Source organism: Notolabrus celidotus, chromosome 8 (assembly GCF_009762535.1).
Source record: "Notolabrus celidotus isolate fNotCel1 chromosome 8, fNotCel1.pri, whole genome shotgun sequence".
Lineage (NCBI taxonomy): Eukaryota > Metazoa > Chordata > Actinopteri > Labriformes > Labridae > Notolabrus > Notolabrus celidotus.
In genome coordinates this window covers 17,764,181-17,884,098 of record NC_048279.1, presented here as the reverse complement: position 1 = coordinate 17,884,098, position 119,918 = coordinate 17,764,181, and the positions used below count along the sequence as shown (strand labels likewise).

The 119,918-nt window shown below is 39.0% G+C and overlaps 6 protein-coding genes and 1 long non-coding RNA gene across 12 annotated transcripts; 2 read left to right on the top strand and 5 right to left on the bottom strand.

Annotated features, from left to right (window-relative positions):
* Positions 1-14,409: 14,409 nt before the first annotated feature.
* Positions 14,410-21,217, bottom strand: eef1g (eukaryotic translation elongation factor 1 gamma). Its single transcript, XM_034689901.1, has 10 exons — positions 21,094-21,217; positions 19,986-20,144; positions 19,731-19,794; positions 19,447-19,589; positions 18,962-19,105; positions 18,738-18,867; positions 17,163-17,367; positions 16,479-16,651; positions 15,158-15,282; positions 14,410-14,783 (listed from the first exon to the last, which is right to left on the bottom strand). Exons 1-10 carry the CDS (start codon positions 21,103-21,105, stop codon positions 14,625-14,627), a joined length of 1,314 nt encoding a protein of 437 aa, XP_034545792.1. The 5' UTR covers positions 21,106-21,217; the 3' UTR covers positions 14,410-14,624.
* Positions 21,218-22,159: 942 nt separating this feature from the next.
* On the bottom strand, positions 22,160-25,305 carry polr2gl (polymerase (RNA) II (DNA directed) polypeptide G-like). The gene is made up of 8 exons (XM_034689905.1): positions 25,169-25,305; positions 24,262-24,371; positions 23,637-23,796; positions 23,078-23,128; positions 22,915-22,980; positions 22,607-22,678; positions 22,395-22,428; positions 22,160-22,247 (listed from the first exon to the last, which is right to left on the bottom strand). The coding sequence occupies exons 1-8, from the start codon at positions 25,178-25,180 to the stop codon at positions 22,234-22,236; spliced, it is 519 nt and encodes a 172-aa protein (XP_034545796.1). The 5' UTR covers positions 25,181-25,305; the 3' UTR covers positions 22,160-22,233.
* Positions 25,306-25,322: 17 nt separating this feature from the next.
* On the top strand, positions 25,323-31,185 carry si:ch211-175m2.5 (uncharacterized protein LOC568697 homolog). 3 transcript variants are annotated; one of them, XM_034689902.1, is made up of 7 exons: positions 25,336-25,382; positions 26,636-26,833; positions 26,998-27,060; positions 27,149-27,316; positions 28,594-28,693; positions 29,811-29,941; positions 30,024-31,185. In XM_034689902.1, exons 3-7 carry the CDS (start codon positions 27,007-27,009, stop codon positions 30,312-30,314), a joined length of 744 nt encoding a protein of 247 aa, XP_034545793.1. In that variant the 5' UTR covers positions 25,336-25,382; positions 26,636-26,833; positions 26,998-27,006; the 3' UTR covers positions 30,315-31,185. The 3 variants fall into 3 exon arrangements, with proteins under 3 accessions (XP_034545795.1, XP_034545793.1, XP_034545794.1); XM_034689904.1 differs by lacking the exon at positions 26,636-26,833 and having other exon boundaries at positions 25,323-25,382; XM_034689903.1 differs by having other exon boundaries at positions 26,636-27,060.
* An 18,936-nt stretch (positions 31,186-50,121) lies between these two features.
* On the bottom strand, positions 50,122-100,051 carry chrna8 (cholinergic receptor, nicotinic, alpha 8). The gene is made up of 9 exons (XM_034690487.1): positions 99,830-100,051; positions 84,526-84,665; positions 76,557-76,601; positions 75,936-76,045; positions 62,988-63,235; positions 61,148-61,342; positions 60,392-60,478; positions 56,495-56,604; positions 50,122-51,793 (listed from the first exon to the last, which is right to left on the bottom strand). Exons 1-9 carry the CDS (start codon positions 99,897-99,899, stop codon positions 51,170-51,172), a joined length of 1,629 nt encoding a protein of 542 aa, XP_034546378.1. The 5' UTR covers positions 99,900-100,051; the 3' UTR covers positions 50,122-51,169.
* LOC117817734 lies at positions 77,343-78,473 on the bottom strand. Its single transcript, XR_004632192.1, has 3 exons — positions 78,349-78,473; positions 77,748-77,817; positions 77,343-77,637 (listed from the first exon to the last, which is right to left on the bottom strand). It is a non-coding gene; the product is annotated as an uncharacterized LOC117817734 (long non-coding RNA).
* On the top strand, positions 99,978-109,129 carry LOC117817732 (uncharacterized protein C3orf85-like). 4 transcript variants are annotated; one of them, XM_034690489.1, is made up of 5 exons: positions 99,978-100,185; positions 107,638-107,673; positions 108,013-108,176; positions 108,272-108,355; positions 108,709-109,129. In XM_034690489.1, exons 1-5 carry the CDS (start codon positions 100,164-100,166, stop codon positions 108,763-108,765), a joined length of 363 nt encoding a protein of 120 aa, XP_034546380.1. In that variant the 5' UTR covers positions 99,978-100,163; the 3' UTR covers positions 108,766-109,129. The 4 variants fall into 4 exon arrangements, 3 of the variants coding, with proteins under 3 accessions (XP_034546380.1, XP_034546382.1, XP_034546381.1); XM_034690490.1 differs by lacking the exon at positions 99,978-100,185 and adding an exon at positions 106,952-107,489; XM_034690491.1 differs by lacking the exon at positions 107,638-107,673 and having other exon boundaries at positions 99,979-100,185.
* LOC117817731 (neuronal acetylcholine receptor subunit non-alpha-2-like) lies at positions 109,078-116,386 on the bottom strand. Its single transcript, XM_034690488.1, has 6 exons — positions 116,011-116,386; positions 114,220-114,371; positions 112,582-112,626; positions 112,148-112,257; positions 111,052-111,967; positions 109,078-110,956 (listed from the first exon to the last, which is right to left on the bottom strand). The coding sequence occupies exons 1-6, from the start codon at positions 116,078-116,080 to the stop codon at positions 110,792-110,794; spliced, it is 1,458 nt and encodes a 485-aa protein (XP_034546379.1). The 5' UTR covers positions 116,081-116,386; the 3' UTR covers positions 109,078-110,791.
* Between the last annotated feature and the right edge of the window lie 3,532 nt (positions 116,387-119,918).

The window sequence follows — 119,918 nt, the reverse complement described above, 5'->3', positions numbered from 1 at the left end:
AGCTACAGGGGCATAATGAGTTAGCAATTTTCAATTATTTTTCAATCAATTTTGGCATTTAATTGAAACAAAGAGAATACGCACCCCACAAAATGAGTATCACATGATAGAAAATGGCATAAACATGTTATTACAGCACTGTACACAAAGCAACGCAGAGTTATCATTAACTAAATGACTCAGGACTGAGGCCTTTGCTTATTCACCTAGCCCAAAGTGTATATTTATAAGAGATTAGAGTCACTTTTTTTCTATTTTTATAAGGCCCACCATGAACTAAGTCTGTACTGCAATGGCTGCTTGTTTTGTTCAATATTCAATTGTATTTTGAACAGGCTGTAAGATTTACAGACCATGTTTCATATAGGGATTTATTTCCCAAAAAAATATTCAGACATATTTTTTCATGTGTTTCATAAACAAAACATAACTTTTTCTTTTTTTTTTAAGATGAAACTCTCATGGTGTAGGTACTGTTCATCTTCTGGTATGTTGTTATGAACTTCAAGAATACATTAGAGAGCCTTGTTGTACTGAATGATGTTCCAGTTTTCCTCCTGCTCTGCACATTTCCGTTGGCACAGAGGCACAGGCTTTGTCTGTACAAGCTCTAAAGCAGGGCCAGCCAAAGTAAACAGGGCCCTGCCTAACTCACCTCCAATATTCTTTTTACTATATTATACAGTCTATTGAAGAAATGTTGACTTATTATATACTGAAAGCCTGTTTTGAAAATATAATGATCTCAAAGAAGTGAACACAATAACACATGAGAGTTGATTTTGTGCATCTGTTTTTATGTGTTGGAGAAATAAAGAAGAAGGGACACGAGTTATTTTGGCAAGGACAATTTGGGCGGTGCCTCAGATAAATCCAGCCTGGGATTAAAGATGATATTGGCTAAGCAAATGACAACTGCTACAGGCTTATAGACAAAAATGTCTAGTAAAATATTAGTTGCAAAAAAGTTTTAGGATGAAATTTGGATGGATTATTGGCACCGCTCTTCATGTTACAGATGCATTCATTTGAACCAAGATTTAACTACTTCAACCATGTATTACTGTAAGCAATATTTTTCAAGGGTATGTCGGTTACATTTACCTGTTGTGTTTGTCTATTGATTTGAGTTAACTTTGTATACCTTTCATGCTTTTCTACTGGAAGTCCAATTCATCCATTCATTCGTTACTGATAGCTAGCCTGTTCTTAGTTGTTGCTGTTTTTTTTACCATGAACTCTCGCTGGTTCACTAGTAATCCATTACAGTTAGCTAAAATATGTTTGGCCATCTGTTTCAACATCAAATCCATTACTGTTATCCACCTGAAATGTATTAACCATAGACTGTAAAAAATATGGACGTAGTATCTGTGATGTCAGCCATCTGTTTCTGAACGCTGTTTTGAAGCCAATCGGCAGCAGCAGCCATATTGCTTCCGTCGAGCCAGTGTTACTTAAAGAGGCGGGCTTTGAGCCTCCTAACCAACAGCTGCAGTGTTCCTGCAGGAAGCTGAACCTCTCATTGGAAGACTAGTAATCTCAATATCTTCGAAATTGCCGAATTAGAAAAAAATTCACCCCCCTCACAGTGAGAGGACATCGAGAAATGAGCTATTAAGACTACACTCATCTTTTGTACCAGGCTGTAAATATGTTTATTAATGCTGCAAAGATCGTCTTTTTCCCATTCTATGTATGTGACTTCCGGTACTTCCGGAGCCAGCCTCAAGTGGATCCTCGATGAACTGCAGCTTTTAACACTTCCGCATTGACTCATATTTTTAGACCGGAGGTTGCCGCTTGGTATTAACCCTCCGGTTATGTTGCAGGTCAAATTGACCCTTTTTAAAAGTCTATTTTAGGCAATATATGCCTTCCAAACCAGCTAAATGCAGCATAAAAATCTAGTTAGCATGTGACAGAAGAGGTGTCTCATGTTAATTTATCGAGATTACCTCATAAAAAATAAAAAAATTCAAAATTTAAAATAGAATAAACCAAAATCAATGTCAATGTAAAACTATTGTATTTATGTTTAGGTACTTCCAATGTACATTAAAAAAGTTTAAACATGAATTTAAATGAAAAACGAGTGAGTTATCCTCATTGAACCATGATCTTTGAGAATTAGAACACCAATGGACTAAATATTGATTTAAATGGTTAGTAATGGACTTAAAAATTAGATTAAAAATGAATGTGTATGGGATTTTTTGGGTTCTGACACTTTTGGACAATTGAATATGTCTCGGGTCAAACTGACCCAGGAACATTATTGCTGTTCCAGAGAAACGAACATAACAACTTCATCTGTTCTTTTTTTTTTTTTTTTACTTCAAACCATTTAAACACTTTATTTATATACTTTGGCTCTATTTCTGACATTACTTGAACATCTTGTTCTCACAAGTTGCAATCTAAATGCTTATCCATGACTTTTGTATCAGTAGCTTAACTGCTAATGTGTTACTTTCAGTTATCTTTTTAATTGATTTGTCAATCATCTCCATTGATTAAATCTCTCTGCTGTTTTGCTCATTAGTTATCACATAGTGAAATACCATCCCTAACTGTATGTAAGAGGTGGAGAGGAGATTAGAAAATGCTTAGTTAGGCTACCAGTTGTGCTAAAGGCTAATTCATTGACTTACTTGATAGATTATCTTCAACAATTTGCCCCAGAGAATATCTTTGCATTGTAGATGTCAGGTGACTGAAGTTCTTTATTAGACAAAGAATAGACTTACATAGCTTGTGTCAGAGCACATTGCTTGGTCAGCGACAGGTAGGTGACCTAAACAAATTGGAATTCTTTGAAAAACTGGTCTTTTCATCAATAAGGCCAGCTTTTGTCTCCAGGGGTAAAAGCCAACAAAGTTCTGGACTGACTTCTTTACAGGGACATCACAAATAAATAAATGTATGTATGTAATAAATGAACGAAAACCCAATAAGCTAAAAAAAACAGGCTGTGTAGATACAGATTGGTGCTAAGTAGTGCTAATGTATAAAACAGCTGTGGGTTTTTTTTGATGAAAAAGCTGGAGAACAAATTTCTTGGAGGAAAGGAAGTTATTACAGAAATAGCTTGGCTTTAAAAAAAAATCTCCTCAAGGCACCAACACGACTGAGATGTTAACTTTAGTGTTTTAGGCAAATTGCAGACAGCGTATCTCACTCACCTGTCACTCAAAGCAACCATGTTAATAATGTGTGATTTAAAGCTTTCATATGGTGAATTTCAGAAAAAATGTAACCCAAAGGCAGTTGTTGACATTAAAATAAGCTACAGAGACCAGAACTTGTATTTGTAAAGAGCAGTTTAAATGTTTACTGTTGCATTTTAACATGAGGCCCTCAGGGTGTTAGTTCAGCTTTAAAAGCCAGCCTGAAGTGGCATTGTAACACATTGTATGTTGCTGTTTGCTTCTTTTTCAGCTCCTAAGAGAAGACGCTTGTTTGCCAGATTTAATATTTTGATGTATCAGCCAACACAACATGGGGATAACTCTCTTCTAAATAATATAATTTATAGGTTTTTTTTCTTGATTAGTTAAGCTCCTCTATAATCCAAATGAGATGTCAAGAGGGATGTGGATGTAGCCTTTGTGTGTTTGTGTGTGTCTCAATGTATGTGCATGCTTCTATAAATCTCACATCAAATGTTAAGTGTCCTTGAAACACCCCAGATGTCCTCGTGAATATGACATGCCTCTGCTCAGTGAGGTGAAATGGCAAACATGCAAGGAGTAAAGCAAAGAAGAGGAAGTTACTGCATGGCTGAGAAGGAATCGAACAGGGAGTGGCGCACATAGTGGGACATGCACAGACACTTTAATGTACCACATTACACCACTGTGAGTCAAGGCAGCTCTGATTTAGAGTTCTCTCTAAAAAACAGGGTGCAGCTCTCTCTCTCCTACCAAACGCAGACTTATTGTTTGTGTTTGCATGCATGTGTTCGTTTGTAGTTGCATGCATGCTGAGATAAAAGTGGAGGAGTAACACCAACCATGTGTAAGATAAGCAGAAACCCTAAAGAACTCTGCATGGAGCGTGGAATTGCTTACACTTAACATAGTAACAGTGTTTTGAATAAACAAGGCCAAAGCACAGGAGAATGATCTTAACATAAAGCATAACCGTAGGGCTGAGAAAGTTTGGAAGATTATTTTTGTAAATGCAGAGGTGGAAAACATGTATTACATCATTTTACTCCCTGCAGAGATCATTTTTTATTGTCAATATGTTGTCTAAAAGGCTACTTTTTTGAAAGAATAAACTGTGATTGTTACAGAAGTTAATTGTTTAATCATTGTAGAAGAATTATCCTCCTCTAGTGCTCTGCTCCCACACCTGTTTTCTCAGCTCCATGCAGGTTTGACTTTTTGCTTCTGAGGTGTGGCTGTTGTTGCTTTTGAAGAACAGTTTCAGCTCAGAGCAATTGCTGCTCCGAGACAGACAACTCCTATGATGTGTGCGCATGTAAACGGCAGGATGCCTGTCTAGCTGTGTTCGGTTCAACAACTTATATGCAGGTTTTGAATGTTTATGGTCACATAACAACCCCACAGTAAACACTGCCACTCCTACTGTGTCTTTTACTACTGAGAGTGACCTTGTTTGTGTACTTTTACTCAAAAACTCTTTCCTATGCTGAAGAGGTGAGCTAAGGTTAAAGTGTGTACTTAAAGTGTACTTATTTGTTCTTCCACATTAAATCCAAATCAATTTGTCACAGGGGTCCGTGGATGAAGCAGTGAAAGTCTGAGTAGAGGTTTGAGACAAAAAACAATGTGGATTGTGCAATTGCAATGAAATGTAACTTTTGGGAGATGTCTGAAATGTTTTGAATATCCACTGCATGTGTTTTTCAAACTGAATCCCCTCTGACTGTCACAGTTTTGTGGCAGGTCACTTTAGTTGAATACAAGGATATGTGGGAATGGGTGTGTTTCCTGGTCCTAGGTGTGTCAGCCAGTGTGAACCAGCGCAAATAGCTTGGCTCAGACGAGCGATGACTCACAGGCCATGACTACAATGAAAACAGGGCAGCTCAGACTGTAAAGCAGAGGAAAATCAGAGGATTAGATGGGGATGGACGCTCAACGGTGTGTGTGCATGTGCATGTGTTTGTTTGAGCGTGTGGGTATGATTAATGTGTACCACAGGATAAGGGAAGTCACATGGCAGTGGCTTGAGCAAAACTGTTGCTTGTGATTCAATTCAAGAAAAAAAAAAAAAGGCACTAACACTAGATCTAATGATTTTTTAACTTCTACAAGGTTTCCTTAAACAACTGCACGGCTCTACCCACTATTTGCAGAAGAGCCAGAAGGGTGGGAGTTACACATTTGATTGTGTAACACAGGATTAATCACAGACAAAGGACTATCTGGGCACTGTCAATACATTTTTTAGACGGGAGGAATTTTGATTAGTTTTGAAAATGGTTGATAAAAGTTAGGCTATGTTAAAAAGAAAGAACATTTTTGTATTACATTTGCAAAATGTCACTAATAAACAGAAATTCTTTCCTAATTCAGACAATGTGAGCTGTGTACTTGGTGAACAGCCTGTTTTATGAGTCATAGGGGTAATTTGTCAGAACATGAGATACAATAGAAGATATTTATTCCAAAACACATTTGAGAATGTAACTCAGTCTGTGTTGCTCTTTTTTTTTACTGTGCATATCTTTTTCTTTGTCATTTATTAACTATAGATGACTAATATGAATCTATGAATGAGTAGGGTAGTTTAGTATTAAGTTTAAGTTGTAAATAAGGTGTAACTACTACCTAAGTGATTATGTAATTGCATGTATCACAGTTTGTGATTGCTAATGTCAGTGTGATGTATGTGTTGCCTCTATTCTGACATGTATGCAATGTAAAGATTTGTTTTAATTTTTAGTTGTTAAGTATGTTTTAAATTGTAATCTCAAAGAGTATTTTACAGCATTTCACTGATACTTCTATTTCTATATTAGTGGTTGTTTGAAACTGTCAACACACTTAACAAATCTTGTAACACTCCAGTGTGCATCTGGAGAGATCATTGTCTAAAACAGACACCACACAAACCATCGTCTGTGCAAGTAAAAGAGATCTTTGTGTACCAGCTCCATTAGATTTTTTTTAAACAATGAAACATTGTCAATATTGTGACAAGTGTCTCAGTAGCTGACGCCGAAGACAAAACCAGATAAACATTGTCAAAGAGGCCTTGTTTATTTCAAGGATCTCAAAGAAAATGCACTACTGGTCAGACTTGTGTTCTTTATAAATGAATGAATTCACTGTTATGGAAGATGAGCCGAAAGCACTCCAATCCAAGCAGTGCAAATGGGGACATATCCTGTGTTTCCACCTGTCGTTCCACTTCTTGCAGTGATTTTGAAATTCAGTCTTGGTTATTATAATTATTTTTATAATAACATAAATATTGTCATTAACAACTACAGTAGTGTAAGTAGTATAAGCCCTCCACACATCTCCATGTTATAATTATCTTATTTAGGACACTAAGTTATTTGCATACAGTGATAAAACTACCTAAATCAATGAAATGTAGTAGTTATAATCAAGTAGGATGTAACTATTTCAGAGAATTAAACATCAAATAACGTTTTAACAAGGAAAAAGAAAACTGACCACACAATTCCTCTTTTCAAAACTCTGCACTGGCATCCTGTTTCTTTTAGAATTGATTTTAAAGTCATTTTACTTGTTTTTAAAGCTCTTAACAGCCTTGCTCCTCCATACATCACTGATCTCCTGTCATTTTATGTTCCAGCCTGATCACTGAGGTCCTCGAATGCTTCCCTTTTAAATGTTCCTCGTGTGTCCCACACAAGTGCCGGCCAGAGAGCTTTCTGTTTTTATGCCCCTAAGCTGTGGAACTCTTTGCCTCTGGACATCAAAACGGCGGTCGCTGTGGGTGTTTTTAAAAGTAAACATAAGACTTACCTTTTTAATCTAGCTTTTAATTTGGAGTACTTTATTTTTAGTCCTGGACTGCATTATTATTATTATTTTTATTATTGTTTTAATCATTATTATTTTAATCATTATTATTTTAATCATTGCTTTAACATTTATTTATACAATATAATTATTTATTTATCTATTTATTTCTTGTGTTCACCTGACCTTGTTAACTCTATCTTATTTTTAACTTTTCTTTCCACTCTTACTTATTTTATTGATTTTACTGTTTATTTTATTTTTAAGTATTTTATTTATAAACCTGCCTTTTATAATTTTACCATTGCTGTTGTTTTCTGTCTCTCTGTTATTCTGTGAAGCACTTTGGGCTGCATGTTTTTATGTATGAAAGGTGCTATATAATAAAAGTTGAGTTGAGTTGAGTTGAGTTGAGTTTTTAAACATGTCTCCAAAATACAAGAAAGACACTGATAGGGACCACAGCTTTTCTCACTTAAAGCTCCTGTGAGGATTTTGTCCCTTGTGGAAAAACATTTGTTTAACCCCTCTGCTGATCTTGTACAGTGTATGTGAAGGAATCTTCGTGTGACAAAAAATGTCACCCTCCTCCATTGTCTGTCAAATGTGTCACTCATAGTGAACATTTCCTGTGGAAAATGTACTAAAAGGCTGTTTCTACCTACCTGCGGCAGTGCTTACAGACATTAGAATTTACAACAGAAGATAAGTCAGGCTTGTTGCTCATGGCCACATTTTCTTTCCTTGCTCTGTAAGAAGTATCGGTATTGATCTCAGTCTAATTCAGAAACATGCAAAGATACCTTCCTGTGGTTGATTACTATGGCGACTACTCTGCTTGGTTTTGTTTTGTTTCCTTTTGTAGATGGGTAGTGGTGGCTGGCACACGGAGGAACTTCAGTTTTGAGACATCACTATTGCTCCTTCTATTCTGACACCCAACAACACAGCAAGACAACATTCAAGTCAAGTCAAGCTTTATTTATAAAGCACATTTATAACAACCTCAGTTGACCAAAATGCTGTACAGATATTAAAATACAATATAATCATACACAATATAACAATAAATAAAAACAATAAAAGAACAGTAAGAGCTCAATTTAGGAAATAAACAAGTAAAAAAGTAAAAAGCCAAGGATTCTTGTTTAGCTGGGTCTGAACGCCAAGGAGAAAAGATGGGGTTTCAGGAGTGTTTTAAAGTGATCCACAGACTGTGCAGCTCTAACCTGGAAAGGTAGGCTGTTCCACAGCTTTGGGGCCGCCAAAGCTGACCCTAAGACTCTTTTGAAGCCTTTTCAAAACACGTTTAATCTAAATACAAAATGTTAAATTGCAAACTTTTGTGTTTCACATTCCTGAAAGATCCCTTTTCATAGGTCTTCCATTCTTAATTTGAACAATGAAGCGTTAAATACAATTGCAAATTTCTTGACCTGCCAAAGTGCTTTGAAAGTTCATACTGAACGCAAGGCCTTGTTAAAAACCCTTGGTTCAATTAGCACTTATAATTGAATTTTCTTTATTTTCTTAGTTAACAGGTTGGACTATGGAACTGAAACAAAACCAAAGAGATGATGTTGTTTACCACATACTTGTTAAAAAGTTTACTCTAAAAAGAGACCACATCTATCTTTTTTTTAACACTGTAGGCATGTGATTTTGTGTTATCATGCCTCTGGTGCCCTGTGAGTAAGCAGAACACAAGCTGGGACTTCTCAAAACAAAGTGGACCTAAAGTAACCACCAAGAGCAGAGCATCACCATGGAGAGATTACACCCGCAAAGAACACACACACACACACACACAGTCAGCTAATGACAGTGTGAGCAACTCAAGATACACTATCTTAGAACACTCAGGTCACTGATATTTGCCATCTCCATAGTAACTCATCACTGGTAATCATTCCGGAATTCCCCCCACAGCGCGTGCTCCATCACACACACATACACTCACGTCATGCACCCACATGCACACACACACTCACTGATGATTCAGAAAGAAGAGCTATCTCTCTTTGGTACAGAGAAGAATCTAAGAAGCAAAAGGGGAATGAGAGACAGATTGAATTGTGGTTTCCACTGCAAGTTGTGAGTCACGAACACGAGGGAGGGCCGAAGAGAGAAAAAAAAGACTATTCTGGGATGGCTGCTATAGAAACATAATAAGCAAGGGGGCAGGTACTTGCAGGCATGTTTCCATAGCAATGCCCTATGTGTGTATGTATAAATAAGCCATGCCACAAAGCAGTATGTAATGTCGTAAGGAACTCTGCTTTGTTACTCAAAGTTTGTTATTGTGTTCCAGTAAAGATGATCCCCCTCCTTCCTTCCTTTTTCAGTGGGATCTTTTTATGTCTGCACTATAGACTCGACTGAATAGATTGATGTCGGGAACACCTTTCACAGGTTCAGTCTTGCCAATGCTGCAACATTGCGCCCCAGTAATTAGAGTAATTACTGGGGACTTGCTCGAGGTGTGTAATTCATACACAATTGTTTCAGCATATCAGTGTGTAGAACAGTTGAGTAACCCCACGGATATGGCACATTCACAGGGCAAGACACACCTCTGCGTTTGTATCTGATTAGCCTTAGGTATGATCAATGTTTTTACATCACCTGTTATTCACTAACTGTTACCTGGTTTTAATTATTGATCCAAGCCAGCGATAAGGGATTTTGCAAGAGTTTCTCCTCCCTGTGGCTCTGCACCACCCATCTGTTGTGGTACCGTCCCAAGCTGCACATTCCAATCATAGCTGTAAATGTACTGATACTACCAACGCTTTTCTTGGGTGAGATGTAAACCGTAAACCACAAGCAAGTAGATACATGAATTGGCAGCCTATCTACTCACATGCAGGGTTGAGAAACCTTGTTTATTAAGGAAGCTCATCCAGGTAAAAACTGCTGGAAGAAGTATATTTAAAGAGCTGAACAATGTCTTTACTGTGCCGATTTTAGTTATCATACCTGCAAAATATACCTACTTACAACTTGGGACAATTTCCAGTGTGTTTCATGAGAAGATAATGAGTGGCTCAGACATGTTTGAAGATTGAAGGTTTAGCACACACCCAAACCACAAGGTGAATGGAAGGCTATTAGGATGAACTTTTGTAATATTTCCACTGCACAATGCCAAGTCTTTTAGAAAGTAGAAGAAAAAGAAAAAAAATTAATCATCTTAAAGTTTTATACTTGTTTTTGGATAGTTTGTTTTCTCCACAACAATGATCAACATTTGTACACTTGGTAGTCATGGTAGTGCGTATGAAAGTTTTGCTTCAGTTTGACAACATCACCCCTCTTGCCCCACCTCCAGATTCTGGTAACATGAGCCAGAAGCAACACTGGGGTTTCATGTCCGTAAGCGCAGGGGCTGTCTGTTTTCCCTCCACTGTACCTCTCGTCTCTTCCCTCGTGTCACGCACTTTCCTCTCCTCTTTTGCACTGGCAAACTCAGTTGCATGGCAACACAAACTTGCAGAGAAATAAGTAATTCATCGTCACTTCTCTAAACAAAGACTTTCCCATTTGCAAACATATGCACGCTACTCTCAGGCTTTGTTATGCGGCTGCGTCTGCTCGGCTACTATATCATCGTGTCTGCCCCTGCCTTCTTCAGCTATTTCCCTTCAGCAGTCTGACCTCTGACCTCACTCATTCCATTCCTGTACTAAATCACCATGCTGTGTTTTAGCAGCCTACGGCAGAGAAATTTTCAACTCACACCCCTTTAAGTGGACATACAGAGAGAAACGCCCCTCACTGTGGGACCCAGGTCAGGGTCACTTTCCATGTCCAATAAAATAAGATAGGTGTACAGAAATGTGTATTACTATGTTTTTGCGACACAATTTTTATAACTCTTCTATTTTACATGCGTTGATCCTCCCTTGAGTCCTTACTTGACTCCTGTGTGGACTCGACTTGCCTCCCCCTGTGTTACAGTTTAGTTTTAGCATGTCCTTGGCTGTTGCTCAAATGCAAAAAAGGGGACGCTTAAGGTGAAGTAGCCCTCAAGTGCTGACTAAGGATCTGTTTTCCTGTCCTCATTCCTTTTAACGAATTTAAGTGTGTGTTAGTGGGACAACACGCCGAGCCCCAGACTACAGTCAAATGAAAACTCCATAAAACTGGTGTGTGGGTGGGATTGTACATGTGTGGTGTCTGCCTGTTGTTTCTTTCTTCCTAGAGACGCCCCTACGAACAACTGACAAAACGTACACACAGTTGTATCAGCCATTGAGCCTCTGCAGCAGAGCCATAAACATCTCTAAAGCCCAGGAAAATGTCTATTTAAGGACTTTGTGGCTGTAGCTACAACTGAAAAAGAATCTGCATTCTCCTGTCTAATTATAACTGTCTTTCGAGTGAGTCTGTCATCTAGCCACCAAAATGCTAAACCCATAAATGGGGGATTTTTATGTAGCGAAAGCATCAGATTTCTATTGAGGTTCTTTGGAGAAATCTGTGTTGCATTTCAGCCCCATGCTCCCCAGCGTTAGCCCTTCACCTCGCTGTTCCATGCCCCCCACCGACCCCACAGATCTCTTCACTCTTTTCCAGATGTGTGTGTCCTGCTCCACCAGATGCTCAGCACATGCATACCATGCCTAAAGCTCCTGCAGGGGGCCTGACAGCCACACAGGGACCCTGTGTGATGAAACAATACAGGCTCTCTCCCTGTCCCTCCCTCACCAGAACTCTCCCCAACTGCTTTTAAGAAGAACCCTTCTTTCCCTCCCATCCCCTCCCTCCCTCCCTTGCGAGTGGACATAGAAAAAATGTCCACACCGAGAACGGGGAAAGAGGAAGGGAAAGGAAGAAGAGAGTGTGTGGCCAAGAACTAAAGACCGGGCGGGGAGCAAGGTTGGCAGCACTGGAAGAGAAAATGTTGCTGTTGGCACGAGATTACGTATTGTTCTTGTGGATTGCAATTATTTTCTTCTTTAACTCAGAAGTTCCTAAACAACACTGACAAACAGTGTAATGTAGGGTCTCATTGTAGCAGCCTTTGCTTAGAAGCTTGCTTCAAGAGTTTAAAAACTGCATGTGTCCCTTTAAAGTTAAATTTCACATTGGATTATATGATGAAAAACCTTTTGTAACACCACTCCTTCAGCAATCAAAGGGTTAGCTATCATTGCTGTTGTAATTGCTGCGATGCTGTGGGTGAAGTTATTTGCTCAAGTTACAGCCCTCCTCCACCACGATCCACAGGATGGGTGAGTCATGTGTTCAAGGACATGGCTGTTGTGGGAACATTTCCATTTTCTGATTTCCATGAGACCACAGAGCAAAACTAAAATGGCCTCCCCTTTTTAACAATATGTTGAGAGATGGTTGCTCCAAAAATGATCAGCAGTCATGCTTAGTAAGCTGGAAAAAATGACATTTCTGACTCACTCCTGGAATCACACTTCTTCCTCGTGCAACCTCTCATGAGTGTGTGAGTGTGTCAGAGGAAAAGAGATCCACCCAGGACCTTCTTAACTTAGGAGTCATACATGCTCTGTGATTGAAGTGAGGTGACTCTGCAAAAACTTTTAGCTAAGTATCTCAGACTTTACATTCAAAGACGATATGGATTCATAATTTGAATTTACCTAATGTGAACTTGCTGTGCTGGTTTAGGTGTCCGATTTTACCCGCAGCTACTGTAAACAGAACAAACAATGAAGCAGCGAACAAAGAAATCTGTTACAGCAGAAGTGAAAGGATAAGCCAAACTGCAGGTGTGGGAACAGTCAACAACAAATGATGAAAAGTGTTGTACAAACTTTAATACAGCTGGGTGTGTCCGGTTAGACCTGAGACTTAGACGTCCCAGTTTAATGTTTGTTCTGCCAGGCACAGAAGATTAACATATAAGGTTTCATGAATATTTCCTGCAACTGTAAAAGAAACTAAAGAGTTTTAAAGCATACATTTCAGTCACTATGATGTGTAAAGGACGGAGTATGGCGCACATTAATTTCAGACTATTCGTAGTCTATTCCTCTTCCTAGAAATCATTTCTTCTTTAGTCATAGACTTGCAGAAGTAGGTACTGAAACATGCCGTTTCTCCATTTGATTAGGGTGTGGTCAAACCACGTTATTCAATCTGCCTTTCACTTAAATTGTCCATTCTATAATATTATGAATGTAAAGTATCTTGTTTGTATTTATATACAGAGAATACTATTCAAATTTGATTAATTTGAGGAAGATTTAACATACACAGCAGCATTGTCTTTATATAATTGTTCTGTAAGCACCGCCTTTTATTATTTCAGAGCCAACTTTTTTATAATTTTAAAAATGAACATCACACATAAATGAACACAATAGTTTGTTTTTTTATTTGATCAAGTTGAACTGTGCCCTCCTTATTAAAACTTGTGGAAAAGTATTTTATTTAATAACCCCCTGGCCTCAGATGACATTTCAAGGGGCATCTGAGTTCTTTTTAAAGACTTCTTTCAGGCTGCTTTCCCTCAGGGAAGCACAAGCGACATGAAAACAAAAACCCCATAGTTAAAAGCAGACAACAATCTTGTCTAAGATTGAGCAAACCACAGAACTCAGCCCGGTCATTTTCTCGTCCTGCTGGAAGAGCTCCAGCTAGAGTAGACTAACAACTTTAAAATGACAGGTCTTTAGCTGCCCTCTGCAGGTATGAGAGAACCCTGCAGCGTTAGCGAGATATACTGCAAATGGTTTAGTGATGGTGTGAAACTTCTACCATTTCCTGCTCTAGATGAATGTGCATCCTGGTGAGGATGCAGGTTGCAATATGCAACCTGCAAATTGCAATATTGTTTATGTGACGAATAAGGATCATCAGATGGGCTACAGACTGCAATGGATGTATGACTAAGAGGATCAAAATTCAAGGTGCATGCCAAGGTTCTCGCAAAGTCATGTCCAATTGTACAAATACTGTATGCATCGTACAGACTGTTTCTAAAGTCAGCTCCAGTATTTGCTGCGGCCAAAGAGGACACTACTCCTCTTTTTTTCCTGTTATGGGCTCAATATGCGAGCGCAACTTGACACCAAGCTGAAAATAATTTTCACTGACCCCCTCAGGGTGTAAACTGTAACTGCATCACATTTTCAACCACACCCAGCATCAGTGTTGGGTGTGGTCACAATGTGTACTGTTGTACAATAGAACAAGTATTTAGAGTGTTGAAAAGTCAAACTGTAGTAAGGTTTGCATTTCTACTTTGGACTAGAAGTCTAAACAGAGATGTTCAACTCTGCTTATATTGCTCTGTATGGCTGTTTATTGATCACACTGTGTCCCCAAATGAAACATCCTCCTCTTCATTCCTTTCGTCTTTTTTTTGGTGAAACTATGTGAACTAAGATTGGAATAAATTGTAGATGTTTATTATTAATTGTGACAAAAGTTTAAAACAAACACTTGACCACAAACATCACATTTTTATCGTTGGCATTGTGGAAAATGCTTTATTTCGCAGGTCAAACAAACAAAAAACCACTTGGGGGCCACTGACACAAATCTCATGTTCAAACACTGTCAGTCTGAGTCATTGTTGCGGTAAGGTAAGCACATGATGGCTGAAAGTCTGTAAGTTTAAGTGCTGGAAAGCTGAAGCACAGAGTTTTCGCGCTCCCTCCCAGTGTCCTCTCACTTGAAGATCTTGCCCTGGTTGAAACTTTTACCCACATGCTTGAAGTCTCCCTCCCAGGCAAAGTACTCTTTCACCATGGTCTTGCACTCCTCGCTGTTTGGATCCAGCTTGCGCCAGTCGTATGATTCGTAGTCGATTTGCCAGTCCGGAGACAGCTGGAAGAGAATTTAAAAAAGTTGTTATCAGAATGCTGGTAAATTACCTTTAAGTTAATTAAATCCCTAGAAGTGATACTCATATCAAAACAGCTCAGTCCAAGTCTATGGAGTTCCAAGACGTGTTCACTAAAACAGTCTTACTAAGTACATTTTGGGTTACAGTGTACGGTTTGTGCCCATTGCATGAACCAGCCTTTAACTCACTAAACAGAGATGACTGGGATGAACATGGTCTCAAGTTTCTCTGCCCCCATCAGATTAAGACTGCATGCCATAACAGGACACGGCCTTGCCCAAAGACAGGGGACCATCCACAAAACCAGGACAATCAAAGTGTTGTGGAAAGTTTGTTCTCCCTTTTAAATACTTACAGTGAAGGCCAGATCTTGACCCCTGAAGATCCAGATGCCAGAGATGATGCTGTCGTTATTGGTGCCGAACAAGATGACACTGGCGAAGGCATTCTTTCTGAGTTTGTCCAGGCGCTGGAACATGCCTGTGTAACACATGGAGGGGTTGAGACATGCTGTTAATTGTATCCATGAGGCAGAAAAGTCACACAGACTATACTCTTCTTTTTTTAAATCAAGGATACTATTTAACAAGTCTAGTTTCTAAAATCATTCACCGCAAGCTTCAAGCTTCCTTTTGCTGGAATGGCAGAAAAATACAACTGAGAGTTCACTTTCTACTGTGCCCATAGCATGAACCAGCCTTTAACTCACTAATCAGAGATGACTGGGATGAACATGGTCTCAAGTTTCTCTGCCCCCGTCAGATTAAGACTGCGTGCCATGATTGGACACTGCCTTGCCCAAAGACAGGGGACGACATGCTGTTTCTAAAAGGAGGATGACACCTGATTCAAGAAGAGGCCCATTATCTCAGTGGAAATAGCTGCAACTTTCCCCAAGACTAAAACCTTTGCAAGTCATAACAATAGAAAACTCAAGAACAAAATCTTTTTTAAAAAGTCATCAAAAGATTTGTTTTAAGCTTGAGATAGACTCAATTAGTATCTGTTGTGATCTTCTGACTGATTCTGTATTCTTTGTATTATTTTCTATTTCACATTTTTTTTCTCAGGGTTGCTATGACTTATTTCGTGTTCAGCAATATTTTAGTATATCTTTTAAGACGTTTTGAATTGTGATTGTTAATTACTGTTTTTTATTGTTATGTGTGGACCCCAGGAAGACTAGCGACCACGTTGTGGAAGCTAATTGGGATCCGTATAAAGAATAAATAAATGAAACAGATCAAACTGATGACAAAAATACATCAGTTAGGCTTAAAACGCATCATTCTAAGGATTGCAGTTCATGTTTAATAATTCATCAAGCCAAATGTTTAACCATTCATTTAGAAAAGTCATTCAGATATAAGACTGATTTAAAAATAATTTACCCCCTTCATGGTTATGAATAAAACATACACAAAACCTGATCAAATTCAGGTATGAAGAGAACTCTCAATTGTCTTTGGTCCTTCAGAGAGACTCAAAAAGAATATTTTTTCCAGACAAAAATATGAACCATACATGAATGAGGGTCCAAGGCTGGAAGTCAAGTCTCAGTCTAAAACATTTACCAAACCACATATTTTCAAGACTGTAACCAAAACGTAACATTTGTTCATTTCCAAAAACTTGACTTCAATTATATTCACATGGTCACATCAATCGAGTCTCACCTGTAATAAGGTTGCAACTCTTGAAGGTGAGGGTGAGTTCTTCGGGGTATTTGTACTGGCTGTACCAGACGGAGTACCCCTCACTGTCAAAGTTCTCCCAGAAGTGGGGAATGGCTACTTTCAGGGTGTCCTCGTTGGAGTACTTTCTTTTGAACTCATCCATGACAAATGGGCTGAAAGAGAAAACAAATAGATCAGGTCCATTAGTCCTGCAGGCTGTAAAAAAAAAAAAAAGGTGTGGGAATAAGGTCAGTGTCATTATGACATGGCCTGATACATGTTTTTCAGTACTGCAGTATTGAAGTAGTTGGCACGCAACATTTTGGTAAATGAAAAAAAAGGTAGGGATGGTTGCTGCCTGCCTCCCAGCATAAACTTAAGGATCATGTTATTGAAGTTACAGCAGTTATAACTCTGGTTTGTGCCCATAGCATGAACCAGCCTTTAACTCACTAATCAGAGATGACTGGGATGAACATGGTCTCAAGTTTCTCTGCCCCCGTCAGATTAAGACTGCGTGCCATGATTGGACACTGCCTTGCCCAAAGACAGGGGACTACCAAGTTTCCTTCCAAATGTGTAGTAAATTCTAATCTTTATAGCATGTGATTTAATCTGGGAACAGTCAGCTTAACATGAAATGTGTATGCCAGAACAACATGGAAAGCATTGAGATCTTTGTACCTCTTTGATAGGTGTGCAAAGGGGTCCTTGGCTTTTGGCTCTGCAGCCAAAGCAGCATCGCAGTCATCCATCTCCTCTTCAGGGGCGGGCTTCTTCTCTTCCTTCTTCTTTTCCTTCTTCTCCTGGGGTTTGGCTGCCTCTTTTCCTCCCTTCTCTTTCTTTGCAGGGGCCTCTTTCTTGGGCTGCATCTCAGCAAACTTCTTGGCTGGATGAGGAGAACAAAACAATGGAAAACATGTTTTCAGTTAAATGTTCCATTATTTCACTTTGAGTTTGCACTCTCTAAAACCACTCTGGCTGGGAGTCTTGCAGCTGTTTACCAAACACAACAAGCAATTTAATGTTTACGGGAACATTTTGTGTGTGCTATAAATTCACTATTTCATTCAAATCAATTTAAATCATGAATATTCAAATAAACTCACTGTTTCGAACTCAGCATCTAGTCCCCTTTGTGTAATTCATTGACTTTCTGCGTGCCAACCACAGCATCTTCACTGAGGCTAGCCTTTTTAAAACACAGCTTATTTACTCTATAACATGAAAGCTTCACACTTGGCCCACAGTTCTAGTTTCCTGAAGCCTAATATTTAAACCAAGTGCTTGTATCACTAACATTTTACAAAGCCACACAGAGAAACAGGTGAGGGCAAATATTAGAACCATCACATTCTACCACTCACTACCTGCTTCTCTATTAGCCTTCACTGAATTTAGAGAAAGGATGTGAAAAGCTTCCAAAGGCCAACATTTTTACTTCATGGACTATAATGTATCAAAAGAAAACAAACAGAGCATCTCCCTTATTAGACCTCTTCAGCTCAGAAGTGCACCAAGCTGAGTGTTATCTAATGAGACTTTCAGTTGGGAAAGGCAAAATACCTCAGTGGACAAACAGCCTGAAGCCACCACTTATGCTTCTCACATATAAGTAGTAAGTCTTTATTTAACAAACTGAAGTAAATTTGAAAAAAGAGACTTTGGAATGTAATTCAGTCTTTCCAAAAGAGAGGGAAGCTAGAGACTATTGTTTCACTAATGTAGAACATGGGAAGGAAAAGGTTTGCAGGAGACCTGGACAAGTGCAACAACAAGTGTTATTGTTATTGGCATTGGGCCAAATAAAGCAGGACAGCACAAAACAAAGCCTTGATCTTATTAAGAGAACGCCATAGGTTTTAGATCTTCCAACAATAGTCTGTGGTTTGTGCCCATTGCATGAACCAGCCTTTAACTCACTAATCAGAGTTGACTGGGATGAACATGGTCTCAAGTTTCTCTGCCCCCATCAGATTAAGACTGCGTGCCATGATTGGACACTGCCTTGCCCAAAGACAGGGGACCACCTACAGCTGTGAGATGAAGAAAACTCTCATCCAAACCAACCTTTTCCCCCCCTCGAGGATTTATTCCAGATGGTTGAGCTTTTCATTATTAAAAGTTGCATGACTGTCAAAAACTATCCTAAACAGCCAGTAACTATTTGTGTTTTTGTAAGATTTAAGGGTAGCTTGCTGCAGCTGGCTTGTGCACTTGATTTGTTGGTCCTGATCTCGTGACTCTCCTGTTACTCACCATCAAACTGTGCCATCTTTTCACACAGCTTCACCTCTCCGAGGACAGCCTTGAACTGCTGCTGGTTTACACAGGTGGAGAACCAGCGAGTCACGTTTGAGTAAGGCTGACGGAAGGAAGGCTCAAGAACCTGAAGGCAAAGAAAGAGGAGGTGTTACAGCTTTTTGATTTAATGAATTCTATGTGGCTTTGTGCTAGTGTTGTCTGCTGTATGAAAGTCAAACCTGTTTGTAAAGCCAGAGCATGGAGCAAGCCACGCTGATGTCTGCTAGGCTGATTCTCTCCCCCACCAAGAAGGTGCGGGTGTTGAGGTGCTGGTTCAGCACTGTAAGGACCTTCTTCACATCTTCTTTGGCCTGTTCTGTGGCCTGGAACAATCCAGACAGAAGAATGACTTTGCAGGATTGATCAGCATATACATTTTTGCACATGATCATGTACCAAGTCTCCACTACAGAATGGTGTAATCCAGCCAGGCAAAACTTGCACCAAGCTTCCATCAAATCTAGCAAATAATGAAATCCCTGTAGTTTTTAAACAATATCTTCAACTTTTTCTTTCCCTCTCTCTTCCTCTGTGTTTTTTTTTTTTTCATTTCATTTTTTCTTTATTTTCCTCATTTTCTGTTGTAAAGCACTTTGGATCAATTGTGTTGTGTGTAAAGTGAAATATAAATAAAGTTGAGTTGATTTGATATTAACCTGCATACCTGCTTGTTGAACTGCATGATTCCCAGGGTGGGGAAGACCCATGCGCTGGCTGGAGGGATGATCTCTGAGTCAGCAAAGCTCACCCATTGCAGCACCTGGGCGGCGGCCTGGGGGGTGGCACCACGAAGGACTTCATTGCTCACTGTAGTAGTGAATAGACACCAATAAGAGATCTAGACAATCATTTTTTTAAAAGGGCAGAGTTAACCATCTGTATAATCTTTTAGTTTTAATGCCCAAATTTAATGTGTGCATGACAAAAGTGAACCATTTCAGTACTTACAGTAGTGAGCAATGGCATTACTCTCAAACAGACAGAAGCCGTCATCTCCCTGGTAGGCAGGTACCTACGAACAACAGCACAATTCAGGAATGTTACACATTTTTACAGGGAGTCAAATAATCAAGAGCATAATGCGATATGTTACACAACAGAGTTATTTTCATACCAGTATTAGCTTTATTAAGATGCTTAAAAGCCCTCTGAGCCAAGCATAACTGGACCAATCCCATACCTAGAAATGAAACATACACGTACCTTTCCCAGAGGGAAGTTGTTAAGGAAGGCTGGAGTACGGTTCGTCTGCCCGAAGGTGAAGGCAGGGGAGCTGGTGGCCACTTTGAGGCGAGCACCACTGTACTGGGCTGCAATCTGGGCCTTGAAGGCCCGCCAGTTCTCTGGGTATGTGTACAGAGTCTGGAGAGAGGGGAGACAACACGCAATCACGCAATTATTCAACAGTCAAAAACTATTTATATTTATATATATATTTATATATATATATATATATATATATATATATATATATATATATATATCTTGTTTCAGAAATTTGAGTATGACTTTAAAGCTAGCAGCTAAGCCCACATTCATTCAGTCAACTTTAATAGTTCTCATTTTAAGTCTCACTGTAAAGAGGAAATAAATGCAACTTTACAGCTGTTCCTCTTTTACAAACTTTGCACATGAAAAGCTACAAATGTTATTTAAAGTAAGGTCACATTTGTTTTAGTGTTCTTCACATAAAGTAAAGATGCTACACGTAACAGGATGCTAGACCATTTCACAGACTAAAAGGATTGGGAACAGACGGCAAGTAGAAAGTTTAAGATTTGACTGAAAGCTACCATGGAAAATTTTAGACAACTACATTCACAAATAACTTATTTATACAATAGGTTTTCAGTTACAGCTCGCTTCTGAAGCTAACTAATGTAGCATTCAAAAACCGGTCTGGTAGTGTAACTCTATAGGCTTTGTTCACAAGTTATTCAGCTAGCTTAAATATGGCAAGCCTGGGGACAATATACATTTTTAAAAAAAGAATAATGCAAATCCGTGCAAAACGCATCAGAAACACGTGTAGCTCGAAAATATAACTGTAACGTGGCACAAGCCTGGGCCATGAGAGGAGTGTCATTCAGTATGAATGCAACGTCATGACACGGATAGCTAACCTGTGATAGAATCGACACCGGATGAAATTCCCCGTAAATAAACCCTGTAACGGCTACCAAACATACCAGACGTTAAGTCTATAGATAGAGGTACTATATTATAGTACAGATGGGCCTGATATTCATCGGATTGAGTCAGATAAGTTGAAAGGAAGCTCCCACAATGGCCATCTCTCCATCTTACTCACCCCTGCCGCCATCTTCAGGAAGAGAGAAAGAAAGAACGAGGGCGCGCTCCTCTGACGTATTTACGGCCACACACCGTGCGCGCTCTTTAAATGTGCGCGTTCACGATTTGCCACCGCTTCAATGCCGACGTGGTAATGCTGCTATACCCCAATTGAAACTTCTGAACCATAGACTGTATAAAATATGTTTAAAAAATAAATAATTTACTGAACAGACATTAATGTAAACACCATAGACTGTATAAAATAGGTAAACACTAAATATAGATGATGCTATTGTGCACCTGAAGTGCAAAACACTACTGCAATTTAGAAAACACTATGGCAACTTAGAAAACACTACTGCAAATCAGAAAACACTAACCAAACCGGAAGTTGTAATGTAAGTAATGTTAAAAAAAAAAAATTCTGAACAGACATTAATGTAAACACTAAATATAGATGATACTACGGTGGCCCTGAAGTGCAAAACACTACAGCTAATCAGAAAACACTATGGCAATTTAGAAAACACAACGGCAATTCAGAAAACACTATGACATTAACCAAACTGGAAGAAGTATGTACCCTCGGGGGACATGACTCGTTTCTGATTGGACTGAGGGTACTTACTTTTTCTGGTTTGGTTAATGTTGTAGTGTTTTCTGATTTGCCGTTGTGATTTGCACTTCAGGGCCACTGTATGATACACTGTTTCAAAGATTAGTTTAAAGATCAATTCTACAAAAAGATTAACATATCGACATATTTCAAATAAAGGAGATGCATAAATTTAAGAACAAGTAAAAAATATTTTATTGGAGTCCTACAACAAAAAGAAAAAACGCAGCATGTGGCTGGTACAGAAATAAAAAGTGTACATGAAATTAAGTGAAAATTATAATAAGAACTACTTCTGCATTGAATACCATCTTGCTATCAATTTTGCCAGCATTAACCTGACAATGCTTTCTTTTTAGCAGCTGCAATCTACAAATGCTGGCTGTACAGTTTAATGAAATAATGGAACTAATGGGCTTCTCCTTGCCCTGCGCCCTGCCCTGTCAAACAGTGTTAAAAAAAAGACCACAATTTAAACAAAGATTAAACTTGGTGAGTAAATAAAATGTTCCATGTGAAATGTTCTCCTTCTGTGGCAAATCAGCTCACAAGACCTGTAAATAAAGTACAGAGGGCAAGTTTTATAATCACAACATAAAAAAAAGGATTTTTTTTTATAAATCAGGTCATACACAACACAACTCAAATAGTTCAACTTTAATTGCAGTCACCACCATAACAATGTTATTTCTAGTACTCACCCAGATAATCATCCATGAGGGATCCAATGGCGAACTAAAAACAAGAGAAAGGCTATTTTAACTACATGTAAATTAAAATTATGTATGTCACTTCTCTCTATTATTGGGTCACATGTAATGCTGTGAGACATTTTTTCTTGTTATTTTTTTCACATATACTGTGATTAAATCTTACAAAAAATCAAGATAATTGACTGACAAAAAACACTTACAATGTCATTCTTGTCCACTCTTGTCCCAACAATCTTTAACCGAATTTCATCGTCTTGCTGGATTACGATATCCTTAAAAAAGAAAAGAAAAATAGATGCAAGTTTCTGTAATCAGGATAGAAAAAAGAAAAGGGGAGCAGCTCCTCAGCTACTATGCAATGGAATGTTTTGCTTTCATAAATCCCCTGAAACATATCTTCTTTAGCACCAGTATTCGTGTTGCAACACAGATCTCTACATTCACGTAAGGCAATCATTTGATAAAAGTGACTAAATAACTTTAAAACAAACTCAGTTAGAATTCTTACCTCATCGACTGTCTTGTAACAAGGAGGATTCGAATTGGGGTCAAACTCCATTTCTGAGGGGATGGACTGCAAAAAACAAAGTGTGATTACAATAACCGAAAATCAATGTGCAGAACAAAGCCAACCAACCAAGGGAACACCCAAAGATGTTAAGCGGACTCACATGGCGAGAGATGAAGCATGACATGGGACCGATCTCTGTGAACAACCCAACCTGCAAAGAAAAGTTGTACTCTTTAATAAAGTACGTATAAGTCAGTAGATTTTCAGTTACGAATCACTTAACAGATAAAAAAAAAATCTTCATGGGGAGCACAGTTAATCTAATGAAGTAAACATTGCACACTATAAGTAGTGTTTTGCTGGACTCAGACGTGAGTCAATATAGAGCATAAGTAAGTTTTCTTTATGTACATTTCTTGGCCACATTATTATTCATACCACAGCACCTTTGAAAAAAATAAAATACAATAAAAAAACTGCAGGATTAATTTGGAAACAGGAGACGACATACGTTCTTGATATTAAAACAACAGTTTGTTTTTCAATGTGCAGAAAAAAAAAGTTTTGGGAAAAATGTACATGTTTTGGACATTAAGATGTACAGATAATGTCAGTAACCAAGCAATGCATTCTAAGACTATATGGTGAGATCCATGAACTGCATGGAGAGATGGACCATATAGGTAGATAATATGTTTGGCACTGTAAATGTCTCTTACCTTGTTAACCTGAGTAACTACAGCATCCACTACCTCCCCTTTAAATGGGCGGAACACAATGGCCTTGTACTTCACTGGATAGAGGACAAACCCTCTTCCTGGCTGGATGACACCTGCACCGATGTTGTCAATGGTGGTGACTGCAATCACAAAGCCATACCTAAACGAGAGACAATACATTAATTACATATGTATGTCAAGCTTTTATATGCATGATAAAACGAAAAACTTACATTACTTCAAAATGATTCATAGTCTTTTTTTTTTATTCTTATTCATACTGACACATAAGGTTACATTTTTATGTGTTTTTTTTAATAAGGGATCAGTACAAAGAATTAAAAGTGATTGAGACTTCTTTAAGTTTTCAAAATCCTTACACACAGGTTATTGAAATATTAAAGATGATCTATGGGCGAATCCTTATAGAATATTATTTTACTTGACGGTTCATCCTAAACTCAAGACATGGGTGTCGACACACACCACTACATTGATTTAATTTATATACCTTACATTTTCAAGTCAAAGCACAGCTTTTAAACCCTTTAGCTGAGAATCCCTCCCCCCCAAAAAAACAACTGAATTGTATCATTGGACATAATAAAGTCTTGCAGCCACTCACTTGCCAGTGCAGGTTCCCTCCACTTCTGTGAAAAGTTTCTGTTTCACAGTGTTGAGGAGATTAGGGCCAAAGTATCTTGGATGGAGCAAGATTTCATGCTCCAAAGAAATCTGTTGACATAAAAAAAAAACAACGTTCATAACAGTCAGAAGAAAAAAAGCAATACGACGGTGTTAAAGTTGATGTTAGCTGTGTCTCTGTATTGATTAACCCTCCTGTTATGTGGCAGGTCAAATTGACCCATTTTAAAGTTAAAAATAAGTATTATTTTGCATTTCTAATGTTACAGTGGATTAAAGGCTAGTGGTATTCAGAGGTTCCTTCCATCTTAGGTGATATATGCCTTCCAAACCAGCTAAATACAGCATAAAAGGCCAGCATGTGACAGAGGTGTCAAGTGTTAATGTAAAATAAAATAAACAAAAATCTATGTCATGTAAAACTATAGTATTTATATTTAGGGCTTTTCAATGTACATTTTAAAAAGTTTTAAAATGAATTTCATTGAAACGAGTGAGTTATCCTCATTGAACCATGATCCGTGAGAATTAAAGAACACTATTGCACTAAATACTGATTTAAATGGTTAGTAATGGAGTTAATAATGAGATGTCTATTGGGATTTTTTGGGGTTCAGACACTTCTGGATAATTGAATATGCCCTTGGTCAAGTTGACCCAGGAACACTATTGCTGTCCCTAAGAAACGAACATAACAGGAGGGTTAAACACGAGAGAAGAACTTGAGTCCCTGCACTAATGAAGCTATGTATGCAGCGCTAATCAACTTAACTATTAGATACATTTAGTCCAGCTTCAGTAGCATTGCTAACCCACGCACTGGTAAACAACACACTCATACAATACCAGTAGTAGCCACAAAGGCTTAGAAACATATTTGTACTTACATGGTAAAACATTTCTTTTATGTTCCGTACGTTCCCTTGTAGTAACCTTATTTATCGCAAAATTAGAAGTCTTTTCTAAGTGAATGAGAGGAAAACCTGCCGCTCGCTCACAACCACAAATATAAATCACTTCCGGGGTAATGGGTCGATGTTAAAAGCCCTGGGTAAGGTCTGTCAGGTACATCCGGATACATCCCTGGGTTAGGTCTGTCAGGTAATGCGCTCGCATCCACTGTATGCTATACTTTTTTATTTAAGCCCAGCATACCTAATGTGATTAAACTTGAAGCTATATGAAACGAATGTTAACCTGAGGTTTCTGACTGTTAAAAGGAAGTTTTTCCTCACCACTGTAACTAGCTAAATACTGCGATGTGCAATGCTCATGATGGATTAGGTGGGGTCAGACTGAGTCTTACCCTGTCTTGAAGTTGGGTCTCTGTTCATAATTTGACATAGTGTGGTCTAGACCTCCTATGTTTGTAAAAGCGTCTTGAGATAACGTTTGTTGTGATTTGGCGCTATACAAATAAAGATTGATTGATTGATTGATTGATTGACTGTGGGTATTGACGGCTCTAAATTCAATCAAATGTATCCATCAGATCGACCATGGAAACAACAATACATGTCTGCAATGCAGACCCCCCCAAATTTGTTGTTTTTCTAAATGAATTCCAAATATACCTAAAATCATTGAAAATAATGAAAGGACAAAGAGCACTTAAAATATACGGTTCCCTAAAATAATTCCTCACTGAATTGTAAAATCCATTATTGTATTATTTATTTTCTATGTATGTACACTACCACTCAAAAGTTTGGAAACACCTTCTCATTCAAGGGTGTGTATTTATTTTAATTATTTGAAACACTGTAGATTAATAGCAAAGACATCAAAACTATGAAAGAACATATATGGAATTATTTGATGAACAAAAAAGTGTTAAACAAACCAGAATATGTTTTATATTTTAGATTCTGTAAAGTAGCCCCCTTTTTTCTCATGACAGCTTTGCACACTCGTGGTATTCTCTCAGTCTGCTTCATGAAGTGGTCTCCTGGAATGGTTTCTAATTAACATGAGTCTTGTCAAGAGTTCATTTGTAGAATGACTTGCCTTCTTAATGTGTTTGAGACCATAAGTTGTATTGTTCAGTGGTAGGGTTAGTACACAGTGGATAGCCCTATTTGACTACTGTTCTAATCCATATTGTGGCAAAACCAGATTATTTCATAGTTTTGATGTCTTCAGTATTAATCTACAATGTTGAAAACAATTAAAACAAATAAAAACCATTGAATGAGAGGTGTGTCCAAACTTTTGACTGGTAGTGTATTTTCTCATTTACCTTAAATTACCAACTGAGGGTGTATTGTTTCTGTATCTTTAATGATTGTTTGTGTATGATGTACCCATTGTTTGTTATGTACATCTATAATAAAGTTGAAAAAAAAAAAAAAAAGTCTGCACTGCAGGCTGCAGTCAAAAACAAACAAAGCCCGACCCCTGGCGGTGAGGCGGAATAATGAACGTGTCCATAAGGGCGGGGCCAAACAGCAGGCGCGACCAAATCCTGCATTGTGATTGGATGGTGTGACCACAGTGTTGACATCTGAGTTGTCAGAGGGAGACGGAGCATTCTAGCACGACCTGATAACATTGTAAGAACAAATACAATTTGTAACGACCCATATGTTTTTACCTTTTTTCGTGTACTTAAGTTAAGCAAGAATGACATGTGACTGAAAGTTGAGACTTTTTCAGTTTTTGCTTCGTTTGACACACTGAGTGGATCTTCACAAGTAGTCTATTTGTACTTCCTTAGCCGACTGACATGGCGAGAAACCTCGTCTCCAAGTTGTTTCGTACATCTTTAATCACACAAAGTGTAAGTTATTTGCATGAGCAACTTTTTTAAAAAACTATTTCGTGGCTGAAGTTTTCCTAATGACCCATGTGACTGTGTTGTCCTCCAGGCGTCTCTCCGGTCGGGCTGCGTGTCTCGCAGAGAGGCTGCGGCGGGGATCAGATATTTCTCCAGTGATCCTCCTAAGAAGGAAGAGAAAATCAGTCGCTATTCCATTCCTAACAAGAAAGATCTTCCTTATGATATGGTGGAGCTTATGGATGAAGTTGAGTCAAAAGTAAGGAAATCCTCTGTGGCCATCAGAATGTACAACTCCTCCCTCTGATGACTGAACTATATTCTGTACTCTGTGCGATAACGGGCAATATCCCTGCCACTTTAACATCCTGTATACCAGGGGTGTCAAACTACTTTCAGTTCAGGGATCACATACAGCCCAAGTTGATCTGAATGGGCCGGACCAGTAAAATCAAAGCATAATAATCTATAAATAACAACTCTAAATGTTTCCCTTTGTTTCAGTGCAAAAAAGTACAAGTACATTCTGTAAATGTTCACATTAATGAACTATTTTTCTACAAAAACAGCTGTTGTATTTTTGGCCATGATGAGTCTCATAGTGGGGCCGAATATTTTACTCTTTAAGCCCTGAAACCTGCTGCGAACACACCAAACACAGGTTACCCATTCACCTGACAGAGAGTGTAATGTTAACGGCAAAAGAACAGAGATTATAATAATGAAGAAAGTAAAGTTGACTATTGTTGACTCCCCAGCTCCAGCATGAACAGTTTGCTTGCTGGACAGTGTTGTATGAAGGGGTGTAGTGCTAGTGTTACTAGTGACGGAGCGCACCTGTTACGGATTCACAAGTATGGTAAGCATGCGCACGATATGTGGCTCCTTTCAAAGATTGTGGATCCACCGTTCAAATGTGACAAATGTACATACAATATACGTAAACTTCAGTGCTAATTGGATCATGAAGTGCTCTAAAAAGTCTTTATGAATCTCAACCAGAGTATGCAAACAGCAAGTAATCTATTTTCTCACTTTGAGATAAAAAGCACCGTTCAGGTGCGCTCCGTCAGTACTATGATTTTATGTGACCCCCAGAGGACAAATCTGAAATAGTAGTTACTTTTATTGAAAAATTGCAGTTAATGTCTTCTCTGTAATTTTTTCACTTTGCAAAGTCGTTCCGTGGGCTGGATTGGAACCTCTTGTGGGCCGGTTTTGGCCTGCAGACCGCTTGTTTGACACCCCTGCTGTATACAATACCTTCATTCCCAGTGCTTTGTACATAGCGAACTGTAACTATTCTCTTTATACTTATTATAAATCCAATTTATATTATTTCATTCATATTAATATTTTATTCTATTCCTTCTTTCTATTAATATTTTGACTTTTTCATACTGTATATTAGAGCATTCTGTAACAACTTAATCCCCCCCGGATAAATAAAGTATTTCAGATTCTGATGAAACATTACATATTTTACGATACTGTCATTTGATTTCACCGAGTGTCCAACTTCATATTTTCTTACAGAGTGGATTTCTGCCTAACGTCTTCAAAGTCCTCTCTCACAGACCAGCAGAGTTCAGAGCCTTCTTCGCTTATTACAATGAACTCATGAACAAAGAGACAGGTGTGTGTTTGTGTTGTCTATCAGGTGCATTGAGTGTGTTGGTTTGAGCACCACCATCTTATTCATGGCATAATCCAAGACCCCTAAACAGTTCACTGTGTTCAAGGGGGAAATTTTGTATGCTGATGTTTTATTTTATACCAGAGTTGTGTGTTGTGCCTTAGTCAATGATCAAGCAGAGGAGGCAGTGTGGCTGAAGCTGTCATGAATACAGTCTGATAGAAACAGGTGAATAGAGGGAAGGGAGGTAGAAAAAGAAGATGGGCTGTAATATAGCAGGGCATAAGAAGAATGCGGTTTTACGTGTGAAGTTGAAACCAAATACATGCAGGCTGCTCCTTTTTCATTATTGATCTTGTTATAATTTTGCACATAAAATTGATTGTTTATTTATTGCACCTTCAGTTCAGCATTACACTGATTAAGAAATGTTAATTTAAGGCTATACCAACTGATACACTCAAGTTTGAACAATGGAAAGAATATCTTAATGCCTTGTTCCAGCTTTTCAACTAACATGTCTAATGAGAAGACATTAGACACTTGAACAGAAGCCAGTCTAGATCTGGCCCACTTCACTTTAGCTGATAAATTATTAACTTTACAAAAGCAAACTCTGTAAAAACCAAACTGTGGTTATTGGATTACTATAATCTGGCAAATAGTTATATGAATTTGGCTGTTGAAGACAATTCACCTCTAAGTATTTACATCAGCTAAGAGCTACTGAACAGTATAACCAAACTGAAACACAGCACAACCTTACAATTCTCACAAAGCTGAGTCTTGACCTTTCTCACAGCTTTTAAACTGAGCATCATAAGCTTCTTTTGCATGAGATTGTTGGAAGGTTTTTGGTGTTGTCACTACGCCAAGAATATCAGGGAACTTTTTCCCTGTACAACTTTTTAAAGAAAACTAGAATACATTTTAAACTGGGATGTGGAATGATGTAAAAAAAGAAGAAAAAACATGTTTGGATTGTGACAGTGGAACTGTGTTTTTGACAAAATGTGTATAATGGACTAAGACCTTTTTTCCAAGTATGTCATGGTGATTTATTTGATCATTTTGTAAATGTGTTTTTTCACTCTTGTAAACGATTCTTGTCCTCTAGGCAGATTAACCAAGGCAGATCGAGAGCTGATCGTAGTGGCTACAAGTATCCACAACAAATGTCTCTACTGTGTGGTGTCCCACAGTGCACTACACCGTATCTACTCAAAGAACCCCACTCTTTCTGATCAGGTACCATCTTTATTCAAATTATATATTGAATCAGTCATATTTCCCATTCACTCTAACTAGTTTCTGTCCCCTTTCCCCCCAGGTTGTTGTTAACTATGAGAATGCAGACCTGTCTCCCCGGGATCGTGCAATGCTGGACTTTGCGATGGCTGTGTGTCGCTGCGACACCATCACAGATCAGCATTTCAAATCTTTGGAGGAGGTGGGCTTTGACCGCGAGGATGCCTGGGACATTGCTGCCATTGCTGCTTTCTTTGCCTTGTCCAACCGGCTCGCACATCTCACAGACATGAGGCCAAATTTAGAGTTTCACAATATGGGCAGAGTACCACGGGATAAGAGCAAGGACAGCGGACAGGGGAAAAAGGAGTAATTTTTCAGTATAATATCAGTCATCAGAGGTCACATGTGTAGATCCTGTTCTTTTTAGGTCTATACCAGATGTTTTCTGATTCATCTCTAAATGAATGCAATATCAGATACTGTGGAATGAGAGAAACAATCTAACACTGGAATTATTTAGTGTGCCCTGTGATCAAAGTGAGGGTCAATGCAGAAGATAGCATCCATGATTGTATTTATAAATGAGATTTTCTGTGCAATTTAAGCAATCCAGTTTTCACATAGACCCTTAAAGTGACATTTTTGAAAAGTTCCTACAGTTGCCCTCATGATCCTGTGTAAATAACTCACCACATTTTCATTTCAGATGTTAGATATGCATGACATAAAGTTACAGTTTATTGTGAGGATAGACAGCTTCATTTTTAGATTAATCTACACAGTTAACCATTTCCTCTAACTGAATCCTGTCTGCTTTTTTATGTTAACGTTTTACATTTTGGGTGGTTACTGTGTTCCTTCAAAAGGAATGCTGTTTTCTGACAGAACTAGGGTACAGGATGAGCATAACAGCAGCACATCAAAAATGCTGGTACGAAGAACACTATGAGATTTACAGACACAATTAAAAAGCTACCTTAACTTCAGTGAGTTGGACTTTTTGCTTCAGAATTTTTAAAAAATAGTCTCCTGAAACTCTTACGCTTGTTTGCTGGTTGAAAATGCTTTTGTTATGTTCTGTTTTGTTGTGCACTTTCTCTGCCTGTGAGAGTAAATGGCATTTTTTCACAGGATGATCACTTGTGTTTGAAAGTTTTGGAATAATATCAGCCTCTCTAAGTTTTCTTGTACTGCTATGTATACACATTATTTCCTGCTAATAAATGAGACATGACACTTTAGAAAATGGCTTTTTCTTTGGGAATGACTGCTTTGTAGTCATCACTTTTGTGATGAGTTTACTGCTGAGGGGTGTGGCCACCAGATGGCACCACATCCACTCATTATTATAAAGGCCTTAATTAAACCGAACACGAATAAACAAGGAACGTAAGAAGTGTGATCTTTTACTCAGATGGAGCTGCAAGTCTGATTCATTTCCCATCATATTATGGGAAAGGGATTTTTGTTTCTGAATTGTTTTCAAATTATGAGCATTATTGAATCCCCTTTTTTTTCACTCTACAAGTTCTCTCAATCCACGAAATAGTAAGGATCAAACCACATTGCTTCATATCTTTCACAAGAGATGTTTCTCGATTCTCTACCTTACACAATATTCTTCTCAAGTTTATATTTCTGGCAACCTACTTTTAGTCCTGACATCCCTGTGCTGTCTTTTTTATATATCTAAGGTTGATACATGTCAAAAATGACAGCAGCACCAGAGGATTTACTTTGAGAGACGTATGAGTGACAGTAAAGTTGCAAAAAGAGGATTGCATTAACATCCGATTTGTCTTTGTCTTTTTCTTTTAAGAACCAGCTCAGACACTAACACTCCAAGAAGATATTCATACTTGATAAATCCATATTTCTGAAAAATAGCTCTGAATGACAGATTCCAGTCCAAGGAATCCTCCGACAGATGCACAACCACATTGTTGTGCTGTGTGAAAATGAATCCATTGTAAAGGTCAGTTCCTGCCAGGCTTGTCTCGTCCTGCTCTGTCCTCATGGCCCTGATTAAGTGTCAAATGTCTCAGGAGCTGCTTGAATACTATTACTGTCCCTCATTAAGCACCAACCCTTTTGACCCCCATGCCCCCTGTCAGTATTAAAAGGAGACAACAGGCTCCGGACAAGGCTCTTTTATGGTTTGTGGTTGCCCTGCCATCACTCATGTGATGCCGTCTCAAATATTCAGGCCAAAAAAGAATGTAAAAGGATATTTCTGAATTATTCTGTTTGTGGTGATTCATCCTGAAGCTTGAAAATAAGATTAATAGCTTTCAGGTGAAAGCTCTCAACAATTTGTTTTAGCAGCCTATTGGTGCATTGATGGACAAATCAATATGATTTTATTCCTGTGAAAGATTGGTGCGGTGTCTTTATTCTCCTGAGACAGATAAAACAAGTCACTATACACACGACAGAGAGCAGGAGTAAAAGGGGAGGGCATGTGGGAGTGGGAAGAGTGGTGAAGGATTGGTGAAAAACAGTGGGAGTACACATTTGATGCGCAAATCAATAGATTTAAGAGCATCATTGTCATCAGTTAGTGTTAAAATGTATGGTTATCCTTCATGGTGCCAAAGTGTAAAGGTTGCCAGCTGAATGAAATAGAGTCAAAGAAGAACAGAAGCCATCTCAAGTTTCAAACTTACTTCGACATCTCTTCCTCACAATCCTTCTGAGGTGAAGTATTGTGTAAGAAGTCTTCAATAAATTACATAAAGCATTCCAAATATGTGTTGCCATTACTTTAAAGTGTGAACCACATGCTTCTGGCAAACCTGCCCACTTCAATTGAAAACAACCTTCAGAGTTATCCATTCTTCCACACATGCAGAGGATGGAGCCAGAGTGGGTTAAATCAAAAGAAGACAAGAAGATTTACAGGATGTTCTTACCCACGTTATCTCTTCACTTATTTTTTCCTCTTTATTTTTTCCTCTTTATTTTTTCCTCTTTATTTCTGTGGTGAACAACCTGTGCATAGTTTGCTTTGACTTACTGTAAGACTTCTATTCAAAGCCGATGTTAAACCTTACACCCTACTTTCAACAATGCATGTTTACTTGTGACAGCTTGAGGAGGAGAGCCAATGATGTGGCAAAATGAATGACCAAAAATCAAGATATGAATCAACAACTTTCACAGTTTTAATTCTGCGTTTATCAGAAAATCTCAAGCAGAGAAATAGATAATATAAAGATTGAATGATGAATGATTTAAGACATTGTTTGTACACTTGATCTATCAGATCCTTGAGTTTAGCAACACTTTTGGAATAAAACGACTTGTAGACTAAATATTAGTACCTTAAAAGGAAAATAAAACGGCTACTTTCTAAGTCCCCAATATAACCCAGTATTTAATAATTACATACCATTAAAACCAGTCATTTGAATAAACTCAGAAACCTCAGTTCACTGGAAAGCACTACAATCAGGAGATTTCTTTGATATAAGAGTCACTACTGTGATCATAGTCATGCTCCATTGTGTACTGCAATTTACAACCTATTAATTCAAATCAACATTTGAGCTAGAGCTCATGATCACATGATTTGTTGAAGATGTATTCTGGGAAATGAATTGACTGGATTACAAATAATGTGATACCAGGAATAAAGCACATTAGTTTTGAATAGGAAAAAAACAGGAAATAATAATAAATGTAGTGACTGTAACAAACTGATTATATCACATAATCTATTTTAGGACAGCTTTTCCTTCTAGTGAGACGCCTGGACACAGGAGGATGCTCTCTCACTGTGACTCACTGAGAAGCATGCAGACAGTCATAATGGCTGAATTCTAACCAAGCAAGCACATATGGAACAAATTAATAGATACAAGACTCTGCCCATTATCATCCATGTAAAAGTGTGCATGCATGTGTGCAAATGTTGCATATACGTACAAACTGTCATGTTTATTTGTGTATACAGTCATTTAATCACTCTGCAGCAAAGAGTGAGAGTCTGTGTTGCAGCTGAGGTCATTTGCATTAATTCAGTTTGATTGAATTTCACATGTAGACCTGGGACTACTTTTCCTTTTTCTGCATGTCTGGTCCCTACAGACTATATAATGGCAATCAAACATGCAGTCAGCCACACAGCTGTGACACAAAAAGGACATGTTTTAGAACTGCAACCTAGTTTTGAAAATTGGTTGCACCAAAGATTACAGACATGCATAAGAGTAGAAACATTGCTAGGGACTAAGCATTTGCAGTTGAATTTTGGGTGCAGCAATGACTTTAGATAAAAGATAAATGATAGGGATATTCATACTTGGACTTGGGTCAGTACCTTACTCACTGTTTGTCTGAATGCACGATGTTAATGGAAAAGAAAACCCTTTTCCCAAGCTTAAACACAGTTGTCCTTTTTGTTTTAAATAATAATTCAAGCAGATCAGCTTATGATTAAAGTTGCTGCCAGTGTTAGTAACTCAATAGCATGGTCGAGACGCTAGAAGGCAGGAACCAGAAAATTCTGTTACTCCACAGGATGACCCCTGCCCAGATCTGCAAGATCCAGCTTGTTATGAGAGTGCAGTCCTAACCACTACAGTCAAGTGCCGCCTTGTAGGGCTGAGGTTTATCTACTTTGAAGTACATTTTGGCAATTCAAAAGCATAGTCTAGACCAACGTGGTAGGAGGCCAGAGAATTTTAGCTTTTCATGACAAGGCCCTGGCTCTGGTTTGAATTCAGTACCCACTTGCTGTAAGGCACACCACTGTGCTGCTTGTAACTGCTTTCTTAAATTAGACAATATTCTGGCATATTATGCTGACTAAAAGAAATGTTCATACTGAAATATGAGGAAGCTTGAACATTCAACCTATCTCCACACAGAAAGACCCTAGCTGGAAATTGGGAATCTTTCTACTAGGTGCCAGTGCTAACTACCAAACTAACGTTCCTTGCAGAAGTTACTTGTTTAGGATCATTTACTTTCCAGTGCATTATTGTAATTCAAAGTTATGGTGGACATGGTGTGGTGGGAAAGCCAAAACTCTGGAGCATCACATAAATAGGTCTTAGTTGCATTGAGAACCCAGATCTCTCTTTGGTAAATGGACTTGTACTTATATAGTGCTTTTCTAGTCTTTCTGACCACTCAAAGCGCTTTTACACTACTCGTCACATTCATCCATTCATACCCAGTCACTCACTGATAGTAGAGGCTGCTATGTAGTAAGGGACCATCAGTATTCTCATTCGTTCACATTCACACACCTCTGAACAACAGAGGGAGCAATTTGGGGTTCAGTGTCTTGCTCAAGGACACTTCGGCATGTGACTGCCAACCTTCCGATTGATAGACGACCGACTCTACCCACTGAGCCACAGCCGCCCCAACTCTTTAAGTTGTTGTGTGTAAAGCAGCCTACCACAAAACCCCTATGGCGCCTATGGGTGTTCTCCTTTTCAAGTTTATCATTTTGACAGTACAGTATGGTAATTTGAAAAGCAGGGTTCCCAGTTCTGTGGCGCTAAGCACCACACCACTGTGCTGGCTTGGGGTGTTTAACTGTTCAAGCTTAACCGTTGTCAGTACAATATGGCAATTCAAACGTGTGGGCCATACTTCAGTGGGAAGATGCCAGAAGATTGAAGCACAACAAGGCAAGGCTTGACCAAGATTTGAACCCAGAGTCCTCATTTTGTGAGGTACCAGTGCTAACCACTAACCACCAATCACTGATTAGGTTGATTTACTTTTCAGCACAGTATGATAACTTAAAATCATTGTCCACACTCTTGTATGAGGAAGGCCAGAACATTGGGGCAAACCGCAAAGAAAGCCCAGGTGAACCCGGAACCCTCTTGATGTCAACAGTTCTAACTATCACACCACGATGCCACTTCAGGGTAACTACCTGTTCAAGTAAAGTGTTTGAACAGTACATAGAAATAATTCTAAAGCATGTTTCAGACTCCTGTGGACGATCCAGAAAGGGGCTGGTACTCCAATCAACACAGTGGTTGACGACAGTCCACAATACAGTATGGCGATTGCTGCTAATCAGAATTTGGAATTAAGCCAGCAGGCTCATAAGGCAGGATCTCAATGTTAGTATGTATTTTAATATGCCATACTTTCAATGAGATGGGATGGATTTGTCTTCTTTGTAAAGCATTTTCCATTACATGATCGCAATTCAATAAAAGTGCCCAATGTTGGAGATTCATGTGGTGGCAAAGTAAGCACCCACCCCCACAGCACATACACACACACACACACACACACACACAAACACACACACACACACACACACACACACACACACACACACACACACACACACACACACACACACACACCGTCAAGCTGTCCTCAGTTTCTTGCTGTTTACAGTTTATTTAATCCCAAAAATTATTGGAAATTCACTGCTGGTTGGCACCTATAACAAATTTCATGGTAATCTGTTTAATATTTCTCTGAATAATTTAGGCTGAACCAAAGTGGTGGCTTGACAAAACACCAGATTGTGCTACTATTCCCAAGTGTGTTGTTAGATTATGCCTGAAAATGGGCAAATGCATACTCTCTACACCCCTATCACCAATCTAGTATATTTCTATCCATGAACATTTCTGGTTTAGCAGGAAGAGCAACATAACATAAGTACAACAGCAAAGTTGACTTGAAGCACTTTGTTACTCTTACTTATCTTGTTTCCTTATGTCTAGATCTTTGTTTGTGTTGTTTTTGTTCTCGTATGTACGTCGCTTTGGATAAAAGCGTCTGCTAAATGACATTGTAACTTTGTAACAAAGTAAAAATTGAAATTCCTTTTATAATAAAAGCGTTTGTAGACCTGCCATGGCAGCTGTCACACATTTCATCATGGTGATTAAAGTTACACTGACACATGGAGAAATGTGTGGCAGCAGTCATGGGACCTCTAAATAGCAGTCATAGGAACAGAAAGAGATCTCTTCCTTGATTTGTACCACTAGGGATGATAAACTTAAATAGCAGCCACAGACATTTTCCACCTGAAGCTGTGCAAACTGTGTTTTCTCACCTGCTATTTGGCCTCAAAGCTAAATGACATGTTCTGCCTTTAATCATCCGGCTAACACAAAGGCAAACACTGATATACTGCATCTCCACATGGCTGAGTCTCTTTCATGACCCCCTCAATCAACCAGTTTGAGAAGTGTTTCAGATTAGTTCTAGACTGATAATCCAAATGCACACTCACTCAGATTACTTTATGCCTGCGGATTATGGGTTGTGCATCATCTCATATTTGCTGCTGTCAGAGAGATACACGTGCTTGTACTGTTTTAGTTTGTTTGTGTATCTGCGTGTGTTTTCTAGTAGGAATTTGTACGATATTTATACATGGGTATGTTTGCTATCCAGATTTATGCCTGTTTTTGGGAAGGTTAATCCCATTCCCTGCTGTTTCTTTCTATTTATAAAGAGCATTTTATTTCACAATAAAAGAGATGTTCCTACCCTCTCAAAGAAGCCGTAAAAAGCGTGACCTGCAGTCTGTCCGCTGAGCTCTTGAGCACACTGAAACTGATGGCTTGCTCATTAGATGGAAGATTGTTTAATCGCACTGATGTGATTGGTTTTGGCATCATTCCCAGCTTAAAGATCGGAAGCTTTATCCTGCTGTTTTTTCCTGTTTTCATAGTGTTTAGGTTTTGGATTATGCCTGAACCTAAGTTTTAATACTCAACTGTTATAGAAGTCCGCTCTCTGTGGCTGTCCTTGAAAGTTGGCGAGATGATCACTTGGCAGACTCTATTGTACGTATTTGCAAATGATGTGCTCATTTGTTTTTGTGTGCTGTGAATATAAATGTCATTTGACTCATTCATTGCTGCCATATCTCTTCTGGGGGATTTACACGTCTCACATACAAAATCCACGTTTTAGTTACAGCCTGCAGAAGGAGCCAAGGGCACAGTTATCCAGACCTCTGGCCCACAGAGAGGGAAAAGCTCTTTGCTCCACCAAGAAAACAACGAGGAAAGTAAGAGAAGACGAGACTGATGGATGGCAGGACTCCCTGTCCAGCCAACCCCAGTGCTGCTCTCTAATTTGGCCGTGCGTCACATTAGCATTCAGGCTGTTTCTTTTTCTCATCCACTGAAATGAATCACATCTTGTTACAGTAATGAAAGTGCCACGACAGAATTGATTAAAAAATGCGGTAATGAAAAACTGAAATGGAACAGTGCACAGCAAAGACAGAAAAATAAAAAAACAATAAATGAATTAGAACAGATGAGAGAGAATGATGAAATTATGAAAATAGACAAAAAAAATGACTGATAAAAGTTGAAAACACAATAACTTAACTTATCATTAGAGTCTTGCTGGCATACTAACATATCTGAGAGGCTGCACTTGAAAATAATAGATATTGAATAAGATTAGCACCTTACCATATTTACAGTGACAATGCTAACTTGTTGATGTAGTAGTTTGTATGCCTATTATACTTTTTATGCTAATGCTTGTTAATAAGCAAATAAGAAAGTGATGCATAGTATAACATACATTTTCTAGCTGGTTGTTTTATAAAGGCCTACACAAGTCTTGCTCAAGCTAATGTATTTACTAAACAGGTTTAAACAGCTGTAGATGGAGAGTAAGGGAGTAATAAAACCTCATCCTGAGGGGAACATGACGTTTAGTCCTCCAAATAAAAGACAAAGTCATTTGTAACTGCCATTTTAAAAAGACACAAAGGAGCATTTTCTGATCTGACGCCAGATCAATTCTCATAAAATCTGTTTTATGATCTAACAAAGCTTCAGTTGAGGTTTAGTTTGACACCTGATGAGTCATTTTTCCCCCAGACTCAAGTTATTGTAATTGTCATTCCTCAGTCATTATAAATAAAAAAGAGTTAACAGAAAAGTTCTCACTTCAAAGTTTACTACATTAAACGATTTTTTTTTAATAATTGGACGGGAATATCAACAACAAATTCTCTCAAATAATTCCTAGATATGAATATTATGCAAGATAATTTCACCAAATAGCATCCAATTTCCTCTGATGTCACTCTAAGGATATAATTTGAAAGCTTCACAAGTGAACAGTGATTGAAAATAAATAAAAGTGAAAATCTGAAGGGACATTGGGCCGTATTTCAAGGTATCTAACAAACTTATTAACTCATTAGCTATTGCCAGGAAACAGCTTATGCTTGCAATGAACCACTCACTAGCTTAAATTACAATTAGCTCTGGATTTTGGCTTCTCTCAAGTGTCCAATAACACTGACAATGGAATCTTCATTTTCAAAAACTTCCTCGAAAAGGTTTTTATAGGATGGGGATGCATGCCATTAGCTTTTTTGAAATATGGTCCAGTGTCCTTCTTTTTTCACTTTCCAACTTCTTTTCACTTGCTGACCAATGTAGAAGCAGAAAAATTACAACAATTTGCAAGATTCTTAACATCTAAATGACTCAAAATCTGAAACACAGCACAGCATGACTGGGTTCAAAATTTGAGCTTCCTATGTTGAGCATATGACAGGAAAATGGCTGCTGTGTGAGTACGGTCAATAGAGATTTGTATCACTTAATCCAAGTGGTTGAAAAACAGGCCAAGCAGCATATACATAGGAGTCTCACCACTAACATGGATTTAAAAAAAGAAAAAAGAAAATAAGAATAGGAAAGTTTTCTCAAACAATCTCTCCAGAGCACAGTTTGACGGTGGATCTTAAGTTAAGGTGAGAAACTCTGTACGTGAGAGCTGTGCAGGTGGCAGGACAACTTGAAAGACAGGGGGGGGGAAGATGGTCATATGGTGTGGCAGCCGCATCCAGCAGGGTTGTCTACCAACCGGATCCATGAGGGGGTTGTAGGAGGGATGGATTGATTGGGACATGGAGCAAAAAATATGCAGAGTTAGCAGGACAGGAAGTACTGACTGGGGGTTGCAATGATTCTGTATGTGTTGAGAAAGATACAGCAGCTGGCTGGCCAAGCAAACCTACCAACCTACTGACTATAAACACAGACAACTCCAGCACATGAAACAACACATAGGAGGAAGCTTCATTGTTTTTCTTATTTTTATTGCTGGGCCAGCAGTCTTGCAGGCTGAAGTGTGTTCCATACTGGATGGTAATAAGCCTGAGCTTCAACCCATAACTTTTTCATGGATTTCATTACTTTCCTGCCCTTTTCTTGCCTTGGCCCTTTACCCCCTTGACCTTCTTTTGCTTTGGATTTCAAATTTTTTTCCTTGGAGAATATCACCTGCCTCGGCTGTGATATTAACCATGAAAAATAGCGGAATGGGAAAGTGTCTCTGTTTTGCTTCATAACTTTTGATTCCCTGTGAGGGCATACATCAGCCACACGCTGAGCTCAGCAGTCTGACCATTTGACACTCTGCGCATGCAATATGGTGTTGCTCAGGCTCCTGCCGTGCACAGCGAGTGTGAATGTGTTGATGTTGAAGGTGCACAAGCATGTTTGTGTGTGTAGTGTGAAATTTTGTACATGTGTGTATGTGAAGTATTTATGCACTTTGCCTGGTTAGCACTCACATCGTCAAACGCACACATCAAAGCATCCTGGTGCTCACCTGACATAGAACAACAACAACAACAACAACAACAACAAGCACAGCAACACCAACACCAACAACAAACACAGCAACAACGCTTGTTCACATGTTGTCATCACGTAAGTCTCTGGACTGCCGATGTCTGGCTGAATATTTGGAGTGGTTGAGGATTAGCAGTGGAGTCTGGCAGCAGTGCTGTTCTTCTGCACAGGGGGTATACCAGGCACTGTTGATGAGATTGGGTACATGCATCTGTTCCAATGGTTCCCCATCCACAAGAATGTAATCTAATTTTCAGAATGCAAGAGTTAGTAAAAGTCATGCGAAACAGAAAGATGATTGAGGGCAAGGGCGAAAAGTTCCCAAAAATATGTAAGAGAAAAACCTTTGAGGGCAAAAAAATCATTTGATCCAGTTAAGACAATGTCCTAGAACGATTTCTCTTGATTCTACTGTGTCCATTTGCTTATCACCATAAAACAAAGCATGATATCAGTTAGTGATGTGATGTTTGTCGCTTTCTCTGTGCATTTGAATGTTAACACTGTGTTTCAGTCCTGTGTTTCTTGTGCCTCTACCTTGTCACCACTGCTGTGCTGTGCTCCCTGATGAAATTCTCACATACACCTCAGAGGAATACGAGAGTGAGCAGATTTCTAATTAAACTGTGTGTAATGCGATGAGTGACTGATGTGTATTCCCCCAAATGCTGCATAATTACAAGGTTAAAAGTAATGTGGAACATCTGGCTTTTCCCTCATGACAAACAAACATTGTTATTATTTACAACAGTCATACAAAAGTAAAACAGCGAATTCTTTTTCATCCTAAACACTATTGTGAATTTTGTTTTATTGCTTAAGCAACTGTTTGATTATTCAGAACAGCTATCAATAAATGAGTAACTAATACTATACATACTGTTAAAACCTGGAATATGGCTCCAACCTTATATAACGCTGAGGTCAGTGCTTTGTGTCTGTTACGATGGTCACTGTGTCAGATTAGGCAATCAATTCAATTCAATTCAATTTGAACAAAGACATGTTGTTGCCAAAGCATATAAGATTCAAACACATACATTACAGATATATTCATTACATAATATATTTATTACATATATATATATTCATTACATATAACATATAACATATATATTATATTTTTTATATGCATTAATGAATTATGGTGTCACCCATACAGCATATCTCAATGTCCTCACTTGATGCAGTATTTTCATAAAACCTTCACTTAAAATCAAATATTATGGGATGGTGCGTCCCTCAGGCTGTGACAGGCAGACATATATTTAGCAGCCAGAGGAGCTGCTGACCCTTCCCCCAGGAGAACTGACAGTTTCTCTTCTGGGGTTAATGTTGGGAAGTTTGTTACCATTTTAGTAATTTCCCTGTAGTGGGAATCTCTTAGTAAAGAGAACTTGCTGCAGTGGAGGAGGAAGTGCATTTCTGTCTCTATGTCCCCTGTAGAGCAGTGGGCACATAGACGCTCCTCTCTGGGCAGCCATGTCTGCCTGTGTCTCCCTAACTCTACAGCTAGCTGGTGGTCACTCAGCCTGTATTTGGTCAGGCTACATCTTTGTTTTGTATCTCTGACACTGTATAGATATTTAGACAATTTATAATCACAGTTCAGGGTCAAATAACAATTCATTCTACTTTGGGTCTTTGTTTGGTTTCTCCAGTGTTCTAAATACAGATCTTTGGAGTGCTTTATGATGAGTTTAATTTTAATTTTTCAATCACAGAGTCATGTGTTTGCGCTGTGACTTGACTGACAGACTGTGGAACCTGACAAATTTTCAGACACCACAGTCTACTGACAAACATTGTGACGCTGGAAGGTAAAGATGCAGGGCTAGACGATACCCCGAAATGCAAACAACAGTTACTCACCAGGTTGCATCAACTCTTTCTCACTAACATATCTCTTTTTTCAGTCTATCATCGTAGTCCCTCGAAGACGCATCAGAAAGGCAAAGATGTTATTGTCATGCTTGTCAAACTTTCGTCAAACAAATTTTTGATTGCTTCCCATCACAGGCAGTAGGTTTTAGAGGATGCACTAATGGTCATGAAGGGGCATGTCCATGATGACATGTCCTTTAAATAGATTACTGTGCTGGGGATTTTTTAACTGGCATATTGGGCTCGCCAATGTTCAGGATGCATCTTTTGCAACACATTTTACGGTAATTAATTCTTCTTAAATTTCCTTTTTTGTCTTTCATTGGTTTGGGTTTGCTTGTGCGCATTGCAGTTCGTTGGTTCTGTATTCATCATGTGTTTATGTACTCTCTTGCCAGATGCTCCTCTGTCATAATGTGGCAAACTGGAATCCATTGAGGGCAGAAAAACAAATAGGCGACACAGATGTAATGGCAGCTGAGCTCACACATACAATCACACACATTCACACTGCGAACTCACTCACAACTGCACTCTACACATCATTACTGTAAAACATGTTTTAAACCCCCCCCATGATCAAAATTATAATACCATGTTTTTTTTAACACAGGATGCTGCTTTCCTCCTGCATTTCTCTCTTGGTGTTTCTGTGGCGTCTTACTCTCTCACTATATTAACCTTATAGCTTTAAAAATCATCCTTGATGTAATCCAAGTGTGTCGCCTCTTCTGTACTGATACACAGCAGATTATATCAGGTCTGAAAAAAACTAATATTCTGTAACCCTTAGGCATCTAAAGGCTCATCTTACAACAAAACTGCATGGCACAGAACTTTTCTTTATCATGCTCCCGATCAACCCAATTAAAAAATCCATTGTAAATCCATTGTAAAAAATATACTGACTTTATGAGTTTGTCTGACTTTCTCTTCTACCTGCAGTGTTTCTGTGCAGCCAGAGAAAAAAGATATTTGAAATCTTTAAACATTTTTTAAAATGTATGATTAAAAAAACGTTAAAAAAAACAAACAGAAGATAAGTCTAACAGTGAAGGGTAGTTCTAAGAAAAAAAATGGAATTGTTTTCTTGATTATTTTCACTCATTGCCAGTCTTTCATCTAACCTAGACTCCCTCCAACTTCTCTCTTTTTTTTTCTTTCTTTCTTTCCTTCTTTCCTTCTTTCTTTCTTTCTTTGTTTTGTTCATCTCCTTTCTTTTTTCTTCTTTCTTTCTTTCTTTCTTTCTTTCTTTCTTTCTTTATCTAATTATTTTTAATTCAATTAATGTTTGTTTGTTTATTGTATCAGTTCCATTGCTATTTATCTATTTGGTGACAACTCTATTTAAAACAATGTATCTGATAATTTTGCAGAGGGAAATTGATTTATTATAACTTTCTTTGAATGCAGAGACAATGTTCATTGTTTTGTTAGGAAAAAAAAAAAAATGGGCATTGTATATTTTGAATTGACATCACTGTATTTTGCTCTTTGTCCCTAATAAAAAGATTTATAAAAAAAACAACAACACAAAAAAAAAAACCCACTGCAGCCTTGTTGGGGGTATGCTCTTCTAGTTGCCATGTATTGGTATTTTTAAATTGTTGGCTCCAGTATATGATTTCATGTGCTTGACACAGTGTGTTGTTGTGGACAAACATAAATGTTCACACACAATCAAACCTTAGGAAAAAAGAGAGAGGAATAAAAGAACAGTTACAACGAGGGATTAAACTCTAATACAGGGTATAAAGAAGCTGATAGTCTTTCAGCAAAAATACCTCGAGAGCTAAACACGCACACACACACACGCACACACACACGCACACACGCACGCACGCACGCACGCGCACACACACACACACACACACACACACACACACACACACACACACACACACACACACACACACACACACACATTATGTATGTAACATATGGACTGCCAGGGATCCCTCTTTAGCACGAACCTGCTGTCTCAATCCTAACCGATAATCTAGCTTGATAGCAGGGCTTCTCTGTTTATCCTCAGTTATGTAATGGTCTTTATGTGTTGATGGTTGCTACTCTTAAGTCTTCCTTTCCTTCTTTCCACTTAATCATACCATCAACAGTGTACACAGTTAATTTCACAAAGTCTTTTTTGACCAGTTTCATCTGAATGATTGTAAGAAAATCATCATTTCATATTTGTTTTGTGAACTACTGGATACAAATGAACATTATTTAGCTGTACAGCTGTAGAACAGGGCCAGACTGTGGAGTCAGTGAGGCCCCGGTTTATTGGTGCATTTTAATTAGGGACTGCTGTGTAACTTAGCAGGAGCTCTTCTATTTACTTTATGATTAAGGGGTTCAAGGAGTTTATTTTAGTCAAGAAATCTGTTTGCTGTGTATCCCTCTATCCAAGAGCTGCAGTTCATCTACGTGCCTTCATCATGATCTGTTTCACCCGTTTTAATTCCCACACTCCTCAATGAATGTGATGCAGGAGGCATGATTCAGCACTTTAGTGTCCTTATGTGTTACACGAAGGCTGTACACAACATGTGGTGCACTGGCTGTCATGTGGTTGTCTCTGAGGTATCTTTTAGTCTTAGTCTGTTTACATAAGTGTGTTTTCCAAGATACCATCCTTGTAAAATTAAACTGCCTTCATGCTTAGATGTGTCATTGTGTATCTGAAATTGGCCCCTTTTATCGTTTCATAAACGCCAAACAAGCAGACACTGAATATACTTTAATGTTGCTGAAAAGCATAATGTCACTGTTAGGCAGAAACCTTGTATCTCCACAACCATTACTTTCCAGGAAGAAAAAAACAAACATTTTTTTCCACATTAAAGCTGGGGTTGGTAATCAGATTTAGATACACTTTTTGTTATACTGGTTAAAATTATCTTTATGTCCCGATGGCAATCAATACGTAATGTGTTCTTAAAAAAGAGCAAAAAAAAAGCTGCTATCTACAGCCGGAGTAAACCTGGGAAAACACCAATCAATCACTGTCATTAGGGTCCAATTTATGAAACCAATCAAATGCCGTCCTGTCGTTCTGCCCGCTTCCTGCACGTACATTTCCCCGGCGTGCGCTCCGAGTCCCCGTCTCCTGCCTCTGCTTCCCTTGACTCTATTTACTGCCCCTCTCGCTCAACCCCGGGCCTGTCCCCTCTGAGCTGATGAGGTGCTTTGCTCAGGACTGTAGTCCGGATCAGAGTCTAAAAAGCTCTCACCACGGGGGCTCTGACAAGCAAAAAAAAAAAAGACATTTAGTAAGTCCTAGAGAAAATGTATATGTATTGTAGCGTCCGGCCAGACGCTGTAAGGATGACGAGCCGGTTCGTGAACAAGTTAAGCTTTAATAACCGGTCACTGTCGGCCGTGACCACGCCAACCAACAAAGCAACAATCAATGCTTGAATGAATGAAAAACTTCTCCTCTTGTTTCTCATCTCTCCTGCTCGCTGAGTACTAACAATAGCCATGTTTGTTTGTGTTAACTTTCACGAGGACCGGTTTTGAACCAGTCACGATCATATGGTCAGCGCTCGTGCATGTGAGTGGGGGCGTTGTTTTGGAGGAGCTCCAAGTGGCTCCGAGGGGAGGGGAGGGGAGGAGGAGTTAGACGGAGTATTGAGGAAATGCTACATTCAAATTCATGCTAGTTTTCCTTGACTACCAACCCTAGCTTTAACTGATTCAACCACAGGCTTTTATAACAAACATTTTCCTTTGTTAAATTTTAGAAAGCCTACTGACACGCATAGAATGAGTACAATAGCATTAATTAATAAAAAAACATTAAATGATAAAATATGGAGACAAGAGGTTTTAGCACGACAGCCACAATAAAAATCATAACTTTGGGTCTAAGATAATGTAAAAGAAATGTTTTTTTTAAAGATAGTATGCTTACCGTTTCTTTATAACTTAAAAATAAGTGATTGTATCGTTCCCAAAGCCTGCGGGCCAACTAACTTTTGAATCTTGATTTTATATAAAGGAATAAATGCACCAAGCAGTCTTCCTGAAGTGTGGTCCCTGTCTTACTGTTTGGAGCTCATCCACAAAACATCAAACAACTGGAAGTTGCAAGGGAGCACTGTTGGCCACACAAAAGACATCTGAGCTATTTCCTAGACCACAGAAGAGAAACATGCCCCACATTCTCCATCTTGTATGTTGTTTCTTTTGGCATACTCCAGCTCAGATTTCACACATTATTATCACTACTTTCCTTCCTTATCTGAGACATGAAAATAATTGCTTACTCCTTTTCGAGAACTGTAACAAATGCAATTTCCTGCTTGTATCTATCCTGCCCTGGCTAGATTTGGTTTTTAATGTTTGACTTATTCCAAAGATAGGGGACAAATGAATTTAATTTAAATGCATTACTTTCCCCCTTCCTGTAGATTAAGAGCCCGCTGTGACACAAACACCAGACACTTTAATGTCTCATTACTCTTCCTAATTATCAGTGAGGACACTGATGCCGACATTGATGTGGATGTGCTTATCTGAAAATATGACATTTAATCTTGGAGGCCATCAGCTGTTGTTGGACGATGATTCATATGCAGACGTGTTATAAGGGATCTGGCTATTATTTATCATTTCTATTACTTTTTAACCCACTGTTCTTTGTGTTTTCCTTTTTAATTTGTTCTGTACCCCAGACATTTGGCCAAAAAAAATCACTCTTTTCTTTTGAGACGGAACAAAACAAATCCTCTCCCTTTACACTGCATCCCAAAAGACTCACTCACAGCCCGTTTTACAGAGAATAAATAAACTTTATTCACATTGAAAGCAAAAGTCCTCACATCTGAAATAACAGCATAAGAGATACAGACACCGATGATAGTAGATACAACAAGTTGGCTGAAAGGTGGAGGTGGAACTAAACACTTTAAACAACTTTGTTGTGAGAATCAGCCAATCGACTGCATTTAAAAAACACAGAAAGAACCTACAGACACACAAGAAGTTTTTTTTAATCTACAGTATATTCTCCAGTGATACTGTGGTGGAAAATGGAGTAGAGAGGAATAACTTTCTTGTAACTGCCTGTTGTGTCTCAGGATAAAATAACAAATCAATCTGCAACTTCATCAACCTTTAGACACCCTCAGTCAACAAGAACAAACCCCTGCAATTTTTTCAAACTTAATAAATATGAGCCATTTAACACTCGAAGTACCAAGGCAGTCATTTTGACTGCTTTCAAAATTTGCAATGTCATAACTTTGTTTAAAGAAAACCTTTGTACAAATAGGACCCTGACTTTTTCCTAAATGTGTGTATATTTCATTCTAACATTCTTTTATCATTCAAATTTCAAAACACAAAAGATATCTGAGTATCAATACCTCAAATGACCACAGCATTCAAATTGACTGCATGCTTTTTACCAGGGGTGTCCTATTTCACTTTTTGCTACATTTTCATGCTCTTTCTCCTGCTCTATTTTTTGTTTTGTTTTGTTTTTTTTGCACTGTGAAGCTAAAATCTAGCTTTAGCTTCACTCAAAACCCAAGAGAGGTAAAAATGAAAACTAGAAGGAGAATGACAGTTATCCATAACTCCATGTCTGATGACAGGACACTCTTAGTACAAATTCAGTGAAGTTCTGCTGATGGGTAATCACGTTTCTGTTTTATGGTGAAACATAACTATTTGTTGCATTGCAGTTGCAACATTGTTCAACAAACAGTTGACTTTTCATTGTTAAGGTCTTATGATGGCACCAACCTATTTTCAAGGCAGGATAAATTTGTTTGTATTTCACAAAGTAAATGGATTCAGTTTGAGTTTGCATGTATAATTTCAGAGAAGTTATGTTGGTGTCAATTAAATATATAATATACTCATTATCATTTTCATTTTGTGTCCTGATGTGTTTTTTACCTATTCCATCAATGTATTCTTAGATCTTTTTATTGATTATCCAAATTTCATGCAAATAATGTCTGAGCAGTCAAAATGACTGCTATGGTCATTCTAGTAGTTGCAGAATTCTGGTAGGCCGAGTGTTAAAAGCAGCGATAGAACTTTCCCTTCACCTGCTTCCTACAGCTTAATGAAGACTTGAAAGTGCAGTGTCAGACCATAAAGTTTGCAGATGCACCAAACGATAAAACATACAGTGTTTTACTTTACGTTAGACAGACACCTGTGCATTTTGTGTAACTCATCAACACCAGTGGTCTACACAGAACTTTATGACACACCAAAGTGGATAATTCATTTTTTCCACAAAACCAAACTGTTCTTGTTACATCCCAGATAGTTTTGAGAAAAAATAAATGACAAGCACAAAATGATCGTGATTAAGCATGTCTACTCTAGTGAATTAAGAAAACATCTTGTGGCAAAGCAATCAAGATCTTTTTAATGCACTGTGAAAGGGAGTTAAAGAAACTAAAATAAATCAGTGTGAAATATCTGGTTAAAAAAAACAATGACCAGTTCATCACTGTTCATGAAATGATCTCAATTGACTGATGACCAGTGCCTGCATATGACCTACAAAAGCAGACCAGACTAGTTTTGGCATACAGCAGATTTTGCTCTTGTTCACATACTACTGAATTTTGCCCAAATCAGTGCGTACTACTAGTATAACAGAGGGTTATGAAAACAGCCATTGTTTTCGTTTCCCTGTTTGCATAATGTATAAATTAAGAAAATATGACAAATAGTTATCATACCGCAGCTTCTTGATTGGTGAACAACTTGGGTTGCCAACTTTTTCACTACTAAATAAGGGACAGGTGCAAAGTGCCATGGTGGTGTGAGCATGATGTGTGAATTAAGCGTATATTCATATTCTGGTTCAACTGGAAATGCAGAAAGTGTGTATATTTCCTTTAATCCTTACTGTATCATTATGTAACCTCATATGAATAAACCTCAAAGAAACCACAATTTGGCTCTTTACATCAAAAAACAGGCAAAATAAAAATTAAATTCAAAAGAGGAGTATGACTCACCAAATTTTTTCCATGGATACTTTTTGCTGCTCTTTACTGACTCAAGCAGTCTTTTGTCCTTTTGCACAGCCAGAGAGAAGTCCTTACATGACAAGTCACAGTTTACAGATATTTGAAGTTCATTTTTGATCAGCTCTGTGTTGCATCTGTTTCTTGAGTCTGACCATTTAATGACCATCAGAGAGAAAATCCTCTGTGATTGGATGACAGGCAGTGTGATTGGCACATGATCTGCCACTGCCGTTTCATGTGATCTAGGATCTGTAGAGTGCAATCTGCTGTATTTACATGAGTTAATAGTTGATATACAGGACATTTGAGGTCCCATATGCAACAAACCAATTTAGCCCAATATACTGGATGTCCGGGCTAATACAGGACAGTTGGCAACCCTATGAACAACCAACAAGACAACTTACAGTAAAAATATGGAGCTAAGTCTGGCAAGTTTCAAGCTAAAACATCACGTGATAACCCATGAGCTGTCTTTAGATAGTAACAAATGAGAACATTTGGTCAGTTGCAAGCTAATGCTACCGTTAGCTAGGAAGTGGTGAGCTAATATTATCATTTGTAGACTTTCCCAGACAATTAACAGCCTCAGGTTCCTACCTCACATATTGTTGGCTAGAGAGTCATTGAATGCCAACATAAACAGGTGTAAAGCAGTAGCTTAGTAGCTATCAAACGTGTAGTTTTATCTTGAAATACTTTTTTATGTCCTCCTACATTTTTCATCATGGTGAATTGGCTTAAAAAAAGCTAAAGTGGACAGTGACAGAATGCAGGTAAAATGAGTCTGAACTTGCCCTCTTATTAGAGAAGAGAAGGTATGATGAAACATAATGCGAATAACTTAAACTTAGTGAAGCATCAACATGTTAGCTGTTGACTTGTTAGTTACAACGTCATCATTTTACAATTATTGACAGAATAACATTAAAAGAGGTTGTGTCTGTCTTTCACTTGCTTTCAAAACCAATGTAGATGCTTGCCAGATCTCCACGACACGATAAGTACTGCTACCGTCCTCAGGGGCTGTTAAAATCAGCACAAAATGAAAGTTCCTCATCATTTGCTTTCTTCCAGTGCAATCATGAGGAGAAAGTCTGACTTCTTGGTAATGATTTCAGAAGGTGAACAGTCTGTGTATGGACTGATGTGTGGATTTACACATATACAAGACAGCAACAGTTGGTACAGATGAACTAGAAAAGAGGCAGTGAGGTGGACCTTGGTTTTATACAAGAAAAAAGCTGTTTTTTAAAGAAATATTATATGTAAATAATGATATTTATACTGCTCTCTGGGTAAAGACAATAAGCACCCACACTGCATTACCCTCATCCATATCTTACACAATTAAAAAGAAAATCTATATAATTATCTCCTCTACCATCCCCATTGATTCCTAACCTTTTGCCTGTAGCCTCTCTTGTCTTCAAGCTTGAACTTTTATCTTCTGCTGGACATTAACAATCTGTTTCTGACATCATGCCCTTTTCTCCTAATTGGTTGAATTGATAACAAGCGGCAAAACTCTATTTGCTTGTTAAAGTTTCAAGAGATAATTATTTTCATCACTGTGGGGCCCATCTTCTTCTCAATGTGCTCCCAGGCTTTAGTTTAAGGACCATAAACTGCACTCTTCATTATTTCCTTCCCCTCCTTTTTCAAATCTTTAAATCGTCCTCCTTGTCTTCTCTAGTGACTGCAACCAGCTATGTAAAGTCCTTGGAAACAGCCTCTATGAAGTTGGGCGCTGACATGAGGATGGTAAAGGTGCAAATGATAGAAAAGAGAGAGAAGGCCACCAAGCACAGCCGGTCCACCACTGCCGCTGCAAACTTCCACTCACTGCAGACAGCCTCAGCCTCATCCTGGTCGCGGAAGCGCTGGGCGATGTATGAAACCTCCTCCAAGATGCGCTGAATCTCTGGTGGGGGGATGCTTACACTCATCCCAGCTGTAACTCCCATTCCTAGACCTCCAACACCACTTCCAACTCCTCCAGGCGGCTCAGCCTCGTCACTGGGTGAACCATGAGTGCGTCCCCCAAGTGCCACCCCTGAGTCGCTAGAGGGCGGGCAATGTGGACTCTCTATGGGGTGGTAGTTGCTAAAGTAGAGGCTCATGGAACCGTTGGAGGTGCCTGTTGGGCACGGAGGGCAGGAAGTCTGTGAGAGGGGCACACTGAGGCTTGGTACAGCACCCATCTCTATGGAGCTGGTGCTGGAGTGGTGCTGGGTAGGGGGACGGTACTTGTAGCCTGTCCGCTTGCGCTCATCACCGGGCTGTTTCATCCGTAGAAACCAGGCACACCAATTCAAAAGAACCACACGAACCTGAAAGAGAAGAAAGAGTGTAAATGTTTAACACATGGTAACACCAATTTTACCCAGCTTTCTTTCCAATAACCCTGCTGTGTTATCTGTTAGTATCTGTTAGCATGCTAAACTACATTGGCATCTCAATATTTGATCCTGTCCTGTGGTCCAAGTAAGTTTGAAGAGCTGGTGAGTGAACCTCTCTAGGTTGCCAATCACTATAAAATAATTTAAAGCATGAGGGGTAGTAATAACAGTAACGTCCTGTTTACTTTGTCTAACTTTACCTTCAATGGAAATATTCAGTTCAATGTAAACTATAACAAATAAGCAAGTTGTTGGATGGTGATTTGAGTTAAAAATGTCAAATTAATGTAAATTCAACACGCAAGAAGACAGGTAAGAATCTATTGCCAAAGAAGTGCCATCAACTGTGAAATCAGTGCAAATTTTCTTAAAGCTGTATAAATAAATCAATGAACTCATTTTCAAATCAATATTTTGTGTCAACTTGTTTATAGCTATAATTGATAGTCAAGTAATAGGCATGACAATGTACAGTGGGCAAGTAGTTCAGTCAATGTCAGGATTCTAGTTCCCATAATCATCCACTTACTGCACATTATCCCTTACTTGGTGCCAGGGCGTAAAATCAACTTTTTATCTATTCTTTCATTGGCTGTCATCTGTCAACAGGTCAGGATCAATGGTGTTTTATCAGATGTTCTTTTATCATCCACCGGTTCACCTCAGGGTTGTGTTTTATCTCCGCTTTTATTTGTTTTATACACAAACAATTGTCAGAGTAAACATGCAGGACGCCACATCGTCAAGTTTGCCGATGATTCTGTAATTGTCCTGTCTCCCCGCTCAACAATAGCAACCCGGACCATGGCCCTGTGGTGGCAGAATTTACAAATTGGTGCAATAATTATTTTCTGAGGATGAATTCTGGGAAGACAAAGGAGCTCGTCATTGATTGTAAGAAGACCCCCACTGCCTTTTCCCGTTTTTATTGATGATGTGGAAGTGGACATTGTGAACAAGCACAAATATCTTGGCACTTTTATTGACGAATAACTCACATTTGAGCATCAGGTCGACGCTGTCTGTAAAAAAGCCCACCAAAGAATGTACTTTTATCGGAAGCTCAGGGGTTTTAATGTCGACACGACTTTTATGAAGATGTTTTATTCCTGTTTTATTGAATCGCTTTTAACCTTTTCAATGGTGTCCTGGTACGGGTCAACAAATCTAAAAAACAAAAATAGACTGCAGGCCATAGTTAAGATATGCAGCAGGGTTGCGGGCACACCCCTGCCTGACATGTCAAGCCTCCACCGAGCCAGGACCCTCAGCAAGGCCTGGTCCATCGTGGCTGACCCGTACCATCCTCTTTTTCTTGAATTTCGCTGGCTTCCCTCAGGCCGAAGATTCGCAATGCCGAATAGCAGGACGAATAAGAAGAGGAACTCTTTTGTACCGACAGCAGCCAGTCTGCTTAACAATGCAGCATAACTGTTGTTTCCAGTTGTTACTGTTGTTGTTGTTACGGTTTTGAATGTTTTGATGTTGGTGTGACTTGATGTACTGTTTTGTTTGTGTCACCGCTGACTGAAAGACAAATTGCCCCCCGGGGATAATCAGGGTTCCCACTCTTTTCCAGAGATCATTTTCCAGGACATTTCCAGGACATTTTCATTGATGATCAAGCTGGTATGACAGTCTAAATTTAGTTCCTAATTTAGTTCCTAAATAGCCTAACATGTTCCTCTCAGTGGAAGTCTACATTGAAAAGACATGTAGTCTATGGCTATCAATGAAATAATCTCTTACATACTTAAAAATTATGGCAAATTGATAATAGATGCAACCACAGATATACAGCACTTCACTTTATTAGTGCAACCAAGTAACAATGATGGGCAACTCTCATCTCAGCTTTCTCTTTTCTCAAAAAATATAAATGAGCTAAGAAAAAAACAAAAGAGCCTGCAAAGGAATCAGGAAGCTGCCTTACTGAAATAATTAAATAATAATAATAATCAGAGGATCAGTGCATTAATGACCTAAATAGAACTGAATGACAAAAATGGCCTCAAATGTTTCTCAACTCAACTCAAACTCAAAATATACCTGCTTAATCATGATATTCATCCTGCTAAGTGGTCGATATAAAACAAAGCAAATGTCACGTTTTTTATTTGAGTTACCGTAAACTCTGAACAAATCGCACCGGTGTAAAGACGCACTCTGTATTTGAAGATCTCTCAGAGATTTAAAAAAATGTAAACTGTCTTCCTGCATGGCGATGTCTATTATGATCAGGGATGTCTACAACGTGGAGTTTCTGTGCAGCTGTGTCGCTCTTTTTGTTCCGTTTGTTTTCACTATCTGGAGTTTGCACTCCTACTAGCTAGAGCAGGGGTTCTCAAACTTTTTGGAGCCAGGGACCCCTTACAGGTGAGGAAATTGTCCATGGCCCCCTCATAATTGTAACACAGATTAAGCACATTAGTGATGTGTCATGATCAAAAGCTGCGGCTCTGAAAGCCGATGCTTTATAGTGAATCAGAAGAGCCGGCTCGCATTGAGAGAGAGCCGGCTCCAAATTTTTTCATTTCGCTACTTAGCTCTCACAGTGCTCAGCCCCTTTGTTTTAAATGGTCAGCATGGCGGCCATGCGGCCAATCACATGTGAGGATATAGGATACAGGTGATGGAGGGGAGGCTGTGTATCCTGGCTTCATCTGTTCCTTCTGAGAGGGTCTTCTTGAAGACCACGGCAAATACTCACTGAGAGGAGAAATCGGATCAGCCCATCCAAGCTGAGGCATTAGATTTTTCTCAATGCCAACTTGAGGACATTAATAATTTTTGCTTAAGTTTGGTTCTGGTTCTCTTTGCTTGAGTTTGGTGCGGTTCTGGTTCTGTTTTCTTGAGTTCGGTTCTGGTTCTGTTTTCTTGAGTTCGGTTCTGGGTCGGTTCTGGTTCGGTTCTGGGTCGGTTCTGGTACGGTTCTGGTTCGGTTCTGGTTCGGTTTTGGTGCGGTTCTGGTTCAGTTCTGGTACGGTTCTGGTACGATTCTGGTACGGTTCTGGTTCGGTTCTGGTACGGTTCTGGTATGGTTCTGGTTCGGTTCTGGTTCAGTTCTGGTTCGGTTCTGGTTAAGTTCAGTTCTGGTTCGGTTCTGGTTAAGTTCGGTTCTGGTACGATTCTGGTACGGTTCTGGTTCGGTTCTGGTACGGTTCTGGTATGGTTCTGGTTCGGTTCTGGTTCAGTTCTGGTTCGGTTCTGGTTAAGTTCAGTTCTGGTTCGGTTCTGGTTAAGTTCGGTTCTGGTACGATTCTGGTTCGGTTCTGGTTCTGGGATGGTTCTGGTATAGTTCTGGTCTGGTTCTGGTTCGGTTTTGTTTCGGTTCTGGTTCGGGTCTGGTTCGGTTCTGGTTGGGTTTGCTTGGGTTTGGTTCTGGTTCTGTTTGCTTGGGTTTGGTTCTGGTTCTGTTTGCATGAGTTTTGTTCTGGTTCTGTTAGCTTAAGTTTAGTTCTGGTCCTAACCCTAACCCTAACCCTAATCATAACCCTAACCCTAACCCTAATCACATACCTAACCCTAATCACAAACCTGACCCTTATCACAACCCTAACCCTAATCACAACCCTAACCAGAAACCTAACCCTAATCACAACCCTAACCCTAATCACAACCCTAACCCTAATCACAACCCTAACCCTAACCCTAACCCTAATCACAACCCTAACCCTAACCCTAATCACAACCCTAACCCTAATAACAACCCTAACCCTAATCACAACCCTAACCCTAACCCTAACCCTGATCACAACCCTAACCCATATCACAACCCTAACCCTAATCACAAACCTAACCCTAATCACAACCCTAACCCTAATCATAACCCTAACCCTAATCACAACTCTAACCCTAATCACAACCCTAACCCTAATCACAACCCTAACCTTTATCACAACCCTAACCCTAATCACAATGCTAACCCTAATCACAACCCTAACCCTAATCACGACCCTAACCCATAACATAACCCCAACCCTAATCACAACCCTAACCCTAATCACAACCCTAACCCTAATCACAACCCTAACCCTAATCACGACCCTAACCCTAATCACGACCCTAACCCATATCATAACCCCAACCCTAATCACAACCCTAACCCTAATCACAACCCTAACCCTAATCACAACCCCAACCCTTATCACAACCCGAATGGTTTTGTAACAGAATAAATGCACAAAATTGGGCAATCATAAGGCTTCTCATAAAAACGGCGTACGTAAAAGTGTTTTAAACACAAACCATTATTTTTTGCTAAGTTAAGGTAAAATATATGGCTGTATGCCGCAAATGTGTCGCCACATCTTCCTTGAAACGCTCTTCCCGCCGTGCTTCTTCAAGCAGATTTGGTACGCCGTTCCAGACGTACCAAACACAAGTACAGCGTGCCGTGAGGGTCAAAAGAGCCTGACAGTCTGCAGAAATGGGCGAAACTATGAAAACAAAACCTCACATGCAATACAAAATTTTCGATCGGCCACTGGCGGGTGTTTGTTTTTGTTTTACCCACCAAACAAATTTTTTACACGCCATTGGTGCTTGGCGGGTGTTAATTTTACGCCCTGCTTGGTGCTAAATTATAGAAATGAGTATAGTGAGGGTTATCTGATTAGGTCTGTTACTCACCCACTTCGGCATCTTGCCTCCCCGAGGGTCATGATGGTGGAACTGAAGGACTATGACTGTCACCACCACAGACATCCCCACAATCATCATGGTGCTGGCAAAGTACTGAGCTGCAGAGAAGCAGAAAAAAAGCAACATCAGCATGCTTTCAGAGATGTGTTTTCAGGCATTTTATTACTCACTTTTGCAGCTCTTCCTTGACCTTCCCTTATGGTCACATTTAAGAAGCATGTTATAGCACGTTAAACATTAAGCTTGAATGAGCTCCAAAAAAATAGGTTGATTTCACACCCAAACATAAAAGGAAAGCAAAGCCGATCAGTCTGTGAAAAAAGTTATATTGCCAAGGGGTAAATATGCATTCAAACCAGGGAAATAGATTCTGTGCCAAAAAAAACAAACATAACAGAAGAACAGCAAACAGTCTTTCTCCAAAAAGAAAGAAAGAATAAAACAGTACAGAAGAAAGAGGGAGAGAGATTTGTGCTGGTTCTGGAAAGACCCACACACAGGAAGAGGCAGAAAGATGGGGAGCATTAACCAAGCACTGTGCTCTCTTGCAACACATGCACACACATACACACACCACACATACTCACAAACAAACAAACACATGCAAATATATATCTGAGGGTCTGCCCTCATTTCTCTTGTTTGTTGTGACTGTAAACAAAGAAGGGCTAACAGCTCAACAGGACTATACAACCTTGCTACAGTGCCAGCAAAGTGATACATCATGTGACTAAGGCGAGAGCTGTGACCTTATTTGTCAGGATACTGAAAAACAAGATAAATGGAAACAAGGACAAGTTCTTTCTAAGACATGAAGAAAGAGAGACGAGGGAAGAAATTAGAGCCAAGAAGTAGAAAAAGGTATTGAAAGAAGTAGTTTCAGGAAGCATGAGGCATTATTTGCTGTGTCTTAGTTGTTTTAAGCTCAGGCACTTTTTTTTCTAAAGAGTCAGCATAAAACTGTTTACAGATGCAATGCAGAATTACAGAATAAACAGAGCAAGAATGAACAATCCAAATGGTCTTGAATCAGTTAAGACAGGTCTAACTAGGCCAACTAAAATAAAATGAACACCTGATTCATCTTTCCATTAAAAGCATCCTCCATGTTGCTCCGCTTACTGATTTATAATGCTAACAGAAACTAATGTTTTTGCCACAGTGTCAACAGGCAGAGGTAAACTATGCTGGACTCCTTTCTAATAATAATAATAATAATACATTTTATTTTGGGCGCCTTTCAAATCACCCATGGTCACCTTACAGATAATAAAAACATTCATCATTAAAACATCATAAAAACAAACAAACAAACAAACCAAAAGTAATAAATAAAAAATGAAGTGCAGAGAGTCCAGTTAGAGTGAATATGCCAGTTTGAACAGGTGAGTTTTGAGTTGGGATTTGAATGATGTTATGGAGTCCGACTGTCTTATGTGTGGGGGGAGGGAGTTCCAGAGTCTGGGTGCTGAGCAGCTGAAGGCTCAGGCACCCATGGTACTGAGGCTTGACTGTGGAATGGTTAGAAGTCCAGCAGAGGTTGAGCAGAGGGAGCGGGAGGGATTGTATTCATGAAGGAGGTTGCGGAGGTAAGTGGGGGCCTGGTTGTGGAGAGCTTTGTAGGTGGGGAGAAGGTTTTTGTAGTGGATGCGGTATTGTACAGGGAGCCAGTGAAGTTGGATGAGAACAGGAGTGATGTGGTCAGATGATTTGGTGTGGGTGATGATCTGGGTGGCCGAGTTCTGAATGAGTTGTAGTCTTTTGATGAGTTTGGTGGGGAGTCCGGTGAGGAGGGCGTTGCAGTAATCGATACGGGAAGTGACAAATTAATGAACCAGGATTTCGGTGCTGGATTGGGACAGTGATGGGCGGAGTCTGGAGTCAGAAGTTGCACAGAGTGCGCTAAAGGAAGCCAAAATGTCTGGAAAAAGTCTGGGTCCCAGAAAAGGAGGGAAAGAAAGGAGCGAGAGGAGAGAGAAGAAAGGGCGACAGTATGTCACCCAGTTTTTCTCCAGGAAAGGTTGGTATAGTCTTTGAGTGGTAAAAATCAACCTGTTTGCTAGTTTGATGTCCACAATGAGATGAACTACGTTTGAGCTAATTACACTAAATGGGTTTCCCCGCCCTCCCTACCAGACTCAGCAGCTGATATGTCAGCAGGTGCACTGTCTCCCCACAACTCCCCCCAACCCAATGAACAAGGAGGTGAGCAACGTAGCATGTTAATTAGCATTATTGAAGAGGGTCTTTGGGAATCTCTTTTCTCTCTCTATCTGTACTATTACAAAGGCCTATAAAAACAAAGCTATAGCTAAGCAACATAAGCTACAGCCTATAGTCTGTTTTGGATGCTGGGCAGGTTGAAGCATTGAGTGATTTAGTCTGTTTTAATGTCACAGAGATTACTCAAATAATACCTTAAAATCGGATATTTTGATGCTGACTGAATTTTGGGCGGTCCCACGATGGGCAATTTGTTTAAGTAGCCTTAACCTCTTAATAATTGTAATTAATAAACTTGATCCGATAAACTTTAACACAATAAAGTATCAAATCTAGTATTGCTGATACAGAACGGCATTATAGATCCATTATTCTGCATGATTTAGTGCTGCTCTTTTCTGTTGTGCATTCATTTTTAAAGACTGTTGTAATTTTGATTATGATGCTATTATAAATGGTATATTACAAGACATATGTGGGGCCCACAGTGATATTTTTTCATGGGGCCCAAAATCCCTGGCGGCGCCCCTGCTGTTGAGGATTAGTCACCTTTGTTACGGGGTTCCAACCAATCAGAATCAAATACAGTAATAAAGCACAGTAACTCATATCCATATTCAGCCACTGTTTTGTAGGGGCATGAGTCATTTTAACAAGGCTACTAAACATGCCCATAATGGCCTTGAGTCGGGGTCATGAGAATATATATTTTTTTTACAGATGTATCCTTTTATTGATGAAGCATTTATCAAGCTTTTTTCAGGGAGAACAGCTTTCACACATTGATGTAGTGGAAACCACGTTCAGCATGAACGCTTCATCACTTACATCGACATAATGTACACCTCATATGTTTGATATATTTCCCTTTGACACATTACATACAGGGATGCAGTAATAATTCAAACTCAAACACACTCTGTCACACACACATGTCTGTCTCCTCACAAACCTTTGAAGTATTTCTCTGGGAGGACTTAAGCCCAAAGGTTACTCATCTCTTCCTCCTTCTCCTTCTCTTGGCCCCTTACCCACTTCATCCATTATTTCTTCGCCTTTCGTTCCTTTCTTGCCCAGTGTAGAATCATTCCATAGCCTATTAATGTTGCTGACAGCTTTAGTTCTGGCCACCCAATTTACTTCACACACCACCAGGGAAAGTGTGAATGATGCATAGGCACCCTTGGGCTACTCAGACCAAAGTACAGCCATATACAAACATGGGTTTTTATTTATTATTTTTTTAAAGACACCATATACAGTATATAGAGAGCAGTCAGGCAATTCTCCAACTTTGAAAGCAATAACTAATGCATGTTTTACATCACTGGTGTTTACTCAAAGTGCAAGAATTACTCAAGAGGGACACTTAAATTGTTACTGTGAAGTGGTCAGTAATGCTTGTTTGCTGATGCTGATCGATTATACAGTCACTTTAGTTTTCTGAGGACATTTTTTCCTCTGGTTTTTACAAAAGGTTCACATGCATTAACAGTAATGCAGTGTCAGGCAGCTCAAGAGAGATGTATTGCTAATGTTTAAGAGTTAATGTCCTATCTGCAACGTTGCATTCTCTCCTCAGGCATGGGACTGCAACTTCCCGGTGATCTACAACAGCAGCACGTTATATATGTTGCATGTAAACACATAAATTAAACCTACCGATGAGAGGGACAGAGTCAGACGTGGCAGGCATGATCTCTGCTACCAGGAGCATGAAGACTGTTAGCGAGAGGAGCACGGTGATGCCTTGAGAAAGAGATAGAGAGGGAGAGAGAGATGGTGAGAACATGAGCATTTACATAACGCTGTGATCAGGGTCACTGGACTATGAAATCATTTCTGTAATTACTTATGTATGTAATCAGTTAGGTTCTCGTGACGGAGGCCATTTATCAGCTGCAAGCTCCTCTGACGCGTCCAAGGTAGGTTACATCTCCAGAGACACATCTAACACTCTGACTTTGTTACCTGTGGCTGCTCGTTTGCTGACAGCTATTCATCAAAACCCACGGATAAAATCACAAAATGGATTTAGGGGCATGCCTCTTATTTTGAAAGTCAATTTTTCCAAGGTGATTTTATATGCATATATTAATAGCTTGCTATTTGATTGATAAGGACATGTTTGTATACAAATGTGCATGCCCTGATATTCATGTGTGCTTTATGTATTTGTGTGCTGCAGTTCTGCTGTGCCTTCAAAAAGTCTAACTTTTAATCCTTATTTATAGCATTCAAAAAATAATAGCTTATATATATATATATATATTTTTTTTTACCTCAGCAAAGGCCATGTACCAAACTCCTATTGCCTTTTTTCATCCCATAGCTATCCCACATTTTTTCAATGGTGTCAAATTAATGTAAGGTGAGGAATATATGTGCGTCTGTGTGTCTTTATCAAAGTTCCCTCACCGAGAGAAATCTTTTCTCCAGAGTCAGCAGGTAGCAAGAAGACCAGCAGGGCCAAGCCAGAGATCAGCACACAGGGGATGAGCAAATTGAGGCCATAGTATAGTGTCCTGCGGCGCATTGTGACCGTGAATGTCACATCTGGATACGGCTCCTTACAGCAATCATAATACAGCTCATTGCGCTTCGCTGGCACACCTAGGAAAGGAAACACACATACAGATCAGGATCAACAAAGTGATTCAAGTTTGAAATTTCCAATAGCTTTCTCAAGACTCTTAAAATTTGGAATGAACTTAAACACTTATTTCATGTTGCATTATTTATGTTCAATTTATGTGTTGTCTGTATTTGTATGTGTTTTTATGTTTTTGAACCTAGATGCTACAAATCAATTTTTTAAGTGGGATTTTTAAAGTTTCACAACTTTAATGATTCTACTCATCCATAGAGACGTCCGTATGTTTAGTTGAATAACCTGACCATAGACTGTATAAAATATGGACGTAGGATCTGTGACGTCACCTATCTGTTTCTGAAGTGCTGTTTTGAGGCCTATCGTCGGCAGCAGCCGTTTATCTGCTGTCGAGTGATTGTGACGTAAAGAGGCCGGCGTTGGACTTCCTAGCCAACAGCTACAGTGTTCCCGCAGTCAGCTGTGCCTCTCATTGGAAGACTCGTAATTTCAATATCTTCGAAATTGCCGCGTTACCCCCCTCACAGTGTGAGCCGATCGGGAAATGAGCTATCCAGACTACACTCGTCTTTTGTAGCAGACTGTAAACATGTTTATTTCTGCTGTAATGATCAGCTTTTTTGAATTGGTGTGTATGTGGTTTCCGGTACTTCTGGAGCCCGCCTCAAGCGGATTCTCGATGAACTGCAGTTTTTAGCACTTCTGCATTGGACTCATATTTTTAGACCGGAGGTTGCCGCTTGAACCTGACTCAACCAGATGATAGGATAAGAGATAAGATAAGAGAGTCCTTTACTCGTCCCACAACGGGGAAATTCAAGTGTCACAGTAACAGAGTCGACAGTGCAAAAGAAATATATAAAGCAAACAAGAGCCTATAAAGTAACAATTATTAAAAAGTTATTAGCAATTAAAATCAAAATTAAAGAGGTATATATATATATATATATACACATACATGTATGTATATTATTGGTTATAGAGTCTGACCACTGCAGGAAGAAAAGACCTGCGGTATCAGTATGTAGGTAGGATCAGATCTGAGTTAGAGTGGCTCTTTTTTTTGAGAACCAACTACTGCAACTCTAGAAGTGTGGTTTGCTGCATGCCATCTGAGGCTGTCCAACACCCGTCTCTGGTAGCCCTGGTTTGGAAGATGATCAAACAAAGCATGATCTCCCAAAGTTGACAGGTATTGGGGTCAGCTCCTCTGAAGTCCCAGTTAGAAACATTCAACTGTGGAGTTCTTTTTCAACTTTTTTCCCCAGTTGATCCAGCTAAAAACATTCAAATAATTTCCTATTGTGAACTTAACCGAAGATATATAACTTGAATTCAATGACTGTTTGTTCACATGGCAGTGGGGCAAGCCAGATCACATGCAATAAGCTTTTTCCTCGGCAGACTTTGAAGAAGAGTCTAGAAAATTCTATTTTCAAATATCAAAAATATGTTAAAAAGACGGACTGCATAAGACTGTTGTCGATGTATCTCACTTTGTTGCAGTCACTTAATACAGCAGTAATTATTGTGTTGCCTTAAACCTTCCTTTTCAGTTTGTTTTCATTGGTTCTCAGGACTCGGGTGTATTCTGCTGTTACACTAGATTCTCACAAAGATAGATTTCCTGATGTCTGCCTCTCTTACCCACAAGGTCCCACTCCCCGTTGGAAATGTAGGTGGACGTGTCAACATCCAACATCTGAAGGTCCAGCAGCCAGCCGTTGTGCGTCCAGGAGCCAAATTTCAAGTCACACTTTTGCACGTCAAAGGGGAACCAACGCACATCGATGTAGCAGGTGCTCTTCAGGATACCAGGGGGGATGTACTGGCAGTAACCTGATGCATTCACCAGAACATTGGTGTGGAAGGTGGCGTCGAAGCGCTCGTCCGCACTGAGGAGAGAGAATAATGGAGAGTAATGTGTAGGTTCACCTATTAACAGTTCATTATCTTGGTGTGAGAATAAGCTGTGTCTTTGGGAAACCTTTTTATTGACTTTCTAAATTGTTTTTTAACATGTTGCTGGGGTATGCTGGCAATTACTTTAAAATGGGTTTGTTAGTTCATACTATTGCAGAGGGAGAGGTCGACTAAAACAACTGTGGGGATATATCTGAATGGAGGAGTCACAGGAGGGTAATTGTGTAATCTTGCTTGAGTAAAGTAGAATGTGCATATTTAGTCAAAACAAAAAAGAAATCTGACGCTGTTAGAACAAGACAGAGGTTGGCTACTTCAGTCACTGAAACAGACATTTGCATTTTCATGTGCAAAAACATAAATTGTCAAATCATCTACCAGCTTGATATGGTATGATATGGTTAACTTATATACAAACAGTTGCTTACTTTAACATCTTGTAGAGAGCAAATCTATCATTCATTTAAAGTCTTGTTTCTTCCACTTTGTTAATATTGATCCACAGTACATTCTTTTTCACTCCATTTTTGGTCTCCACCAACTCCTCAATATCAGGCCCTTCATCTGCTTAACCCTCCTGTTATGTTAATTTCTTAGGGACAGCAATAATGTACGTTCTAGGGTCAACTTGACCCAGAGCATATTTAATGATTCAAAAGTGCTAGAACCCAAAAAAACCCCAGTAAACATTTTTTAAATCTCATTATTAACTCCATTACTAACCATTTAAATTAATATTTATGCATTGGTGTTCTTTAATTCTCACAGATCATGGCTCAATGAGGAAATTCAGTTGTTTTTTTTAAACTTTTTTTATGTACATTGGTCAGTGATTTGGGTGAAATATGTCACACAGTTGCAAAGAAACATTTAGTATTTGACACTTCTGACCCCTTTTAGCCTCCACTTTGACTGTAGGGTCAAATGCAGGGGGGTTGCAAATCTGTGAGATGAACCATTTTCATTTTACATGTTGTCCACGCAATTAAGCCAATCAGAAGAAGTTTCACATTTTTTAACATTTTTATTTTTATTTTTTAACTTTAAAATGGGTCAATATGACCCACAACATAATAGGACGGTTAAAGCTTGACTATGTACACCAGCTAGTTTTAAGCTGTGCCTGTAAGCTGTTTGATACTGGGCTTTTAGAGTTGCAAGTCAATCACTAAACATTTACATGGACATGTACAGGTTGCTGCAGATTTAGAAGAAACTTCGAGTTCTTTCTTAAACCTTCAGGACACATTGTAACAAAAAAGCAAATTGGTCAGCTCATTTATGCATATTTAAGCGGGATAGACTGTATTCTCTTGGCCTAACCTTTCACAGGGATGAGCAATGAAATGATTTATTTAAAGAGCCATTAGTGGACCATCCAGCCTGCTTCTTCAGGCCTAAACTTGCAAATTCAAAGTTAAAACCCAGGTGAAATCTAGGGTGCAGTGATATTAAATATTTAGTTCCATTGTAATGCAAAATCAGCTGACTGAGAAAACACCAAAGATGCCTCCTTCAAGGATCTGCAACTCACAGCCTGTTGAAGTGATACATGGACAGCCATGGACAGGTTTTGAATACATAAAGCTTTGATGTTTTGGGTCTTGCAAGTAAAGCCAGCTCCATCTCAAAGTGCACGAGAGAAAAACAAAAAGCAATTTGTATTCCATGAAAGTGTTAGGGTTGCAAACATTTTTCAGGGGGACAGATAGCTAAAGTTAAGTAAATGACCTGAGCTCCTCACCTCCAGCTGTTGCACTCCATTTGAACTCTAATTAAGTATTAAAGAGTTACTCCCCTGGTGTCATTTGGAGTGTGAACTCTTACAAAAAGTGCTAGTGGCAATGTCTGAACTTAGAGACTTAAGGAAGTGTGTTGCAGTTTGTTTTCAGTAAAGTTTACTGCTCCTAACTGTACTTTTTTCAGATTGCTATTGTACTGTATTTGTTTTGGATTATCTCTTTTCCTCCAACAGAGAAACTAATGTTATTTTAACGGATGTCCAAGATACATTTTTTGTTGGATTATTGCCCCCCCAATTTACAGTTACATAATCAGTTTCCCCTCCCACTGCTTGGACAGTTGAAACTACATAAAACCTATTGACCTATCAGGTCTGAGCTGGCTTTTGTAGCACACAGGAAAACCATCCATGGGGAGAGCAAAAGAGGCAGAATACAATGACCAGCACTTCGAGGAGACAGTCTTGGCCCAGATGCCTGATTTAACCAACCGATGACCTGTTGACAGTTCACAGATTGCCATAAACTTTCACCAGATGTTAGCCAAAGGTACTTGAGATTGATGTGTGACTTAAACTGTAAATACAGCAAACTCATAGGTTTGTTGCAAGTTTCCAGCGGAGTTGTTAGCAAAAAAAGCATGCACCTAAACTGCAGAGTCTCTGTAGTTATCTTCCATCATGCTCCACCGTGCAAAAATGCTCAGACAGGCTGGCGCTGGTGACGTAGGAGACGCACATGGCTGTTGTAAACACAGAAAAGTATAGAACTGAGATGAATAGATCTACCATATAGATCGGCACCATATATCGGCCCTTTCACTGATATCCGATCTTGCTTTTTGAGTCCGACCTAGCCGATATCCGATACCAGGATCGGATCGATGCATCCCTAGTTTGAAAAGTCAAAAATAAGACTGCCTTGGACCGCAATAGTGTTGTTGCATTCATAGAACCACGTCCAAAACACTGGGTAAAGAGATATACTAAGGATAGTTAAAAAATCTTGTGATGAAGAAGTGGAAATAAAAATCACAGCACAATTCCTTTCTCTAAGGCCTGCCAGCAGTTTTCAATGACCAGAAGAATAACAGATATCACTGTAAGTTTTAAAGCATCCACTGCATAAAACACTTTTTAAAAACACACACGTACACACATCCCTCTCCACCAAATCATGTGATTGACAGTTTGGACCACACAAAGCCCACTGTAGAGCTGGAAGTGCTTTTCACATCACATTCGACACCAACTTAGAATGCAAAGCTACACACTGAGCTCTCCTTACACCTATACATAATATAAAAGGCACCCATCACACATCAATACATGCAAAAACGCACAACACGGACCCTGCAAGCTCAAGCAAGAGAGATAACATCAGAGTTCCTTAAACATCCTGAAGCCCCATTCAGTCCTGACAACAGGCATGGCTCACATCTTAACAGAATTTGTGGATAGACCCATTTCAGTTGCCCCTGCCTTTGCCCTCATTGAATGATTTATCTTTTTTTCCGCAGGGTTAAGCGCTGTAATTTATTTTTCTACTGTGTGTGTATGTTGCTATCAGCTGTGGCTCACGGTGCTTGGGCAGGGACGTGTGGGAGGCTTGGCCAAGGCAGAGTTATTTGATGAATTATTCAAGGTTTGGTCTTGCTTAATCTGAAGGTGTGCGCTTTCTTGCAATCAGCGTTCAAACATACGTCACATTAGATTACGTCCTGGATTCTTGGACCATACTGGAGAGAATACACTGTTCATGTTGTGTATGTTCAGCTGCACAGAACAATATTAGATATTTCAGCATTTGGAGAATGACTCTATTTCAATGTATGGATAATTATCAAATATGCATACAAATGGACAAGTGATAGCCCTGGGAGAATGAGATGAAGTCACGTTTGTGCACCCTCTCCTTCTCTTGTCTCTCTCTCTCAGACAAAACACAGCAGGCTGAACACTGTGGACATGTGAGAGGGGAGCTAGGTGGGGACTGACCGGCAATGACAAAGGTGGCACTGACAGGTTCCTGCACCATGGGACGTTAGTCACAAAGCATCCTCACACTCACTCAACACCTGCTGCTGTCCACACATGAACAACCGTCTTCCTTTCTGACACACACAACAACTAAAAAGTAACCACAAAGTGAGGAGAGTTCCTGAGGCAGCCAGAGAGGCCATGGAGTGTGAAATAAAACATCATGTACAGTTTGAAAATTGTAGAATGCAGTCATCATCGAGTGAGATCTGAAAGCAGGAAAATCATAAAAATACGGTAATGCAACAATATCAAGACACTTTAATGAAATCATTCCGCTGAAGAGCTTGTTTGGATGAGAGAAGCGGGGAGTTCTACAGAATACGTCTGTTAAAAGCTGTAACTTTTCTTTGCACACATTTTGGCCTTAATTTGTTGAATCAGGAACACATGAATAAAGGGAAATACAGACTGAGCATAAGAAAATGCTTTGGTATTTCCTGAAGAGCTTCATGTGTTCAATGCATACTTTTAATGCATAAAGCAAAGACCATCCATCCGTACACATTTCTTAGATGTTGTATCTAAGAAATGTAACATCCAACTTCACAGCCTTAGGCATCATTTCTGATTACAGCTGTGTGGATAACTTGCTGGTCAACAAAGCTGCAGGCGAGCAGCGTAGAGCATTTCTAATGTACAGATGGATGTTTATTCCTGGAGGGGAAGGCAGCATCCGCTAACTGTACATCAGCCATGACAAATGAATGACTTCTAAACATGTTCTTCATTGTTTTTTTTTACAAGAACCGAAGGCATGGAAACATTATGTTGGTAAAAGTATGTATGTATGATGATAAAATAAAATCAATCACACATCATAACTAATGCCTTTTAATAATGAAAACCAGAACTTACATCCCCAATATCACGAGAGCTGGGGAGGAGTGCAAAATGTTAATCAAAACAGATTTTGATGGTTTGAAAATAATTTAAGATCTATATATAATTGAAAATAGTCTTCTTTTAAGTAGGGATAGACCGATTATCGGCCGGGTCAATTATCTGCGCAGATGTTTGGCATTTTGACGCATTTCGGCATCGGCCTTTTTAAAAAATCCGACGGCCGATAAGAGATCAATTTAAAACTGGGTTATTTTGGCTCTGATGCAGCCGCACCCCCAGGTAACTTGAAGTAGAGCATAAACCTAAACAGAAGTGAGTGCTCGGGTCGGAATCTTTCAAAATTTGCTAAATCAGGTGGCAGTAATGACACTGTCTGCAGAAACCGTAGCCTAGCTTGCGCTCCATTTCTCCCTGCAGTTTCTCATTACAGGGACGAGCTGATCAGCATCTGTTGTGGCCCCTACAACTACTAGTGATTTAACACTCATACAACAAACAATGATAAGTGAAAGATTAACATTTCAGTTATATTGACATTTTGGAAAACTTTATTTACTGTTGTGTGTGTGTGTGTGTGTGTGGGGGGGGATGACTCACTCTGGCATCTCTCTACAATTTAGAATGTCCAACAGGGTGTAAAAATTGAATTTTCCCTCAGGGATTAAGAAGGTATCATAATCTTCCTAAATCCATTCTTTCATCATCTTACACCGCTTATCCTGTTCGGGGTCAGGGGGGTGCTGGAGCCTATCCCAGCTGTCATAGGGCGAGAGGTGGGGGGGTCCATCACAGGGCTAACATGCAGACACACACACACTCATACCTATGGGAAATTTTAGAGCGACCAATCAACTTGACAAGCATGTTTTTGGACTGGGGGAGGGAGTCGGAGTACCCCGGGAGAAAGTCCCCTGCCCAGCTAAGGATTTGAACCAGGAAACCTCTTGCTGTGAGGCAACAGCACTAATCCTCTTCCTAAATAAACACTGCATACAACAAAAGCATATGAGCTCTAACGATAGTGCACACTTTCTTTTATTCCCATGTCCTTTTGTGATCCCAGAAAGGTCATCAGATCTGATCTGTCTGTCTGTCTGTGTAACTACCAATCAAAATGTAAAACAAAACAAAATCTCCCCGAGCATCCATTAATTCAATGAATTCCCTTTTCATTCTCACGGCCTGTCACAGTGCTCTGTTTGTGATGGTCCTTTACCTTCCTCTCAGAATTAGGATTCTGTCTGTGGTTTTACCTGAGTTGGCTGTCCTTCATGTGCCTCATCGATCCCCAGTCAAATGAGACCATTGACTCTTCCCTCTAACAAGAGAGGAGGTCAACAGCTTACAGAGCTGTTTTAAATCTGGATATCCTTTGTTCAAACAAACATACACACAAGCCATTTTTGCTTCTCTAACACACCTACAAAGCCAAAAAGGCACACACAGCCTTTACAGATGCTGTTAGACAAGCTGGAGCCATTATACAGATTACAGCTTGTTCTTATTTGTGAAGAGGGAGATTTTTATGTTCACTTACCTGAATTGCATTAAATAAATACATATATATCTACGATTGATGATCAGAGAGTCAGATATGTTTTCACCCAGCTTGTGAAAACATACGTGTTGTTGCTGTGCTGACGGCCTTTCACTGTACAGAACGTTCAACTCTTAATGATGATCATCAATCCCAGTAGAACTCTTTCAAAAACATGCTGGATAACACATTTTTCCTCAGGCTATAAACATGCATATGGACTTGACAGTAAATCCATGACTCCAAGTATAGACCATCCATGTATGAAACATCATTTCGACACAGAGTGAGTCAGTGAGCACACAGTGATCTGAGAATATGAAAGGCAAAATGAGAGAATTATAAAAGATTTCACACTGGGGCTGTAAAAGCTGAGTGACTCATCACAGACAATATCTGAGTCGTTGTTTTCTCTGAATACACTGAGTTGGCATCTGACCTCATCACTTCCAAACGTCATTAACTTTATATTAAATAACAGAGGAGAATGGTTTCATTTACGGCAAGCACTCATCTGAGCGGCGTGCTAATAAGCTTGACTACAGCTGCTATTCAACACAGTAAGACTGGCGTGTTATTGGCTGCGCACTGATGGCCCACTGTGTAATGACGTGTGTGCTGCCATTATGGTCTGTAATTGTGTGACGGAGTGTGTGTGTGTGTGTGTGTGTGTGTAAGAAGATTTTCATAGTAAACAGAGCTGATGAGGAGTGTGTTGCCTGTATACCATTAACTTTGTGTCTTTGCACGTAGAATCATCGATATTTGCTCTGAACCAGGGAAAGAACACTTAGAGGTTTGTGTGTGTATTTCCAGCAGCGATCTATATTACTGCTGAAAACTTGAATTTCAGTTCTCCACAAGGGGGATGTTACAGATGACCCTCAGGCTCAGCTGTTGACTGAGTTTCCCTTTTGCTACACTCTACTGATCATCACATCCACTTTCAAGGAGCTTAAGATGAGTAAGAAAACCAGCAATGTCTGCACATTTTTTTCTTGTAACTTCCTTGCTAAAGGAAACATGTACAGCTGTTTTCAACATGTTACATTGTCCACTCTTTGTCACTGAGGCATGAGTATTGCATCTTAGTACCAGATTGTGTTAAATATTTGACTTTGATTGCTCAAAACTCAGGACAATGGTGTTTAATTCTCTCAAACAAAAGCCATGCCAGGGACAATGGGCCTCATTCACTAACAGTGCGTGCGCACGGATATGTGCTTAAACTGTGCGTACACATGTTTGAAGCACAAATCTGGGATTCATCAATATATTCTTACTTGTTTGTTCTTACACTGCGAACAAAAATAGAACTTCCTCAGACCATGCGTACACACAAATGATGACGACCAACTTTCTCAGAAAATGTAAACACATACTCTTTTAACTAATGCATGACATATTTAAAGTACATTCAGTAAAAGAAAAAAGGCAGATGACTGTCATAAGACTGGCAAAAAGAATAGCAGAAAACTCATCACATTTTCTATTTTCAAGGTTTTATTTTTTTGTTATAATGGATAAAACGTACTATTTTAGACAACTTAAAAAAAAAAAATGTTGGAAGACATCTCACGACCCCCCCCTCCAGGGGGTCCCAACCCCCACTTTGGGGCACATAATGTTGTACATAGTCATAGGTTGCATTTGGACAAATTGTGGCAAAAACACTAGTTTCTGTTAGCATTGTAACTGGTTAGTTTCCATCTCAAGCTGTTCTAGAGAGTCGAGAAATACTTGCAGTTAACAGACAGAGATGTCAGAGCAGGCTGAGGAGCTCCTGAGCCCCAACCATCTCTGATAGGGAAAAGTGAAGAAAGATCCTGTCCTGTGAACCAGGCAACAGCAGCAGAGCTGGTGAGTGTATCTCTAAATTGTTGATCACTAAAAAGTAATGAAAACCATTACAAGTAGAGCCACAACTGGAGATGCAACGATTGAAGATTTTGGTGGTACGATTATTGTGAGAGAATTAATCACGGTTTCACGATTATCCTGATTATTATGCATTTAATTTACCAACAGGTTTTGAGGGTCCTTCCTCAGAGCATTTGGTGTAAAACACGTTATTTGTGTTCTGGAGTATTCTTATGTACCAGTTTGTCATGAAACTGTCTAAAGTGGGAATTATTTATTTTAAAGGATAAATGTCTGCTACTTCCTTGATGAATGTTAAATTTCATATCTTCATCTAGAAGATTTTAAGTGTCATTATTCACATGTTAGTCTGTTGCTCATAAAGACAAAGGGAAGTTTGATGTTCACTTAAACTGTACTCTGATTTTACAGAATGATGAATTATCACCATCGGACTCTGACGGGATCTGAGGCGGTACGGAAACAGGCAGAGGACGCTGCCTCGCACTTTGAAATGACGGAGAAACTCCACACAGGTGACACTCATTTTCCGTTTACAATTTGCGCCGGGCATAATGTACTGGTCCCTTAATGACAGAGACAATAGAAAAACGAGGTGTAGCGGAGCCTTCACGATTAGATTAACCATGACACTTTTAAGCGTTAATAGTGAAACCGGTTAATCCCAACATCCCTAGCCACAACAACCCGCTCACTATGCATTATCCCTCACAGTTGTGACTCAGAGCATTTCAATAAGTGCAATAAGATGGGATAAGCTATATTTAGGGGCGTTCTGGAAACCAATGTTGGCTTGTTGATCTGATTTGCTCTACCCCAAAATATCCCACACGCTTTTCAATTTTCCCCAACGTTTAGTTAATTTTTTTATGATCTCAAAGAAGATGAGTCCTTGAGCCTTTTGTTGACACACCTTTTGTTTGTTTGGTTAGAAGTGGCTCCTTCTTTATAGATGGGGTGTGTCAAAAACTGTGCATCCTCACTCATACAAAACTTCACCAGGCCAAAATAGCTTTATGTTTGACATGTCAACCCATCGATTGATAAGCAGGAACAAAAGTAGCTGATTACTAAAACTAACACCCCACAATACACTCCTTTGGTGATTCAGAGTACCAACAAAAAATCATCTCAACTTTCATGATTACCAGTTTCCCTTCACTGCCCGTTGTAATTCAAAGTGGACACTAATCATGTGAAATATCAAGGATCAAGAATCAAAATTTTTTTATTGCCAAGTGAGCTCACACACACAGAGAATTTGACATGTGACATAGGCTAGCACATAATGTTGTACATAGTCATAGGTTGCATTTGGACAAATTGTGGCATCTCTGGTGATCCTCTAACTTCAACACTGGAGAACATGGTTAGCACCATGACCAACCAACCGAACATCAAAGATGTTGGTATCATAATTGCAGGATTGTGTACCGGTGTTCACATTTAACTCAAGGCACGGCTCTGCCAATGTTTAGTTGAACAGGGACTGTTGCACACAGCTTTTTAATTGAGCAAAATCCTTCGACTACAACAACCAAGTGCTTTTGACACTAAATGCAAAAGAAAACATAACACATACAACACAGACTCTCCTCCAGTGATCTTTAATCCACACTCTGGCCAAGGGTCCCCCCACATTTATAGGACCAAATCAAAAGTTTACTTTTTCCTCCATAATTGCCCAAAAAGGTAGAATAATAAAACATTCACAGGAAAAAGCAGTAAAAACAGAAGGGTCACATAAAAGGTAGACTGAAGAAAGAGTGGCAGGGTAACATGCTGACACCATGACAGACAGAGACAGGTAGATGGGATGATTTATAAAGAGGAGTGGGTGAAGGCTGGAAACAATAAAATATGGAGGGAAATGGTTGATTGAATAGAGTGAATTATGGTGAGACAGTGAGTTATGAAAGAGAGACGGAGGGAGACACAAATAGAATGAGATGAGAGGAGAGATGGAAAGGCGGGATAGATGAAGGAGAAAGAGAAAAGTGGAAGAGAGGAGGCAGAGGGTAGAAGGCAGTGACGAGAAAAAGAGGGGCGAGAGCAGGGAGATTAGGATGGGTAATCCTGGCAGGTCTAAAAGCTGAGCTTTTAAAATTTGGGTTAATACCCCCAAACCTTTGTTTTGTCCTTGTGTTCTCTGCTATGTACATGTGTGTATGCAAGTGTGTTTGAGTGTGTGTATTTAAGATTAACATGTCAAAGGAAGCAAAACATCTGAGGCTCAACTTTTTTATTACTCAATAACACAACTGAAGATATAGCTGTCTGTCTCTCTCATCCTCAGTTTGTGTTTAAATTGATGTTTTACAACATTGCCAAATGCATTTTAACTGTGCCATTGTTATCCCCTTTGTGATTAAATCTATCCATCTTTTTGTCCTTCTTTCCCTGCAGTCTAAGACCAGATCATCCGTCTGTAGCCCATGCATGCAAACGCAATGCAATTAGTTTTCTGGAGGAAAAAAAAAAACGGCCTACATTTCTAATTGACTTCAGAAAGCTTTACAGAGAAGCGTGAAGAAAAGTGAATAAGCAAACAGCAGCCGGCTGACCGGAATCAAGAAATGCAATGAGCTTGCTCAACCTTACTTATTTTAATCAGGGCCTAAGCTTTTACATCTCACCACTTTGTATAAGACACCAGTATCTTTGCTGTTAACACGCTTGCCTAAATCAAATCTCCGACAGCTATTTTCAACCATTGATCTGCATCCTTATACTTCTAATTGTTTGAAATGAGACATTTTAGACTCTACTAATGTCAGATAATGAGAGGGATAAAAAAACTCCAAACATTTTCAATCTTATTCTGCGAATTTCACTCACCCTGGTTCCTTTTCTCCCCAAAAATAGATCTATAAGGGATAGCAACCGTGGCCAGGGAATTACTAATGAATGCCAGCTGAATTACTGTTTCATTATTTAAAATGACTGTTTCTGTTGGTTTGTCTTTGACTTGTTACGGTTTAATCACACTGGATGAAGGTAACCTTGGTTCCTCTCATGGTTTGTAGAGATTAAATACAGAATTTATTAATATAGCACCACATAAGAGGGATTAAACTGGTGTTACAATCACACCTATCTGCCAAAATAATAATAAAAAAGAAGAAAAAAGAAGAGGAAATCATGCCACCCCCTCAGGGAGGATTTAAAACAGTGGATTACAACACTTACATTAGTATATTTGACAGTGACAAAAAATGTAAGTGTATCAAGCGAAGAAAGAGGAAAAAGAAAAAGAAAAAGAGACAAACTTAAATACTTTAATCTGCTGTAAAGGACTTCTTTATCCGGGATGCTAAAAGCGGTAGCTGCAAAGTGCAGTGAAGTTTTGAGGTGAAGGATGGTGTATTGGTAGAAATACTTAACATTATCTGTGGCAAATTGTAAGTAAATATTACACACATCCTGAAATGGCCCAATATTCAGACCACAGAGATGTATGAGTTTATTATTGCCAAGTTTTACGGTAAGAAGCTGTTTTAGAGTCTTTGGAATGTTTGGATTGAAGCACTTGCCTTATGAGACGGCTTGCACATCTGTACAGATGGTGACCATGATATGTAATGTCATATGTAAAAATGTTCTCATTACTCCACAGCTACTTCTGTGAAGATATTTAAGTGATGGTGACTTGGTGCCACAATGTGCTGGATTTTCAATACACCGGAGGGCTTTTCTGTCAGCTTGGCTGCAGCCCCTGTACCCGGCGCTTGGGTAATTTGTTAGGATACTTGCTGTGGTTCATTCTGTTGACAAACTGCATTCAGAAGAGGTAAGCTTCTCTTAACCTCCTCAGGAAGTAAAATTTGTTGTTGTGCTTCAACCACAATGCTGTGGTCTTTTCAGCCCAGGAGAGGTCTTTGTAGTTAATTCCATGGAGCTGGACTATAATCTCCTTGGTCCTCATGGCGTCTAAGACAAGGCTGTTGCTGATAACCTCATTGTCAAGCTCTGAACCCCTGTCCTGTATTAAACTTGGTTATAATCTAAAAAGAGCTTGGTGCTGTTGTGACATAGATAAACTTCACAACAGCTTGAAGAGTGCGTAAGGCCAAGGGCTCAGGATGCAGCTCTGGAGGACCCCACTGCCCATGATGAGAGTGTGCCTGAACAGTCCGATAACCAGGGGGTGTTGATGTTATCCAGTTCGAGGAGTCAGTTTCTATTTGTGAGTTTGCTAACTGGCGTAGGGAGGTTCACTATCACATTGACAAGTTAACGTCACAACATTTTTGAGTTAGTGATTGCATATTCATAAATCCAGTAGTTACTTAGTGGCATTTCTTTCATTTGGGGCCAAGTTTTGGCAACCTGGCAAACGCAAGTCTTATACTCACTCTGTTTAAGCTTTTTTGGTGTGAGGGAATTATCCTAGTCTTTAGCTGCAAATTGCAGCGCTATGTTCGCCAGTTAATCCCTGACTGCATCAGTCTGCTGTTTGAAATGAGCAGGTAGTTCTCTGGGACCTTTTTTTTTTGGGAGAGAGATTTTGCGTCAAGAAACTGCTGCCTTGGCAGATAAAAACAACACTTTGTCAGAAGTGAAAACAAACCACAACACTAACGTTGTACGCAGTAGTGATGAGCAGGAAGCAGAAAGCAGCTCTGACCTGTTGTAAAGGAGGATATCAGGGGTCCAGATCTGGTCTGAAGGGAATCTGAGGTTCTGGACACCAGGGAAGCTTTCCGTATTCCAGCTGAGGTAGATGTCTGTCCAGTACTAAGACAAAAACAAGAAAGATTTGAGCCTGACAATATAAACAAACTGGGAGAGCTTGCAATGTCCAATTGTTAGTTTAATCAAATCTAAATGAAGTCAGGCACATCAGAAAACTAGCTTCATGCAATGTAAAATAGCTGCCATTGATCTAATTGAGGCAGAACCATTATTAGAATGGTGAACAGAAACACCTCAGAGTTGAAATCCTATCAAATTATGAACATGAGATGGTCCTTATCTCTGATTCCTGAAAAAATGTTTAGTTGCCCAAGACTCAAGTCAAGATCTATGTTGTTCTCTCAATTGAGCCATAAGCAACATATTGGCTTGAAGTTATGAATCTGGCAGTGGAATTTTTCAGGTGTTGCCATTAGGTCCATTAAAGACAGAATCTTCTGGCACTTAAATTTGGTGCACTCTTCCTTCCTTTTATTCCGTCTCACCCTGTCTAACCTTCTGCTCAACTAAAGTGATTAAATTGCCAAAGTGCCACTCTCAAAGTTTTACTTACCAGCTGCAGCCAAGCGTTGGTCATCAGCACTTGGTTTTTCTCATCCTGAGAAACAGAAAAGAGATTGTTTCTTTTATTGAGAGGACAGACAGATCAATCAGTATTTAATATAGGGGAGAGGCTTTTGCCACCAGCAACTCAAGATTTTTTGAACATATAAAGTGAGCTTTTGTTGAATAGTTTCACAAATTGCAGACTCTTATAAAACACTGCTAAAGAACAATAAAACTTAGTGGATTTAAGGAACAGCAGTCGACTGTGAAATTCTGTGCTTTTATCAATAACAGAAAAAGATGAGACAAATCAAATTATATTCAGAAAATAAAATAAAGGTAGAATATACACTCTTAGAAATTCCCCTTGTTAAAAAACAGTAAACAACTGGCAGTAGGGTTGCCAGGAAGTTACTGTAAAATTCACGGCATATTGCTGTTGCTGAAATTTACAGTTTGCTAATGTTTTTATAAATACTGCAAAAAGCTGTTATTTTAAACCTTAACAGGAAAATACTGTTGAAAAGTTTAGCAGCTTCTTAACGTATATTTACACTTTTTATATTATAGGTATATTTGCAGATTGTTACTGTTAATTGTAGCAAAATACTACACTTTGCTTTTAATCAATTTCCTTCTAACAAAATTGACAATATATTTATATTTCTAAACCTATTGATTTGATAAATCACCCCTTGCATGCCATGTTATAAACAACATGTTTTAATGTGATAAATAAACAGCCTTTGAAACTGCAACTTAAAATGTCAAGACAAATAATCAAACTTCAAAGTGTCTTTTCAAACCATGTCTGTCTTTATTGAAATTGAACATACATACAGCTATGCACTGTATTAGGTATCGCTGTGTGTGTCTGCATGTGTGTGTCTGGGAGTGTGTGTATGTGTGTGTATGTGTGTGTATGTCTGTGTCTGCGTGTGTGTATCACTGACTACATGAAGTCCCACTCGAAGTCCATTAGTCTTTTTAGGAGACTTGAGACCGGAGGTCTGCCAGAGCTCTTTTTGACCTTCCCTTTGCCCCGTACAGTCTTTGTGCCCCGCTCAGGGTTGATCCCTATGTCCCGCCTGAAAAACAAGAGTGCATGTTCAGAGTTGAGACTATTAGTTATTGAATTACAGGAAACACTTTGGTGGCTCATCTAAACATAAAAAGAATAAGAAAATGTCATACATACCATGCAGTATCAGCCGAGGAGTTGTGGGAAGTGGGAGGGTTCTCTCCATATCAGTTGCTGTGACGGATTCCTAGGACAGTTCAAATTGTAAATCATTTTATGATTGGTAGTTTGAAAAGAAGTATGACAAGGACAAAATAAAAGTAGCAAAAAAGCAAAAATAATTCTCTGTATTGTATTATTGATACTATTATCAGTGTCTCACTTTTTGATTAAAGAAAGAGGAGGCCTGTTCTGCTTGTCAGACCAATCTCTGACCAATTCGGTTTTATTTATGAGGCTGTGAACAACACGCACAATTTATACTGTAAAAACTGCCTTTTTGGAGTTTGCCACTTTTAATTTATATGTTTCAACGCATTGCAGACCCATATAACAACTCCTACCAACATTTAAGTTACAAGAAAATGCTTTGTGGAGATTTCCCATTCAGCAACTGTTAAGATCAAGCTAATTTTAGCTGGCAAAATTTACTCACTCTGTGTGACTGCTGTTTTTGTGTCATGTCAAACTCTAGCTAATGCTAATCTTACAAATGACTTCAAACTTAGTAAGTAATGGTTTTTGCCAATTCTAACAAGCAAAGCAGTAAGGCACTCACCTGTTTGTTGTTAGGATGGAGTTGGGTGGAAATGTGTCTTCTTACTCTGCTCTCCTTCCAAGCATGTGGTCTCACATTCTTTTTCCCAAAATGCAATGCAAAAATTACAAGAAATTGCTGTTTTCTTTCCTTGAAGCAATAATACAGTAAAATAATGTTATAAACCGTAATTATACAGGGTTGTCCTGTATTTAAACATAACAGGATCTTATTGTTGAAATTTCCTTGTAAATTTACAGCAATTCGTTAGAGTGTACATGGAGACAACCCAGGATGAAGGCTATGCCTACAGCACAAAATGAATTACACAAAGAAACTCTACATTGAGCACTCGGAAAATGTTTTCTTATCTTTTAGGCTTAAGGGAAAATCAGCATTTCTGTAAAAAGCATCCAAAATTGGGCTCACAGAGCCCGGTGAAAATTCTAAACAGAAATACTGCACAGATTCTTTGATAAAGAGGAGAGGAGTGGAACTTCTTATCTGTTTATCTCAGACTCTCCTTCTCTTTCTCATCTTTTGGCTCTTTTTCTGAGCTTGGAGTTAAAAACACTTGCACATATGGCGCACCCTTCTATAATGTCTTTACTGAGTGCATAAGATACAGATGACTGAGCAAGAGTCTCATCTGAAAGTAATTATTATCTCCTCAGGGATTCCAAACACCCCAGTGGTTTGTGTGTGAGTGTGTGCCTGTTTGTGTGTTTCAGTGTTGGTGTATGTTGGTTTTGTTTTTGCAATTTGTGAAGTGATGAAAATGGGATAGGAGTGTGGTTGATATAAAATGTATTCACCGATTTGGTGATTCAAGGTCAGGACCCAAGAACATCTGCAGAATTTTGTGGAAAGTGAGCAAAAATTCAATATCGACGCAGACAGATTTCCCCTTTTTTATATTCTGTACTTCAGGTCATATCTGTATTTTAAGCAGCCAATATGTAATCTTTCTAACTGTTGAATATTAATACATACTTAATTTTTCCTATTGATTTGACTCATACAGGCCTTGTGTATAAATAAAATGCCAACTACTTTTTGGAGCTATCTCCACTATTGATCCTGACTGTGAAGCATGTTTTGACTTTGTGTCTGTCCATGGATTTGTTTAGTATTCTGTATTGTACAGTTGGTTCACCATGAGTCAGCTTATTTATTAAGAGTATTTTATGAATAAAGACAAAGAAATGATCCAGACATATGAAAAATCATGATTTATCAAATTCTAACTGTAACACAGTTTTAGACTGCAGCACATTAGCAACTTGTCTGAGAGCCGTCTTGGACCCCACTGGCTATTGTGTGTTGATGACAAAGCCTCTGGGAGCAATGGCTTCCAGTGTAGCCAGCAGTGAGTAATAAAGGACATCCAGCCAAGACTCCCTTTTCCATGCAAGAGCAGTTGCCTTTGTTTGTTTACAGCCTGAATAGCAACAAGAAACTAAGAATTAAGTTGTTGTTCGGAGACAACGTGTCAGCGCTCGTATAACATATGGTCATAGCTTTTTCTCATTGCTAAATAGTCAATGGGCTCCAAGACTGCATTCAGACTCTCCCGCTCTCCATACAATGGATCATTATTTTCAAATCTAGGAGTAATCATCAATTTATATTTATAAAAAAAGTAGTTCATGACGCCATTATCTTATCCTAAAAATAAACTATTCCTCTGCTTTTACCGGTGCTTAGTTGTAATGCAGTGTCACCTCCAGACAATTGCATTGTACATCTGAGAGCTGTTTGTTAACCCCCATTAAATAACAGAAGAAGGAGAATGCTAAACAAATTAAATGACAAAAAAAAAAGCTTTAGTTCCAAATAATAAAGCATAACACAGACTCAGAACCACAGAGAACAGAAACTACTGCATGTACAGTCTACATGACAATACAATGTAAGGACACCTGCCATGCTTCTGCAACACAGAAACACATGTAGATCAGGGCAGACAATGCAATTTTGGTGGGGCAATTTTAAGTAATCAGCCGCACCTTGCCTCAGTGCTGGTCAATGCTGTGGCCACACATCCGGACTGCTAACAGGATGGGTGTCCCGCAGAGTGTTTACTTTTTGGGCCTGGTCTACTAAGATCCCAAATAAAGAGCGCTAATTTGCATGTGCAAATAATAATTTTGCACATGCTATTTCTGGGCGTGTTGCAGGTGATCTACTATGACTGCTTGCACAAATGATAACAAGTGCAAAAGTGTTGCGACCCATCGGGAGTATTTTGCGTGTCGGCTGTCACCATGGAGAGTTTGACAGAACAGAGTGGCCATAAGCAATAAATGAAGTTTGAAGCCATGGAGTTGGACATCTTTGTGGAGGAGGTAAATAAACACATCTGTGAACTCCAGCAGAGACATCTCAGTGTTAGAAACGTGATTTGGGAGGCCATCTGTAAAAAGGTGAATGGTGTGAGAAAAAACAGAAGATCTGCCGATTAAATAAACGCATCTACTCTACTCCAAAACGCAATAAGTGTTTTGATGGAGTTTAGAGAGCGATTTGACGAGGCTGTCTGCTACTCTTGCTCTAGCTACTCAATTGGGAAGTCAATCGCAGTTTTGAAACGACCAGGGCCAGATAAATTATAGGCGTCACTTTGATGAAGACAGTCGCCTCACTGACGCAGAGAGCAACTTTCGAGTGAACGTTTTAATGCCTGATATCATCATCCAGCAACTGTCCCAAACATTCACCAGCTTAAATGGAACTGTGAACATGTTTGAGGACATGTCATGTTATCTATTGAGAATGACAGAACAAAGAAAATGGACATATAGCGCATCATGGACAAGTCCGCGGAGCTTAAGGCTCCTTCAAACAGTGGTTAGTAAGCAGAGTAGTACATATTGATTTTTTGTTTGTATGTGAACTTGTGGGTCGCTGTGCCAATTTTACTAAACTGTATAGCTATTGATACAGTCACCTACTGTGCTCTCAGTAGTTGAAAAAGTTAAAGTGGGTGTCAGAATGACGCAGTCGCTATCCGTGGTGCTGAACTGCTTTGAATTTGTGTAGTTTTATTTATTTATTTTTGTTGTTCTCTTGGTTTGTTAGACTTCATGACTGTTTGATTGACTTCAAAATGACATAGCTGTGTGTAAAAACTGTATTAATGCTTGTAAGCCCCACTGTTGCAGGCATTTTGTAAAGCGATGTTATGATGAGCTTTACAGTGACCGCAGCCATGTGTGCGTAACGCTGTGCCAGTTTGCACCTGCCTTTCAAACGTGCTAAATAAAGACGGAAAAACAGCGCCCGCTATTGATAAATCACATTGCATGTGCTAAATGATTACATTTGCATCTCCTCCTCCCAGTATTTTGCGCGTTCTGATGATCTTCATGTATTCTGCATATTCATGAAGTCAAACATGCTAAATGATTAGTGAGTGCTATTTTGCTCATTTGTCACACGCAAACCTTTAGTAGATTGGGCCCTTTGTGTTCCCACCTGCGGTGCACACGGGGAAGTGTCAGTCACTGCCACTACTTCTCTGTGGAGTTGTCAGAGGGCTGGACTCAGCCAAAATAGACTTTGAGACCCAAATACAAAGTATGATAGATTTTATTTTACTTATGTGCATACAAACACTGCCGCAACTTTTTCAGAAAGAAAAAATATTGCAATATCTGTTTTTACCAATATAATTCAGCCCAGATTGGGAAATGTTTGTGCAGAAGTCAGGGGGTCTTGACCTATTGTCCAATATTTCCCTGTGGCTATTGAATAGTGTTTTTCACGGCCTCCATACAGCATCCACATCCTCTTTTGAATTGTTTCCTAAATAAATCCAATGCCTGCTGAAATGCTAGGAGCAATCAGACCACAAACAGAAACCAGAACACTTTCGATACGAAAGCCCTGTCCTTGGCTAACAGATTTTTATCCAGAATCTGTAGAAGCAGATTTATTCCAAGGCTGCAAAAATAAAGAAAAGCTCCTTTCAGGCCGATAACTCAATGTCACCTTTGTATTCCAGGTGTGAGGAGTTCATTTGGCTATGTGATTGAAACATCTTTACTGTGCTCTGGTAACAGTATGCAACTCTTAAGAGGCATCTGAACTGAACTAAAAACCACCTAAGGTTTAGCACCATGCTCACAGTTACAGTGACAAGAATAAATTCCATCTGTTTAACGTTTTTTAAAGAGGTTACTTGTCCAATTCACTTGTCTGTGTTAAAAGCTCTGTTGAATTGCACCACCATTCCCCTCCTCTGACACTGATGAAATAACAAAAAACTACCAGAAACAAGGACAAACAAGCCTTCACTTCCACCATTTCCAAAAGCATGAGGCCCTGTGGGAAGAACACACTCAAACATGAAAAACCTGGTTTATCTGCCTGATCTGACAAATCAGAGCAGACATCTGGCTGGCATGAAACTAAATGCATACTACATGCTGACACTTATCTTTTTTCTCAGGGACAGGCAGACTGACAAACCTACATCTGGATTGCAAAGTGTCTTGGAGGTTTTTGGCTGTCACATAGTCATGTTAGATTCATCTGCGCTGAATTTTTAAAATGAGACCTGGAGAGATTTCCAGGTCACCGTCTGGAGGGCAGAGAAAATGGGATAATAATTCTCATAAATTGTGAATTTGTCAGGGGTGTCAAAATCAGTGTAGACACAAAACACTATCAGGAAGGTTGCCCTTGGGGAGAGTTTGTCAGCCCTTATCTGCTGTCTAAACAAGATGAGGATATGTGGATAGTAAAATTAAATAAGCAATGTTTACACCTCCCCTGAGAAGAAAGACATTCAGTGGGCATTCAGACAGAAATCAGCTCTGCATTTAAACCAGGGAGCAGAAAGTCCCCATGGGTCAACATATTAAATTGGGATTTTACGAGTCGAAAGTTATGATGACAGCAGCTACATAATCCTTTGTCACAGGAGTTTCAAGGTGAACAGTGGATATACAGTGTTCACACTGTAAAGAAGTCTTACAGGAGTGTGTTGATGATGTTGTGTTACAGGAAAATATGAGCCAGATTCCATCCCACTCTGCTTCAGTGGAGCAGGAAAAAATCAAATACACACTGCCAACTTTCCCTTGATGCAAAAATATATAAAACAAAGGAACACTGACAAGGAGATATACAAACATACTATGAGTCAGCTGAGGTAAGGATGTACTGTAGTTGGTAGATATCAAGGAAGAAAAAACAACATATGAGGACAAATTAAAAATGTATTGCAAGTCCTGTTCTGGTGTATCTGGGTGTGGGTCATGTGAATTATGACTTGCCCCACATAAGAGGGTCTGTATGTAACAGAAGTCAGTCAGGAAAAGTGGGCTATTTCCACTGACATGTGAAGCTGTTCCATAACTGCAAACCTGCTGCTAGATAAGGGAACAGGCAGCTTAACACATGACAACTTTAGCCGGATTCACCCTAACAGAAATGCACTATTGATATAGGAAATGTTTTTTTGAAATGAAATACATGAGGAGACTGCATTTACATGTTCATTACTGTTTACATTGAGAGTACTGGGCTATTTTTCTTCATTTATCATGTTCCCTCACATGAATTCTTGATTCTGGTTTGCTTTACAGCACATTAATATTAAAATACTGAAACTCTGAAAGCCAGTCCAGCACATACCTGATATCTTAGCCAGTCAGCTGCTCAACACCAACTGCTTGTGGGTAAATAATTTAATGAATGACCAAAACAAACAACAACAGTGTGGAGCAACCAGATATGCATCTTTTTGCATTGAAATGGTTTACACTGACAATAAAGATATATTCTATTTTATTCTATTCTATTTTTAAATCGCACAAGTATAGGAGGGATTAGAACAAATACTCTGGTCAAGGTATCAGAATCAGTACGGCAATGTAACATTTTAATTCTAATCCCAACAAACGAAGTGTTGGGATTAGAATTGTTATGCTATGGGTGGATTGTGATGATTGTGCAGTGGGATTTCAGCTTATAACCACATGCAAAGTGTCACTTAATATGGTATTAAATAACCCAGGAATCACAGACACATCTCCCCCAATGGTTTACATTTAGTTTTTAACAACACATTGTATTTACTACATAATAATCACAGCACACTTCCTAGATTCTATACACAAAATTGCACACACACACACACACACACACACACACACACACACACACACACACACGTGAACTCTGTCTCACCACATCTATGATCTGCAGCAGTGTGAGACCCAGCTCCACCAAAATTGGAGCAGAGTCGTTGACCACAGGTCTCTCCAGTCGGTTGTAGTTAGCCATCAGCTCCTTGTAGAGCTTCCTCTGGTACTCTCCCTGGAGGGATCCTGGGGAAAACAACAGAAACAAAAGGGAACATGTTTTATGCAAAATATTTCTATATAATAACAAGCATCAGACTGTGGTAACTGTGAGACAAAACAACTTAAGGTCCAAACTTCAAGAAAGCCAAGAAGTGGATATTTACATTGTTTCGATGCTTTAACTAGAATGAGCTACCACGGGTTAACAATTGAAGGTGCATCTCTGCAGTTACATCAGTAGTTTCAGAGTGCCACTCCTTGTATTTTTGGCTCAGTGGTTGCAGACATATTTTGTCTGCATTTTAAACCATAGATCTAGCTTTGGACTGACGTAGTTCCAGAGCAGGATTTGTGAAAAAATAGCATCAGTGATTTGGCTTTGTTTATCCTTTTTCTTGCAGACTGTACTTTGGAACACCGTCTCATACTACAGCTGAATTTTAATCCAAAAAGTAGCTTTAATGGCATTCATAACCTTTTACCCTTCCTTTGCTGGCACCAGCCCGCAGATAAATGTACCTGGTGGGGATTCAAACACGATGCCATATGCAGTACCTATTTATCACTGTGCCAAAAGGTTCCTGATTTTGACAATAAAACCCTGCAAATTGCTTTTTGTATGAACAGTGCATAAGAGGGAGGTCCATTGTTGAGCTGAAGTTTCAATGAATTATGTATAAATAAACATGTGCTGACATCTGCATATTCACACACACACATTCCACACACAGCGAGGCAGGACTGCAAAGTTGGCACCCTCTTAAGTTCTAGGATGATTAAAATGATGCGTTTGTTGGCCCGACTCTCATCACCATTATTGATCCTCTTCACCTTCCGTACACATTTAGCACCACCCCTTTGTCCCAGATTGAAGGGAGACAAGGACACACTGAACACACATGCACACACCACACACAAACAATCAGAACCCATTGTTAAAGCTAATTTGTTTAAACAAGCTATTTGCTGTATTTCAAATATCAAGCCTCAGATGCTTGTTAGCTTAGTGGCCTATGCTCATAGTGATGTGTTCACACTTCAGCTAAAGATCATTACTTTTACTCTTTTCAACCATGAAAGAATCTTCTCATGATTGGGCTCTGCAGTGTTGAAGCTAAAAACCTTTTGAATAGTACCACTTTAATTGAGCGTAATTACACCACTAACAATTACCTGCCAACCTTTGCATACCTAAGGGAGCAGGCGTTTTCATGTGGAAGGAATTCGTCTCCAGCAGCATGCATATAAGCAAGAGGTGCACACGCTTCAAGCATGTCAACAAAACACTCCCATTGTGTTAAACACACTTATATGCACATATGCTGTGGAACTAGAATATGCAACAGATAATAACAGACATAATCTACTCGGCGTCAGTGTACACAAACAGTCAGTCATATAAAATGTGCATAATCTTGCACGGGCAGTATAATGACCCACAACAATAAACAGACAGCAGACAGTCTAGAAGCAAGTGAAAGACAGGGTGAAACATGGAAAAGAAATACAGAGAGAGGATTACAAAGAAGAGAAAGAGGGAGCTCTACAACTGTGTTAAGCTGTGAGGGATAGAGAAGTGTGCCTTTGGCCCAGTGCAGTGTTGATTGGCCCATTAAAGCTGTAATGAGAAGAGTTATGGCGGGACTGAGCCTGAGGTGGAAGATGGAGGGGCTACAAGAAGCTGCTCAGCACAGCAGAATCCCTTTGACTCCCACACTTACAGAAAAATACATCTGACCTTCTCCTCCCTAATCATGTAGTCATCTATCAGACTCACAGCATCTGCTTTGGGAGATGGATCCATGGTATATATATCCATATATATAGTTCTTCTGTTGCTCTGTCTATTAACATGTTGAGTGGACACCCAGGCAAGTGCTCTAATGGCTGTGGTGCTTATTGCTTTGGTAAAGAAAAAAAGCAGTATCTCAATAAATCAATACATAACATCCCAAAGACATAAATCTGTCCATCTATGCAAAGTGGAATTAGCATAAACACGTGCACTCAAATTTAACTAGGGCGTCATCTATAGCTGCTATCCTGTCAACCTCCCTCATGTGTGCCTCTCCTGGGTTTTATTACTCTGAATTGTCAGCCAAGGTCCAAACAGACAAAATCAAACTAATGAAGTCAGTGAGGAAGAATTGAAAGCTCAGTCCCTGTTTCTGCTCGACTCATAAAACCGTGTTTGGAAGGGATTAAATAATCAAATGAAATAAACCTCTGTGCCAACTCTAATTCGCAAGTAAACGTGTGCAGCATACACCAGGGATGAAGGGAAACATCCATTAGTGTTGTTTTCAACCTTCTCACTAATGAAGCTGATATGAGAAGCTCGCTTGAAGATATCATTTTCCAATCACAGCGAGCGACCTCATCAGACAAGCTCTAACAGAAAGAGGGGATGAGAGATGGGGATAGAGATTTGTTTTGTTATTACCTCAGTGTTCTCCACCTTTGTTGTACTGCAGAAAATGATAAGGTGTTTCCCATTGCAGGGTTTTGACAATGCATGTAACTTTTGACCAGGTGACATTTTTGATGCTTCAATTAATCACTTGCTTTCAAGTTCATTAGATGCGATTCTACTGCAGTTGGTTTGACCTTTTAGTGTCAGTTACACAAAATCACTAACACAGAAAGACTTCATCACTGTTACGCTTTGATGGAGAGTGTCCAAATGAGTTTATCAATCCTGTGTGTGTGTGTGTGTGTGTGTGTGTGTGTGTGTGTGTGTGTGTGTGTGTGTGTGTGTGTGTGTGTACGTTGAATTCAGACATGCTAATGATAAGCAGCTTGAGTGGATCAATACTCCATCAGTTTTCTGTCATGACTGGTCGTTACAGTAGAAATGTCAGGGGTCAGCGGTGGCTTTTGGTAAGGTCTTATAGAAGGTCGCTGGTACGTGGGCTTATACCAGTTATCAATTATGAAAACACTGATAGCACAACAAATGTGTCCATTAACCATTTATAGGGATTTTCATAATTTGACAGTACATGAGTGTAAAGACTGCTTTATCGGTACTGGTCGAAGTCTACATTGATTTTTACAGAGGTACTAAACTAAAGGAACTGGATTTATTAGAGATTATAACAGAGTTGTACATTCGCTGAGAGTGCTTGTCGTTAAGGGAGCTTGAAAAAAACAATACTTACTAACGATTTTGCTGAGAAAATTAGTTCCTGCTTCATAAAAACATGCATGAACATTGAATAATTCACCTGCATGAATACAACATGTCACCAGACAGCTGGTAGTTGAACAGCTGTATATGTGTAGCATGGATTAAATAGCTGATAACTACCTGACCTGATGACTTCTCATCTATTTTTTTCTCTAATATACCTACTTTTTTAAAACATCCTTCTCTTGAACTTTCTAAGCATTGACATAATGTAACATGTTAGCTCTAAACTAAGGATCAGATTTTAACAATTGTGTCTTTAACAGGATCATGTTAGAGGTGAGATAAAGCAACACAACACCAAGTTGTTTGAACACTTTATTTTGAAAATGTCTTGATATTCAAATCTTGCAGGGCTCTACAGTAGCATAGAATGGACAAACTAGTCATGGCCATATGCATTTTTTAATTTAGTGAGTGGCTACACAAAATCCCTGGTCGGATGACCAATACAGAATCAGAATGCCTTTGTTGTCACTAAATAACCAGTGATTTATAAATTGCTATAAGTGACCTGAATTTTTTTTATGTCTGCATGTGTGAATGAAACAGGTGAAATTTTCAGCCTAACTTTCTCAAGTTTTTTTTCATGCCAGCCCCCTTTAAAAAGTTCTAAGTCAAATCCGGGTGAGCTGATGTGAGAGATGTGGGAAATACTGGGAAAATGTACTGTGAGTGAGCAGGCAGAGGTGAGGGCACTTATGTTTAGGGTTGCAAAGGGGTGGAAAATGTCTGTTAAATTTCTGGAAAGTTTCCGGTAAATTTCCTTGGGAAGTTAAGCTGGGGAATTTTGTAAATATTCCAAATTGGAAAATTGGAAATCATGGGAATTTATGGGAATTGAGGGTAATTTAATGGAAAGGTATCATATCCAAGCATAAATATTTGTTTTGTTACAAGCAGACATCCTTCCAAAACAGAAATCATGTGCATGTGATGGAGGAATGCACGGTGCATGGAGGGGGAGTGGTCTCAATAGCCCTGCAGTAAGCAGTGTGCTATGTGCATGTGATGAGGAATAGCATAGATGTTCAACTTTACTTGCATGAAATCTGGTTGTTTTAGTCAGGATTGTGCTAAAATATATGTTCCCCAACTATATTGAAGTTTCCTATTAAGAGCCAACCTTCAGTTTGGTAAATTTCTGTTTTTTCTATTCCCATAGAAAGTTTCCAACTTTGAAAATTTTGAAACCCTACTTATGTTATCCTATCATTGCAAACTTAGGAGAGCGATAAACAACAGGATGATTAAAAACATCCAAGTTTGTAAAATAAGAATAATTTTTAAGATGATAACAGTGTCTGCAAATTTTCCCATTTCTACATAAAATTGGAATAAAAAAATGACATCATAGGATGGGTCTCTGTTGCTTCACCCCTGTCACCTCATATAAACATTATGCTGTTAATTCAGCAGCATCATGCTCCTCCATCTACCACCCACCCAAGACGTCACACTGTGAAGGACCTGTGAAAGAGCAGTTTTTAGAAAATCTCCAGAAAATGTCCAAGAGTTCACATATCAATCCTTAAATCCCAGTGCAAATATGTAAGAGGCTGAATGTTATTTCCTTCTGTTGGGTAGTTTGAGAGAAAAATGTTCAACTCAGGCAGAAAATGAGCAATCACTTCATATCTGCTTTCCAGGGTGTCAAAACCAAAATGTATCAGAACTATTCTGAATGCTAAAATGTAAAACCTTAACTTGTCACCAGAATTAGACACGTAATAATTGACTGTTCCTTTTTTTTTGATGCCTTCTGTGCTCATTTTCACTTTAATGGAAAGGGGCAGAACTATTCTTGTTTCTCTCTTTTTATTGTGTGTATGTATGGTTCAACCCTGTTGGATGTGCAAACTTAGCTGACTTATTGATTAAATGGCGTCATCCTTGCTGGTGGGCATCAGAATTACTAGCTGGTTAAGCAAAGTATCACTAATATTCTTATTATTATAAGCCAAAAATGACGGTGAAGTTTTACAAGGCTGTGTCTGGTTAAACCATAGACTGCATAAAATATGGACGTAGTGTACGTGACGTCACCCATCTGTTCCTGAGCGCTGTTTTGAAGCAAATCGACGGCAGCAGCCATATTGGAAATGCGGGAGTCAACCAGGCAGAGTGTGACGTAAAGGGGCGGAGTTTGAGCCTCCTAGCCAACAGCTATGTGTTCCCGACCGGGAGTCAAGTCAGTCATGTCCTTATTTGGGTAAAAACTTGTAATCTTAATATCTTCTGAACCGTCACGTTAGAAAAAATTCACCCCCCTGCACAGTGTGTGCTGATAGAGAGATTAGCTACATAGGCCCAAGACGTTTTTTGAACCAGGCTGTAAACATGTTTATTAATGCTGCAAATATCGTCTTTTTTGAATTGCTGTCTATGTGGTTTCCGGTGTTTCTGCAGACAGATTCTCGATGAACTGCAGTTTATAACACTTCCGCTTGGGCTTCATGGTTTGAAACCGGAGGTTGTCGCTTGGGTTAAACTGGCATATAACCAACTGGAGCAATGTATAACCAGCACAGGCATGTACATATCCTGCAAGGTGGCCCGAAGGCTTGTGGTGCTAGCTCTACTAATGTTAGTCACACAATGCAATTTGACAATTTACCCGCAGATTCTACGATTCCCTGATAGCTTTGTTAAATAAATTATGCTCAATTTTGACTTTTCTGAGCATTTTCTTACCTTTGGACTAGTTTGTTAGTTGGAACGTGAATGTCCATTTCAAGGTCCCTTTGGAACATCCCTAGTGTTAACCTATTCAATAATGTAGCACCCTGAGGTTGCCCTTAAGTTCCAGCATGTCTGCATGTCAAATTAGGTCTGGTTTAATAAGCAGAGCCAGACTGCTTCTAGGTACCTCTGGGACCACGATGGCAGAGGCACCCTATGGGACCATTTATTTCAGCTTGGCAGAACCCCACAAAATATGAATACATATTGCAAATATTCACAAAGCTTCCATTGAGACCAAGCCAATTTTTGCTTTATGGGTTTCCTCGACATCAACACTTATTTTAGGAATATTGGATGTAAGGGCTTTTGTGCAAATGATTGTAAATGAGAATCAAGAGGAAATGAAAAATCTCAGACAAGAAAATATGTAAATTTGGTGTGTATATCTTTATGCATAATGCTTTGTGCCTGATGGCGGTGAGATAACCAAGCAGCGTCCAAGAATATGTCTCCATGACTTAAATCAGTCAGTACTTGGAGAGGCTCCAGCCCCTGATATAAAGGTTTAAAGACATTCAAATACTAGCGATATAAAAATCAATTGTGTGTGATTTTGGAATGAGACCTACTGTTTCCAATGGGATTAAAAAGGAACACATAAGATTTTAAAATACCAGGACAGAGGCATCCTTTGAGAAATTTTACTAAACAACGTCTACTACGTCAGGATGGAGCGTCTGTAGCCTTAATTTGTTCAAATGAAAGCATGGTTTTGCCTAGCTGAACAGTTTAAAAGTAAATATTTCCATACTGTAACGTGTGAAAGGCAAGAGGAGCTTCAAATTTAAAACACTTGGCTTCTCTGTTTAAATATAAAAGATTCGGAGATGAGGGGAAGACTGCTCGGGGCTGCTTTTGTGTTAAACACTTTGCTCTTCTGTTGGAAAAAAAAGAGTGTCTAAAGTAATCAACGTTGCAAAATAAGTCCACACAGTTTTCAAGTTAGTTCAGATTGTTCATAACCAAAAAAAGGTCAACACTCTAACTTTATTTCAAAACTTTTGACTGCAACTCAGTCTTCATATCCTTAACTAACAGGATGAAAGCCCCATAGAACACTACCCAGGGTCAGTGGACCCGGATTGAGGCTGTTTGCATAGTCCAGAACAATTTTGTGTGCTCCAATTGTCTTTTAGATGAACATTAAAACTCTAAACTTGAAGGTTTTTGGTTAATTAAACCTCTATCAAGCAATTATCTTATCATTATGTGATGAATTTGCCTGTAGCCACTGAAGAAAGCCCTTGTATTTTAAGTAGTTTTTGGAGAGAGAATGTGTTGAATCCACATCACAATCACAGTGATTGCATTGCCAAAGCGAGTAGGGGGAATTGGTTGTACTGCTTTTTCCGTCTCTTTTGAAGTGAAAGAAACGGTTACCTTAGCCAAACATAGGAAGGAAAGATGGAAGGCTTTGGATAATGAAACTATAATAAAAAATTATTATTATTGTTATAATGTATATTAAGGACATTCCAAATCAAGTGAAGCAAACGGGTAAACTTTGTCTGTTTGGTACAATTTTTGATGCTTCAAAGGGAACTAATTACACATCTCAACACAAAAGCACCACAGAACAAGCAAGTAATGAATCTTCTCACATGTCAAGCATTGAGGATCACACCACCCTGATTGAGTTATAATTCTGTAGAAACTTATGCTTTCCATGCTTTCAAACTTTGATTGCACTGTCCAAGACAAGGTGAAATCAAATGATGTCGCCCACAAATGCAATTCTTATACAATATATGCATGGGCACAAGGGGGATGGATGGATGAGGCAGATTGTACAGAGGAGTAAATATTCAGAGGTTCACACCAAGTGAGATGGTGGCATTCAACATAATATGCAAATGTAAAAAACTACATAGGGGAAATCAGGTGCACATTCCTCCCTCTCAAGCTTTCTACATCAAATACCACTATTTTGCACCTTCTTTCCATCTCATATAAAACCCACTGCCATATTCTTTTCTTCTCTTTTTTTTTGAGATACCCCTCTCCTTAAAATGTTCCCGACATTTTTCATTCTTCTAGATTTTGACTGAACCTACCTCCCTTCATCAGCAGCTTTATCCCTTGACAAGCCCCTTTAAATTGAATGATAGCCGCTTTCTTTTTACCTCTATTCAGTCTTTCTGCCTTATTCTGAATTTGCATTTACTTTTTCAGCTTTCAGCGTTTTTGTCCTTATGTGCATTAAATGAGCACATTCTAAAGCTGATTATGCTGTGAGGAGATAAACAAAAGCTTGAAAAGCATAGTCATGATCAGTGCTGTCACCAGCTGGTTAGCGTCATCTGTGAACAAATGGTGGGAATTTTCTCTTTTTTTTATAGATGTCTTTTTAGGGCTGAGAACAGTGAAGCATTACATTCAACTTGATTTTTTCCAGGTAAACAAGCAAGGACGACATTATTTTCTTTCCCTTTCCCTTTCTCTCTGTCACATTCTCAAACACTCTCTCTAACACACACATAAATATATACAGAGAAATTCAGCTAGACCCATTCTGTCCCATTTGAATATTTTTTGTGGGTCAGTGCGTTCAGATGAGGTTTCCAAACACCCATCAGACACAGGCTATCCAAACACAGACGGCCTGAGGGACCCATTCTCACATACTCTTCCTTTCACACACACAACCAACAGATGTGCACCCAAAAACAAACAGGAACGCTATTTTTGGCTGAGCACTAAATGACCACCTCTTACATCAGGGTATTTTAGTGCCTCTGATGATCGTAGCTAATGCCATCCCAGTCTGAGCTGCTGTAAAACACACACACACACGCACACGCACGCACACGCCCGCATACACACCCGCGCGCACACACATGCACACATCCATCGCTATTAGGATGAAAGCATGTAGAGGAATAGTCATGACTTTGTTCCCCAGTCTCTTTCTACTTTACTTATACAGGAAAGGTCATCTATTATCATGTTGAAAAGGTTTTTATCACTATTACGCTTTTGGAGAATTCAAAAAGGATGTCACCAAAAGCATCTACTCCAGCTCTCGTTAGAATAAAAGATTGGAAATCACTGAGGCTTTTAGATGATTTAAAATGAATCAATGGTGATTTTCATGTTGAACATGTGTGGTGTGCACAAAATTATAACAATACACGAATGCAAAACCACCAAACCATTATCTGAAGGCTGAATAATATAATATGTTGCTCTAATAAACATTACTGCCTATACTTCTTATGAGGAGATCCCTGAAAAGGCTTCTCCAATGTTAGAGACAGAGTCCAATACCATAACCTTCAATTCCTGCAAGATTTTTTGAAGCTCCTGTGAGAATTTTTTGACTGGTTATGAAACACACTGAAATTAGCAGTGATGCTTCCTTATGGACTATAAAATTGTCATTGCATCAAATTGCATTGTCAAAGAGCAATGAAGCATTCACACACCATTTGCTCATTTGCCTAGCAAAGCCCGGGTTGTAGACTTCTGAAAACAATACTTCAACAGAATCATATATATTTTTTTGCTAATCCTTCTCCAGGAAAAAAGACAACAAAATAAACTCCTCCTACTTACTTAGTTACTTCTCACTGCCAAACTTTACCAGCCTAGTTCTCAACGTAGGCACTTCCAAGGTGAGTGCCAAATATCAGCTCAGCTTTTTCCATGGGAAATCCGACCTGGACACAGGCACTAAAATTCAGCATAAAGAAATAGCCAACCTTGTCACTGGTTATCTCATTCTACACTGTAGATCATGAGGAGGCATTACTATAAGAGTGACAATATTTCAAAATCAGGTAAAACTTTTCACTGTGCCTTTAAATTCACGGGTTGTCTTAGAGGTGCTATGCAGTTTTTCCTACATCATAAGTGTAACTAGCTTTAGCAAAGTTCTTTCAATTATCCAACAATCTTTCTTGCTCGACACACTGCTCTGTAAGAGGGATTAACAAGGGATGCCTGATGAAGTGCGAGTGACATGCCAGTGAAATCCTCAATGATGTAACGTGAATCCTGATAAATAAACAGGGAGAGCACCATGGAGCTGTGGTGACAAAGTGGTCAGTAAGATAAGATTATAGGTTAGAGGCTTTGAAAAAGGACATTCACTTCAATTTGGCTCAATATTGATTTACATGAGACAGCAAGTTCCTTCTTTGAATCTAATCCCTAAATTAAAAAAGATAAAAAGCCTCTAAGGCCAAGATAGAAATCACACTATTTCAGACCAAACCTTACAGTAGCTGGAAAACATGTATGCAAAAGCTAAAAAACTAATGTGAAGAACCAAGGCCATTATGCAGTATGAAACATGACAGGACTCTGATCCCAGAATGCTTTGGGAAGGAAGAATCAGTGTCATGAAGCACGAGGGGGGAAAGCACTGAACAAAGAAACCACTGACGCTCCCTGAGATGCCCGCTCCCTGAAGGTGTGGACAGTCAAGACTTAAGCAAATACCACACATCTACTGCCATTTTGATGCAAAAAAATGCGTTTGAGTGTGTATCACTGTGTGCCACAGACTGAAAGAGAATATAAATATAACTGCATACATACTGTCCAACAACGATATGGAAAGAGCAGTGTGTCAACACCCAACTACCACAACTCTGTCAGATGGAGTGTTAGATCTGCTGTATATATTAACTGAAACAATACCCACAGCATCCAGAGTTTACATTCGCCAGTATCACTGTCTTTTGGCTGGCTTCATGCGCAGTTGTCCAGCAGATTAAGATACCATCTGACAAAATGTCTAGTCAAAAAAAATGCCAGACAAAGATAACCATGCTGGTCCAAAATATACAACTTCTTCTTCCTGGAAAGACACGGTTGATCAGGATGAAGTCTAGAGACATTCAAACCATATTGAGGAACAGGAGGGAAGGGGAAGACTTTGCTGCTTAATCTGGCTTTATATATTAAAGTAAATGTTTAACATATTTTCCCTACTAGTGGGGTATTATACTGTATACTGTATACTGTATACTGACAGCTCCATATTAACAGGGGCCTCTCTTCCCCCCTCCCTCTCAAGTATAGCAGGTTGACACCATAGACTGTATAAAATATGGACGTCTGATCCGTGACGTCACCCATCTGTTTATGAAGTGCTGTTTTGAGACCAATCATCGGTGGCAGCCATATTGCTGCTGTCGAGCAACTGTAATGTAAAGAAGCGGGCTTTGAGCCTCCTAGCCAACAGCTACAGTGTTCCCGCCTGTCAATCAAGTCAGCTGTGCCTCTCATTGGAAGACTTGTAATCTCAATATCTTCAAAATTGCCGTGTTAGAAAAAATTTCACCACCCTCACAGTGTGTGCCGATCGAGAAATGAGCTATCCAGACTACACTCGTCTTTGTACCAGGCTGTAAACATGTTTATTTCTGCTGTAAAGATCGGCCTTTTATGAATTGGTGTGTATGTGGTTTCCGGTACTTTCGGAGCAGAGGTTGCCACTTGGTTGACACTGATCTGCTGTCAGCTACTTTGTTATTAGGATTTATGGTGATTCAGAGTTTAAGTCTAGTAGTTCTTCTAAATATGGACGGAATTCCCCCCAAAAAGCCAAGTGTAAACTCTGCCTACAACACAACATAAGTTTCAAACTTGTTGCTGGTAGTTTTGATTTCAACAACTGTATGTAATTCTTGTTTGAAAGTCATCTTTCACTGGGGTTTTTGTTCTGATTTACACAGTCAATGGATAGATCAAATCCTGGTACATCAGAAACCACATAAGCTGAAATTTCACAAGCAATGCATCAAACAAATATCCAGCCTGTCTAATATGAATGACTGTCATAAAGCAGTCACTCTGAAATACATGGGACGGATGACCTCACATTATCATGTCAACAAGTCCCTGCCACATATATGTTTAGACTCTGTCTCTCTGATACCCACACGTAGGTGTTCATCTAAACAGAGACCATCCATCTAACCTTTAGATCATAGCCTACACCTTGAAACCTGCCATCAAACTGTCTGTAAGAAAAACACCTTAGGTGAAAAAAAACATTAGGACCGAGGGGCTGCAACAAGGAGAGTTTCTAGGTCTGTGTGTTGACATGTTTTTGTAAAGGCTTTTATTTGCGTTGTGTGTGTAGCTTACTCACTGCTCTGCCCCTCAAACCCACAAAGTGTGCATTGATTTAAATTAAGGTCACTTCTTCATTGGTCCAACACCTCATTATTTCACTATCAATCATTCAGAACAGGAATGAGTCTGGGGCAGTCAGCAGGAAAGCAACCAGATGTTAAGCAGCTATAAAACATACATATTGACCAAGGTTAATGCCCGACCTGTTTAAACACACACAAACACACACTAGGAGGCATAGAGAGGGAGGAGGAGTCAAGGGAAGTGGTGAGGGTGAAAACATGAGACACAAAGGTGAGGAAGACAGGATGTAAAAGGAAGGGCAGGGAGAAAGAGGAATTTGGTTTGAGGGAAGTGAAAATGAAATAAAAGATGAAGACAACTAAAGTAATCCATACGTAATTAAAATGCCTTTTAAAATACGCTACACATTTTTAAAAAGGAGACATTGGTTTTACATTGTGTAAGAATTGTGAGGAAATAACTCAGGAGCTAAAACCTGAATATTTACATTCATAAAGTAGCAAAAACAAGAAGATTTAGTGTCAGTTGTTTGTTTGATTTTCTGCTTTTGACTGTTATTGTAGTACAATACATTCTATTTAATCATGCTGTGCCCTTTTTAGTGGTATCAGAGTGCAGTGTTGGCTTTTAGTTGTGTTCACGCTGTGCAGTGTTAATCCCATTTTAGTTGGGGACCCAAATGTAAATCAGGAGGTCTGAAACTTGGTAGCACTTTACATTTAAAAAGCAAGAGAAGGGCAGGATGTCATTGATAGAAAGTAAAATATAAAACCAGTATTGGTGAGGGAGAGAGGATGTGTAAAGGAGACAGAAGGGAGAGTGAACAGAGACAGATGGGTGACAATAAAAGAGACCATAGGGAGAAATTTGACCCTGAAACAGTTTGACTTGAGCCATTTCAGCCCTCTCACCTTCAGTAATGTCTGTTTTTTACTTCTTGTTGTGTTTTCTGTACACATGTTCATTACCACTGCGTGTGTATATATGTTGAAGGTGCTTAAATCAACTGACAAGCCATGACCCCATCCATTAACACACAATTTCCCTATGATGGTCTACAGTGGGGGGCAGAGATCAGAGCATGTGGTTCTGTGTTAATGGGGTTTCAGAAGCATGGGATTCTATAGGTTAGATTTATAATCTATGGCTGCGAGCTCAGAGCCCTAAAACCACTGGATGTTTAATCCTAATCCAGGAGCTAAGACCTTCGCCATGTTGCAACACAGACTGCTTGTCCACCGCATCAATTCTTCTACACCATGTTGAGCACAACCCCCTATGACTTGCATATATTTAAAGAACTAAAGCTGAAGAATAACCCACAGGTGAGCAGGACCTGTTATGCATTTAATTTAAAGCATTAAAGTCCAGTTCCATGTTATAAACTTTTAAGGTAACTTGAACACAGTCCAAAGCAGCAGCACCTTTACCACCTAAACAACTTTCTGAAATGCTGATCTAGGGCATAAAAAGTCAGTGTTACTTAAACTCCATGATTAAAGAGCGTAAAGTCCGTAAAAGTTGTAAGCATTGATGAGCAAGGAAATTAAGGGGTAGGCATCAGGAAAAGAGAATGAGTCTAAATGAAGGATACACAGAGCGAGAAGGAGAGAGAGATGAGGCATTGCATTGAAAAGAGGAGATATTATTACAGCATCTGTGCAAGGCTATTTCACCCTTACTGATCCCTGATCCTCTTGGTGAAGGTCAGAGAAATAAAACATATAAAATGTATTCTTGGAGCACCTAAATATTGGGGTTGAAGCAAAACAGTAACAAATATTCATCTTTGTGTGTAGTGGGCCATCCCAGTTACAATTTATATTAAATTAATTAAATTACATTTTCATGTATTTTTACATGACTGGCTATGAAATCTAATGTATTTGTGCCTTGACTGACCCAAGATGCTTATTAATAAAGTGAAAGAGAACATATGGGGGCGAGCTGCTTCTTGGAGACCCATGACCAAAGACTCAGGAGTAAGCTTGCTGCCTACAGTCAGAAACACAGATTTCTCATGGGGTCTATTGGAATCAACTCCAGGGTGTCTTTTAGATTTCAATTTAGAGCTCTGACTGTTTAGAGAACACATAAGTTAAGTATTCTTTTTCCAATTCCTTTTTTTCTCAGAGTTCATTTTCAAAGACCAAAACTTTTTCACATAGTCTGCCTACTTTTGTGAAAAGAGATAGAGAAAAATAACGAGCTTAGAAATGTTTTAGAATCCTTTGCAAACAAACAGACAGCAGAATCCTCTTGTTATAGATTAGCATCTATTCTATTCTTTTAAGCCTCCCTGCAGTCATTCCAGGCTCCCAATAACCAAAAGAAAGCCACTGACTGAATTCAGAAAAAGATGCGAGGACTGTTGAAGGTAGAAATTCCAACACATACTAAAACTAAAACACAGCTAGGGTTGGAAGCAGATCTTCAGCAAAGCCACTGTTCCACAAACTGTATGTAAACAGCCCAGATGTTACAGAAGATGATGCTGATGGTAATGATGATGTGATGGGGCTTAGGAGAGAATTACAGTCATGCATGCACATCTCATTGCACACGAATGAGCTCACATTAATGCCCACACTCTTATCATATAAACAAATTTATGCAGACATGCACACATGTTAAAAAATAACTCCCAGACGAATAAATCAGAGCTAAAAAACATGACGGTACATATGGTAAACTGTTTGGTCATGAACTGAATCAAACTCATGTTGTGGAAAGAAATTGATCTCTCCTTAATGCACATTAGTCACTTGGAAGATTCAGCTGCCAGTCCTTTTTAATATAACATTTGGTGACTACACAAAAATAAGTCACAGTGATTCAGCCCAATCAGTAAAGCAAATGCAGCATAATTTGCCTTCAACCAAATACATAATTAAGTCCTGCCTTTGAATGTTGCTAGTTTATAATGAAAAAGAACAAAACACCTTCATATAAAATGCAGATTACTAATAAGAGAACCTGATTAAAATCCAATATTTAACCACTCACGCATTTAAGCTATTTTCCTGTTAAACTGATTCACATCTTATTCCTCACTAATCTAGACTTTGTCATTTTTGCAGAAAGTACCTTAAAAGACAGAGACAACACAAACTTGTTAAGCATAGTCCTTCAAGAGACCTACCTCTGAAAAGCATGGCAGCACAAATATAAAATCCAAACCAACATGGTCCAAAAAACTTATGGCACCGCATCCTGGTACCTTCTCAATGGACACCGACTGCCCCCGGCAGCGGGCTCTCAGTGTCGGCTAGACAGGGGATCTGCGTCGGCTTGGTGGTGGTGTGAACATGAGGCTGGAGAGAGACGAAAGGGGGGCAGACAGACAGTGTTGTGTGAGATATGAAAAAAGACTGACGGGCTGCTAGAATGAGAGTGGAGTTGAGATTGGCGCGTTCACGTTAAACACATTCCCCCACACGCGAGAGCGCGCGTCAGAGCGGGAGTTGGAGGGAAAAATGGCTTCGTGTGGAATCACAGGTGAGCACAGTCACGATGACAATCACATGAAAGTTTCTGTAATATCTGATAATTAAATTACGTTTGTAGGGGTGGCCATGGAGTGATATGAGTAGTGTAGCTACCCCAAACCAAGGAGGGTTATTTCCTCAAGTCTAATTTAAAACGACCCAACCACGAGGCCAAACCGGCTATTTCTTGCTAACTGAGTAAGGAGCAAAGTAGCCCTGCTTACTTTCTTGTACTGTGATCTGATTGCACTCTTGACTGAATTACTTCCCTCAAACTTTTCAGTCAAAAATGAAAGCATAAGACATCAAGTTGTTGTACACTTACGCTCTACAAACTTTGTATAATCATTTGTTGTATCTGGTGCAGTCCCCTGTTAGTGGTGGGCGCATCGATTCTGTGATATAAATATATCGATATTTACACGCTATTTGTTTGAGTTTCGATTACTCTAATAAAATATCGATACTAATTAATAAATGCGAAATAAAAGCGTATATAACACTTCTGATTCTTTTAGGGTGATTTACTCCAAAGTTTTTTTGTTTTTTTTCAGTTATTAAATGCTGTATTTATAGTTTTTCATTTTACAAATAAGAACATTTGCCCTGTACCCACACAACCACCCATGTTACCCACCCACCCTAAACCTAGAGACTAAAGTGACAAGAATGAAAACAAAAAATAAATAAACATCATAAAAATAAAACAACAATAATAATACATGTAAATACAGTAACAACAACAGCTAATTCAAAATAAATCTATAGATTCACAAGCAAATACTTACATAATGAACATTCTAAACAAAACACAAAAATAAATAATAAATAAATAAAACAACAAATTACCCTTTACATTCATAGACATTACAGTGAAACATGAATAATTACATTACCAAAAAACAAAAGAGAGTTTCATGATGGACTGAGATTTTTTTTGCACTATTAATGAGGCAAAAGCTAAAGCCTTTGCTTGTACCTTTGGTATAGGAACTCCAAAAGTTTTGTTCCGACAAATTCAGAGACATCATGATCACAGTGTCATTCTAACAGTAGTCATGGTGAAGAGGCTGTTTTAAGCTTTCCACTCAGATCATTTAAATAGAGGATGTTGATTATTTATCATTTATGAGTTTTTCTAAATTAATTAAATTTTTTTAAAAAGGCCAGCAAAGGATTTGTATATTAAAGCTTTTAAATTAACAGTATTTGTCATGGGACTTGTTTTTCCAAGGGTTGCATTTTATTAAAAAGAATAAATCACTGAAAGTATCGGTATTGGGTATCGAATAAATTGCCAAAAAAGTAATCTGTATCTTATTGAATCATAAAAATGTGGTATCGCCTAGCACTATCACTTGTTAACAATCAGTTCTCACTTATCCACTTAAAGAGGGAGATTGATGTCAAACAACTGCTGTGATGCACAAGTGTGGGAAAGGAGCAACATGTTAGCAAGGTTCCAATTACTTAAAAGCAGTTTAGAGCACAATGTTTCTTCTTTTTATGAGTGGCTGATACATAATTAAACAACACTGTTTAAAAAAGATTAATACAGTATATCAAAATGCTTACAGCGTTTTTATTTGGTTATGTCAATATTTTAAGACTAGAAAGAACTAATATGGAGGGAACCACATGTCAGGATTTGCTTGCGATGAGCCCCACTGAAAAATATAGTGACTGCAGTGCTCCTCAGGTCTAGGAAGCTTTTTGTCACATCTTAGTTCATTGTTTTCTCTTTCAATTCTTTCATTCTCAATGCTTTATTATTTTGGTGGAGCTCAAATCTCTGTTAACCCCACTGAAAAGTATCTGACCATAACCAAGTGGCAGACAGACAACGTTATCAGCAAGCTGTTGAACATGGTGCCTTTTAAAGGAAAACAGAGCAACAGGAAACATCATGCACGACTTGCATTCATCATGTGGACTGAGGCACGATTACAAAATGAATGCTAATATTGCTGAACATCAAGGTGATCTTATTATATAAACATTATAAGAACGAATGCTGATAATATGTCACTGCCGTTCTCATAACTTGTTGAACTTTCCCCCAGGAGCTAAAGATCCACTCAGGCTGATTTGATTAAAATTAGAGGCCATAGAGTCAAAGCTACGAACAAAAAGACACAGCTCATCGCACAGTTTATCACAGTCCTTGACACTACCAAGACAGGAACTCTGTCACAAGTGGGTGCAGATCATTACCCCACACTCCTTCTCCCACAGCTGTAGACTATCGTTATTGAATATAATGCGAGTCGCATTGCAATTTCCCACTTCCTAATGTCATAGAGAGGTTCATCAACTACATTTTTGTCACATTTGTTACCTTTTTGTGCCAGCGGTGCTCATAATCAAATGACCTATTTATTCCAGGCCATAAATAATTCCAGTCAGAAATGGGATCAGAGAGGCGATGAGGAAGAAGCACAGCAACAGTTCTGGAAATGTTCTTCACGCCTGGCACCGAAATTTCTCTTCCTCTCAATGGAACAAGGGCATGTCATCGAAGAAGCAGTTCAGCACCAGTAGCATTAGACCAGTTCTTGCTATTTTTTAACACCCCACATGTCTCGTGGAGCTCCATCAGAGGAGATGTATGCTGTTAGATGTGATTTCGTACAGAATACCATATCTGTCAACTGGGCGCAGTGAATCCACCTCCCTCCTTGTCACTTGGCAACCTTTAGTGAGGAAGCAGTGACATTAAAATAATCCTTGAACTACCATGGGAAGCATATTGAGCCAGTGGTGAACTTGAAGAAATAGGTTTTCTTAAAACGACAAATGACCTTGCTGAAATGTAGAGCTTAAACCAACAGTAGTACTGTGAGTGTCCAGAAAAGAGAGGGCACATGTAAAACAATATTATTTTCTGAATGGGAATTAAACTAAATTATTTATGCATTTAAGGATTAGGTTAAGAGGAATTTAATACCACAGGAAATGCAAAATCACTGTTATCCCTATTTCCACCCCCAACTCAGTCAAGGCAGATGGCTGTCTAACATGAGTCTGGTTCTGCCTGAGGTTTCTGCCTGTTAAAAGGAAGTTTTTCCTCACTGCTGTAACTAGCTAAATACTGCGAGGTGCAATGCTCATGATGGATTAAGATGAGATAAGACTGAGTCTTATCCTGTCTTGGTGTTGGGTCTCTGTTCATAATTTAACATAGAGTACGGTCTAGACCTCCTATGTTTGTAAAAGCGTCTCCAGATAACATTTGTTGGGATTTGGCGCTTGTACAAATAAAGATTGATTGATTAATTGACTGTTATAAGAAGTTTTAAACAGTGATTTGTGGTAACAAAAGACTGAAGCTTTCTCTAAACTTTTATAAATATTGTCTGTTAGAAGTTGTAGCTAAAGTGGTCTGCATTGTTTTTCAAGTATGACAAAATATAACCCAAGACAAGATAAGTCAGTTAAAAAATGGTGTGTCAGACTTTAACAAGTGCAGAAAAATGTCTTATTTTAAGATGATACAAAAATTCTGCAAATGGAATAAGAAACCATTTCTTGTTAATGTTCTTGAATGAAGATGTTATACTTATTTCAAGAAACTTTGCAAGTACATTTTTCTTATTCTGAATTTGGACATGGCTTATATTTAGTCTAACAAGATATTTTTAACTAGAAATAAGAAAAAACACTTGCTTTGTTGTTTAGTATATGCAGTATGCAAATTTGTTCATTCAGTGTGTGCAAACAAAGGTGCCACATGCTGCACAGAAAACTTTAATCAAGAAAGTGCAGAATCCCTTTGCAGGAAATGTGACCTCGCTGTTCTTTTTCCAACATAAATTACAACTATCAGATAAATCAGTGGAGCATATAACTCTCAAAGGCTGCATAGAAACTACACCTTTGGGGTGCCGTCGGCCTAGTGGTCTAAGCGTGCGCCCTATGTACAGAGGCTGTAATCTTCATTGCAGCATTTGCAGGTTTCGACTCCGACCTCTACCATTTGTTGCATGTCTTCCCCCACTCTCTAGTCTCCACATTTACTGTCTCTTTCTAGCTGTCCTATCTAATAAAGGCAAAATGCCCAAAAACAAAGCTTAAAAAAAAGAAACTACACCTAAAAAAACACATCATTTATACAGCAAAGAAGGAGAAGAAGTACAATACTTGTAGATAGTGTCAAGTGTCCAGTATGGCCATTTCAATCCACTCCTTTTTAAAAAAGAACACAAAGGGAATCATTTTTGGACATTTTTTAAATGCAGTGATCTGTAGTTTGGAGGCGACAATGGTAGAGAGAAAAGACTGTGCAAGAAAAAGTGAAGAGCAGAGGGAGCTGTTAATTCTTCATCTTTTATGAATGAGTAATGTTCAGCTAATGGACTTAAATGATGTGGAGCTACGGTCGCTTCTTTACTCCTACTCTCTGTCCCCTTTTTCTGTGTCCCTCTTGTCTTCTTTTCCTACTCCAAACCTAGACAAAACATTGTTCCAGACAGAAGAGACAATGCTGCATTAGTTCTCTGGTATGCAGAAGTATGTAAATACAAGGGCAGTATTTAAAAAAGATGAAAACTGTCAGTGACATGGCAACTTTCTTCTTACCTCTATTGACACTCACTTAAAAATGACAAAAGAGTTAATGACATTTTCAATCCTGCACTGGGTTAGACATCCTGTCCCCTGTTTTTAAACTAAATGTTTGAAATGTCTACATGTCCCAGCAGGGGGCATATGTGTGCATGTGTGTGATAGAATGGGGTCAGATGAGTTTTAGTTTTGTCTGAGTTGCTACTTTTGATGTGTAGAAGACGCAAAGCTTTTTGCTGTGGTAAAGAGCACAAAGGTCCCAGGGCTTCCCATGTCAAGTGCTTGTGTGTGTGTGTGTGTGTGTGTGTGTGTGTGTGTGTGTGTGTGTGTGTGTGTGTGTGTGTGTGTTTGTGTGTGTGTGGGGGTGTGTGGGTGTGTGGGTCTGTGTGTGTGTGTGGGTGTGCGTGTGCAGTTTTGAACCTGTATTGCTCCATAAGTGTGTTGGTTTATATAAGCATTTAAGAATTGAAGGCAGGTTCTGCACTCTTAAACATTTGTAAAATGAAGATGTTAAGCGTACCCCTCCTGAGCCAGCTCCTTATGTTATACAGCCATTTGTCTCTGTTTCACTTTACATGTAGCATCTCAATTTATTATGTAATGTTGAAGAAAGGTCAAACCTCTCACACATGCTGAATTTGCCGTGGAAAAGGTCAGCAGTGAACACAGGGGTCAGAGGGGGACCTGGGTAGAGCATCACAAAAAACACTAACACCAAAACGAAGATGTGCATTATGTGGGCGAACAACAACAATGTGTAATCAAAGATGGGCTTGTATCATGACAATGCTTACAGAGAAATGTTTCAACACCTTCATGTAAACACGCTTATATGTTAAGGTTCATATATAGCAGGAGTATTGAAATAGTGAGTTTTAATCCTTTCCACTTTCAGTTATTGCCTCTGCGTCATCTGATGTCCTCACTTCAACCATCCTCCTGTTCACACTTGGAGGTGTAAAACTTTTGCATGCCTGCCTTGACTCAAAAGTTACATACACTATAAACCCCCTTCACGAAACAGCCCACTCTTATAAAGTTCACATTTATTGTACATTGTCTTCTCTATGTACAATTTGATAAGTAACTGCAGTTTTAAAACTCATTCTGGTCTGATCCTTCTCTACTCACTGCTGATGTTTGTTTTTGAAAAGCTGAAAAAGTATTTTTTTTTTTTTTTTTTTAGGCATTAGTGTCTCACATGTCTGGTGTAGAGCTGTCCTGAGGACCAAGTAAACCTGTGCATAGGACCCCACCCAGTGGGAGAAATGTGCATGCACATGAAATTATTCCAAATTCAGTATGTACTGTAACAAAGTAACTCTTCATAACCCTCCAGTGACCATGACAAATCATCATACAAGCACATTTTGCTTGATGCAACATGTTTCTGTGTGAAAACATATTAATGCAAAGAAGTCAGGGATATTGTGTCAGTGAGTTGATGGTGGTCAACATTAGCACCACAACTAGGGATGCACAATATTATCGGCACATTATTGGTATCGGCGGATATCGGCCAACACGCCGATATCTGCTGATATAATTAACCGATAAAATAATGGGCTGCTGCAGACATGTTGGGCTCATGTTTTCAAGTTAAATTTGAATTTAAGCAGCAGTCTGTAAGCTACATGTAGCTGACTAATTTAGGCACATTTACTGTTAAAGAGTAAACCATTTTATTTAATGTGGGTTTAATTGCTGTACAGTTGCACTTTTCACATGTTCCCTGTGAACAGAGGTTAGGTTTACTTACTATGTCAAATGTGAAATTGGCCAAATTTGCCCTGGTTGTGGGTTTTGTTATGATTGTCTCAGGGAGAGCATCATCCAAGTTTTAAGTAGGATGTATCTGTTTGTATGAATTTTGTTTGAAAGCAATTGTCATAAATAAATGTGCAGTTTTAAGTTTTTCTTATTTTGCACAATAAATGAATATTACATAACAAATGTGATTAGAGTATCACCATAATACTGTGCGCTAATTCCAATACAGAAGATAATTGATGATCTCTGTAATTAGGCGTGCTGGAAAAAATATCGGTATGAGTAATCGGCTAAATGAGTTGTAAAATATCAGCATAGAGAGAGTAGATCAAACATAACTGGCCGCATATAAAATTTTAATGTTTGAAGTGTTTGCTGTATGTATTTGTTGATTGTTACTGTTCTGGTTTTTGTTTTTAACTCTGTGAAGCACTTTGAATTGCTCTGAGTATGAATGGTGTTTTATAAATAAACTTGCCTTGCCTAGCATATTGGATATTGGCAAAAAATCCAATATGGTGCATCCCTAACCACAACAATATTTTAGAAGTCAGGGAAGCTGCTCTGAAAAAAATATAGCATCAAAAATGCATATGAAATGGCGTTCAAAAAGAAAAAAAAAAAGTATACACATTTGATAAGAAGACGAGTTGTAACTCCAACCAACCAAGAAGACGTCTTGACCAAAAGAAAATGAGGCTTGCGTTTCCTCATAAATAATTATTTGGTGGGTTTGTATACACAAAGACAGGGTCGTCTTTATGTTGAATCTGAGAGCCTAAGTGTGTTTGGACAGTTTGTTAGAGCTCTGGCTGGAAACACCATCCTCTTGAGAAGTTTGCCTGATGATTGGCTCCATTCATTCAAAGCCTGGTTCCTGGTAAAAATCAGTAAAAGGAGCTTCTGTTCACTTCAACATTTAGAGGAGAGATTCTCAGATGTGAACACATTCTGTCCAACAGCTCACTGCTCATACTGCAGGTAAGTCTAACTTTTCTGGCACTCTACATCTGTTTGGCTTATTTATTGAGCAAAGATTAAGTTTTTATACAAAACTTTTCTTCTTTTAAGAACTCCAAGCTTCAGTATTTATTGATTTTTTTTGTTTGTTTGTTTGTTTTTTTTACAGACATGCAGTTTCTGATCCTGTTTGCTCTTTTTAGTGGTACATAAGACACTTTCATAAACCTTTGCTGGCATTTAAACTTCATTTGTTTTGATGTAGGGCCCTGGTAATCATTTCTGAGTACTCAGACAATGTAATTTAATGTTGTTACTCAAAACAAATTAGGATTTGCCATGTTTCAGCATCATTTACAAACATCAATAAACTCATTAAAAAGTTAAAAGTTAAAAAAACACTTTATTACACTAAAAATGTTTTTTTTTAGATGTGCTGACAGAACAGGCTAATTATGTTTTATGTAATTAAACCTGATACCTGTAAATTCTCACTAAAGAACCCTCAAATGTTAGAGTATGCTCATGTGTTTTTTCTGTTCAGGGGTTTTTGCGGCCCCATTTGTGAAAGAAGAGGAGGCAAAAGGATTCATCAGGCTGAAGAGGCAGTCAGGATACTGGGATCCACACAGTCCTCAGAATCAGTGGGGTTACACGGTTCAGGAGCAGTTAACCATACCCTGTGTGATGAACCTACATAATGATTCAGTATGAATGTTATTTGTAGCCAGTGATTAAAACACCTGGATTATGTCGGCAGGTTAAGAGGCAGTTCTGTGATCAACCTTTTTTTTTTTATATAGGCTAATGAGTACTGGACAGCCATTCGAACAGATGCTCAATACTACATGGATATGAGTCACCTGATGTTCGACCGCTCTGTGGCTGTGAGTGAGAGACAATCTGCTTAAAAGCATGTGTCAACTGTTAAACATTTATACTGTGTTTACCTGCGTTGTTCTTTACACTTTGCCATCCTGAGAGTGAATCATGTCCATCCAATTCACAACCTACTACTTTTAACCCACCCCACCCAATAAAAAAAAAAAAAATTGCAAATTTGATTTGACTCGTTTACAGCTGTATTAACACTGATCTCTTGTGGCTGTTTGAGGCTACTAATGTGCCCAAAGAAGGCAAGGTCACCTCCCTTTACTTTCCTTTAGCTCTCTTTTGAATTAATTATTCAACTCATTCATTGTTTTTTTTATTTCATTTTTTCTCTCTGGTTGTGTTTCAGGGAAAACAACAGGCTATATATGGAGATGCTGCGAAATGCACGAGCACATCTGGATAGTCAGACTGGCCGGCAAAGTTAAAACCATAAAAGAAGACACTAAGAAGATGAGAGATCACATTGTTGACAAAACAGTGCTGACCAGAGCCAAAACAAACAAGCCTAAGTTGATTTAAACCTACCAGGAATATATACAGTACATATTCCAATTATCTATCTATCTTTTATTTGTTTTTAAATGAGTACATGAGCAATAAACTTTGAAATATGAATATGATATGATAGTACCAAGTAGGATCAACATGAACAAGCAACAATTCACATATTGAGGCCACACTTGTTATCAGTTTGAGAGTATGAATGATTTGAGAATGAAGGTCAGTAATCAAACAATTTATTAAATAAAGATTTAAATCAAGGTTAACACGTGTTGTGTTGTTAGTTGCATTGAATATAGCTTTACAGTTTCAGTTGGAGAACAAACATTCAAATGGAAGGGAAAAACTATGTTCTCCACATCTTGTTGACCACTAGATGGTGCTGCCAACCCACCAACATCACCTTCCATCTATAGAATGTTATTCTATTTTCCCTTCTATCAGCATTATATTTCATTGAATTGAGTAGTGTTAAAAGCAGCTTAAATTGTCACAAATAGAGCGTTGTGTATTCAAAACAACTTAAGTAGTGTGATAAAAGTATATCTGAACAATACAAATACTGTATGTTACTGTAACTTCTGGGACTTATAGAAGAAATGTGCCTAGATCTTCATTGATGCATTACACTTTATTATGAAGCTTGAAATTGTGTCACTAACTGCAGTGATCATAAATATGACAAGTATTGAATATGAGGAGGAGGCAGACAAAGACAGTAATTAATAAGAAAACATTACATACTGTTTACATACAACACAAATAAGAGCTGTTTAATCAGGTAATGTTATACTCCTGTAAGATATGCTAACAACCTTAAATACTTTGTAGCATGAAGACGGTTATTTCATCGCCAACAAATGTACAAGGTAGTTTAGAAGTTGTTTGTATACCTTCACAGATGAAACCATGTGTATCACACCCTACTGAAAAGCAGTAACTGTTTGAGGTAATTGTGCTTCATGTACGTGGGAACATGGGCAATCCATTCCTAATGATGTTATTTTGATTGAGTTGTGTGTAAAATGAGCCTGAAGTGTTTCGAATAAGAAATTTTGGGAAGTCGTTTTAACTTTTCTTTTAGCTATATAATGCTGTACAGAGAATTTGTTGCAACCAACTAAATAATTATCATGTCCATCACATAAAGTACATCCAAGTAATTGAAAACATGAAACAACTACAAATAGGTTTAGCTAACCATTTAAATCTAGCCATTCTTAAATTGTATACGTTTCTTTTCACTTTTTATATAAATTTTGGCTTAAATACCCTGCTGAAATGACCAACAGGTGTGATCTAGTGCACTGATGGCAGCATGCTACTTTAAGCCACTCAGTGTACATTATGTAGTTTCATAACAGTCTGAAATGCAACAAAGGCTGCACCAATTTAACTATGATTGTCGTATTGATAAAACAGAATAATACTCCACTTAAATTATTTGAATAATGCTTAAATCTGTATGAATTTACACACATTGACAGGAAGAAATCTAAGCAAATACAACTGAAAGAGTCATGCCTCCTTTTAAAAGCACCTGCACTGGCTTCCTCTGGCCCAGTGAACACAAATACAGTTACTGAGTATCTGCTTTTACGCCCATCAGTGACAAAACTGATACAATAATTTATGAGCCCTCCCCCATAAAAACCAACAGCTTTAATGTTAATAATTCAACAGTAACAAAAAGCAAAACTGCAGTGCTAGTGGATTTCATAATGAAAGTCTAAGCTTACAGACCTCACCAATCGGTAACCTATGATATGCATATTATTTATTGCACTGGTTTAGAACAGGTACTTTGTATTGGCCAATACTCAAGTCAAAGTATTGAAATGGGTAAAGGAAACAGAAAAAAGGTATCAAAAAGTCTTGAGTACCACATAAGGATCATCAGTTTTTTTGTGAAAAGTGTGTTATTGCTACTAAGTTGAAGGAGGCTCCTCACTTGCGATTTGAGGAGGGACTTTCATAAACTTCTGCAGAGCTGGAGTGAAGATGAGGATGGTGCCCAGTATTGAGACAGTGAGAAAAGCCCAGAGGAAGATCCTGTCCAAAACCTGTGCCACAAACTTCCAGTCTTGTACCACCTGGTAAAAACAGAAGCAATGGGAGATGAAAACAAATTACAAATAAAGCCCTTGAAGAAATTTGATCATAAGTATATTCTCTTATCTAAACCCACCTCGCGGATAAAGTGTTCCTTGCGAATATGTCTGCTGATGTAGCGCACTGAGTAGATAGCCTGGTCCAGCATGGTCGCCCAGGCCTCGTCCTCCTTCCCATCAGAAGTGGTTTGTCCGTGAGCTCCGCTGTTCCCCTTCTGGCCTCCTCTCCGACCTCCAGAGCGAGATTTCGTATCAGGGCTCTCAGGAGCCAGCTCTGGGTAGTGGTAGCGATCAGTGTGTCCACGCATGCAGAGCAATCTTGGCAGTTTCTGAAGAAAGAGATTGCGAACCCACGGCGACATGGGGTGATAGGTGGCCGAGGAGCGGTGGTGCACGTTGATGACAAAGACAGTGACGATGATGGAGAGAGTGACAAAGATCATGATGAAGAGGAGGTACTCTCCGATAAGTGGGATCACCTTGGAAGAGGAGGGGATGATTTCTTCTATCACCAGAAGGAACACAGTGAGCGACACAAGGACAGAGGTAGAGAGTGACAGCTTCTCACCTTCATCAGACGGAAGGTAAAACACCAACACCGTCAGGAAGGACAAACCCAAACAAGGGATGATTAGGAAGAGAGTGTAGAACAACGGCAGCCTCTTCAGGATGAAGGAATATGTGATGAAGGGGTACGAGTACATGCCATCCTTCCTGTTCCCTCTGGCACCAGTGGCACTTAGGATCTCCCACTCTCCGTTATCAAAGAAGTCCTTCCTGTCAACTTGTTTGTCAATCAGAATCAGGTCCACCATGTGGCCATCGTATGTCCAGGAGCCAAACTTCATAGTGCAGTTCTGGCGATCGAAAGGGAAGAAGGTGACATCCATAGTGCAGGCAGATTTATAACTTGCAGGTGGTGTCCAGGTGATGGCGCCATTGTACCTGACAATTGCTTTCGTCATCAGGGAGCCCTCAAATCGACCATCAGCACTAAAAAGAAAACACAAAAGAAATGTAAAAGTTAACAATCTTGAATCATCTAACAGGACATTGTAATTATTTGACCTCCGCTTAAACTTGAGATTAAGTATGTACAAATAAAAAACATTCAATTTTTTTATTTGTCATGTAAGCTAAAAACCAGTTTCGAGCACATCATATGGATCTTACTTCTCATAGAGGACAATGTCTGGAAGCCAGATGTTTTCAGAGGGAACTCTGATAGAAGTTATTCCTCCATATTTCTCTGGATTCCATCGCAGCTTGTAATCGATCCACTCCTGGTCATCATACACAAGACACAACATGAAGTACCATTAGGGCTTGTATGCATTAGAACATTAAAGAACACTGTAACAGTGTTAAACAAGCAGAAGGTTTTACACTTGTCAGACAAATCAGAAACAAGAGTTTTTCAGAAACTAGTGCCAAGCTCAATTTCCAGTAATTCCATTGGTGTTTGTGTAAAACACTATTATTCCAGTATCTCTATACTTCCTTTCAATAGACTTTTGACTGTTATGTTTGTAATCCTGATAATACAAATGGTAAGGTTTTCTCTTAACAGACATGGTAGCCTCAGTTTGTTTCTGTGAATGTCTTACCTGACAGAGCCAAACATTGGTTGTCATCAGCTGGTTCTTTTCATCCTGAAGTAGACAAAAGAACAAACAATAACATTTTAAAAAGGAAGGAAAGAGTAGAGAAGCAAGGTCATGATGTGTTTGTAAAAAAAAGAAAGAAATATAATTCCTTATGTTAAGTTATTTTTAAATGTTGGGGTAAAGCTATCTGGGGAGACTTAATGTCATGTTTTTAGTTGGCTCTGATATCTTTTACTTTGGTTCACATTTCCTGACAGTAAAGTAGATGACACACATGTGAATATTAACTGCATTTTTAAGGTTGAAAATGATGTAACTTGTCTTCATATTTTCTGCTCTGGGTGCGTGCATCATGATGTAAGATCTAATTAGAGGACTCGATGAGAAGGTTGGCTGAAAGTAAACTAAATAATCCTTTCCTTTCTCCATGAAATCAGACAAAATCTCATTTACCCGTCTCTGCCACTTCCTTAGCAAACAAGCAAAGGAAACCAGAGTGGGTGCATTGAACCACGCTGAAGCAATATAAATGTAGCAAGGGATAAATGGAAGAGGACAGGAGTAGAGAGATAGAGAGTGGTGAACTCAGGTTTATTTCCACATCACTGGAGTAGAGTTGGAAAAATAAGGGAAAAAAAGACCTGAGAGAAACACAAAGAAGTAGCTCTTCCAGACCAAGCCTCAGCTGTCAAAGTGAGTTGGATGTTTCGGTGATCACATAAAGCAGAGGTGAGCCATAATCTAATACAGAGCAGCGTCAGACTCATGGGACATACATAGTGAAGCTACGCTGTTGTTATTGCCCCTTCCAGCTCTCTTTTCCAAAATCAGAGAGAGCATCAACCTAAATCTTTCCTCCCAGCAGAGCCTTGAGAGGACTCATATCTAATATTCTTTGTCTTGCATGGCTGTTAGGTGAAATGATGAAGGGTTAAAACCAAACTAGATGAATATTTCAAGCCAAGAAGAGTGGCTCTTCCATTAGCATCCTGAGTTTTCTCCATTTGAACACCTTAACCATCCCAACCTATCACAGACAGCCGCTGAAATATTAAAGGAACACTCCAGAGAGACACTGCATGGTTGGAGATGTGAAGTGAGTGTACAGATCTATTTCAGGACCACGCAAAGCTACACACTGTGAAGCTGCCAACAGCCTGTTTGATATCAGCACCATGGACAGCAACAATGTTGACTAAAACTACAACACAAGCAGGAACCAACCACAGCTACTCTTGGTTCTCAATCCTGTACTATATTTCTTTTCAAGTGGCTTTTAACAAAATAAAATATACTACATTTCCTTTGTATGTATCTTATAGTCAACATCTGGTAACTGAAGCTTCTGGTATTCAGCAATATATTAAAAAACATCATGACATGAAGCTTGATATATTCTTGATATCTGACTGACCCTTTCAATTAATTCAGAACTTGAACGTGAAATTTGAATGTTTAATGAGAGACTTGATCATTTCTCATAGTGATGGATCCACTTGTAGGGCAGGTGTTTTTTGAGCCATAGTAAGAGTTTGATTGAGATCCAGGAAAAGGTAATTAAAACAACATGTTTGGGACTGAAGTAGATGATATGAGAGGTTTTGTAATATGTATTTGTGATTTCAGATGCATTCTCACCACATCAACCAGCTGGGAAATCTTGAGTCCAAAGCGCACTCTGATGGTGTCATTGTTATGCTGTATGGGCCTGACCCAGCGCTGGTAGCCTTGGAAAAGGTTCTTCAGGAGGGCGTCCTCCATCTCCGCCAAGGACACAAATTCATTTGGAGCTGAAAGAAAGAAGAGGTAAGCAGACTCACACCACAATGCTATGCGTTCATTGGTTGATGAAAAGAACAGAGTGGGTACAAATAGCTGTGAAAAATACTTGAACTCTGGCAGTTCAGTGGACACAGAATTCACTCTCACCACTAATAACCTTCAAAATTCTGTAGTGACTTGGCTTTTTGACATATTTTCATCTTAAAACGACAGAAAATAATGCTCCTGGCTGTTAAAAATGTTCATCTTTGATTTTTTATAATGTTTATTTTTTTGTTATTTTCTCTAAACCAGGTGAAGTTTTGAGTGCTTTGGAGAACTTTTGAAATATGTTCAACACAGAACATATTGGACTGAAACCTAGATGAAAACTAATGATAGCATGTAGTTAGGATGCCACTCAAAATATGTTAATTTACTGTTAAATTGCATTGTATTTAATAAATTGGCCTTACATTAGATACAAATTGGTCACTGGTTTGAATATTTAAAGACTTTTTATCCTATAGACTTACAGACTTTGTTTAGGGGGGTGAAAATAAAACATCTCAAACTTGTGATTTGACAGAAAGCATAGTATAGCACAAACAAAAATAATATAAAAAAATCATAATGTACAACAAGTTATTTACAGTCCTCCATGAAGTGCATCTATGGGAGGGAATTGTAGATGCATTAGGCACAGGACAGGATCAGGAGTGACTGATACAGCTCTGCACTGGATGCAGAGATGACAAAGTCCAAAAGCTGAGTACACAGCACATGAGTCAGCCTGAGGCAATATGATGTCCCCCGAGGGACAGAGACAGTAATATTGACAATGACGAACAGGTATAATGTCAGACACAGGGGGATGCCAAGAGCAACTGTTATGTATGTGGTGAGGAGTTGCGTGGACCTTTAACCTACAGCTGGTCTTTCCTCTGGCTATACATCTGTCTGACATCTTCATGGATGAATACATCAAGTACAAGCACCCATTAAATCACCCAAAGCAATTAGCTATAAGACATCTCAAACAAACTGGATCTGTGTTTATGAATTCAAGAACTCAATTAGATCTGCATTGCTGGACTCTTGCAGCTTCCACTTGTGTGTTCCTGTTTGTGTTGCTGACCCATGGGCCCCAGAGAAAACATGGCAGGGTCCCCCTGAAACGGTCACCTAGATGCAGAAGTGGGACATTGATGAAACTCCAGCAACTTCCAAATAGTAAATATGTTTGTGTTCTTGCATTGCGATCACAAACCCACGGAAATGGCTGTTATTTTGCATGGCACTTAGCGGCACACTGAACCCACGGAGAGGTTCCACCTTCAGACTGAACTTCATCCCACTACAGGCAAAAATAATATGCTACTTCCAATTTTATGGAGTGAAATCATTAGAAACATTAAAGGAAATATTCGGGATTATGTTAGTGAACATCCAAAAATGTATGCATTAGCAGCAAAAGTGTGGGTTGTACATACAGTGGCCTTGGTGGATTGTGCGGAGGAGCAGATTTTAAATTGTATCGGACATGGATGTTGCACCACATGGTCTGTCTGCGATGCTCCCGTTCACTTGATCTTATAGTGGTTACGTTTACTCATACTATGATATATAACGGGGGGAAATCAGTCAGATGACAGCTAGATTTCTTACCGGGAATGGTGGCGAGAGACAGCGGGCAGGACACCGACAAGATGAGGGAGAGGAAAACCGAGAACTTCATGGTGTTGTTGTCCTCGAGCTCCGACACAGCGCTCCTGCAGCCTCCTGCTACTGTGGGCTGATCAGCTGATGAAAAGGACACGGCAGCATCGAGGTTCCTATCAATAGGACGAAATCAAAAACGGAAAACAAGCCCTGCGCCGTTTCAAGTAGAACGGGGGAAACGTTCAGAAAGTGCATGTGGCCGGTTGTTTTCTGTGCCGTGGCTCCGATCGAGGCGTCAAGGGGTGCGGCGGCGGCGGTCAGCGGAGCGGTCCGTAAAGGAGGAGGAAGAGGAGGAGGTGGGGGGAGGGGGAGGGGATGAGGTACGGAGGAAGCACTGGAGGTGATCGTATACTGTGTGTAAACCGCTGTCATAATAATAATATTCATGGTCAAGACTGTGAAGGACACTTTACACTCATGCATTTTACATCATCAATTGTAGCGTGTTGGAAAAAAAAAGTCTGAACCGTCAGATAATGATGTCAACATTTAAATTAGCTTACATTTAAATAACTAAGTGAGGGTGTAATTGATGCTCTGTTTCGTGGGCTAGATGTTATGAGTATCATTGCACCCCCCCTAGCTTTGGGGTCAAAGGCCCCTACAATAAGCAGATATAGTGGGGTCGAATAGACTACATGTTTTTTTACTCCCAGTGATGCATTTCCAAGTCTCTGTCACTCTTCCTCCACAGGAGGGCGCTAACAGAAACACTAGAAATAGGATATATGGCACTTTGAAGAGAACCAGATCTTGAGGAGCCGTTCCTTTCAAAGACCCGTTCAAAAGACTGGCTCTTTGGCTCATTGTTATATTTATTTGTTTTTTAGAAGTCAACCAGGGGTATCTCGTCTTTATCAAGGAAACAATCACTGGTAGCAGTTATAAGATAAGATTTGGATCAGTATAATTCAAATTTACACATCCCACCAATATATATATATATATATATATATATATATATATATATATATATATATATATATATATATATATATATATATATACTCTATTGGTGGGAATTATTCTGAAATATTGATTATAATTTAATTTGGCATTGTAAACATTCCATAAGATGGTTCCATATCCCCATGCTTTAACAGTGAGATCACTATTTTAGTTTTCCCTCACCTAAAAAACTTTGTGGCACCATAAAAACTACACAGGCTACAGATAACTTCCATGTAAAACAACTTTACTGTAAAATTTTCCACACAAGAACATTTTAACAATACAGAAAAATATATAAAATAATACATAAGAATAAATATATATGTATATAAAAAATATAAATACAACTAGAATAAAAATTAGGGCATTATAAAAATGTGAATGCAAAATTGTACTACCCCAAATGGTGTTTCTACACCTGAACTACTTTACAAACAGGAGCTCAGCTCCTTGACTTGAATCCACATCAAAACAATGTAAACAATAACAAAGTCTAGACAATAAGTCTGAACAAAAGACTAATTGGGCACGCAGGGGGCACGTGAAGGCAGTGTGGGAAAACTGCATATAAAAACGTCTCCTAAATGAACGGCTCGCAAACGAGAATCCGCTCTCATCGTTCCCTTAAAAGAGCTGTTCAAAAGACCCACTCGTTCACGAACGTCACATCTCTAAGAAACACTAACCCAGGACATCACGCTGTAGAAGAGATCATAGGCTATGACAGATGAGGCCTTTTCTGTTATATTATGATACCCTCAGGAGATGTTTAAGACGTTTTTCTCCATGATACAACCATAGAAAAGTCAGAACATTTCATTAAGGCAGCTTAATGGATATAGATTACTGGAACAAAATATAAGCATTAGGTCCCTTAGTAGAAAAACATCCATACAAGAACTAGATTTTGAGAAAAATATATCAGTAAAAGCATAAAAATTGATCTTCAATTTAAGAGTGTGTTCACTTAGATGATAAAGCAAGAACTCAAACACTGAGAGAACCACCATTGACCTTGGATGTGTCCATACAACGAAAAAACACACATACACACACATAACACTTCATAATAGATGTTTTCTGGCATGTCCTATCTATTTACAAGCTGTCATTACAAAGAGTTTCTTGGTCTGAATAGACTCATGGGCACTTGAATAGCAGTTGATCGGAAATGCATCACAGCCAGATGTTTCCGGTGTTAGACTGTCAGCTGTGAGAATATTGTCTGTGGTCATGTGTTGCATCTATGTAGAGAAAATGTAAGACAATGTGAGAGTAGTGATCAGAAGGTTGTAAAGACTCATTCAAACATCAACCTAGACCAGAGTGAATCTTTTTGTGAGGTGTTGAGTGGCAAAATCATAAAAAATTTTTCAAACACTTAGACCATGTTTTTACAAGATAAAAGCCATATCTTCCACATTTTTAAAGAGAGAACAAAATCAAATTGACAACAAGCAATCTGTATAGGACAAGACAAAGACAACAGGAGGTCTGACTCACACAAAGAAATGAGAGATAGACAGAATAAGAGCGAGAACATGAGGGCTGAGGAACATAAACTCAGTAGCATCTCACTAAACAAACACACATTGATGGCCATGGTAGAGCCGGTATATAAATCACAGCTGAGAACAACAACACTTCAGACTAAGAGCTCTGCACTGTTTGCTGCCAAATGACTTCTTATTATGTGTGGAAAATGTAATGGAGGTGAGAAATAAGCTGTTGGTAGAAGGTTTGAACATTTTATGCTTGGCATCCTTCTATATTTAATCAAAGAAAGAGCTTTTTGGAACATGTGTTTTAGCAGGGTTACTGTAAAAAATGCATCTGTGCTAAGAAGAAGAACATCAGGAGCACAGTCTCTCACACACTGTTGAGGAAAATCACTGAGGGTGTGGATGTTTGTTGTTGCAGTTTAGGTATGTGGAGGTTGAACATGATCCTTTTATTTTATGTTTTTAACCTTTCACCTGTATAGCACATGAACATACATAGAGGATAGTTTATCCCCATGTTGCCAATATTATGTGGACTACTGAACGAAAAATTTTAACACCACAATAATACAACTCCATCGATTTCTAAAACCATACAGAAGTGATATGTAACTGTAATCTCAATTTATGGAGTAAGTATTTGCTCTAGTTAAGCCTTGAAGGGTTGTAATCAGTGTCAGTATTCACACAGCCACTATTGTCCTCTGTCGTTTCTTCAACTGTGGGAAATTTAAGTTAATAGTTGGACTGCTGTGTTACTAAATTTTCGGTCATAAAACATTGAGAACCATTTTTTCACCTCTTCAAACTGATTTGCAGTTGAAAAGATGATGGGTTGTGAAAATCTGGACTGACCAAGCGGCAACCTCCGGTCTAAAAATATGAGGCCAATGCGGAAGTGTTAAAAACTGCAGTTTATCGAGGATCCGCTTGAGGCTGGCTCCGAAAGTACCGTAAACCACAAACACACCAATTCAAAAAAGACAATCTTTACAGCAGAAATAAACATGTTTACAGCCTGGTACAAAAGACGAGTGTAGTCTGGATAGCTAATTTCTCGATCGGCTCACACTGTGAGGGGGGGTGAATTTTTTTCTAACATGGTAATCTCGAAGATATTGAGATTAGGAGTCTTCCAATGAGAGGCACAGCTGACTTGATTGACAGGCGGGAACACTGTAGCTGTTGGCTAGGAGGCTCATAGCCCGCCTCTTTACATCACAATCGCTCAAGAACAGCGATATGGCTGCCGACGACAATTGGCCTCAAAACAGCTCTTCAGAAACAGATGGGTGACGTCACGGATACTACGTCCATATTTTATACAGTCTATGGTAACAACATATTTGTGAAGACAGTTGCTATAACAAGGCATAGACCATACAACCACTTCCCAGCTAA

What these genes read in the sequence shown, in the direction of transcription:
- eef1g (XM_034689901.1), bottom strand. An exon ending in ACAACTTCCCTCTGGGAAAG is followed by an intron (nt 19,795 to 19,985) that starts GTACGTGTATGT and finishes TGTTGTTCGTAG; the next exon opens with GTACCTGCCTACCAGGGAGA. An exon ending in GTCAAGATCTGGCCTTCACT is followed by an intron (nt 14,784 to 15,157) that starts GTAAGTATTTAA and finishes ATTCTCTTCCAG; the next exon opens with CTGTCTCCGGACTGGCAAAT.
- polr2gl (XM_034689905.1), bottom strand. An exon ending in GAGGGAACCTGCACTGGCAA is followed by an intron (nt 23,797 to 24,261) that starts GTGAGTGGCTGC and finishes TCTCTCGTTTAG; the next exon opens with GTATGGCTTTGTGATTGCAG. An exon ending in GAGTGGACAAGAATGACATT is followed by an intron (nt 22,429 to 22,606) that starts GTAAGTGTTTTT and finishes TCTTGTTTTTAG; the next exon opens with TTCGCCATTGGATCCCTCAT.
- si:ch211-175m2.5 (XM_034689904.1), top strand. Translation starts at nt 27,007, where the DNA reads ATGGCGAGAAACCTCGTCTCCAAGTTGTTTCGTACATCTTTAATCACA. An exon ending in CATCTTTAATCACACAAAGT is followed by an intron (nt 27,061 to 27,148) that starts GTAAGTTATTTG and finishes GTTGTCCTCCAG; the next exon opens with GCGTCTCTCCGGTCGGGCTG. An exon ending in ACCCCACTCTTTCTGATCAG is followed by an intron (nt 29,942 to 30,023) that starts GTACCATCTTTA and finishes CTTTCCCCCCAG; the next exon opens with GTTGTTGTTAACTATGAGAA.
- chrna8 (XM_034690487.1), bottom strand. Translation starts at nt 99,899, where the DNA reads ATGCGGTGCCATAAGTTTTTTGGACCATGTTGGTTTGGATTTTATATT. An exon ending in TGACTCTGTCCCTCTCATCG is followed by an intron (nt 56,605 to 60,391) that starts GTAGGTTTAATT and finishes GCTTCTCTGCAG; the next exon opens with CTCAGTACTTTGCCAGCACC. An exon ending in GAGGCAAGATGCCGAAGTGG is followed by an intron (nt 51,794 to 56,494) that starts GTGAGTAACAGA and finishes CTTCTCTTTCAG; the next exon opens with GTTCGTGTGGTTCTTTTGAA.
- LOC117817732 (XM_034690489.1), top strand. Translation starts at nt 100,164, where the DNA reads ATGGCTTCGTGTGGAATCACAG. An exon ending in CCTGTTTGCTCTTTTTAGTG is followed by an intron (nt 107,674 to 108,012) that starts GTACATAAGACA and finishes TTTTCTGTTCAG; the next exon opens with GGGTTTTTGCGGCCCCATTT. An exon ending in TGAACCTACATAATGATTCA is followed by an intron (nt 108,177 to 108,271) that starts GTATGAATGTTA and finishes TTTTTTATATAG; the next exon opens with GCTAATGAGTACTGGACAGC.
- LOC117817731 (XM_034690488.1), bottom strand. Translation starts at nt 116,080, where the DNA reads ATGAAGTTCTCGGTTTTCCTCTCCCTCATCTTGTCGGTGTCCTGCCCG. An exon ending in TTTCCCAGCTGGTTGATGTG is followed by an intron (nt 112,627 to 114,219) that starts GTGAGAATGCAT and finishes TGTCTACTTCAG; the next exon opens with GATGAAAAGAACCAGCTGAT. An exon ending in CCAATGTTTGGCTCTGTCAG is followed by an intron (nt 112,258 to 112,581) that starts GTAAGACATTCA and finishes TATGATGACCAG; the next exon opens with GAGTGGATCGATTACAAGCT.